The following is a 144,179-nucleotide window of genomic DNA, read 5'->3' as shown; positions in this document are numbered from 1 at the left end:
TGATAAAAAAGTTAGTCATTTAATTCTTGTGAAGAATGTAAAACTGACCTTTTCCCATTAGTGTTTTGCTTGTGGGGTTCATCAAAGTTAGTAGTCTATAGTCAAAAATTTAATCTCTCACATTGTGGATATTTGTGCACTTGTTAAAGCAGGAAGAATACAAAAGCTCGAATTAGCGTGTAAGTGGGTTTCTTCTGTGTTGGCAGGGCCATGTAACGCTTTGCATTGGTTCTCTGACTGCGCTTTCTTTGTAAGAGACTCTGTGACTGGTTGGACGCGTTGTTGGAAGTTAATCACCAGTAGTGTTGGGCAGTTGGAAGTTAGTCTCCAGCAGTGATGGAAGTACTGTTGGGCAGTTGGAGGTGAACAGCCAGCAGTGATGGATGTTAAATGTGAGAAGTTAGCATTGATGGAGGGTACAGGTCTGAAGTGTTAGCGTAGGCTAACGATGTGTACATGTTCGACTTGGAGATTGAATGTTATTGATGATTATATACCTTTTAATAGGTGTCAATGTCGATTTATATTCGTGCCTGAACTGGATGTCACATTATTAAGGGGAAAAAATACATTATGTGGTTTGCAACAAAATCTTTCCTTTGCTAACCATTAGTAGTTAGTGGCTTTAGTAGTTAGAATCTTTTGTTTAGCTGGCAGTATTGACGCTCGCTGTATTGCAGTAGTTCACATAATGAAGATTTTTGTGAGGTAAGTGCTTAATGAAATGTATAGGTTATTATTAGTATTTCCTTTTAATCACAGCCATTCTTTTGTATTAATTATTTGAAGTCAGGTTATCTTTTTTTTTGAGCAGTCAGATTGCGTTGTGCTAGGATATTGTCGGTCTAGTCATTCAGCAATTTAAGTACAGCCACACTCATTTAAATAAAGAAGTTTCAAGTGATACATTCATCTAAATGAGCTGTAAACTTGTATTTAGTCAGTTTTTGCACGTTTATACATTTGTTGTACAGGATGAATTTGGTATGCAGGGTCAACATTAATAAACTGTCAAATTGCAGGGATGGATTCTGACTGGAAATGGAGGGAAAGAAAAGTCTTATGAACATGAGTCCGGAAATGTAAGGTGCACTTGCAAAGACAACAAATCGTCCCAGACCACAGTACGTAGTTGCATTGCGTCCACGTCACAACAGATTTTCAGAGTCGCCTCCATGAGATGCAATGATCAGATAAACGCCCATAAAGGGCTTGAAATGTTGAGTGTGGTACAGCCGTCCCGCCTCCCATATATATCCATATTATTGGCCGTACGCAAACACCATCTCGGCTTGTTAACGATGTGAATACAGGACCATTCCCTTGCTTGCAGTATGTTGCGTCAGTCACACAGACTGAAACACACAAGGAACACATTGCATGTGGTCAAAGGAACTTTCATTCGTCAGCGCCATCTACCGTCGCAACGGTGCATTTCGGGACTCACGTTCATAGGACCTTTTCTCCCCATTTTCCAATAAAGAATCCGTTCCTGCATTTTGTCGGTTTTATTAATATTCACCCTGTCTATTATTTATCAACACCTTTGATGTTTCCATTTCTTATAATTTCATATATCTGTGTTATAAAAACCAGTAACAGTATGGTATATGTTCAAAAGGTTGACAGGAGTCCTTAAATGTCTTGAAAGACACTAACATAGGCAAGTCGCTGCCGCGGATCACAGAGTTTGTGGGAAACCGAAATCGGCGCTAAGTTAGTAGCTGAAAATACAATAAAGCGGGAACTTTTTGTTAATAAATAACGTGTCCCAAAATCATTACTGATGAGACAATGCCACAATAGTCCTACACAGAACAACATATTCCAACAGAGCGCCAGATCAAAGGTCAGTACCAGAACGAAAAGCTCTTCATCTCACTCACTCTTTCTGTCGACTTTCGTAACGATTGATTTGTCCATAGTATCAGCACTTGGGCTTTAGCTACCACTGACAGGTTCGATGTTGTTATTAGTGTTTGTGGTTGACTTCAGTTTTGGGATTGCCTCCTGGATTTTCATCGGACATGTTCGATTGTCTTGTAAGTGCAGCATGTTGAACAACCGAACGTTTTCGAACGTGGGCGCGGACGAATAAAAGAGCGCCTGCGCAGTTCACCTACTACTTCCACTTCTTCTGGTAGAGGACAGCTATTAGGTGAAGGGTTTACCGTTAGGCATTTCCTTCCTCTTAAGATTGGGGGGAAATTTGTTATTCTTTATTTTTGTGTGTAATATGGGGCAGTGTGTGGGGCGCTTTTAGGGACTTAATTTATTTGGGTTTCTTGTTTCCTCAGTGCATTGTCTTCTTAAGGTTGCGTGCTTTAACGGTCAAGCAGCGCAACGGGTCGTTGGTGATGTTCTCGAGGGTGATGTGATGCTCCCAGGTTCCGGATGAGGGGGTTGGTGGCCACGCGTGTCTTCTCGTAGAAGCGTCGTGCTATCTTCTGGTGTCGTTGTACAACTTCCAGTTCTTCAGCCGCGGCATGGAGGTATTCATGCGGGAACTGGCAGTGGACATGATATACCCGGCGTAGAAGTATATTTTGGAGCGACTTCAGGCGCTGAATATGTCTCTTCGTGGCTACTCCCCATACTTCGCAAGTTTAATCGAATAGTGGGCGAAGGTACATACGACAGATAAGTAGGCCGTTTGCAATGGACTGTTCTGAGCGCTCGTTGAGGATCGAGAACTATGTTGTGAAGTACTCACTCCCACAATCTGCGTCTTCGTAATGCTGCAGGAGGTCCAGCCATCCATTCCCGCAGCACCAGTGTAGTCCGTGGCCCAACGCGTGAATGTTTCCGTTGGTAGATCACGTGCACTGGTCGCAAAAACGCCGCACCATCGCTGCAAGCCAGGGCAGGTCACAGCGTGCCGAACTTCACGTGGGCCAACTGTGCGGGCCCTGTGCGTGCTATGGCTCTGCCTATCTCGGCTTTGTTCGGTCCTTTCCGGAAGTATTCGGCACAGTGCGGCCATTTCACTTCGTATTACGGTGTAACTATTATTGGTCAGCACAACTCGCTTGAGTTCGGAATAATCGTGGGGTCAGCGCTGTTTAGCCTTAGCTATTTGTTTGGAGTATGAATAACGTTCACATGTCCAGTGGATCTTTGCAACAGAAAAGAGGCAGTCTCGTGGCCTATCCTCACAAACCTTTAAAAGGTAACGGGAATGACAGAAGAGAGGGATGAGACTTCTCAGTATCTATTATGCAGTGTCATAAACGTTGGGTAGTACAAATTTGCTATGAATATACGCTCATGCTCATAAATGAAGGATAATTGCGGAATGTGGTGCCACAGAACGTGGCACTACACCAAACTGGCGCTAATAGCATAAGCACATAGGCAACACAGGACACAGATCTGTAAGACCACGGTATTGGTGATAAGTGTCGTAGGGGTTTGAAGACGTGCACCGTTACGTCGACCGAGAGCATCCCTGGCGTGCTCGATGGGGTTTAGGTCTGGAGAACAGGCAGACCACTCCACACTGATATCTTCTGTTTCAAGGTACTCCTCACGAGGGCAGCTCGGTGGGGCCGTGCGTTGTCATCCATCAGGGTGAAGGTGGGACACACTGCACCCCTGAAAAGGCAGACATACTGGTGCAAAATGATGTCTCAATACACCTGACCTGTTACAGTTCCTCTGCCAAAGACATGCAGGGGTGTACGTGCACCAATCATGATCCCACCCCACACCATCAAACCACGACCTCCATACAGATCCCCTTCATGCACATTAAGGAGTTGGTATCTGGTACCTGGTTCACGCCAGATGAAAACCCGGCGATAATCACTGTTTAGTATATACCTGGACTCGTCCGTGAACATATCCTGGGACCACTGCTCCGATGACCATGTACTGTGTTCTTGACACGCAGGCTTTACGGGCTCTCCTGTGACCAGGGGTCTGTGAAATGCACGTTGCAGGTCTCCGGGCGGATAAACCATGTCTGTAGACTGTGTGTCTGGAGACAACTCTTCCAGTGGCTGCGGTAAGGTCCCAAGCAATGCTACTTGCAGTACTCCGTGACCGTCTGCGGGCACTGATGGTGAGATATCGGTCTTCTTGTGGATTGTACACTGGGGACGTCCCGTACTGTAGCGCCTGGACACGTTTCCTGTCTGCTGGAATCGTTGCCATAATCTTGAGATCACACTTTGTGGCACACGGAGGGCGCGTGCTACGACCTACTGTGTTTGACCAGCCTCCAGTCGCCCTGGTATTCTACCCCTCATAACGCCATCAATATGTGTTCTTTGAGCCATTTTCAACACACGGTCACCATTAGCACGTCTGAAAACGTCTGCACACTTACTCTCTGCGCCGTACTCTAACATACACCAACACACCTCTGAATATGTGGCCTGCTGCCAGCGCCACCGTGCGACGACCGCAGGTCAAATGCACCGCATGGTCGTACCCCGAGGTGATTTAAACCCGCAAACCGCCCACCAGAGCGTTGTTTCACCATGTATCAGCATTATCATTATTTTATAAGCATGGGTGTATATTACGATGCCATACGGGAAGAATATAATGAATTATTTGATACTGAAAGAGCAAAATATTACGACAATCGAAGACGAGATTCATTTTTCAGTAGATCAAGAATCTGTAGGCATGCAGAACATAGAGAAACTGGTGGTATGAATAGTAAAATTTCTGAAGTCACACACATAATTCCACTGTCAGTTGTAATAGTTTTCGATGGAGTGGAACGAAGAGTATGTGGGCTTTATATATTACGGCAAATTACTTTAGTTAAGTCAGGAAGCATGTCTGGAACGATCTTTCGATTTAATATCCGCTTATGTTGAATTTGTGGAGGAAAATTATATTATCGAGAATGGGTTGAAGACCTCGTATTTTAAGTGAGATTAACGGCACACTGCCCACAGTAAGACATTGCAGGGTGAGAAACAAATTCTTTCTGGTTTGATGTATTGTAGGAGGGACTCACTTTGACAAACACAGTGCAATTCCCTAGCTCACTTCCATTAAAGATAACGTGACATTCGAAGAATTCATTGTGGCCATAAAAGAATTACCAGGAGAGTTTCCTAACCGTTTTGAAGTCACTGTCAATCTTATGTCTGTTTTCGAGCATTTTTCGAAATCATTTTCCATTTCAACTGAAAGAGCGCCTGCGCGTGTGCAGATGTAACTGATTGACCTGCAAGCGGTTTCCCATTTTAATAATCATGAATACCATAGGAGAGCATCTGCGATTAACGAGAAGCATTAGCGTAACCATTTAAGATGGTACTTTAGAAGCGTGCACCTACTATATCAGAATTATGCTTCTCTTTTTTCTGTTCTTTTTTAATCTTCCACCAAACACCTGTATAGCTACAGCAATTCATGTATCTAGGGAAAGAAACAACAATCGTTGAGATACATTCGTGCTTAGGTAAAAACGAGGTAAAATAAGATATCTTTATGAAATAAACCTTTATTTATCAATAAATTCATGGACGTATCACAGTTTTGGAAATTTGTGGTAAGTTCCTATGGGACCAAAGTGCTGGGGTCATCGCTCCCTTGGCTTACACACTACTTAATCTAAGTTAAACTAACTTACGCTAAGGACAACACACACACCCCTGCCCGAGGGAGGTCTCGAACCTCCGACGGCGTATCACAGTAAAGACAACGCAGGACGTAACTGCTTCAAATAACATGCACTTATTTGTGATATACACAGGAGTCTGTCAATAAATAAATGCTCAATTCATCACGATTCCTTATTATATTTTGAGTATACCTCGCCACGAATGTACCACAAGTATTATTATCCCTTCCCCAAGAAACACCATTCGTTGTTGTAGGGGTAGAAGTACATGGTGGAAGATTAGTGAACAAAGAAACAGCATGACACGAGTGCATTATGTAAGCAAGATTCGAGTGCATTGTGTGTAGAGCTTTAGTCTGCCAATTATAGTACAGGATCATCTTGTATTTTGGAGTGGCTTCTGAGCATTCGTGCTGCTGATTTTTTGTTATTAAGTTTGGTATTTTTTCGTTATGAGTAAGATTTTGATGTTTTTAATGTCGCTTTCGGCTTTATTTGTAATCTAATGTAGGATCAGACTTAAGTTCCTCAACATTATTTTTTATACTAGCTCGATTTAGTCATATGTTCCTATATATTCATGAGTACTACAGATTTTCTTATCCCCTCTTCTGTAGCTATTGCCCCTTTTCATGTGGTTTGACTTAATTTTTAGTCCTTCTTTGATATCTTCCTGTTTTATTTACAAACGTTTCTTGTGTCTGAGGAAGCTAATTAATTATTTTACTGTCAATTCCTTGATTAGTCCTGTATTAATATCAACATTTTGATTTCTTCCTTCTTGTACTACTAGATGTATTTTATTACAATATCCCTGGTGGCTGTACTTTTTAATTTATTCTTGACAATTTTATACCTAAGACATTTCTTTCTGTAACAGTTATGTCGCACATCATCGAATTCATGTGTGGGGGAGAGGTGGATAGTTGGGTGGACGGGGTGGTGTGTGTGTGTGTGTGTGTGTGTGTGTGTGTGTGTGTGTGTGTGTGTGTGTGTGCGTCAGGGCGCATGTGCGAGTTCTGCTACAGTTTTCTTCTAATGAGCACATTTAATTTTTCTTTTCTATTATCTTCTGTTCTGTTGATTTTTTCTTAGCTATCTGTTCTGGTTCATCTATCACGAGCTGTAAGATTGTTGGATTGTTCAGGAAAATCGCTATCTAGACATGCAAATCGTATCGCTTACTTGTTGGTTCAAGCTTTTTCTATACTGTTACCTAATTTCATTTAACCAAGACCTCTGCGCTCCTAGTTTAGTGTTATGTGCTACTTGAGAATCACTATTTTACATAAATAAATTTGAAGTCAACCAATGATAATTACACTTTTTTATTGAATTTCAAATTGTTACTAGACCTGTGCAGTTGGATGAGGATCTTCTTGTATGCATTGTAAGTCTACGATGGAAATACTTGAAAGTCAGTAATAATATTGTTAATATCGGAAGCCATTCTTCCTCAATTTCCGCTTCATTACGTTCATCAACTTCTCATCCTCATCCCCTCCCACCGCCACAGCGCAACATTATCTCAACTAGACCTAAAACCAAAATAGAAAATAATAAAAAGTTACATTAGCCAGCCAATGACGTAAATTATATCTTCCTAGTAGAGAACATTATGCGTTATCACCACCCCGCCTAAAGTGGTGTTTGGTGAAGTGTCCATATTCCTGAAAACTTTTTAAAACCCTTAGGTGACGATATTAAGTCCTCTTACCGTTCCTTGAAAATTATAGACAATAACAAATGCTACCCCCAAATTGCAGAAAACACTATCGTCAAACTTTAACTCGTTTTACTTGAAATACTGCAAAACTACAGTTTCTAGTAAGTAAACACACCGTTTCACATTTTACTCACAAATACCAAGACTGCCTTTCAAATATAGTAAAACAAAACACCCACTAGTTCAACAAACATATTGTGAGGTACATATTGCTCACAATAGCTATATCTAAAACGCAAAACTCTAGCAAAATCGAGTAATAATACATTTTCAAACTGCTCATAGTATGATGTTGCACCATTTTAGGTCCCTGGGATGCGGTAAACAATTTGACATGGCACAAATAAGTCCGGTATCCTACATACATTATGCACTTGCAAACAGCACTTGATGAGAGTGATGTTGTGGCCCACTTTCCTTGCCGTAAGAAGCTTTCTAAAGGGCGGTGTTCTTGGCTAAATAATGAGTTGAGAAATTTGATTGAACAGTACATTACTGGGCTATATTCGGTTAGAAGTTCCCTGATTGGCCTATTTCTAAAAAAGCATGGCTTAGAAAACGGCGGGAGGAAGAGAAAGACATGGCTTACGAAATGGTTGGGAAGGGGTAGAGGGAGGGTAGATCGTGGTTTAGGAAGGGGATATCGCTGGGATGGGAGGAAGATGATATTGCTATGTGATTTCCCCTGCACCTGCATCTGGACAACCCTATCTTCAAAGTGAGAACTTGTTCCAGAAGGTCCATTTCATTCTTACTACTATGATTATGTATTTCCTTCAGTAATTTCCATATACGCAACTCTGCTTTAAGAAAAACTGTATGTGATAGAGGACTTAAAAATCTACTATAAGTTTTCTTCCTTTCCTTCTTGTTTTGTTTCCATTTTGTTTAAAATCAGCCAGCTAACGAATAAACTAATTTGCTAAACATCATACATCAGTGTACCAAATGAGCTCAGGATCTCCGTAACTGTTTTCAGTTTCGCAAAAGAAAAGCATATGTTAATTTAAATAACAAAACACAAGCCGTGTATGGATTTTAAGATATGGCATTATACTCAAGGAACATATAGAAAAGCTCCTAGAAGTCCTAGAAGGGCTAACAGTTCTTATTGCCTTTCTCGTAAATCCTTTGAAAGAACCATGATAGTGTACTGAGCTGCATGGATTCAAAGCGTAGCAGAAATGGAAGGGGTTAACAACTGAACGATAAATTCTCTGACATATACTGTACAGTGTCATGATAAGCATTTGAATTGCTGTTGTCTTCCTTAGATAGTAGTCGTGGGCGATGTTATTCAAAAGGAATATTTCTCGTTGCAACCTGTGGGTTAATGGTTTTCATGGACCTGCTCCTGTAGTTCAACGTGAGTTCTGTCTTGTGAGACAGGGAGATAAACCAGACTAAGATAAAGTCCACGTGCTTGACTCTCCATCATCGATCCCACTAAACACCAAATTTGAATAGCATATATTTGTACCCCTTTGGTTTCTGTGACTTTCCAATTAGAGCTGAAGGTACAGTGTGAGGGGGACCTGTTTTTCTTCCATTGTTTCCACTCATATTAAGTATTGCAATGACTGATTTACTCTGATGGTCAATGATACAAGCAGCTGCCAGTGCAAACCGCATACTTAAGCACGACTAGCCGCTGTCGTTTCCTTCACTATGAGCAAAAGGGATACGGTGCTTCTTTTAGGAACTCAACAAAATAGCACGCATGATCCTTACTCCGTACAAGCATCAATACACGAGGGTTATTTGTTTATTAAGCTCCGACCGGTCGCGAAATGGAAACCAGAGTGAAAATCAATTTTATTTTTTGTTTGGAACACTTGGATACACCTTCCAACTACTTCTCTATATAGTCACAGCTCCGACTTACACATTTATCAAAGCTTCGTACCAACTCGTTATAGAAGGCAGCGGTCAGTTCTTACCGACAACTCACTACTAGAGTTTACAGCTCGTTGACTGTGCCGGATTATTGTTTTCATAGACAGCGGTTCATGTGAGCAGAGATGAAACTCAGAGGGAGTCAACTCATGGCTGTACGGTGGGTGTGAAAACGCTCCAGCAGTCTACATTGGTCCTGCAGTGTGCTGCCAAGAAATATCATGAAGAAAGAAATGCATGATAGTTAGGCTGTGTGGGCTGCATGAATTCGAGCGAAATCTGTCACCAGGCACTCGTAGTTGGTGTGAGATATTACTTTGTAGTTATATTTTATGTGTAGGCTGTGCGTTCAGAACTGACAAGAGCGACGTCACGCGATCGTTGGACATACTTGTACACTGCCTAACAATTTTGTGCAAAGCTTCATCGTATTTACATTGTGGTTTCCGTATCACGAACAATCGAAACTTACTCTCCGAATAGCCCTCTCACAAACAGTCATGTCCAGCGACAAACATACTTCTAGACGCCTCTACGTGAGGTAAAGACATCTCAGGTACGCAATATAGACTTCATGTGATTTTCTGGGATTTTCTGATATTCACCAAACCGTATGGTATCTCCCTCAGCCAAAGATAAGGAGTGAAACAAACAGTTACAATACGAAAACTCACTAACGAAGTTCAGACGACTCACAGCCATAACGCACAAACTACGTTTTTCTCTGAGTATAAGAACGTGAATCACGTAAGAAAACATAATTACAACTAAAAACAATTTCAAAAAACGTAGTTTGGCGATCGTAGGTCCTTAAATCACAATACGGCCGAGGCAAATGCTGAATACATTATCGTAAAGATTTCTGTCGTTCACGGTGTGTTTCACGTAACAGTCCTTCACCCTGTTCCACTTACAGTGTTTTTTGAATTACTGTTTCAGTAACCTGAGTATTCTGTAATAAATAGAATCATCTCCAAGATGTACCTTCTTTGTTTGTCAACATAAACTTAAGCACCTCTCAATATAAACATTCCCAAACTGTCTTAACCTACTGGGCGACGTCCCTATGGCACTGAACTAGCATTCGAAAGCAACATGTTCAATTCCCCATCTGTCTATCAAGATTTCGTTCCCCTACATGTTCAAGCTCGACCTTGCGCTGTATCTATGATAACCTCGTCATCTATGGTAAGTTAAACAATAGATCTCTTTCTTTTGACTTCTTTCGATGCTTTTTTTTTTGGTCATCAGTCTACTAACTGGTTTGATGCGGCCCGCCACGAATTCCTTACCTGTGCTAACCTCTTCATCTCAGAGTAGCACTTGCAACCTACGTCCTCAATTATTTGCTTGACGTATTCCAGTCTCTGTCTTCCTCTACAGTTTTTGCCCTCTACAGCTCCCTCTAGTACCATGGAAGTCATTCCCTCATGTCTTAGCAGATGTCCTATCATCCTGCCCCTTCTCCTTATCAGTGTTTTCCACATATTCCTTTCCTCTCCGATTCTGCGTAGAACCTCCTCATTCCTTACCTTATCAGTCCACCTAAATTTCAACATTCGTCTATAGCTCCACATCTCAAATGCTTCGATTCTCTTCTGTTCCGGTTTTCCCACAGTCCATGTTTCACTACCATACAATGCTGTACTCCAGACGTACATCCTCAGAAATTTCTTCCTCAAATTAAGGCCGCTATTTGATATTAGTAGACATCTCTTGGCCAGAAATGCCTTTTTTGCCATAGCGAGTCTGCTTTTGATGTCCTCCTTGCTCCGTCCGTCATTGGTTATTTTACTGCCTAGGTAGCAGAATTCCTTAACTTCATTGACTTAGTGACCATCAATCCTGATGTTAAGTTTCTCGCTGTTCTCATTTCTACTACTTCTCATTACCTTCGTCTTTCTCCCATTTACTCTCAAACCGTACTGTGTACTCATTAGACTGTTCATTCCATTCAGCAGATCATTTAATTCTTATTCACTTTCACTCAGGATAGCAATGTCATCAGCGAATCGTATCATTTATATCCTTTCACCTTGTATTTTTATTCCACTCCTGAACCTTTCTTTTATTTCCATCATTGCTTCCTCGATGTACAGATTGAAGAGTAGCGGCGAAAGGCTACAGCCTTGTCTTACACCCTTCTTAATACGAGCACTTCGTTCTTGATCGTCCACTCTTATTATTCCCTCTTGGTTGTTGAACATATTGTATATGACCCGTCTCTCCCTATAGCTTACCCCTACTTTTTTCAGAATCTCGAACAGTTTGCACCATTTTATATTGTCGAACGCTTTTTCCAGGTCGACAAATCCTATGAACGTGTCTTGATTTTTCTTTAGTCTTGCTTCCATTATTAGCCGTAACGTCAGAATTGCCTCTCTCGTCCCTTTACTTTTCCTAAAGCCAAACTGATCGTCACCTAGCGCATTCTCAATTTTCTTTTCCATTCTTCTGTATATTATTCTTGTAAGCAGCTTCGATGCATGAGCTGTAAAGCTGATTGTGCGATAATTCTCGCACTTGTCAGCTCTTGCCTTCTTCGGAATTGTGTGGATGATGCTTTTCCGAAAGTCAAATTGTATGTCGCCAGACTCATATATTCTACACACCAGCGTGAATAGTCGTTTTGTTGCCACTTCCCCCAATGATTTTAGAAATTCTGATGGAATGTTATCTTTTCCTTCTGCCTTATTTGACCGTAAGCCCTCCAAAGCTCTTTTAAATTCCGATTCTAATACTGGATCCCCTATCTCTTCTAAATCGACTCCTGTTTCTTCTTCTATCACATCAGACAAATCGTCACCCTCATAGAGGCTTTCAATGTATTATTTACACCTATCTGCTCTCTCCTTTGCATTTAACAGTGGAATTCCCGTTGCACTTTTAATGTTACCACCTTTGCTTTTAATGTCACCAAAGGTTGTTTTGACTTTCCTGTATGCTGAGTCTGTCCTTCCGACAATCATATCTTTTTCGATGTCTTCACATTTTTCCTGCAGCCATTTCGTCTTAGCTTGCCTGCACTTCCTATTTATTTCATTCCTCAGCGCCTTGTATTTCTGTATTCCTGATTTTCCCGGAACATGTTTGTACTTCCTCCTTTCATCAATCAACCGAAGTATTTCTTCTGTTACCCATGGTTTCTTCGCAGCTACCTTCTTTGTACCTATGGTTTCCTTCCCAACTTCTGTGATGGCCCTTTTTAGAGATGTCCATTCCTCTTCAACTATACTGCCTACTGCGCTATTCCTTATTGCTGTAATTATAGCGTTAGAGAACTTCAAACGTATCTCGTCATTCCTTAGTACTTCCGTATCCCACTTCTTTGCGTATTGATTCTTCCTGACTAATGTCTTGAACTTCAGCCTACTCTTCATCACTACTATATTGTGATCTGAGTCTATATCTGCTCCTGGGTACGCCTTACAGTCCAGTAGCTGATTTCGGAATCTCTGTCTGACCATGATGTAATCTAATTGAAATCTTCCCGTATCTCCCGACCTTTTCCAAGTATATCTCCTCCTCTTGTGATTCTTGAACAGGGTATTCGCTATTACTAGCTGAAACTTGTTACAGAACTCAATTAGGCTTTCTCCTCTTTCATTCCTTGTCCCAAGCCCATATTCTCCTGTAAACTTTTCTTCTACTCCTTCCCCTACAACTATTAGATTTTCGTCCCCCTTTACATACTGCATTACCCTTTCAATATCCTCATACACTTTCTCTATCTGTTCATCTTCAGCTTGCGACGTCGGCATGTATACCTGAACTGTCGTTGTCGGTGTTGGTCTGCTGTCGATTCTGATTAGAACAATCCGGTCACTGAACTGTTCACAGTAACACACCCTCTGCCCTACCTTCCTATTCATAATGAATCCTACACCTGTTATACCATTTTCTGCTGCTGTTGATATTACTCGCTACTCATCTGACCAGAAATCCTTGTCTTCCTTCCACTTCACTTCACTGACCCCTACTATATCTAGATTGAGCCTTTGCATTTCCCTTTTCAGATTTTCTAGTTTCCCTACTACGTTCAAGCTTCTGACATTCCACGCCCCGACTCGTAGAACGTTATCCTTTCGTTGATTATTCAATCTTTTTCTCATGGTAACCTTCCCCTTGGCAGTCCCCTCCAGGAGATCCGAATGGGGGACTATTCCGGAATTTTTTGCCAATGGAAAGATCATCATGACACTTCTTCAATTACAGGCCACATGTCCTGTGGATACACGTTACGTGTCTTTAATGCAGTGGTTTCCATTGCCTTCTGCATCCTCAAGTCGTTGATCATTGCTGATTCTTCCGCCTTTAGGGCCAATTTCCCACCCCTAGGACAAGAGAGTGCCCTGAACCTCTATCCGCTCCTCCGCCCTCTTTGACAATGCCGTTGGCAGAGTGAGGCTGACTTCTTATGCCGGAAGTCTTCGGCCGCCAATGCTGATTATTTATCAAAATCCAGGCAGTGGCGGGGAACGAACCCGGGACCGAAGACGTTTTGATTATGAATCAAGGACGCTACCCCTAGACAACTGGTAGCGATGCTACAACTTTTGTATCACAGTACTGATGTGCCGTTTTGGGTTACAACGACGCAAGGTGCAGCACAAGTAGGTGTGGAGTGGAGGGCTGAACTATGAAACCATGCAGCATTCATAGTTACGTGAACTGATTTTATTTAAATCGGACTACAATTAACACAACCTTTCCAATTTATTAGAAAGGAGCTGTAAACAGCAAAAAATCTTTTTCCGCCTCCAAGACGATGAAATCTCGTCATCAGGTATAGAGGCTCAAAATCATTAATAGCAGGGTACTCAGGCAGTCAGCCCTTTTAAAAGGCCAAAGGTTATCACCACAGCAAATAGGTAATAATTTATCCCACAGCAACAAATTACAAACCTTATTAACAACATTAGGTATAAAATAATTAAAAAAATTATTCTCAGAACAATAATAATGCACTTAAGCAGTGGAGTTCAAACAATTGATAATTTTACCCCATTCAATAACGACGAAAGCTTAGGCAAATCAGCTTTTAAATAGCAAAAACAAAAAACAAGAAAAAAACAACAAAATTATCCCAGAACAATAATAATAACTAAGCTGAACTTAAGCAGCAGGGCTCAAATAATTAATAATCTTACCCCACACAATAATGACAAAAGATTATGCAAATGAGATCTTAAATAAATACGGAAACAGTAAACCAGGTTATAGTGGTATATTAGAACACGTGAATGTAAATACAGTCTACAGTCTGGCCAAAAGGAACACCAAGGCCCTCGCCTCGGAAGGGGATACAGTGCCACTAAACAAGATACAATAGAACCACATCAGCGGGAGCCACTAGCCGCTCCCCAGGAATCACTCGGACAGGGCGCACCGGATGTCCACGGTACGGCCAAAGCGACTCGACCGAGCTAGCGCCCCCACTGTGGCTCTAGTTGTCACCGGAGCCAACCCACGTTGTTCACGTCCGTTGCTCACCCATTGCGACCTGGAGCCACTCCTCTCAGCTGCGTAAACAGGCAAACAGTCGGCACTGCGGCCCAAGACACGTGCGCAACGGAAAGATAGTATAAAGTACCCACATCGAGATATCGCAAGCGGTCCACACTGCTGATCCTTCTCCACAGAAAACCGAAAGATCACCCCCTCCCCCTTTTTTCTCCCAGAAAGAAGGAAACTTGTCCCCCCCCCCTTTCTTGACATGAGATACATGTGACCTAGAGGTTTCAACTGCGCGGTCATCAGCGCCCGTACAAAGTCCTAATTTTTACACAGTCCTATCTAGCCACTGTCACGTTTAATGATTAAACGATGGGGACAACACAAATACCCAGCCCTCAACCAGAGAAAGTCTCCAACCCGGCCGGGAATCGAACCTGGGACCCCGTGATCCAGTGGCAGCAACGCTAGCCACTAGACCAAGAGCTAGAGGTTTCTGAGATCCATATACTCTGAACCAACAGAATGACCGGATGTGGGCACGTTTCCAATTTTTCTTTATGACCTGGAACGTTACCTTACCAGGAAGAAATTAATAGACTACAAATTATCCAGTTAAGGGGCTATAAAATAATAGTCTGACTGGCCTCACGGTGAGCGGAATTAAAACCTAAGTTTAACGAATTCAGTGAAGTGCCCCATTTTCTCTGAGAATACTTATGACACACAATAAGAGTGGACTTGAGGTTGCGAGTGACCTTTTCTGCAAATAATAATAGGGTATGGTGGTAGAATGAAGAACAGCATCCTGAAACAGAACCTGCTAACTTGCCGCGACACAAACGCCTGGGCATTACCAGTACCCAGTTCCCTCGGAGGACCCAAGATGGCCGCAAGGAGTGGCCGCATGGTTAGAGGTGCCAAGTCACGGATTAAGCGGCGACTGTCGACGGAGGTTCGAATCCTCCCTCGGTCAGAGGTGTGTGTGTTATTCTTAGCATAAGTTAGTTTACGTAGTATTTTTTTTTTTTTTTTTTTTTTTTAACCCAAGATGGCATATATGTCGGTGTCCGCCCCGATAACTGAGTGGTCAGCGTAACGGATTGCCGTCCATAAGATCTGCACCATGGCGGCCGGACCTGCACCATAAGAGACCTCCCAGCCGATGACGGCAAACGCTCCTTACCATTTCCATATAAGTTAGGCGCCATATAGTTAAACCAGCCGTGACCTGCTACTTGGAACAAGCCACATGACACGCAAGAAGGCATCCACAATAACCAAAATGTAACGGTTTCCATACGGCATCCTAGCTGGCAGACAAATGTAAATGATGAATTTGTCCATTGGACCATTCTCCGTTGTGAATTGAAACAACCTTTTTGAAGGGTTAGGGTTAGGGTTGGGTGTCTTACATCCATGGCATTCATCCCCTGACTGCCGAACATCCTTGTGCAAGGTGGGCTATGTGAGGTTTTCTTTAATCTGAGAAATAATTTTAGCGTCTCCCAAATAAACCACCTACTACAGAATTGTGAAAGTAATGCCGAATACACTACTGGCCATTAAAATTGCTACAACCTGAAGATGACGTCCTACAGACACGAAATTAACTGACAGAAAGTAGATGCTGTGATATGCAAATGATTAGCTTTTCAGAGCATTGTGGCGACACCTACAGCGTGCTGACATGAGGAAAGTTTCCAATCGATTTCTCATACACAAACAGCAGTTGACCGGCGTTGCGTGGTGAAACGTTCTTGTGATGCCTCGTGTAAGGAGGTGAAATGCGTACCATCACACTTCCGGCTTTGATAAAGATCGGATTGTAGCCTATCGCGATCGCGGTTAATCATATCGCGATGTTGTTGCTCGCGTTGGTCGAAACCCAATGACTGATAGCAGTATATGGAATCGGTGGGTTCAGGAAGGTAATACGGAACGCCGTGCTGGATCCCAACGCCTTCGTATCACTAGCAGTCGAGATAACAGGCTTCTGATCCGCATAGCTGTAACGGATCGCGCAGCCACGTCTCGATCCCTGAGTCAACAGATGGGGACGTTTGCAAGACAACAACCATCTGCACGAACAGTTTGACGACGTTTGCAACAGCATGGACTATCAGCTCGGAGACCATGGCCGCGGTTACCCTTGACGCTGCATCACAGACAGGAGCGCCTACGATGGTGTACTCAACGACGAACCTGGGTGCACGAATGGCCAAACGTCATTTTTTCGGATGAATCCAGGTACTGTTTACATCATCTTGATGGTCGCATCCGTGATTGGCGACATCGCGATGAACGCACATTGGAAGCGTGATTTCGTCATCGCCTTACTCGTGTATAACCCGGCGTGATGATATGGGGGCCATTGGTTAGACGTCTCGGTTCCCTCTTGTTCGCATTGACGGCACTTTCAACAGTGGACGATACATTTCAGATATGTTACGACCCGTGGCTCTACCCTTCATTCGATCCCTGCGAAACCCTACATTTCAGCACGATAATGCACGACCGGATGTTGCAGGTCCTGTACGGGCCTTTCTGGATACAGAAAATGTTCGACTGCTGCCCTGGAAAGCACATTCTCCAGATGTATCACCAGTTGTTAACGTCTGCTCAATGGTGGCCGAGCAACCGGCTCGTCACAATACGCCAGTCACTACTCTTGATGAACTGTGGTATCGTGTTGAAGCTGCATAGACAGCTGTACCCGTACACGCCATGCACGCTATGTTTGACTCAATGCCCAGGCGTATCAAGGCCGTTATTACGACCCAAATTGCGTGAAAATGTAATCACATGTCAGTTCTAGTATAATATATTTGTCCAATTAATACACGTTTACCATCTGAATTTCTTCTTGGTGTAGCAATTTTAATGTCCAGTAGTGTATCCGAAATTAGCTCATTTGTAGCTCGAGCGCTGAAGTGTTTATCGTTACTAGATTCGTAGTACAGGATGAATATGAAAAAAGTTAATTAGTTACTAACTACGGCGTGACACACTTTATTCAATATGTAAACGTCACTACAGATATTCGGATTTATGTTTGATATGCCTGCCATCATCAACAATGATGTGGCGCAGACGAATAGCGAAATTCTACATGACCTGCATAAGTGTCGGACCATCAATGCTGTCGATGACCTCCTGAATCGCTGTTTTCAGCTTAGCAGTGGTTTTGGGGTTATTGCTCTACACCTTGTCGTTGACACAGCCCCACAAAGAGGAGTCGTATGTGTTCAGATCTGGCCAACCGATGCCCATACCAGTGGTCTCTGGGTATCCTAAGGCCAGAATGCGGTCTCCAAAGTGCTCCCAAGAACATCACTCTCCTGCTTCGATGGGGTCGAGCTCCGTCTTGTCGAAATCGGAGTCACTCTGGATAATGGGCATGAAATCATCTTTCGAAACCTTCATGTACCGTTCGGTAGTCACCGTGCCATCAAGGAATATCGCACCGATTATTCAGTGACTGGACATTGCAGACACACCTGTCGAGGGGGAAGAGACTTCTCGATCGCGAAATGCGGATTCTCAGTCCGCCAAATGCGCCAATTTTGCTTATTGACAAACCCATCCAAATAAATGTGGGCTTCGTCGCTAAGCCAAGCCATACTAATTCCCATCACACACCGCGGCCAACCATGCAGTTTTAACGTCCTATAGCAAACCGTTCAGAAGTTATGACGCTTTTAGTTTACACACTTCAATAATTATCACCCTGATGCCTTTCTTCATACTGTCACCCAGCACCTGTTTACCGTCCAGAAAATGCTGTTTAACCTCTTTCAAGGAGCGGTCCTGGTTCTGCTTTTCGCTCAAATTAATAAGCAGCTCAGGTATCTCTCAGAGAACCCTCATTACCCAGCTAAAATTCTCTGTGTGGCAGCTGTCCTGATCATTCAGCTTACCCTCATTAAACATCCGACTTAAAGTATCAGCTACCGAATTACCGGTGCCCCTTATGCGTTTCAAGGTGAAATGAAAGGCTGATATGTGGACTGTCCAATGGGCAATGTGTGTGGTCTCCCTGAGCCGGACCAGGACCCAACGGAAATCATGGTTTTCGGTTTCCAGAGCAAAATTCTGATGCTCAAGATAAGAAGTGTTATGCTGCTGCTTCAAAACCAAAGTGATATCTTGGTGAGAATAGGTTTACTGAATGTAGAATTAAACATGTTGTTAGGAAAGATGTTCCAATAGTTACATGAAGTCCAGGGAATCCTGTTGCAACAAAGAATTTTGATCCAGGAATCACTCCAGGACGAACATCATGGCCAAGGCCTCCCAATCATACATGGAATATTTTAATTCAACTGGAGAGAGTGTTCTAGACGCATAAGCTATACGGCGCCGCTCACCTTCATCTTCCTGAAGCAACATGGCAGCCATGCCCGAACTAGAAGCATCTGTCAGCACAATAAAAGTTTTTAAAAATCACGGACATCCAGAACTTGTGAGTAACCAAAGTCGTTTTAATGGCGTCAAAGGCTGACAGTTGAGATTTTTTCAATGGAGCCTCCAGTTGAGCGAAACGGGGTACTAATTTCCTAAAAAAAAATTGACCATGGCAATGAACGATGTGACTCACTTCTTGTTCTTAGGTGGTGGAAACTTATGTAAATCCTTTGTCCTTCCTTGATCGATCTTTACCCAGTCTCCTGACACTAAATAGCCCAGAAAGGAAAATTCCTTGTGTGCCAGACTTATGGATGACTTAACAGTGGATCTGGAACCTCAAAAACGGAGAAACTCCTGCGTAACATTCTGAAGGTGTTCTTCAAACATGGCGCTTTAAACTACCCAACCACCAGGGTGATTATAAACCGATTTATATTTCAGATCGCCCAAGACATTATCCAGCAACCGGGAAACAACAGATGCTCTCATGGACAGGCCAAATGGAATTCGGTTAAATTCATACAGATTCCCATCGGTCCAGAAAGCATTCACTGGCTTGGACTCTTCAGTGAGAGGTGCTCAATAATAGGCCTGGTTAAGATCCTGGATCGTGAAAGTTTAGCACCAAACAATCCAGCTAAAACAACGATGTAAGTCTGGCAATGAAACAGGTTACAAAATCACCTTCAGGTTTTACTGGCTATAGTCCATGACCAGGCGAAATCTTAATCCCCATTTAGGGGTTATAATCATGGAAGCGTAATAGGAAGAAGAAGACGGTCTGATAACTCCCTCATCCGAATATTGTCCACTATTCATCATAGCGCCTCCATCTTGGGTGGTTAAAGCTAATAGAGAGGTTGCCAGACATCATTACTAAACCATATTTTATAATGGATTATAATGGTAACTCCTCATTTATTAGCGAAAACATCTGGAAACTGATTAAGAACTTTCAACTGATTAAGAACTCTACGAAATTGGTATGGGAGGGATTACTATTACGAATAAATTCAGGCAACAGAAAGAGACACACCACATAAAGCTAGTGCAGCACCTACTGCATCCAGTGCATTTGTGGCAATGGGGAACAGTGGCCAGTGCAAGATACCCGGCAAGTGCTTACTAACCTCCATCACAATATCATTAGTTACCGCCCCTCTAATATTTAGTATTTAATTCTTCTAAGGTGGTTCGAGTCAAGACACCCCCTGGGATTGAAAAGGCTAGTTCTATTCTTTTGTAATATAACTGAGCAAAAGTCTCTTTACAAAAAATTAATAAACCTTAAACTAGATAAATTAAACTGTTAATGTTGCTGCTACAACTAACATTGGAAGCCAGAACAAAACCATGCTCTCCTACCAGAAAGATGCGTCTCTTTGGGTTACAACGACGCAAGGTGCAGCACAAGTCGTTGTGAAGTGGAAGACTGGACGAGAAAAACATGCAAGGGCAGCAACTTTCATAGTTCCGTACACTGACTTTATTTAAATCAGATTACAATTAGCAAACAACCTTTCCAGTTGATTAGAAAGCAGCTGTAAACAGTAAAAATGTCTTTTTCATCTCCAAGACAACGAAATTCCGACTACAGGTATACAACCTTAGAATAATTAATAACTAGGTATTCAGGCAATAAGCCCTTTTAAATAGCCACAGTAAGCAATTAGTAATTCTATCTCACAACGTAAATTACAGTCATTAATCAGAACATTAAATATTAATTACTTTAAAAAATTCATCCCAGAACAATACAAAAAAGCTGCTCTTAAGCAGCAGGGGCTCAAATAATTGATAATTTTACCGCACACGATAATAATGACAAAATCTTATAAAAATCAGTTTTCAAATAGAAATGTTTTATCCCTGAGCGATAATAATAACAAAGCTGCACTTACACAGCAGGGTTCAATTAATTTATGATCTTACCATGCACAATAATAATGACAAAAGCTTATGGAAATCAGTTCTTAAATGTCCGCCCCGATAGCTGAATGGTCAGCGTGACGGACTGCCGTCATAATGGGCCCGGGTTCGATTCCCGGCTGGGTAGGAGATTTTCTCCGCTCAGGGACTGGGTGTTGTGTTGTCTTCATCATCGTTTCATCCTCACTCGGGCGCAGGTCGCCCAATGTGGCGTCGAATATAATAAGACCTGCACCAAGGCGGCCGGACCTGCCCCGTAAGGGGCCTCCCGGCCAATGACGCCAAACGCTCAGCAAACCAGTTAATAGCGGCATATTACAACTGGTGAATGTAAGTACAAGCTGTGACCCTTCACTTCTACACCAGATGGAGGTCACAGCGGCCGCTAAGCAATCCACTGGCCAAAAACCCCAATGGAACGACATCAGCAGATCACACTAGCCACTCCCCAGGAAACACTCGGATGGTTCATGCCGGATGTCCACGGCACAGCCCGAGCAGCTCAGCTACGCAGCAGCCCCACTCCGGCTCTAGTGGTCCCCGTAGTCATCCCATGCATAATCAACAGCCGGTGGCGTCTGGAAGAAGGAAGCGTCCGCTGCCCACTGGTGTCCGTTCCTCACTTCTTTCGATCCAGAGCCACCCCTCCCAGCTGAACAAGAGCGCAAGGAGATGGCGCTGCGGCAACCCAAGCGCGCAGCGGAAAGATACCACAAAGTGCCTGCATCGAAACATTGCACTGAAGCGACAAGTATTTGATCAGTGAACATGATACTGAACAAAATTACTATCGCCCTCCAGATATATATTTCATTCTAGTCAACTTTGTTTCGGCAGAAAGAACTCAAAAAGAAATAGTAAATATAAATCCTCTTACTAGATTTATCCGGTTACTAAATTACGTAACCAAAGTAATTAGTACTTTCACACCGTTTCCTGATTTGTCATGGCAAAGTAGTAGAGACATTGGACACACATACGGGAGGCATGGTGTTCCAGTTCGGTTAAACCAACGAGAATCTGGTTATATGTCATTTCCCTAAATCTCTTGAAGGAAACTCCTGGTTAGTTCCTTGAAAAGCATATCTTGAATTTTGGAATACACTGGTGTGCAGAACTTAGGACAAAAGTAACATTTGTCCGCAGCTCGTGGTCGTGCGGTAGCGTTCTCGCTTCCCATGCCCGGGTTCCCGGGTTCGATTCCCGGCGGGGTCAGGGATTTTCTCTGCCTCGTGATGACTGGGCGTTGTGTGATGTCCTTAGGTTAGTTAGGTTTAAGTAGTTCTAAGTTCAAGGGGACTGATGACCATAGATGATAAGTCCCATAGCGCTCAGAGCCATTTGAGCCAAAAGTAACATTCGCATGATGTGTCAATGCTCAATGAAACTTGGACCATAGGGAGAAAGTTCTGTTATAATACTGCACAGAAGGTAACTGAAAGAAATACGCAATGAAATGAAATGAAATGACATTTTTATTCTAAAATAAAAATTACATTGAAGTCACAGTGATTCACAATGGGATCCTGGACATTACAAACAGAGGGGCGTTTCTTAATACGATGGGCGTTTGAAGAGTCCGTGCAAAGTCCGAGAGATGGCAAGTCTGCAAAATAGCTATTAGTTGCTGCAATCACCGCCGCGTTTGAATAAAATCTTTGTCCCGCCAGCCATTTCTTCAAATTGGGGAACAAATAGTAGTCCGAGAGAGCCAAGTCTGGAAAATAGAGAGGGATGTGAAACTAGCTTGAATCCTATTACCATTATAATTTTGCGACCACAACTGCTGAGGTGTGTGCTGGTGCATTGTCGTGATGGAAAAGGACTTTTTTGAGGTACAATGGCCGGCGTTTTTCTTGCAGATCGGTTTTCAAACGGTCCAATAACGATGAATAGTATGCAACTGTAATAGTTTTACCCTTTCCCAGATAGTCGATGAGGATTATCCCTTGGGAATCCCAAAAGACAGTCGCCATAACCTTTCCGGCCGAAGGAATGGTATTCGCCTGTTTTGGTGCAGATTCTCCCTTGGTAACCCATTGTTTAGATTGTTGTTTGGTCTCAGGGGTACAGTAACGTATCCATGTTTCATCCACAGTGACGAAACGACGCTTGAAGTCCTGCAGATTCTGCCTGAACAGCTGCAAACCATACTTGCAACACTTCACACGATTCCGTTTTTGGTCAAGCGTGGGCAATCGTGGAACCCATCTTGCGGGTAGCTTTCTCATGTCCAAATGTCTATGCAAAATATTATGTACCCGTTGATTCAAAATGCCCACAGCACTAGCCATCTCACGCACCTTAACACCTTAACTCTTCTGTCATCCATCACTATATCATGGATATTATCAATGATTTCTGGAGTCGTAACCTCCACAGGGCGTCCAGAACATTCAGCATCACTTGTGCCCATATGGCAACTCCGAAAATTTTGAAACCACTTGTAAACTGTTCTAATCGAAGGTGCAGAGTCACCGTAATGTTTATCAATCTTCTATTTAGTCTTCTGAGGCGTTTTGCCTCTTATAAAGTAATGTTTAATTACCACACGAAATTCTTTTTCGTCCATTTTTTGACAATCACTCAACTTCCTTGACTCACACGAATGCCAAACACGAAGAAATAGACCATAATGGCTGAAACTTGGTGTGCGCTCTTTCCAAAGATGCTACTAACTAAACATGACCTCGATACGCGCCGGTGGTGCCGTTTCCTCGTAATGTGTAGGACGCGGGGGAGAGAAATAATGCAGAATCAATTAAATTGAAACACTTTTAATGTGATACTACGGTACATCATAACATTCCATCCTGGTACCACTCGCGCTACAAAAGGGCATCACTGTCCAGAAGTGTCTGAAAGCGCAGGATTGCATTCTGCATAGCACAACGAAGCATGTCCGTAGGTATTCTAGCAACCTCTCTTGGTATGCTGCGCTTCAAAGCAGTACATGTGTGGATGTTCCCTTCGTAAATCCTGTCCTTCAGCTAGTCGTATCGGCCATGCGTTTGGAAACGATCGACTGATAATACGATCGTTTCCAGATGTATTTCGGAGAAGTTGAACTTCACGAGCGATGTACGGTGAGGATCCATCTTGCACTGAAACCGTTGAGTTCTCTGTCACGTAGGGTGGGTATGACAAGCTGGCGAATGATATCTCAGTAACGCTGGCCAGTCACACTGCACATCTTTGGTGCTTGAGCACCAACCTGCTCAAAAAGGAATGGCCCAATGATGAACGTAGTCGTGAAGCCACAACATACAGTGACACGTTCACCCTACAGAGGAACTTCATACATAGTGGTCGGAGGTGAAGATCCTCACGCTCGGCAATTCTGTGTGTTCAACTCACCTCACAGAGAAAAATGTGATTCGTCTCTCCATAGGATGGTCAAGGCCAGCCCTCGTCAATTCTTGCGAGAAAATGTAGAGAGAAGTCAACATGTCGTTGTGCGTCCTGTAGCGCAAGCTGCTGTACAATACGGATCTTGTACGAATACCATTTGAAGAATGGTTCGAAGAAATTGGTCGAGAAAGAGGATCCTTCCGTAATCCTTTCAGCCGGCGATATTCTGGAAGTGTAGCTGTTGTTTCGATAAAAGAGCTCCACCAATAATGCCCTGCTCCTTCTGCCCTGTCTCGTGTTGACACTTCAAGAAGTGCACTGTATGAAACTTACTGGCTGATTAAAACTGTGTGCCGGACCGAGACTCGAATTCGGGACCTTTGCCTTTCGCGGGCAAGTGTTCTACCATCTGAGCTACCCAAGCACGACTCACGACCCGTCCTCACAGCTTGACTTCTGCCTGTCCTTCGTCTCCTACCTTCCAAATTGTACAGAAGCTCTCCTGCGAACCTTGCAGAACTAGCACTCCTGAAAGAAAGGATATTACGGAGACATGGCTTAGCCACAGCCTAGGGGATGTTTCCAGAATGAGATTTTCACTCTGCAGCGGAGTGTGCGCTGATATGAAACGACGAGGTACTGGCAGAAGTAAAGCTGTGAGGAGGGATCGTGAGTCGCGCTTGGGTAGCTGAGTTGGTAGAGCACTTGCCCCCGAAAGGCAAAGGTCCCAAGTTCGAGTCTCGGTCCGGCACACAGTTTTAATCAGCCAGGAAGTTTCATATCAGCGCACACTCCGCTGCAGAGTGAAAATCTCATTCTGGAAGTGTACTGTGACTGGCCAGATGTGCGAGACTATGAATCCCGATGACTGAACACGGGACTTGGTGGCCGTAGTTGGAACTGTATGTTGCCGCTGTTCAAAAATGTTCAAATGTGTGTGAAATCCTATGGGACTTAACTGCTAAGGTCATCAGTCCCTAAGCTTACACACTAATTAACCTAAATCATCCTAAGGACAAACACACACCCGTGCCCGAGGGAGGACTCGAACCTCCGCCGGGACCAGCCGTACAGCATCACTGCAACGCCCCAGACCGCTCGGCTAATCCCGCACGGCTGTTGCGCTGTGATGCATGGAAATCATACATCTCATACTCTGGACATTAGTGCCACCAAGTTTGGTACTCGTAATTAGTTTCCGTGTTATGACGTCTTATATAGTCAAAGTTTAATTGGTAAATGATAAACTAAATGCTTCAACAGGATTTTAGAATAGCCCCAGACTAGTGCGTACTTTCACTAAAAATGATGCTTCGCAGACTCAACTTTCTTAATGACAGAGATCTAAAACTGCGAAAGACGTTGGGCCCGAGATGCAAGTTTCTACAAAAGAGCCTAAAGCCGTCGGCACATCCGAACGTTGAGCATGCACAGTTTCTGACGTCATAGCGTGGAATAGCACGTTCGGGAGTCTTTCCGAATGTGCAGAGCAATATCTGGCATGTCAGATATTCTGAGCGTGCGTTTGAGCGTTGACCAATGAGATGGCACAACGTCACCTACGTCACACGCACGCCGTCTCTCTTCAGTATAGAGTTGTGAGGCGCCATATAGGAATTCATTTCATGTCTATATGTGTATATGCCGTTTCCGATCACCAGCAAATTGAGAATCACTGGAAAACCCTGAAAAGTCACACTGGAAAACCCGTTGTTAACTATGTGATTCGTTCCAATACAATAATGAGAAACATCATATTCGTGGCAAAAGAATTATTGTATCTTGCGCATTATGAGAGTAGGCTATTTGAAGGCAGCGACACACTGAAGATCCACCCAAAACGCATTGCTCTTGGTACAGTTTGTTATAATTATATTGCAATTAGTAACATATCTACGATTAAAGGTTTCAGCAAGGGCTAATACACTACGATTAGATACACCGGATTTGTTGCTGGTTCGGTGTAATGCGTAGCGTCACTGACCTAAGTTAAGTTATTTATTGGGGCGGTGGTTCGCGTCATGACACTTCCGAGTTTTTTTTCCGAACATTCCCGTTTTTATTAGGTTCTGATACTTTATTATTAGTTTAATATAAGTATATATTATAATATTTGATGTTATGTAAATATAATCCACTGGACAGCTTGCGCTACTTGTATAAAGATATTTTGCTCATTTTTCTTTTACCCTTCGTAATTCACATGTTGCAAAGATTCTGCTACTGGGAAGGAACAATCGAGTAAGACTGACCTTGGGGTTTTACTAAAATGTAGGAACGATGAAATAATGTTTACCTTACGCGGAGAAGTATTCCAAATTTGTACCGCACTATTTGTAATGCCACTTTTATAAGCCCGTGTCGTTATTGATTGGACATAGTACTTTCCTTTTCGTGGACGATGGAGGAAATGTGCGTTTTAATAGAGCTAACGTGGGAATCTCCAAGCGCTGCAAAACATTTGCTATCGATGGATCACAGGAGCTCCGTGGTGGACAAGAAACGTCGACATCCGCACCGCACTCCACGAGACCACTATACAAGAGAAGGTCCGTGATAAGGCTCTACGAGTTTTCGACAAGATCGAAGCCCTTAGGGACGAAGTTCGACAATTAGAAACGGTAGGAACGGTCAACCCTGCAAGATGGCACAAGTATCGAGTACCGAAGTCAATAAAACGTTTCACCCACCATAGGCAATCTGTCATAACACGAGGAAGCAGTCACACATAACAGCCTTGACACATTTCACCCTCCACAGGAGACAGACATCACCAAAGCCAGCAGGCTAAAGGACCCATTGCGTGCCCAAGCCTAACTGAATGTGTAATAAATAAAGTGTTTTCCTTGTATCCTTACATCCTTACATCCCATTCTAGAAGCATAAAAGTCATCAAGGATGATCTCTTCAGTCCACACTACACACTAAAAAAAAAAAAAAAAAAAAAAAAAAAAAAAAAAAAAAAAAGTGGGAATTACATGCGCGCCTGTTGAGTAAACAGTGTGATTTACGAACTAGAAACATCCCGCAACTGCCGCTGGAGTGCGTTGCGTTCGCGTATACCACGTTGGGGCCCACGTACCGTATGCACAAATCGCATCGTTCCTGAGCGTTCAGCAGCACGTTGAACCTGGCACGCTCAACGTTAACGTTCGACAGCACGGTGCGTGTGCCGACGGCTTAACGCTAAAAATGGTCGCGACGCCGTAGCAGCGAAAGGGCTGCCTGCTGGCGGTTGATTTATCGGGCGGCGCCGTTTGTTGCAGGCGGTGTCTGAGGCCCGGTTGCCCGATATGCGGCGACCAGCAGCACAGCTTCCGCGAGGAAGAGGAGGAGGAGGAAGAAGAGGAGGAGGAGGAGGAGGAGGAAGAAGAAGGGCTGGAGGCGGCGGCGGCCGCGGAGGCGGCGTCCCGGCTGCGCGGCCGCAGTGGCAGCGGCAGCGGCTCGGCGGGCGGCAGCGGCGCGCGCCTGTCCGAGATGGCGCTCGTGCCGTCCGACAAGCGCCTCACAGCCTCACCGCGCAGCCCGAGCCGCCGCCGGGCGCACTTCGCCATAGGACCGCAGTGAGTGACACCGCGTCCACACTACAGCACACCGCGCCTCCCACTGGCTGACCACCTATAGTCTCACGTAAACTACCAGCAACGTTAAATATGTAATGCAACACACTTTTTTCTCAGCCAGTTTCGCTTGAAATCAAGCCGACTTTGTTATCGGTCATCGTGTAATACACTACTGGCCATTAAAATTAGTACACCAAGAAGAAATGCAGATGATAAACGGGTATTCATTGGACAAATACATTATACTAGAACTGACATCTGATTTTCACGCAATTTGGGTGCATACATCCTGAGAAATCAGTACCCGGAACAACCACCTCTGGCCGTAATAACGGCCTTGATACGCCTGAGCATTGAGTCAAACAGACCTTGGGTGGGGTGTACAGGTACAGCTGCCCATGCAGCTTCAACACGATACCACAGTTCATCAAGAGTAGTGACTGGCGTATTGTGACGAGCCAGTTGCTCGGCCACCATTGACCAGACGTTTTCAATTGGTGACAGATCTGGAGAATGTACTGGCCAGGGCAGCAGTCGAACATATTCTGTATCCAGAAAGGCCCGTACAGGACCTGTAACATGCGGTCGTGCATTATGCAGCTGAAATGTAGGGTTTCGCAGGGATCGAATGAAGGATAGAGCCCCGGGTCGTAACACATCTGAAATGTCACGTCCACTGTTCAAAGTGCCGTCAATGCGAACAAGAGGTGACCGAGACGTGAAACCAACGGTACCCCATAAAATCACGCCGTGTGATACGCCAGTATGGCGATGACGAATACACGCTTCTAATATGCGTTCACCGCGATGTCGCCAAACGTGGATACGACCATCATGTTGCTGTAAACAGGACCTGTATTTATCCGAAAAAATGACGTTTGGCCATTCTTGTACCCAGGTTCGTCGTTGAGTACACCATCGCAGGCGCTCCCGTCTGTGATGCAGCGTCAAAGGTAACCGCGGCCATGGTCTCCGAGCTGATAGTCCTGCTGCTGCAAACGTCGTCGAACTGTTCGTGCAGATGATTGTTGTCTTGCAAACGTCCGCATTAGTGGACTCAGGGATCGGGGCGTGGCTGCACCATCCGTTACAGCCATGTGAATAAGATGCCTGTCATCTCGACTGCTAGTGATACGATGCCGTTGGGATCCAGCACGGCGTTCCGTATTACCTTCCTGAACCCACCGATTCCATATACTGCTAACAGTCATTGGGTTTCGGCCAACGCGAGCAACAACATCGCGATATGATTAACCGCGATCGCGATAGGCTACAATCCGATCTTTATCAAAGTCGGAAGTGTGATGGTACGCATTTCACCTCCTTACACGAGGCATCACAAGAACGTTTCACCAGGCAACGCTGTTTGTGTATGAGAAATCGATTGGAAACTTTCTTCATGTCAGCACGTTGTAGGTGTCGCCACCGGCGCGAAATTTGTGTGACTGCTCTGAAAATGCCTATCACAGCATCTTCTTCCTGTCAGGTAAATTTCGCATCTGTAGCACGCCATCTTCGTGGTGTAGCAATTTTAATGTCCAGTAGTGTATTTCCGCTTCAGCCTCTATGGTTTCATGAAGATCCGATTGGTCGCAGAGCTATACGTAGCCTTCAAAATAGCAGAGAACTGTCAATGAGTTTCTTTTGCCGAAAAATCATATCATGGCAGATATCCATACGCGCTTAGAGAACGTCTACAGAGAACTGGTAATGAACAAACGCTCGCTGAGCCGTTGGGCGAGAGGTCTGTCATCATCGCAACGAGATCTCGCAAAACCTGTCCGACCTTCCGCGCACCGGCTGGCAGCACACAATCGTGACTCCTGCAATGTTGGAACGTGCTGACACTCTCGTTCGAGGTGATCGAAGGATAAATATCAAACATCTCGCTGCTCAACTGGAATTTATCCCTAAACATCAGGGAGAGACAAAAAGTGGTATTTCTTAACCCGTAGAGGGGATCGATACATTTCCTGACTGGCCATGGCCCTTACGCTACGTATCTGTACAAAATGAGAAGGCAGATGAATGATAATTGCGCCAGCGACAGTATGGGCACACCAGAATACGCACTGTGGAACTGCACGCTGAACGAAGATTCGGCAGGTAATGGCTGTCGGGCATTAAAGTTGTTGGATCCCAAAACAGAAATAAGGACCGAGTCGGTCTGCCGCATCTTGGACGTTACTGCAGCTGCAGTATCCAGGACGGCCGAGGAAGAATTCAAGAGGCACTCTACAGCACATCTGCGTGCTGTGGGGCTGTACCTCAAAATTACTGGCAAAGAATGAAATATAAGCAAATAAAATAAGTGAAGCTCTGTAATGTCTATATCCATAACAAAAAGCATTTGTTTTCACCTTAACAGAGAACATTTCTGTTGTCACGATCATTCTCGTATAGTGCACAAACTGGATGACGTATAGGTACACACTGTCGGGCGGCTGTGTTGCAGGCGCTCCGGGTCGACGTCGTCGCTGGTGAAGGCGGCCCTCTACCAGTCCATGCACGGACGGTCGCAGTCTCTGCCCTTCATACAGAGGCCCGCCCAGCGCGCCGCCAACAAGGAGATCAACCGACTGCGAGTGTGAGTACTGCGCCTAGCCTCTGCAAGCATCACCGCTGTTGTGTACATAGTTCCGCGTAGTCAGCGCGTACACAACTTTCCCACTAGAGCGCACCCCGCTAAGCACAACAGCGCAGGCGCAGCGCTCGTCCGTCTCCGCACTACGAGATGGCGCTGCCATAGAGACGCACCAAATTCTGCTTCCGCCGATCCGGTTATTAATATGTAACGCAGCCAATGAGATTGCTGCTAACATAGAACCTTTTCTCCTCGCGGATCACACTCGCGCAGTGATAGATGAACGCGCGAGGTATTATAACGAGTGTACAGCCCTCCGATCACTCAGTCTGCGTTTGTCTGCACCAGTCTATACCAGTCAGCATTAGTCTGTACCAGTCTGTACGAGTTCTCCATTTGTCTGTACCAGTCTATAGTCAAGTTTCAGTCTGCGCCTATTAAGGTTACTATATTCCTGTACATAGCCATGAAGATAAATGTATAGACACTTTCGTCAAGTATCAGAGATATATGTCAGAATAAGATGAACGTACCAATACTAAAGCAACTTCAGGCTGTCAATTGCAATTAGCATCCAGAACCAAGTTAAGTAATTTTTGTGTTTGTTATTATTTTAATAAATGTGTGTGAAAATTAATAAAGTTCTGTTTAAAGTTGATCACTGTCAATCTGCTACTCTAAGCGTGCAAGTGGCATTTCTATCGTCTGACCTAACGGCACAGGATAAACACGCCACGATAAGACCACGAGACATATTGCTGACACTCGCCTACTTCGTTAGAGCGACAAGTCAAGTAATCTGGTGGTGTGTGTACTGAAGGTCTTACAGTACGCACACCACAACCGCCAAATAGAGATCAGAAACGGAGCGAGCGCGAGTCTAGTATGGTGTGTTGCATACTTCACAAATCAAGGCGCGGCTTTTACTTCAGTGCTAACTGGCTTCCTTCGATGTAGTTCTGCAAGTATGAAAAGTTTGATAACTGTGGCGCTGCGGTCACGTTATACTAGTAGACTCTTTCTCTCTTGTTGAAGCGTGCAGCGATTCAAAACTAGTCGTGACTCACTGTTGGTACGGAATATGAGTACACAATCCTGCTGCTGTAAAGTAACACTTTACAAGGCGAAATGTCCAATTGTCGGTATCAGTTAGTCTTAAGGCGATGCTGTGTGTTTTTTTTTTTTTTTTGACTGTGGATCGTGTGAGACAAAAAGTAATTGGGGCAAGGTACAGAACTGCTAACGTCTTCCTTTAGACGAGGAGTGATATCTGGTTTAAGAACCACGCTGTAGTCTGCGCTTCAGATGAAAAACATACACATTTCGTCCAATCCTAAGAAAAAACCAGTTACGTTCTTGTTTATTCCATTTCCACCACCAAAAAACATACGTGCCGCGTCAAACAAAACTGGGCACTGCGCAACGGCACTGATGTACCCCTGCGATAAAAAAGCTTTACGGGCTAAGAGCGAGTTGCGTAGCTTGTCATTAATTTATGTAATTTATTTTAATAATCCCATTTAGAGATTACACTTCACTTCATCTCATGTTTTCTGGTACTGTCGCTACAGATTTGATAAATGTCAAAGAAGTTGTTGGACATTCTCTGAATAAAGTATCAAAACTAATTTACAGCAGTCTCCGAAAAACTTTTTCTTCTATAAATACATGTATAAACAGAACAATATTCACTGCTAACCAATCAGTCGCTGTTTTGGTACACAACTTGCTTCTGTCATTTAGGCAGGTCGAACATCTTGTGACATTCAAACTACACTTCAAAGTACCCATAAAGTGAAATCATGATTGTGTGAAATAAATGACTAGTAATTCACAGTGTAATGGAGCAAATTTATCTCAAAACGGGAACGCACGAGTTCCCAGTTATATTTTAGAAACAGTATACTCGCTCTCCTTTCTGGGCGAGTCGATTGCATTTGTGTCCGACAACAGACTCAGATGACTAGTGGGCTGCGCAGAGGACTCCCGGGTCGAGTCTGCAGGCAGAGGGGGACGGCGAGTTCGCAGATGACGTCACAGGACTCGCTGGCGAGGCCCACGAGAAAGACAAGCCGCGGCGCTTACGTCGCGAAGGTAGGCCTGAACTCGCTCGCTCGTTCAGCTCAGCAGACAAACTACGCTTCTACACCTGTTGCATCTGGGCGTGTGCGTATTAACGAAAATTGCATCTTCTACTGGAATCTGCTATTATGAAGTCTTGCTGATTAACAGTACTACAACAAAATTTAAGGTCAATACACGATATAAATGATATAACACCTTGTTTACAGCAATTAGTCTCTTTTGCTTGACAGTCCTCATTACGTACAAGAAGTGGTGCCTTATGCAACTGATAATCATTTTGGGACGAATTTAATTTTATTGTACCCCAGTGCAGCCGTAACAAATTACAAGTAAGCCTGTTGACTTCCGATAATTACAGGACTAATAGCAATAAGACTCCAGTATAGCGGGTTCCAGTGGAAGATTCAGTTTTCGTTTGTACGTACTCACCTAGCTACAAGTTAACAGGTGTAGAAACGTAGTTTGCTGAGTCGAGCGAGCTAGCGAGCGTGCGCAGGACTACCTTCGGGACGTACTCGCCGCGGCATTTCTTTCTAGTAGGCTTCGACTCGCTGGCGTGTCTAAAGCGAGTGTACGGAGCTCATTTCGGATCTCCTCACACTGCTACCTACATGGGCCCAAGCGAGGGCGTACCCACGAGTTGAGCTGCTTTCCTACACTGCTTTCCCTCAAAATTATTCTTCAAACCGAACTTCAGTCGATGAACAGTTTACGGTCCTGATGCACATGACATGGCGACTGCAATACAACTAGAAATGAGTGAACATTAATAATAGAAAACGGCAAAAACATTTTTCCAAATTTTATGACACTTAGCAGGTACTGTTTCTCCCAGTCTTTATAGTCCTTTCACAGATGACACTAGAAAATTAATCGTCCTTTCTGCTCTTAAATGAAAAAGAAACGATACACGGAACCTTTACACACATATAACTTATGCGGAACTTTACGAACTATGTAACATTAACTACCACCAAGGCAAACTTTAATCTCAGTGACATTAGTACACTTCTTTTACAACTGCACAAAACGTAAGGACGGAGGTAGCTCTTGTGGTGTCACCGCCAGACACCACACTTGCTAGGTGGTAGCCTTTAAATCGGCCGCGGTCCGTTAGTATACGTCGGACCGCGTGTCACCACTATCAGTGATTGCAGACCGAGCGCCGCCATACGGCAGGTCTAGAGAGACTTCCTAGCACTCGCCCCAGTTGTACAGCCGACTTTGCTAGCAATGGTTCACTGGCAAAATACGCTCTCATTTGCCGAGACGATAGTTAGCATAGCCTTCAGCTACGTCATTTGCTACGATCTAGCAAGACGCCATTACCAGTTACTATTGATGCTGTAAAACATGTACCGTCAAGAGCGATGTTCACCAATTATGGATTAAAGTTAAGTATTCCAGCAGCTACGTACGTTTTTTGTTAGTCTCATTTCCTTGACGTGTTCCAGACCTCACGCCACCCTGCGTGAGCTAAAACGCGTGCCTTTCGGCTTCCTCTCATAGTGGGTTTGCTCTCTTGCCAATCCACAACAGCTCTCGTACCATGTGTCACTGACAAGTAATGTAAAAAACAAACGCCTTCCGAATAGGGCTTGAAGGCGATACCGACCGTCCGCCGTGTCGTCCTCACCCCTTAGGCGTCGCCGGATGCAGATACGGAGTGGCATGTGGTCGGCACACCGCTCTCCTGGCCGTTGTCAGTTTTAGTGACCGGTGCCGCTACCTCTCAATCAGTTAGCTCCTCAATTGGTCTGACAAGAGGTGAATGCACCTCGCTTGCCAACAGCACTCGACAGACCTGGACCGTGACCCATCCAAGTTTTAGCCCATCACGACAGCGCTTAACTTCGGTGATCTGACGGGCAACGGCGTTACCATTGCGCTAAGGCCGTTGGCCTGCCAAGTAATATAGCTCGATCAAACTTGGACCTTATACAGGGTGTTACGAAAAGGTACGGCCAAACTTTCAGGAAACATTCCTCACACACAAAGAAAGAAAATATGTTATGTGGACATGTGTCCGGAAACGCTTACTTTCCATGTTAGAGCTCATTTTATTACTTCTCTTCAAATCACATTAATCATGGAATGGAAACACACAGAAACAGAACGTACCAGCGTGACTTCACTTTGTTACAGGAAATGTTCAAAATGTCCTCCGTTAGCGAGGATACATGCATCCACCCTCCGTCGCATGGAATCCCTGATGCGCTGATGCAGCCCTGGAGAATGGCGTATTGTATCACAGCCGTCCACAATACTAGCACGAGGAGTTTCTACATTTGGTACCGGGGTTGCGTAGACAAGAGCTTTTGAATGCCTCCATAAATGAAAGTCAAGAGGGTTAAGGTCAGGAGAGCGTGGAGGCCATGGAACTGGTCCTCCTCTACCAATCCATCGGTCACCGAATCTGTTGTTCAAAAGCGTACGAACACTTCGACTGAAATGTGCAGGAGCTCCATCATGCATGAACCACATGTTGTGTAGTACTTGTCAAGGCACATGTTCTAGCAGCACAGGTAGAGTATCCCGTATGAAATCACGATAACGTGCTCGATTGAGCGTAGGTGGAAGAACATGGGGCCCAATCAAGACATCACCAACAATTCCTGCACAAACGTTCACAGAAAATCTGTGTTGATGACGTGATTGCACAATTGCGTGCGGATTCTCGTCAGCCCACACATGTTGGTTGTGAAAATTTACAATTTGATCTCTTTGGAATGAAGCCATACTAACGAAACTAAAATGAGCTCTAACATGGAAATTAAGCGTTTCCGGACACATGTCCACATAACATCTCTTCTTTATTTGTGTGTGATGAATGTTTCCTGAAAGTTTGGCCGTACCTTTTTGTAACACCCTGTATAGAGAAAACTGTTACATCATAGTACAAAAGATAAGTAAAAGAATTAAGGAATGAGAAAAAAGAAATGACACGTTCATTCATAGATAATAATTACATGGAACAATATGAGATTTATAATGGTCCCTGAACGATGTTCTTAATAGAGAGTGCGGGGACAACAAACAAAATACATGGTCTGCAACGAGCGCCCAAGCTTGTCACAATGTTGGTAAGGAGTTCTTGCGGTAGGGCGTTCCATTCTTCCACCATCTCAGGTGACAATTGCTGGATGGTGAGTGGTCCATGTGAATATGCTGCAATGCCTCAATCCAACACAACCCACATGTGCGCCACAACATTTAAAGCGGAGCAACGGGTAGGCCAGCCTTTTTGCGTATTTCCTTTCATTCCTCCACTTGTGCTGTGTGATGTTCTCACGCACTGTCATCGTAACACTTGAAACGATCATGTTCGACAGTGCTGGTGGTATCCTCATATGGCAAGAGGTCAGAACACGTAATGCACCTAGGGACAAACAAGATAGTTTTGGTGGTCTAGGTGTTATAGTGTGAGAGGTCATAATATAGCATGGACATATTTACCTCCATTTCTTTGAATAAAGAAAACTCACAGGTCAATGTCGTTGTGACATTGTATTCCTTCGCCATGCGCTGCTTCTCAGGGATACATTCGGCGATGGCTTCATTTTTATTAATGATAATACGTGACCACATCAAACAGCACAGATGGAGAAGTTCTTGGAATGAGAGTAAATTCGGGTTGGTCTGCCCATCCCCCTAACACAAAGAGAACGGGTAGAATACAACATGTTCATATGCACCAACGTCCGTCCAACAGTTCTTAACTGCGCTGGTGGAGAAATGCAACAGAAACTCCTCACCAAGCGTGTGACCGCCATGGGAGCACGTTGCATAGCGTACGCTGCTGTTGATGGTGATCACACAGCCTATTAAATACCATGTTCTGCCTTTTGTAGTCTCCAGTCGAACATCATAACTCGCTACTCCTCCTCCTCCTCCTACTACTACTACTACTACGTCATCAGGCCCAGTGGACCACACGCTTCTACAAGTTTCCTCCTCCACTGTATTCTGTCCATTGCTGCTATCTGCCACCCGTCCACATCTGTTGACACTTGGTTTAAATCTTCATGGAGGTCATCCCTCCAACGCTTCTTGGGTCTCCCTGGGGGTCATTTTCCTGTAGGTGTGAAATCCAGGAGCTTCCGAGGCCATCTGTGATCCTCCATCCGGGCCACGTGGCCGGCCCACTGCATTCGTTTGGCTTTGACAGTTCCTGCTATGTTGGGCTGCTGGTATAGTTCCTCAATCTCTTGGTTGTATCTGATCCTCCATTCCCCTGTACCTGCATCCAGAACCGGACCGAAGATTTTCAGAAGCACTTTTCTCTCAAAAACGAGGAGCTTATGGAAGTCTCACAGCCATGTAGAACAACAGGCTGGATCAGGATTTTGTACAGTCGAATCTTGAACTGTCTGGAGAGATATCTGGATCGATGCAGTTGTGCTAGGCTGTGGTCTCACAGCCATGTAGAACAACAGGCTGGATCAGGATTTTGTACAGTCGAAACTTGAACTGTCTGAAGAGATATCTGGACCGAAGCAGTTGTGCTAGGCTGTGGTAAGATCGGTTTCCTGCTTGTATTCTGGTACTAATCTCTGCTTCACACGACGAGTTCTCAGTGAAAAGTGCCCCTAGGTATTTGAATTCATCCACTCTCTTGTAGGACTGGTCCTCAACCTGCATTGATTGTAGATGGCCAGCAGTCTGACAATGACCACTCGAAGTGAATAAAATAGTCACTTCCGTTCGTTTCATTGTGTATTTCTTTCGGTTACCTTCTGGGCTATGGTGTAGCAAGTCTTCCCACGTATGATCCAAGTTTCTTCGATCTATGTTACTTGGCAGTAACACATCATCAGAAAGTTATTCACCCTTAATTGTTTCACACCAGTCGACTTAAGGAACACCATACTTCATTTTCATTTTTATTACTTTCAGTGCCTTATCCCCTAAGGATAGAGCAGGCTATTCGAGTAATGGACCCTTAAAAATTCGGGGACTTTTCTGCAAACATCAGGCGAGCTAGTATTGCGGCAGAGGAAATCGCAGTTGTGAACATTTGGGACGGTGTCTCCAATTCCAGGTTTTCCTTGCATCCAAGGAAAGCCACCAGAAAACTTTCGTCAGTAGTGGAGGACAGAAACCATTTTAATTTATTTCTGGGACGATATGTCACACTTAATAACTACAAGGCCAAGCGTATGTGAAAGAATATTTGTTCATATCAATACTGAGTAAAGTCCATGAACTATGTGAAGTGTACCTGAGATGAGGGGAGACGATTGTTTCAAGGAACACTATGCACTACGTGACCCAGTTCCGTTAAGACTGCTTGTGTGAGTCCCACATTGCAGTGATATCTCGTGCCTGATTGCGGGGTTACGATCCTTCAAGTTTCAACAACAGCCCCACAGAAGGTCAAAGTTCTAACATCGCTGCAGCAGGTGTCCTGGCCGCGAATGTAACAGAATGTGTCCGTCGCTCGTAGGGAAATAAAGGTGGAGCAGCGAGGCAACATCACGTTTTTTGAGTCCTCTATCGTTTGAGGCGAGAATACGTCGAATTGGAGCCGCACACCGAGAAACAGGTTCCTACTCGCTCCTTGTCGACAACGCCCTAGGCCTCAAACCAAAGATCATGCCCAAGCTTTTGGCCAGCAAGTGGGTCGTCCTGGACCAGCTGCCGTATTCGCTGTATATTGCCCCTGCCGACTTCTGGTTGTTCTCCAAATTGACGTTGTCAATGAAAGAACGCAGTTACGACGAAATTAAGGACTTAAGAGAAGACTGTATGGCAGAACTAAATGAAATTATAAAAAAAGACTACAGAGAGTGTCTCAAATCACTATTAAAACGATTTCACTCTGTATGGATTCCGTAGGAGTCTATTTTGAATAACTACAGTGATTTTGCGATGGCATAACACTGTGCTGTCTGTAATAATGTTATTTTATTTTGCTACCGGTTTCGGTTCTGAACCATTCAACAGCAACATAAGGTGGTTATGTGACAACCCCAAACGAAATCAGAAAAACAGAAATTACGTAAAATCTATCAAAATAACCACAAAACTATAACAGATGTATGACGTGCAATAGATGCTGTAATATAAGTCACCACAGGAAACCATAATATTGACAAGATAATCTAAAATAAAAAATTGTGACGGAGTAAAAATATGATAGCTGAATGACACAAGTACAACAGATGATGTACAGCATTACAAGTCAAAAAACTTCAAGGTCAAAGATGACAGTCTTGACCGAATTCTAAGAAGTTACTATTGAATAATTATGTGATAATCAGACTACAACACTGCAGCATAAATAGTTCTACACTTGATTGAGATTACATAAAAACGCCAATAAGCAATATTGATGAATGTAAGAATATAAAATATTTTACAACCTATTCAAAACAATGTAAGCATGTGAAATACAAGCAACAGATCAATCCATGAAATGAAAATCAGTCAATATGTATCAGACGAAAATAAATATTTAATTAAATTAATACAAGGAAAATATAATTTTTGGGAGTGAAGGAAAATATGAAAGGAATATCGAATATGTAGACACAATACATCTAAAATTTCATGCATAATGACAAATGTAAACAAAAATTTTTACGAAGAAAAATGGTATGCCTCTAAATTTTACAGATTGGTTAGAGAAATAGTTCACTGGAATGACTACACAATCACAAAATGAAATTAAAATTTGATTTATCATACAGATAAAAATTAATAAAAAGACACAGTACGAACCTACATTTCAACACATTGGTTAAAAAATATATCATCAGTGTTACTACTTAGCCATAAGACAAAATGAAAGAAAACTATTTAGCATACAGATAAAAATTAATAAAGGAAGACAATACTCAGCTATAAAATCAAAATACAGCGATGTGCTCATATATATATATATATATATATATATATATATATATGGGAGGCTGTAGTCATTTGGATGAAATAGTTTTATAAGAACGGTCAGAAAACTATTTCATCCAAATGTCTACACAGTCACAAAATGGAATTAAAGTTTTATTTATTATTTATCATATATACGTCCATAAATCCGTAGGAGTACGAGGGGTTGGAGATCTTTTCTGAATAGCACATTGAAAGGCATCCAAGATATGTCCGATAATTTTCACGTCTAGGGAATTTGGTGGATAGCAGAAGTGTTCAAAGTCAGTAGGATTCATGATGTCAGTTCATGGTGTTGGAGCACTTCTGCGTGCTTGCGGAGGCCCTATACGATAGTAGGCAGGTGTACCAGTTTCTTTGGCTCTTCAGTACACTTCTCAGAGCCACAGTCCTAACGGAACTTGGACACAAGTGTACTTTTCGTCCCGACTTTCATAGCTGACGTCGCTTATGGACGCCCTTAGGTGGTGGTCGACTCTGTCGTAAGCCTGCTCGAATCTCGGTGGTGGAAATATTTCACCACCATTAACTGGATGACAAGGCGGGATGAGGTTGTGGCATAAAGTTCCTAATCGCCAGTATTTGCGCTAACGTTCTGGATTAAGTTCCAAACTCCTTGGTAGTGTCTCATCAAAGTGAGAGCAAGCAACATCGTTGATGGTGATCCATCCGGCTGATGGGAACGTTAACTGCGGCAGCCTGTAGCGTTTTTCGCGGTGCCGATCTCCACTCTCTTCTTCCCCTTCTTCTATAACAACACAAACGTAACACTACAGACTACACTGTATACACACTTCACAGTCATCCACACGTAACATTACACATTTGACAAATCGTGACAAATCGGAGGAAGGTAACAGCAAAACATCTCCACCAGGCCTTTGCCTGTAAAGGTGAGGTGGGATAATCACCTGCGCTCATTTTCTGTGTATGGGAATACTTTAACTAGAGACTTTTAATACACAATTCATGTACATGCGTGGTAATAACAAATGCGAAGAAAAGAGAGAGAGAGACAGAGATATGTACACTGAGGTTAAAAAAGACGGGATACCCCCTAATACGTTTCATATCGGACCTGCTTTTGGCTGACATAGTGCAGCAACTCGATGTAGCATGGACTCAACAAGTCGTTCAAAGTATCCTACAGACATATTGAGCCATGTTGCCTCTACAGCTGTCCATAACTGTGAAAGTGTTGCCCATGCAGGACTTTGTAGACGAAATGACCTCTCGAATATGTCCCATAGATGTTCTTCGGGATTCATGTCGGGCGATTTGCATGGTGAAATACTTCATCGTAATTGTCCACATGTTCTTCAAACCAGTCGCGAACAATAGTGGGGCGGTGACAATTCCGTCTTTGTTTTGGAACGTGAAGTCCAAGAATGGCTGCAAATGAGCTCCCAGTAGCCGAACATAGCCACTTCCAGTCAATGGTCGGTTCCGTTTGACCAGAAAATTCATCCCATTCCATGTAAACACAGCCCAGGCCATTACGGAGCCACAACCAGCTTGCACGGAGCCTTGTTGACAACTTGGGTTCATGGCTTGGTGACGGCGGCGCCACACTCGAACCCTACCATCTGCTCTTAACAACTAAAATCGGGACTCATCCGACCAGGCCACGGTTTTACAGTAGTCTGGGATCCAACCGATACAGTTACGAGCCTAGGAGAGGCACTGCAGGCGATATCGTGCTGTTAGCAAAGGAAGTCTTGTCGGTCGTCTGCTGCCATAGCCTATTAACGCTAAGTATCGCCGCACTGTCCTAACGAAGACGTTCATCGTACTCCAACACCGATTTCTCTGGTTACTTCATGTCCTGTTACTTGTCTGTTAGCACTGACAACTCTACGAAAACGCTGCTGCTCTCGGTCGTTAAATGAAGGCCGTCGTCCAGTGCGTTTTCCATGTTGAGAGGTAATGTCTGAAATTTCGTATTCTCAGCACACTCTTGAAACGGTGGATTTCGGAATACTGAATTCCCAAACGAAATCCGAAGTGGAATCTCCCATGCGTCTAGCTCCAACTACTATCACGAGTTCAACGTCCTTTAACCCTGTAGTGCTGCCATAATCACTTCAGAAACCCTTTCATATAAATCATGTGAATATAAATGACAGTTCCGCCAATGCACTGCCCTTTTATACACTGTGTACGCTACACCACCTCCATGTGTACGTATACGTATCGCTATCCCATGACTTTTGAGACCGCACTGTATATTAGCGGGTCTGGTCCATCACACATGCAGAGTTACAGATACTACCATTCCCAGTACCATAAACTTGAGACATATTATGGCGTCACCATTTGATTAAGTTTATAACAATAAGGTGGCAAAGGAGCTGCGCAGCTTGAACGGTAACAACAGTGTATAATTTCGACAGCTTTGCATGGTACAGTATTTCAGTGACTTACGTGTGTAACTGTAACGTGACTATGAAAATAGGATGTTATATTTCAGGGACGCGTTGACGACTATTCTGTCCGGATTGTACGCCAAGCTGCTCGTGGTGCTGGGCGTCGCATTTCCTATGGCCGAGACTATATCGGCGCATGTTCCTGCTTCCTTCTACGAGGTAAGATGCGGTCGCCACGGATAAACATTGCATGCCTCTGGTTATAGGATTACTACTTAAAAAAATTTCTATTTGCACTGATTTTTATTTAAACCACTACTTAGTTTCAAAAAGTAAGTACTACAATCATTGAGGCACGTTTTGAACTCACAGTCACTGTTAATCAAATGGTTCAAATGGTTCTGAGCACTATGCGACGTAACTTCTCAGGTCATCAGTCGCCTAGAACTTAGAACTAATTAAACCTAACTGACCTAAGGACATCAAACACATCCATGCCCGAGGCAGGATTCGAACCTGCGACCGTAGCGGTCGCTCGGCTCCAGACTGTAGCGCCTAGAACCGCTCGGCCACTCCGGCAAGCCCCACTGTTAATCAGAAGCAGTGCTACCAGCTGGTCTTTGTATACACCTACAGCAGGGAAGCTGCTGACAGAATATTCTGGAAGTATGAAAGTGACTCTCAACTTTATTTGAAATATTGTCATCTGTCTTGCTGTCCCATTGATGTGTTCAAAATGGGCCTCCTTCCCCCCCCCCCCCCCCCCCCCACACACACACACACGTAAAAACAAACATTTTTATTTACCGGCCGCAGAAAACAATGTAATTAGCGCAAAGTAGATGTAGGCTAAATTTAATAGAATTCTTTTCATCTATCAATCTTAAAACATAATTCTGCCTGCTCATTGAACATGCTCTTCTATAATGTTGTTCCGTTTCCTATAATGAACGAAAGAGAAGAGTGTGTTTTATTTACGGAATTACAAAAGACCCGGTGGGAATAAATCAGTAACAAAATTGTTAGTGACGATGTTCTTGCAGTCGCTTGTGAGAATTTCAGTCTTGTATGATAGTGTAAATGATTTACCAAGGTGGTGATGGTGACTGCAGCCTGAAGAGATGACAGTTATGGTGAGTGATTACATAAATCCTGAGGGATTGTACAGGTGGCTAGAAAGGTACTGAATGGTTAGTAGTGATGTTGTTGGGCATCGTTCTTAAGTATAAGTGTTTGGCATAATATTACGCCCTAACCTCAGAAGTTTTTAGATCACCGGTTTCACGTGTAACCATTTTTTATAATAAAAAGACACTTTGTGAACATTATAAGCCAAATCAAATAACAAATACTTAGACTATTTCTGATGATTTGAGTACATATCTGGATACATTTATAGTACAACATTAATAATTTTATGAGTTAGAAAATTGGAATAGAGATCAACATAAACATCATTTCCGCCCTTTTTATTGCTCATGAAAACCACACATTGCATGTTATACCACCATACAGCGAGAGCTTCAGAGGTGGTGATCCAGACTGCTGCACACTCCGGTACCTCTAATACCCAGCACCGCGTCCTGTTGCATGGATGGATGCCTGTATTCGCCGTGGTATACTATCCACAAGTTCATCAAGGCACTTTTGGTACAGATTGTCCCACTCCTCAACGGCAATTCGACGTGGATCCCTCAGCGTGGCTGGTGGATCACGTCGTCCATAAACAGCACTTTTCAATCTTTCCCAGGCATGTTCGATAGTGTTCACGTCTGGAGAATATGCTGGCTACTCTAGTCGGGGAATTTCATTATAACCGTGCGGGATTAGCCGAGCGGTCTAGGGCGCTGCAGTCAAGGATTGTGGGGCTGGTCCCGGCGGAGGTTCGAGTCCTCCCTCGGGTATGGGTGTGTGTGTTTGTCCTTAGGGTAATTTAGGTTAAGTAGTGTGTAGGCTTAGGGACTGATGACCTTAGCAGTTAAGTCCCATAAGATTTCACACAGATTTGCACATTTTTGATGTCGTTATCCCCAAGGACGTCATTCACAAGATGTGCACGATAGGGTCACGAATTGTCGTTTATGAAGACCAATGCCTCGCCAATATGCTGCCGATATGGTTGCACAATCGGTCGGAGGCTGGTATTCACGTATCTTACAGCCGTTACGGCGCCTTCCATGACTACCAGTGGTGTATGTTGGCCCACATAATGTCACCCCAAAACGGCAGGGAATCTCCACCTTTCTGCACTCGCTGGACAGTGCGTCTAAGGCGTTCAGCCTCGCCGCGTTGCCTCCAAACACGTATCCGACGATTGTCTGGTAGAAGCCATATGCGAGACTCATCGGTGAAGAGAACGCGATGCCAATCCTGAGCGGTCCATTCGGCATGTTGTTGGGCCCATCTGCACCGCGCTGAATGGCCTCGTGGTGACAAAGATGGAACTCGCCATGGACGTCGGGAGTAAAGTTGCGCATCATGCACACGACGTCCTGTGGCTGCACAAAAAGCATTATTCAACATGGCGTCGTTGCTGTCAGGGTTCCTCCGAGCCGTAATCCGTAGGTAGCCGTCACGCACTGGAGTAGTAGCTGTGGCCCGAGCGAGCCATGTCATCGACAGTTCCTGTGTTTCTGTATCTCCTCCATGTCGAACAATATCGCATTGGTTCACTCCGAGACGCCTGGACACTTCCCTTGTTGAGACCCCTTCCTGGCACAAAGTAACAATACGGACGCGATCGAACCGCGGTATTGACCGTCTAGGCATGGTTGAACCACGGGCAACACGAGCCATGTAACTCAAAAAAATTGATTGTTCAAATGGCTCTGAGTACTATGGGACTGAACATCTGAGGTCATTAGTCCCCTAGAACTTAGAACTACTTAAACGTAACTAACCTAAGGACATCACACAACATCCATGCCCGAGGCAGGATTCGAACCTGCGGCCGTAGCAGTCGCGCTGTTCCAGACTGAAGCGCCTAGAACCGCTCGGCCACCGCGACCGGCGAGGTGTGTAAATCCTTCCTGGTGGAATGGCTGGAACTGATCGGTTGTCGGCCCCCTTCCGTCTAATAGGCGCTGCTCATACATGGTCGTCTACACCTCTGGGAGGATTTAGTGACTTTTCTAAACAGCCAAAGGGACTGTATCAGTGATAAAATATCCACAGTCAACGTCTATCTTGAGGAGTTCTGGAAACCGTGGTGGTGAAAAACTTTTTGATGTGTGTATGTAACACATGTATTTTAATACATGATGCAAATAAAACAAGCTTTACAATTGTTTTTGACAAGATATTACTGTTACGACTAAATACAAGATGGCAGGAGTTCCACATTCAGTTTCTTTTTTACTTTGTTCAGTGACTGGTAGACAGTGTATCCATTCACGTTCACATGCATCTGATTTTCGATTGGAAAGTATGAAGTGCATAAATCAGAAAATAAAATGAAAACTGTGTGTATGCAGATGGAAGAGGGCAGTTATATCAGATTGGATTGAAACTGTAAAGGGAGCGCAAGGCTTGAATACACATCGCAAGTCCAGATGGATGTAGTTGCAGTTATGCAGATATGAAGAGGCCTACTCAAAATAAATTCGCGTAGAAAGCTGCTTCAGTATAATAGAGTACGGACGACAACAACAACAGTAACACTGGACGTTACGGCGTAAATTGATGGGCACAGACTGAAAACGCACATAAAATAGGCGATGTCATTATGGATATGAGGTGAGGAGATAGCGGTTTGTAGCAAATAATGATGGTAGTGACCTTCTGTAAGGAAAGGCTGGATGTGCTGCTAAGCGTTGTTCATTTTTATGGCGTTTCGCTAACAGAAGTGCTAGGAATAACTAAAGATTCAACGTTCATTATTCGTGGAGGACTTAAGTCGTGCGCAATGGTGGAGAATATGTCCACCCACAGCGGGACCGTATACGCTATTCTCTGCGTTCGTTCTTGGCGTAGTTTCTTACTTTCTGCCTAGAACGGCAGTTCACTACAAGGGAGAACCGAGACTTAGTTTATTAGGAGCAGTGACGGTCAATGTGCGGCCTTCCGCTCGCATGCGGCCCGTATCATAAATTTGTGCGTTCGCCGTCCTCAGCCGTATTTTATAATAATATGAGTGTTGCAACTAATAACCGAATACAAAAACATCACCTAATTTTAAACGCTTCTTCAAAGTGTATGTTTCCGCACAGTAACAACCAAAAACACTTCAGAGAAAGAAATATTTTAAGATGTAGTTAATTTTAATTGACGTCGGTGTAATCGGCTGTGAGACACCCGCCACCTGTGTCAGATGCAATGACGGATCTAGTTGGAACCGTCCTCTACCAGCCAACTGTCCCAGCTTCATCGCTGATGAGAAGTGTTGTAGCCGTACAGCAGTATTATTCACTACTAGAGAACACGAGAATGCTTTGCAATTGTTAACTATGTATCGAAATCGGATATACGTCCTAATCTCACACATTTGAACGTAGCTTCAGGCGTAGCGTAATTTTATACGACTGTTCTGTTTTCATTACTTACATGCACTATTTTTCTCTTGGATAATGTTGTACGCTCAGCGTGGCTCTTAGCGGAGGGTGTCGTCTTATAGACAAAAGTTGCAACTCTAGTAAACAGTAATGAAATGCTGGTAGATCCGGAGGTGATCGTCCCTTTGTGCACGACTGAAGGCGTCTCATTAACAATCGTGAAGAAGAAGGCAACTTAAAAACCTTTCGTGCCTTTAAAGCGTATTTCTCTTTCTTTTACCATGAAGCAATAGTTGAGTAGATTGAGAATATCCAATTAAGCGTTTCTACTCCAGAGACACTGGATGATTAGCATTATGAATGACAGAGAGGTCATCTGATACAGGTCCGTGGACACGAACTCCAAGAGAAGTTAAACATCAAATTATTTCATTCCCTGAACGTTTTCTAAAATGACCATAACGGAAAAATTATAGGAATTCTGACACAAGCGACAGTCGTTCATTCCGTGTTACCTTACATTTGGCGAAAGAAGTCGAAAAGGGAGGACATTTGACTGTGCTCAATGTAACCGTAATTTTGCTTGCATTACATAGATGTGGACGATGTGTTGCCTGTAACACTGTCACGTTTTTTTTCTTAGTACCTCACAGACCACGGTGTTTCACAATTTCTATTGCAAGCTTCTTAGGGTTGTAGGAGGAACTTGATAAATCCATATCAAAAAACCACAGACGAAAAATGTACGATTTGAATTACCGTTCACAGATCGGATCATTTCAAATCTCCCCTATCCGTCCGAGCCGTCGAGGACACAGAGGACACCGCGACTGCAGGGACTTAGCTCTGGCACGCTCCCTGTGAGACCCACATTTCCTACTTACTGTCGACACACTACATTTGTAGTGCCCTGCCCACTATTTACTCGCGGCAGTCAATCTACCGATTCCCGTAATAGTTAGGGGAATGTAAGTGCATCCCCACTGAAGATCATTGGGAAGTAAGCCTTATCTATATCAAGGTGGTATCTGTTCTTTCTTACCATCCGATGTGTCCTCGGTGGCTCAGACGGATAGGGCGTCTGCCCTGTAAGCAGGAGATCCCGGGTTCAAATTCCCGTCGATGCACAAATTTTCAACTGTACCCGCTGATATTTATCAACGCCTGTAAGCAGCTAAAGGCCTGGATTTCATTGCAATTTCATTCTTAGAGAGCTGCAAGATCACCAATGGTATCTATTCTTTCGGACATGTCGGAAAAACCAGATACCATCTTCGTATACTATCGAGAATGTGTTGCGCCGGACGAAAAAGCATTCGTTGGCATTGTGGTGGGTTCTTATATTTTCGTCTAGAAGAGACCAAGTGGATGCTGCAACAGATGAAAATATTATATAATTATAACTCAAAGAGGGTGAAATACTTAACTTCGAAACAACCCACAGTATATTTGTTGCTGTCCGTGAACAAAAAAATAGCTCTGAGCACTATGGGACTCAACTGCTGTGGTCATAAGTCCCCTAGAACTTAGAACTACTTAAACCTAACTAACCTAAGGACAGCACACAACACCCAGCCATCACGAGGCAGAGAAAATCCCTGACCCCGCCGGGAATCGAACCCGGGAACCCGTGCGTGGGAAGCGAGAACGCTACCGCACGACCACGAGATGCGGGCTGTCCGTGAACACTGACTGATCACTTGAAACGGTACATATTAGCAGTTTCTTCTTTCAATGTACAAAGTACTATACACTGAAGTCACAGAGATTGTGGGATAACGTTGTGCACGTATGCAGATGGCGGTAGTATCGCGTACAGAAGGTATAAAAGGACTACATTGGAAGAGCTGTCATTTGTACTTGGATGCTTCATGTGAAAATTTTTCCGATGTGATTATGGTCGCACGACGAGACTTAAGAGACTTTGAATGCGGATTGGTAGTTGAAGCTAGACGCATGGGCATTCCATTTCGGAAATTGTTTCGGAATTCAATATTCCGAGATGCACAGTGTCAAGTGTGTGCCGAGATGACCAAATTTCAGGTAATTTATTTATCAACACGGACAACGCAGTCGCCGACGGACTTCACTTAATCACCTAGAGCAGCGGCGTTTGCGAGTGCTAAGACGCAAGCAACGGTGCGTGAATAACCGCAGAAATCAATGTGAGCCTGCGACGGACGTATCCGTTACGACAGTGCGGCGTAATTTGACGTTAATGGGCTATGCCGGCAGACCACCGACGCGAGTGCTGCAGCGCCCCTTCTGAGTTCGTGACTGTATCGGTTGGATCTTAGAAGGATGGAAAACCGTGGCCTGGTCAGGTGAGTTCAGATTTCAGTTGGTAAGAGCTGATGGTATGGCTCGACTGTGGCGCAGACCCCACGAAGCGAGGACCAAGTTGTCAACAGGGCAGTGTGCAAGTTGGTGGTGTCTCCGCAGTAGTGTGGACTATGTCTGGTCCAACTGAACCGATGGTTATGTAAGGCTACTTGGAGACAATTTGCAGCCATTCATGGACTTCAGGTTGCCGAACAACGATGTAATTTTTGTGGATGACAATGCGGCACGTCACCGGACCACAATTGTTCGTGGTTGGTTTTAGAACATTCTGGACAAATCGAGTGAATTATTTCGCAACCCATATTACCCGAGATGAGTCCCATCCAACATTTGTAGGACACAAGCGAGAGATCAGTTCGCTCACAAAATCCTGCTCGGGAAACACTTCAGCAATTATGTACGGCTATAGAGGGAGCGTGGCTGAATATTTCTGCAGTGGAGTTCCAAAGACTTGATGAGTGCATGCCACGTAGATTTGCTGCACTATTATCGGCACGACTAAAGGAGGTCCGACACGATATTAGGAGGTGGGCCGGACGCTGTGGCCGAGCGGTTCTAGGCGCTTCAGTCCGGAACCGCGCTGCTGCTGAGGTCGCAATTTCGAATACTGCCTCGGCCATGGATATGTGTGATGTCCTTAGGTTAGTTAGGTTTAAGTAGTTCTATGAGACTGATGACCTCAGGCGTTAAGTCCCATAGTGCTCAGAGCCATTAGGAGGTGTTCCATGACTTTTGTCTTCTCGGTGTAAACTTTGCTACATGGTTCCGCCTGATGTAATTCTCGCTCGGCTAGCTCTGTAGTGAGACGATGCTGTCGTCTTCGGCGATGACTACAGAGAGCTGAGTGACACTCCGCTCTAAGTCTCCAGCAGCGGCGGCGTATCGAAAATCCTACGTCTGTCCTTCATCACTGCGTATGGCACTGACTTGTGGTTCCGTCGTGAGGCACCAACTTCGTCAAGTATGTTCGATATCACACGATATTTTCCTGATTGCCTCAATTTCATCGCATAGCATTTTAATCCGTCCACAACAACGGCTGCGAGAGACTGGTAGGTAGGCAACTAGGAGTGTTAACTGTGGTGCTCCACTGTTGCGCACCACGGTTTATCGACGTGTATGAAATCACGCGTCGCAGATCCACCTTGTGCAACGATCAGCAGGGTCCCCACGTGGAGCAGCTCCTGTAGAGTGCGAACCGTGGAGATTTGAGGGTGACCCGATCTTCAACCTCATTTTACATCCAAACGGAACATTTCCAGACATGGATTCCTTACCAAAACTACGTTCTCTCTAAACCCCACTCAAACCTGTACAGGATTTACGAAACACTTTGTAGCGAATTATTTATCGCGCTTCAGCGAAGCAATAGGACATTTTTTCTGTGGCAAACACACACCGGGTGATCAAAAATTCAGTTGTTGTTGTTGTTGTGGTCTTCAGTCCTGAGACTGGTTTCATGCAGCTCTCCATGCTACTCTATCCTGTGCAAGCTTCTTCATCTCCCAGTACCTACTGCAACCTACATCCTTCTGAATCTGCTTAGTGTATTGATCTCTTGGTCTCCCTCTACGATTTTTACCCTCCATGCTGCCCTCCAATGCTAAATTTGTGATCCCTTGATGCCTCAAAACATGTCCTACCAACCGATCCCTTCTTCTAGTCAAGTTGTGCCACAAACTTCTCTTCTCCCCAATCCTATTCAATACCTCCTCATTAGTTACGTGATCTACCCACCTTATCTTCAGCATTCTTCTGTAGCACCACATTTCGAAAGCTTCTATTCTCTTCTTGTCCAAACTGGTTATCGTCCATGTTTCACTTCCATACATGGCTACACTCCATACAAATACTTTCAGAAACGACTTCCTGACACTTAAATCTATACTCGATATTAACAAATTTCTCTTCTTCAGAAACGATTTCCTTCCCATTGCCAGTCTACATTTTATATCCTCTCTACATCGACCATCATCAGTTATTTTACTCCCTAAATAGCAAAACTCATTTACTACTTTAAGTGTCTCATTTCCTAATCTAATCCCCTCAGCATCACCCGATTTAATTTGACTACATTCCATTATCCTCGTTAAAAATTCAGTGTAAATTTGAAAACTTAATAAACCACGGAATAATGTAGATAGAGAGGTAAAAATTGGCACACATGCTTGGAATGACATGGGGTTTTATTAGAAACAAAAAAATACAAAAGTTCAAAAAATTATATTGCTAGACGCGTGAAAGATCTCTTGCGCGCGTCGTTTGGTGATGGTGTGCTCAGCCGCCACTTTCGTCATGCTTGGCATCCCAGGTCCCCAGACCTCATTCCGTGCGATTATTGGCTTTGGGGCTACCTGAAGTCGCAAGTGTATCGTGATCGACCGACTTTCTAGGGATGCTGAAAGACAACATCCGACGCCAATGCCTCGCCATAACTCCGGACATGCTTTACAGTGCTGTTCACAACATTTTTCCTCGACTACAGCTATTGTTGAGGAATGATGGTGAACATATTGAGAATTTCCTGTAAGGAACATCATCTTGACTTTGTCTTACATTGTTATGCTAATTATTGCTATTCTGATCAGATGAAGCGCCATCTGTCGGACATTTTTTGAACTTTTGTATTTTTTTGGTTCTAATAAAACCCCATTTCATTCCAAACATGTGTGTCAATTTGTATCTATCTACATTATTACTTGATTTATTCAGTTTTCAAATTTGTACTGACTTTTTGATCACCCGGTATTTTAGCAGGAAAAGCTATTCTTCCCACAGGAAAACGACTCACCTGGCTCATGTAGCTATTCCGTTACAACAGTGTCGACAGATGAAGCAGTTTGTCTCCACCCGTGTCACACGAATGGGGGAGAAAGTCATACTGTTGGCGTGCCAGTCTTATCGCCGTAAGCAGCCATCTGTCAGTTTCCTCACTTCTGACAAGTACTGGTTATCAACAACTGAGACGTGCAGTAACATCAGTATTTCAGATAGATGCCCCTAACTAAATTCTTCACAGATAAGAATGCTCCACATAGCCACTGCTATACCTTATCTAACGCTGTCAGCATGAAAATTGCTGCCACATCAGCATCGTTGCGTGGTGTGCACTACTTACTCTCACACAAAATGCTGACATTCATGATTATCGTTAACACGAAGCCCTTCACGAGTAAGAATATCTGCAAGTTTATCTTCCTGTCTGGTTAGGCTGCGGAAAAGCTGCATCATGAAGTACTGTTTCCATTACTCACTTGTAAGCAACTATGGCACAAAAAAGTGTATACACAACTTAGTAGTGTGCCTATTCGAAGTGTACCGAAAATGAAACGACAAGCAGATAACAGCGAATGGATTCGAAAAGTTATGTACCACTTTTCACAGAAATCAGTATTTACGGAGCTGCTACAGTTTTTCTGTAGCGCACACATGACAAGCAGGAAGAATATAAAAAGAACTAATTCATACACGACATAATCATATTACAACATCGAACTGGTGTCAAATAGAAAGACTTCCAGTAAGTTACTGAACAACCCGTGACTGGGTCTCCCGGCGATAGTAATATACGGTCTCTTCATCTCATGGAGGAAATGTGGCATATTTTGACTCTTGCCTCTCGGCCGCGTATTACTAAATGAACCAGGAGGTCTCCTGCATGGCTGTTTGTTTCAACATGCATTCGCTGTTGCCCGTTCCGGTAAAAGGAGACTACCGTGAATCATTTCTATGAACGGTAATCTCTGACGTAAAGTGTTGGCTAAAGAAGCGAGAAAAGTGAAACAGGACAGCAGATTATGTGTATTTGCAGCAGCCGACGTTTCCGTACGCATGGATAAGTCACCCTGAATATTGCCTTTCAAATTGGAAAAGCTCTGGAGTAGAAAACTTCCAAGCTACAGTGCGGTACAGATACGCGGTGGACATCTCTGGCGTGTGGAATCGTAGTGAGGACTACCTCAAACACCTGAACAACCTTGATCCCAGCATTTAATCTCAAGGGAGAAGAGAGGCACCAACAAATCCACGTCGTGGACATGTTATTCACTGTTTTTTCTTATCCTCAGCCTTCGACTGGTTTGATTCGGCCCAGCACGCCACAGATCCCTTCCTTGTTCCAACCTCTAAATCTCAGAGTAGCACATCACCCGATATCCTCTATAATTTTTGGATGTATTCCAGCCTCTGTCTTCACCAAGCGTTTTCATCTTCCACAGCTCTCTCTAGTAGAAGGCAATTTATTTCCTAATGTCTTAACCCATGCTCTATCATCTTATCTCTTCCTCTTTCACTGTTTCCCTTATGTTCTTATTCTTCACCGATTCTGAAGAGAACCTCTACGTTCCCTATCTCACTAGTGTACTTAATTTTCACCATCTTCTATAGAATCACATGTCAAAAGCTTCGATTCTCTTCGTTTCCGATTTTCCCATAGACCACGATAAACTTCCATACAATGCTATGCTCCCAATGTACATTCTAGAAGTTTATTCTTCAAATTAACCCTATTTCGGATGCTGGTAGCCTTCTCTTGCTCACGAATGCCCTCTTTGCCTGTGATAGTATACTTTTTATGTCCTCCTTGCTACCAAGCGAGGTGGCGCAGTGGTTAGCACACTGGACTCGCATTCGGGAGGACGACGGTTCAATCCCGTCTCCGGCCATCCTGATTTAGGTTTTCCGTGATTTCCCTAAATCGCTTCAGGCAAATGCCGGGATGGTTCCTTTGAAAGGGCACGGCCGATTTCCTTCCCCATCCTTCCCTCACCCGAGCTTGCGCTCCGTCTCTAATGACCTCGTTGTCGACGGGACGTTAAACACTAATATCCTCCTCCTCCTCCTCCTTGCTTTGTCCGTAATATGTTGTTTTGTTTTCAAGGTAGCAGAATCCCTAAACTTTGTCTGCTTCGTGCTCCTCAATTTAAATGTTGAGTTCATGGCTAAACATGTTTCATCTGTTCCTCATCACCCTCGTCTTTCTTCGAATTACCCTCAGCCATTATTCTGTACTCACTAGACTGTACATTCCATTAAACACATCTTGTAATTCTTCTTCAATTCACAGAATGTCACCAGCAAATCTTATTCTTGGTGTTCTTTCATCCTGAATATTAAGCTCAGTCTTGAACCCGCCAGGGTCGCCGAGAGCGCTAACGCGCTGTTTCCTGGTCTCGGGTAGGCGCGCCGACCCCGGATCGAATCCGCCCAGCGGATTAAAGACAAGGGCCAGTGTGCCGGCCGGCCTGGATGTGGTTTTTAGGTGGTTGTCCACATCCCGCTAGGTGAATACTGGGCTGGTCCCCACGTTCCACCTCAGTTACACGCGTCGCAGACATTTGAAACATGTTCACACTATTTCACGCTTTACACTAGCCACACGCAGTTGGGGTACACTAATTTCGTCCTGGGGGGTATGGGGTGGCGGCAGGAAGGGCATCTATAAAACTAACATTGCCAAATCCGTTGTAACCACGCCGACCCTGCGATCGCTGCGGGACACTGGCGAAAGCGAAAGAAAGAATTAATCTCAGTCTTGAGTCTTCCTTTTATTTCCATCATTGCTTCTTCGACGTATAAATTGAACAGTTGGGGCAAAAGACTACCTGGTTTACATCCTTTTGAATTCGAGTACTTCGGTTTTGGTCATCCATTCATAATGTTCCTTCTTAATTGTTTTCCATAACGTATATTACACGTCATTTCCTGTAGCTTACTCATAATTTTTTCAGAATTTCGAACATCTTGCACCATTTTATATTGGCTAATGCTTTCTCTACTTCGGCTATGACCGTAATCTAATCATTCCTAAATCTTGCTCCCTTTATCAAGTGTAGCTTCAGATCTGAGTCTCTGGTTCCTTTATCTGTTCATCTGCCAAACTATATTCAACTAACAGACCCTCAATTTTCGATTTTATTTCTCTATACATTGTTATTGTTAGTAACTTCGATGCATGACCCATTACGCTGACTGTGCGATAGTTCTTGTACTCATTGTCTTTGCTATCTACGGGACTGTGTGGATTACATTGTGTCAAAAGTCTGATGGTGTGTCTGCAAACTCATATATTCTACGCACTGACTTGAATAGTCATTTGGTTCCACTCTAGAAACTCCGAAGGAATATTATACATCCCTTCAGCGTTAATTGATCGCAAGTTTAGCAAAGCTCTGTTAAACTCTGACTCTAATAATGGATCCCCTAGGTCTGCCGCAGCGACTCACGTTCTTCTTCTATCGGTCAGTTCCTCCCTATCGTAGAGGCCTTCAGTGTACTCTTTCTCCTATTTGTTCTCACCTACGTGTTTATCCTGGAATTCACATTGCACTCTTAATGCCGACGCTGTCGTTTTTAATTTCATCGGAATTTGTTTTCGCTTTTTTATGTAATGAATCAGTTCTTCCGATGACCATTTCTTTCTCGATTTCTTCACTTTCTTTTTTCAGCCATTTCGCCTTGGCTTTCCTGAATTTCCCATTCTTCAGTGACACATATTGCTGTATTCCGTCTTTTCCCGAAAACTTTTATACCTCTTTCTGCTGCCGAACAAGTGAAGAATATCTTCTGCTAACCGAGGTTTCTTCTCAGTGATACCCCTTGTAGCTCTGCTTCTCTGTCGAAATTCATTAATTGTTCTTTATAGACATGTTCATTTCTGTTCTACTGAACTGCGTATAGTGGAGTTCATTATCGCAGTATCTACCTCCGTAGAGAACGTCACACGCCTTTCATTATTCCTCAGTACTTCAGTGTCCCACTTCCTTTCACACTAATTCTTTCCGGTGATTCCCTAAAACTTTCGTTTAATTTTCGGCATTACTAAATTGTGATCTACGTCTATTTTTGCTCCTGGGTACGCTTTATAATCCACTACCTGATTTCGGAATCTCTGTCTCACTATGATGCAATATGGTTGGAATTTTGAGAAGTCTTTGGGTCATTTCCAAGTAACACCCCTCTTCTTGTGATTTTTTAATTTTGCGGATTACGTGATGGATTTTTTTGCAGAACTGAGATAATCTTTCTCGTCTATCTTATCTCTGTTACGGGGCTCCTACAGTCTTTTAACAATTTCTTCTATTCCTTCGCGTACTAAAATGTTCCAGACCACCATGATAGTAGATTATGATCTCCGTATACATACTGCATTACCCGTTCAGTATTCTCCTATACTTCATCTACGTCTTCTTGTTGTGACGTGATCAGGTGTACCTGAACGATTGTTGTTGACGTTTGTTTTCTGTCGATTCTATTGAGAACAATCCTATCACTGAACTGTTCACGGTAACTCACTCTATGCCTTACATTCCTACTCATAACGAATCCTATTCCAGTTATACCATTTTCTGTTGATATTACAGTTTATTAATCTGACTAGAATTATCCATCTTCTTTCCATTTCACATAATTGACACTCACTAAATCTAGACTGAGCCTTTGCATTTTCATTTTCAGATTGTCTACCGTCTCTAACACGTTCAAACTTCTGACACTCCACGATCCAACTCATGAAATGTCACCCCTTCGTTTGTTACTCAATCTTTCTCTCATGGTTACCTCCCCTTTGGAAGTATGCTCCCTCGCATCCGAATGGTAAACTGATCCGGAATTTTTTACCAGTTGAGCGATCATCATAACAATATTCCAATTACGGGTCACATGTTCTGTGGACACACAGTGCGCCGTCTCTAATGGCTCCAATATCGACGGGTGTTGAAATCTAAACTTCCTCCCTTCCCGATACTAATTGCGTATCTTCAATGCAGTGTTCCCATTGCCTCATGCATCCTCAACCCTAATAATTTCTGCTTCTTTCGTTTTTTTAGGGCATATTTCCCACCACAGCCCCGTAACAGAGATAACATAGAATGACAGACGAGAAAGATTACCTCACTTCTGCAAAAAATTCCATCACGTAATCCGCAGTATTAAAAAATCACAAGAAGAGGGGTGTTACTTGGAAATGACCCAAAGACTTCTCAAAATTCCAACTATATTACATCATGGTGAGACAGAGATTCCGAAATCAGGTAGTGGATTATAAAGCGCAAGAGGGTGTTCTCAATGCTGCTCTCTTTGACAAAGCCCTTGGCAGAATGAGGGTGACTCCATATGATGGAAGTCTTCGGCAGCCATTACTGATGTTACTAAATTTAGGCAGTGATTTGCTTCGAACCCAAGAGCCAGTAAGTTCTGATTAGTTGTCAAAGTAATGGTAACCTGAACCATTACACGAGAAAAAAGCTGACATAGCTGAATCAATCTTTACTCAAACTCTCTAATCTTTGTACGAGTCAGACTAGGGACATGATCGATAGTCAATCGCAAAGAGTGGCTCCCAGAATCTCGACCCAATCTAAGGAACAACAATAGTAATATTGCTATCCAAACTAACATCGAGCTAAGTCATACACGACTAGAAAAAGAGAGTCGTGAAAAATTATATAGTCGTTAATATGTAGGTTGAATGACAGATCATTAGATAAGAATGGCGTAAAGATATTACACTAATCAATGAAAATGCTCAGTGACTACCACAGAGCAGCGAGGACTATTTCCACAGTCCAGGACTTCGGGAATATGCTGTTTAACATGTACCTGAGGATAGGTTTTTGCTGTAGGAAAAGCTATTAAAACCAGGATCTCGGAATATGAATCACGTTGTAGGTTAGAACTCATGGAAAAATTTAGTTTTCTGCGGGAGGGGTGGGGAAGGGGAGGTGTTCAACTCCGCATTTTGCAAAACAGGACGTATTTCTTTTTCTATTGACATTTGTCACCTTTATGGGTTTCGATTTATTTCTGTAAGTTGTCATCAAAGCACATTAAGAGACGCTCTGGTAAAGCAGTAAATTTTAGTGTCAAGCTAGCATTTGCTGCGAAAAGGAACTGAAACACATTTATTCAAGTCTGAGAAGACCAGCTGTCACCTCACGAAAACCTGTGCCTAGTACCTTGCAGAATCTGGAAGCTGTACAATAAGCCAACAATGTCGGTCCAGTGTCCAGATGGGGAATGCGGCTAGGATTGTCACACCTGTAAGTCTTGCTTCTAATCTCTTATTTCGAAGAGAGCTCAGTTTCCCACACAAGAATTTTGAGGTCACAAAGCGTCGAAGATACGAGGTGTGGCTAGAAAAAAACCGGACTAGTACTGGTGAAACAATAAAACGAATGCAATAAGGCTGAAAGTCGCGTGGCCTGTCACGTGACTCTCGCTCCGCCTACTGCTCGAGTTTCATCTGCCTCCTGCACTCAGTCTGCCCGTGGCGTCTGTTTTAAGTAGTTGACGTTTTGTCTGTGCGTCGGAAAATGTTGAGTGTACAGAAAGAACAGCGTGTTAACATAAAATTTTGTTTCAAACTAGGAAAATCTGCAAGTGAAACGTTTGTAATGTTACAACAAGTGTACGGCGATGATTGTTTATCGCGAACACAAGTGTTTGAGTGGTTTGAACGATTTAAAGATGGCCGCGAAGACACCAGTGATGACACTCGCACTGGCAGACCATTGTCAGAAAAAACTGATGCAAACATTGAAAAAATCGGTAAACTTGTTCTACAAGATCGCCGTTTAACAATCAGAGCAGTGTCTGAGTTAACAGGAGTTGACAAGGAAAGTGTTAGGCAGATTCTTCATGAAAGTTTCAACATGAACAAAGTGTGTTCAAAAATGGTTCCAAACTGTCTCACAATTGAACAGAAGGAACGCCGAAGAATGATTTGTTCTGACATCCTGGAAAACATTGAAAGTGATCCCACCTTCTTACAAAATGTTATTACTTGCGATGAATCGTGGTTTTTTACTTACGATCCCGAAACTAAACGCCAATCGATGCATTGGAAAACTCCTGGTTCTCCACGACAAAAAAAGCACGAATGTCAAAATCGAAATTCAAGGCAATGATGATTGTTTTTTTTTTTTTTGACATCAAAGGGATTGTGCACATTGATTGGGTACCAGAGGGACAAACAGTGAATCAGCATTACTACATTAGCGTCCTGGCTACCCTACGTGAGCGAGTACGGAGACAACGGAACGATTTGTGGAGAAAAAAGTCATGGATCCTTCACCAAGACAATGCCCCAGCTCACAGTGCGTTGTCAGTGAAGACGTTTTTGGCAAAACACAACATTCCCATCTTAGATCATCCACCCTACTCACCTGATTTGGCCCCCTGTGACTTTTTTCTTTTCCCTAAAGTCAAGTCAGCTTTGAAAGGAACTAGATTTGAGACTGTTGAAGCAGTAAAAGAAAAAGCGACGGAAGTAATGTATGGACTTACCGAAAATGATCTGCAGCATTGCTATGAACAGTGGAAAATTCGTATGGAGCGGTGTAGAGACCGAGGAGGAGTGTACATTGAAGGAGATAACATGAAATTGTAAATAATTGTAAATAAATGTTTTTTCCAGCATCAGTCCGGTTTTTTTCTAGCCGCACCTCGTATTCTAGGAACCCGGCGCTCAGTCACAATATCCCCCAAACTAGATTCCATTGACATTCTGATTGTCATGATTCTAAACTTTTAAGCGAAAATCGGTTCAGAGAGACTCAAAGTACCACTTAACACCAAACATCGTCAATTATTTGTTGGATATTTCCAGTCTCTTTCTTCTACGCATTATTTTGCTCCCAAGGTAACAAAATTCCTTCACCTTTATATTACTTCGTCACCAATTTAATTCATCACTAATCTCATTTCTGGTAATCTTTATTACTTTCGTTTTTCTGAGGTTTTCTCTCAGTCCACATTCTGTATGATCAGACTGCTCTTCTCACTTACTAATCCTATAACTCTTCCTCACTTTCACTGACGATAGCTATGCCATTGGAAAATCGTATAAACAATATCCTTCCACCATGAATGTTAATTCCCCACCTGCAACATTCTTTATTTCCAGCATTACTTCATCATGGACAGTTCGAACACTAGGGGAGCAAGAGTGAATCCTTGCTTTAAGACATTTTTAATCTGAGAATTTTTTCTTGGGCGCCCATTCTTATTTGGTCATAATGGCTTGCTGAGAACACATATTCAAGTGCACGTACGTTCGGGACAGGGTGCCCGGAGAGGCAGATGCTCTAGTGCTCATTGCGAAAACATGTAACGTTGTGAAAAGGTCGCTGGGAGATATTTCGTCGATATAGTGAAGCGATATCTCCGTAGTTACCGTTGCACATTCGCCCTAGTCACCATTGATAATAACGATGGTCCTCATAAAACCATACCGCTGAAGCTGTGGGGGGATGACGGCAACGATGCCTGTTTATTAGCTGGACGTGAATGGCTCAGAGCACTCGAGAACCCACGCCGGCAGTCTTCTCACTTAAATGATGGCGTCACTTCAATACAGTCGAGAACTGCACCTAACATTGCACAAGTGTAGAGAGAATATACCTGTAGAAGATCTCAGTGTTCTTGTAAACAATGTCGCAACTCGATGCTGGTGGCGTGCTGCTGCAAGTCACCGGAAACATACTGTGGCATCCATCTAGGAGTGACAGTTCTTGTCGCTGTACGACACCAGTTTTCGTCTTTAATGAAAAATTTCAGCCGCATTTTATAAACAAAGTCGGCGTGATCTCTAGATGCTCATTTTATCCTTTTCTGCAGTACAATACTTGGTAATTCCATAGCACAGTTCAGACTCTACATTACCTTTTCCAGAAGAGTGCTCCCTGCCCCCCTCTTTTAACCTACATGAAAAGCGGAACCAGTCTCGCTGAGATATACGTAAGTGTTAGGACTGTGCGAAAGGCTACCATATACTCGAGGACGGTCAGCTTCATCTATCCGTCTCTACTCTCCAGAGTTATTTCCATATGATTACTTTTTGGTGTATAATGTTATCCCCAATCAGCAGTTCCTCATATCCTCAACTCCTGTGAATATACTTACCCAATAAGTTTCGCCTAGGGTTGCACAAACAAGGCTCCATATTGTGTCTGAGATGACTTTAAAATAGCTAATAACCATCAGAAAGTGTATGCCATTTTTGTTTATAATATTATTAACCGCCAGCAAAAAATAAAAACATATTTCTGTTTCATGGCAATATGACCGAAAGCGACGTTGGTACAATACCGTCAATCACAAAAGAACTTCGTCTGTTCCATCAGAAACCGTCACATCAAGCCACCATTTGTTCCACTCTGCTAGTAATGCCACAACTGGCTGTAGGTGCCCACCTTCAGTTAGGGAAACTTATTTTATAATCGTGGTTTGTGGTGTCACTCTTATGGCACTAACCAAACCCTACATCGCAAATACACAATGTCTTTTGAATCTATTTACCATTTATATAATTTCAAATGACGCTGAAGGCTAGTTTTAAGCGTCATTCATGCATCAAAATAGAATTCTGCGACCCTGCGAGTTCTGTTTGCGTCCAAGTTATGTTTGTAATACAGTTACCGAACCGGATTCAAGTGAGGAAGGAAACCGCTATAAAACAGCCAACGTAAAAACTGAACGCAATGTGACTGTTCGTATATCAAAAGATTGCACTTCTCTAGTACATTAAACAAATCTTGAATTGGATTTTAACTGGCAAATTCTCTTCAAATAAATCGATGCATGTTCCAATTAGTTACTAATAACTAAAACATTCTCATTTAGATGAAACAAGTTACCTATATCGAGGTTTTTTGACCTCGTATTTCGACTAAGATACCTCAGATTATTTTTAAAGTATCCAAAAAATAAGTTATTAATATCATATAAGGTTTGGTGCCGTTAGGTCCCCAGAATCGACCCCCACAAAACCTGCTACGTCACTGAGAATAAGAGATAGCTCAGAAAATATTCGTAATATTGACCATAATTTCTAAAATGGAAACTAAATCGAAATCATAAGCTGAAAGCTAATAAAGTAAAAATAATTTTCAAATATTGATGGTAGGAAGGTTGGATAATTTCAAACAATTTTAAGTTGTAGCCCTAAGTGTCAGTTATGTTAAATCAAAACAAACTTTTGTTACACGATAAACAGAGAGCGTTCTGTCAGAAGCAATAAATTAGATATAGATACAACTAGCAACTGATATTAGATTAACAAAAATAGCTGAAAATTCGGTAGAATAACCTTACAACCCGGTGTAACTGTTTACGATGGAAGTACGTGTGGGCGGCAGCGAATTATCACAGTACATCAACGATAGTGGGACTAATAAGAAAACCGAACGACAGTTGGTAAAACGTAAAAATTTATGTAGATTCAATAGCAACAGACGAATTACGTACAGCTATGTCAGTACTAACAATGGGACCTTAAGGACTGACCATTTTCGATTTTCCTCACTCTTATTTGAGTTTAAGATGTAGTCTACAGACATTAATGTCCTGAAGCAGTATTATCCCGTTCTCAAAAAACTTGACTTGTTAAGTATAAAAAGGTTCCATCCCAATCAACCGAATCGTCCATATATGGATAACGTTCTAATCTCGTAATGATGCGGCCGCAGGTTCAGTAGAAGCATATTTACCCATTAATATCTCAATTCAGTATTTAATATCAAACTGAGATGTGAAATAACAATTACTGACTTGAATTACAATTTCTTAATCAAAATAACATTTTCATCTTTAATTATTAATCAGATGAGAAAGAGACTATTGATAACAAACTAAAATTTTCTACGCGTATGGGACAGATCAAATATAAAATAAAACATTTCTTACATCTACATAATGTTAAAATGCAAACATAACATAAAAACAAAAATATTGTGTTACCAAAAATATTTATTCATTATAAATACTTGTATTTTCAAGCAATTAATATTTTAAAAAACTTTATTTTGATGAAATAATTATGATGCATGTTGTTGTTTAACATTTCAATATCACTATCAATATTGAATTTAAATAAAAATTCGTATACGTATAGCGGAAACTGAACCAATGACCTAGTCACACGAGATTATATCGCTACGTACTCGCCTAAGGGCGATTGCGACACCGAAATCGAAATTTTTTGTATTTAACAGCGCTCTCAATCTTCAAAATTTTAACCTCGATTTTTTTTTAGCGTATTCGAAAATAACATCGTATTGCTTTAACAGATTGACTTCTGCACACTGTAAGGAGAAAACGGAAGGGGGCCAGTCCGCAGGCGCCCTAGAGAGATATAAAGAGGCATGGGGATGTGTTGACATTAATATTGAGTACTACTCTTGACGCAATATCCTTTGAATATATAGTAATACTACAGAAAATTACTGATTACAGTATATACAATTAATCTGGTCGGACAGAACATGATCCACAATAATGAGCATCACTTGTCTGTGGAAGCAGCAATCGAGTACAATCAAAAATCTCGACATCAGAAACAAAGTTGATATCATTTGTAGAACGTAAATTAGTTAAGACTAAAATTTTCATTACTAAGGAAGCAGTCGAGCAAGTGCCAAAAATTTTTTGTCTTCGGTATGGTATAATTTGGACATCAAATGATGATGTGACTACAATGTTACAGTAAGTTATGTATCATTGTGGCAAAATCAAATGGCGTTCTAAAAACAACTAAAGACATATTATCATTAAATTGTTTAAGTTAATGGCACTATCAATGTTTTTGAATGAATGTCAGTCTTGAGCACTTGCTAAATTACAGATCAAAAGAATCTAAAGTGAAGTAGTGAAATTTCTGAGAGCAGTAGCTAAGTACACATTGCTTGATAAGAAGATAAATAAAGATATCAGGGACGAATTAAAAGTATTTATTCCGAATGAAGAAATAGTGATGTACAGGTACGTATGACGAGAATGCAAGAAGCCAAAAGGACTAAGTCACTGCTGAAATACAAGCCGAAACAAGCAAAAAAGGAAAATCAGCCCACCAAAGAAAACTTGGCTAGCATAAAATACATAAGCAGGAAACAAACCAGAAGCGGTTTAATGCATGATGATGACGATCATGATGATAAGTTGCCGCGGTAGTGGGTCTGGAGAAATATCCACAGATCTGACGGGATGTTGGCACTGTCACCTTGCTCTGCATTCTACAGCATGATGTGACAACAGGGCAGATTGCTACCCTTCATTAATGTAACATGTATTGCTCTCATCCCCTCAGAAGCTAAGAACACTGAGTAACCTCGAGGAACCTGGGCTCAACAGGTTTGCCCAACTTGGAATTTTTGGCTGGTCATAAATTTAGGATATTTAGGTGCAACCATCACTGAGTGGTTTGTTACGTGCAGTGCTCTTCAGTCTTATAACTGCCGGCTGATAGCTGGAGACACTCGTCTCAGGAGTATATACTGATATGGTGTCTGTTCTTTCGGACATGTCCGAAAGAACAGACACCATGGATGACCTGCAGCCGTCTAGAACGAAATTAGAATTATATTAATACCGTCAGCTGGTCACAGGCGTTGATGTATATCAACGAAGACAGGTGAAAATGTGTGCCCCAACCGGGACTCGAACCCGGGATCTTCTGCTTGCATGGCAGACTCTCTATCCATCTGAGCCGCCGCGAGGGCACAGAGGATAGTGTGACTGCAGGGACTATCTCGCGCACGCCTCCCGTGAGACCCACATGCTCACCTTGTATATGGTGTGTGGACATACAAAGTGAGAATGTGGGTCTTGCGGGAGGCGTGCGTGAGATAGTCCCTGCAGTCGCACTCTCTTCTGTGCCCTCAGTGGCTCAGATAGAGCGTCTGCCATCTAAGCAGGAGATCGCGGTCTGGGCGCACATTTTCACCTGTCCCCGTTGATATATATCAACGCCCTTGAGCAGCTGACGATATTAATGTAATTCTAATTTCGTTAGGAGTGTTCATCCGTCCTTAGGAGGATAATTTTTGCGAATTACAAGTCGTGATGTCTGTGTTTGCAACCAGATATTGGATCGATCAGACTAGACTTGCTGATTACCTTTGGATAAACGTGACGATTATTATGGTATGTTGGTTTGGAGCCATGACATTTCTTTATAGCCCCTAAAAACTACACACACATACAGAAACACACACATACACACGTACACACACTAAACTCACGTTGGCTGTATTAAATTATTCCATAAAAAAGATAAATTTGCTGGAATAGTGTATAATAATATAGCAGATAAATGTAGATGGCCAATCCCCAGACTGTAGAAGAATGAGCGAGCCCCTATGAAATACACTATAATAAACAAAGACCTTAATATAAAACTGATTAGGCTTTCGTGGCCACATCCTAACGTATTTCCCGTTGTTGCTCGCCTCGGTATTTTCGACTGACAGCCGTTCATAGTGGTTTTGCCAACGTTTCGACAGCACGAGTGAAAACCATTGTAGGCTGAATCCTTAACACTAGTAACCTTTTTTGTTACTGTAACCCCAGAAATGGCAGTAAGTGACTGTCGACCAAAGATACCAAGACGAGTACTTTAAGCTGGAATCCAGACATTGTCGAAAATTGTAAAAGTTATACCTCACTCATTCCATTGTCAGCAAAAATAGGTAACATGTACCAACTTAAGTTTGATTCTGACCTCTCACCAAAACGTAAAAATGTGGTGTCTAATGATTTGTTAGTCACAGGTATCACAGACTTGGATGGGCTGGGCAACCTACAAAGCGATGCATTAGAGGCAGCGTCCAATTAGGATGTGGTCAGGGCCTCCTTCACCATGCTGAAATGAACGGTAACTGGCTTCACCACCAACAGGTTTCCAGTCTTCACTGGCAGCCACTCATCTCGCAGTTGCATGGATCTCTAATTCAACAGCGAGATGCCAGCCTTCAGAGGACTTTTGGATAAAGTTGATGGTGGTCACATGACGCTCGCTTGAAGTTTGAATCAGTATCACGCATTACTCCTACAGACTGCTGGCTGCTGATGTTGCGTGTCGGTGTGTCGGCAGGGCTTCTACGTGTTCCTGTACGCGGGCAGCATGCTGTTCCTGCTGCTGCTGTACTGTTGCCTGCTCAAGGAGCGGGCCCTAGACTCGGTGGTCCAGAGCCACCACGCCGAGAGCGGCGGCCGCCGCCGCAAGATCTCTGCCACCGCGTCGGCGCCGCGCTCCCGTTACGGCAGCTTCTACCTGCGCATGGGCGCCGTCGGTCAGTAGCCTAACCTCTCTGCAGCTCTTACTGCCTACCTGCACACTAGCACCATCAATCAGTATCCTAATCTCTGTATGGCTCATGGCTCTGAGCACTTTGGGACTAGAACTCAGAACTACTTAAACCTTACTAAACTAACGACATCACACACATCCATGTCCGTGGCAGGATTCGAACCTGCGACCGTAGCGGCCACGCGGTTCCAGACTGATAGTCAGCAACCTAACGTCTCTACAGCTCTTACTGCCTCCCTGGACATGGGCACCGGCGACAAGCAATTAACCTCTCTTTTGGTCTTACTGCTTAAGTAGATCGGCACCTAGCCTCTCTCCACTTCTTAGTGCCTGTGCATGGGAGCTGTTGGTCTGTGGCTTAAGCTCTCAAAAGCTCTTAGTCACCACCTGTGCATGGACACCATCAGTCAGTAGCCTCCACTCTCCACGGCTCTAGCAGCCTCCCTGTGCATAGTTGTCACTGGGTAGTAACCTAACCTCTCTAAAGGAGGATGCTGCCAACAGATTGAAAGTAATTTTGAATGAACCTTAGACTTGTATTGTTGTTATACAACTTTCGGATCCCATGAAGTAATCAGTGCTATCGACAGGGGATGTCAAATTGAATCCATATTTTTAGATATCTAGAAGGCTTTCGACACCGTTCCTCACAAGCGTCTTCTAACCAAACTGCGTGCCTACGGAATATCTCCTCAGTTGTACGACTGGATTCGTGATTTCCTGTCAGAAAGGTCCCGTTTTGTAGTAACATACGGAAAGTCATCGAATAAAACAGAAGTAATATCCGGCGTTCCCCAAGGAAGTGTCATAGGCCCTCTATTGTTCCTGATCTATATTAACGACATAGGAGACAACCTGATTAGCCGTCTTAGATTGTTTGCAGATGATGCTGTCATTCTTCGTCTTGTAAAGTCATCAAATGATGAAAACGACTTGCAAAATGGTTTAGATAAGATATCTGTATGGTGCGAAAAGTGGCAATTGACCATGAACAAGGAAAAGTGTGAAATTGTTCACATGAGTACTAAAAGAAATCAGCTAAATTTCGATTACGCGATAAGTGACACAAATCTGAAGGCAGTAAATTCAATCAAATACTTAGGGATTACACTTACAGATAACCTAAATTGGAACGATCACATAGATAATATTGTTGGTAGAGCAAACCAGAGACTGCGATTCATTGGCAGAACACTTAGAAGGTGCAACAGGTTTACTAAAGAGACTGTTTACACCACGCTTGTCCGCCCTATTCTGGAGTATTGCTGTGCGGTGTGGGATCCGCATCAGGTGGGAGTGATGGATGACATCGAAAAAGTACAAAGAAGGGCAGCTCGTTTTGTATTATCGTGAAGTAGGGGAGATGGTGTCGCAGACATGATACGTGAATTGGAGTGGCAATCATTAAAACAAAGGCGTTTTTCACTGGGACGGGATTTTCTCATGAAATTGCAATCACCAGTTTTCTCCTCCGATTGTGAAAATATTCTGTTGGCATCCACCTACATAGGGAGAAATGATAATCACAATAAAATAAGAGAAATCAGGACTAGCACAGAAAAATTTAAGTGCTCGTTTTTCCCGCTTGCAGTTCGAGAGTGGGATGGTAGAGAGACAGATTGAAGGTGGTTCATTGAACCCTCTGCCAGGCACTTTATTGTGAATAGCAGAGTAATCACGTAGATATAGATGTAGATGTAGATCTGATTTCTGCAAATGGTAGATGAGTCAACGCACAGTATTTTGTAGTGAGGGACTAACTGTCAAAGAGAAATATTTACTTTTTATTCACATAAACAACTTACACCCTACACAACAGTAACCATTCTTTGGTTTCTTTTATGGTTCGACAGCTGCCAGATTTGCATAAGTAACTATGGTATTGCTTCGGTCTGTTTCTGTGAAACAGAGATTCTTCTTAGATTACTTTTCCCGAAAAAAAAAACGCCTTTGCTGATTTCTGCCGTCATACATGAGCTATTGTTTTGTAAGATGTTTTGTTATAATGTTTATAACTGAAACTTAGGCTACAATTTTTTGATCTACTGTGATATTCGAGCTTCATTAGTGGAAGATCATTGGTTTCAAAAACCTGAATAATTTGTCAGCTGCAACAAAATATTTCTTTCTAAAAGTGGTTGTTGAAATTATGAAAGTCATTTCACATTTTCGAGTATTCAGAGCAAATTTAGAACAATGAATTCATTACGTTTCAGATCCCAACAAACGAATAGCACACATTTCCCATTTACTTATCGCTTGGTTAACCACTACTTTACTTTCAAACAAGTTTTGAACTGCTGTCAGAAAGTCCATCAATAATATTTTAAATTCTCTTGTTTACAATAGATGTTCAACCATTGCGTCTCCTCCCTCGTTATGTCATTGGTACATTACAACACTGTAGTCCATAATGAACAAATGCATTGTTAATATTGTGTAATACATTTGTAGTCCATTCTATCGATTTATTTCTTTATTTTTGTAAAATGCTTCATTACAATATTAAGATTTAGCTTCTATACAAGATACGTGATGGACGAAACTAAATACAAGGAATTAGACATTACGCACTTTGGTGATTTTTACTGACATCTATGTACACTCAGTTCGAACAAGCCTGAGAAGGCCCAGCGGTACCGACCGGCCACCGTGTCATCCTCAGTTTATAAGGGTAACACGACGTGGATATGGAAGGACGTGTGATCACTAGTCACTGGTCGTTGTCAGTTTCCGTGACCGGAGCCGCTATTTCTCAATCGAATAACTCCTAAATTGGCCTTATAAGGGCTTGACAACCCAGCTTGCGAACAGCTCTTGGCAGACCAGGACGGTCACTCATCCAAGTGTTACCCAAACCCAGAAGCACTTATTTTCGAAGATCTGACAGGAATCGGTGCCACTGCGGCAAGGCCGTTGACGAAGTCTAATATACGTTATATGAATGTACTAGTGATAATGTGAAACTTCCTGGCAGATTAAAACTGTGTGCCCGACCGAGACTCGAACTCGGGACCTTTGCCTTTCGCGGGCAAGTGCTCTACCAACTGAGCTACCGAAGCACGACTCACGTCCGGTACTCACAGCTTTACTTCTGCCAGTACTGTGAGTACCGGACGTGAGTCGTGCTTCGGTAGCTCAGTTGGTAGAGCACTTGCCCGCGAAAGGCAAAGGTCCCGAGTTCGAGTCTCGGTCGGGCACACAGTTTTAATCTGCCAGGAAGTTTCATATCAGCGCACACTCCGCTGCAGAGTGAAAATCTCATTCTAGTGATAATGTGTTGCCCATTCTCTTGCACACATGTGCCGAAAATTTTGAAGACAAATTTTCTCCAGTTTCAGCGATATAACACAATACTTGGAGAGGTACAAAGTGATACAATTTATAATTAGGTGTTCTAGATTGTACAACTTATACTACAAATCATACCACTACAAACTTTTCTAAGCTATAGCAAGAAATACACAAATTTGTTGAACATCAGCAATATTTATTTTAATTTCCAAATGAACTCATAATACATTTCGTTATCTAAAATACTAGGCTACTTGCAGACTTGCACTGAACAGTTTCCACATTAGCTACCCATTCAGATTTCCTGCTATCACAATGAAACACAATTTCATTCACACCTACTTTCGTGCTCTAGGCGCAGATTCATACACAAGATTTGAAGGACTAATTCATCTGTTTTTTCTGCTCAACTTCGCAGACCTGGCAGAATAATCTTCTGGTTTTGCCAGCATTAATTTTGTTCCTCTTACTTTTGTTGTTCTCAAATTCTTTAACAAGGAGAAACTCCTTGTAAGGACTACCTGTGATCTCAATAGCAGATGATATTGCTCTGCTCCTGTTTCTTTTCTGTAGAGCTAGGACAGACAAATATCTTTTGGGCCTACTGATAGTCCCCTACTACATGTTTGTTTCTTAGTAGTAGAAGGAGTCAGAGGTAGATAAGTTCCAATAGTTCGTCGTGATATTCCTGTGATTCCTTACCTTGTAAATCTATACATTTCTTTTTCCTCATTTCCAGCTTCGGATTCTGGTTTGGATCTAGTCGCGACGAATTTCGAAACTTCAAAAATACATTGATCCAAAGGCTACATTCCGGTTTCAGAGAAGTTGCTACTAGCATTTTGTACGATCGTAGCACTGCCTTATGACTCGTATGACTAATATTGATGTCAAGGTTTCGCAAAGCAGAGGCTTAAAAATGCAGCGTCTAGCCTGTAACCTATGAGTGGTGTGTGGAGGTGGGCAGAGCAGGATTAAAACGCTACTGAAATCGTAGCTAGAAGACTTTTGTATGTATTGTATGTACGCCTAAAGTTATTAACATCTTTTCGTTGGAATGGGAACTTACAATGACGAGGAAGTGCTGCATTTATTGAAAAAAAAAATTCAATAGATACCCCACCACTATCTGAAATAGCAAATTTAGCACCAGATGGCGTTCCATCTTTTAGATAATCGGAAATAGTTTCCTCCTAAAAACAAACACAGGTGGTATTCGTCCCCCTTTTCTGCACTAGCTATAGTCCCCACTTGGTGCTTCTCTCTTGACACAATGATCTTTTGATATTTCTGTACTGCGGATAGGGTAGTGTTGTCCATATTGAATGTCTGCATAGACGGAAAACCATGATTGGAATCTAAACAGAAAGATCTTGAAAAAATTTCATGAAAGCCTCTCTGCTGAAGCAAAATGTTTTAGATGCCGAAGTAGTTTCTGACTGTCAGAGAGATAATTCAGGGTACCGAAATATGAAGATATTATACCATCCTTTAACTGCCATCATGTTTTTAAATCTATGTGTGTTCCAGTTTTCTTCTTCCAAATCAAACACAAGTCTTTGTAAGCTGGCCTGACTACATTCCAACATGCAGGATTCAAGTTGCAGGATGTGATCCACCAGTGCCTCCTTGGCTCTCTAGCAAATAAAGGAACACGTTTTTTATTCCAGCTAAAAACGCTATAAGTGTTCTCACCAGTCTTTGTTTAGTTAATGGTGGCTAGTTAATATGCCTTATGATTACGTGTTTCAGTACAATGATGTAGCACATGAAGTCAAGTAAGAGAATATTCGAAAGCTGTGATTATAGATTTAATATAATCTGAATCGTTCAGAGATAAAATGATAACGTCAGATTTAACAAAAACCATTCAGAAAGTTGTACTAAACAACTCACTCACTTTAATCAATGGAAATTCTTCTGACTGGGGAGAGATCAAATATGGAATTCCCCAAGGCTCAGTCTTAAGTCTGCCATTGTTTCTCATATATGTAAGTGATCTTATGTCTAATATATAACAAGTAGAATTAGTTCTTTGCGGATGATGCTAGTTTTGTAATCGATTGAAGCATACATACAGCAACAGAATAAATAGTAAGCATATTCTTAACAGTGTCACTGACTTAATTTCTGCAAATGGTCTCCTGCTCAATTTTAAGAAGATACACCATACTCATTTCTGCACATCTACCCTACTATACCAATGATAAGTGCAACAAACGGCGAGGAAATACAAATAGGGTGGACTCTTCAATTTCAGGTTTCCATATTGATGAGAATTTAAACTAGAAAAACAGATTTCGTAACTGGTGAAACAACTTGGCTCAGCTACAGTTACAATAATTACAAATACTGGGGAGAGATAAATCAACACATTGACATATTTTGCATGTTTTTATTCAATAATGTCATACAGAATAATATTCTTTAAGAAAGAAACATGCTGTAAGAATATTATGTGGCGCTCACCACTGGTCATCTTTTAGATATCTGTTATAGAGTTGGGCTTTCTAACTACTGATTCGCAGTATATTTAGACAGCCGGGGTGGCCAAGCGGTTATAGGCGCTACAGTCTGGAACCGCGTGATCGCTACGGTCGCAGGTTCGAATCCTGCCTCGGGCGTGGATGTGTGTGATGTCCTTAGGTCGGTTAGGTTTAAATCATTCTAAGTTCTAGCGGACTGATCTCAGAAGTTAATTCCCATAGCGCTCACAGCCATTTTACAGTATATTTATTCTTTCATGAAGTTTGTTGTAAATAGTCCACTACAGTTCAAAAAGGACTATGATGTACTTAATTACAATGTCAGAAGGAAAAATGACATTCATTACTACCTATTAAGGTTCCCTTTAGCACAAAAAGTGGTGCACTGCGCGACTAAAACTTTTGATCACTTACACTGTGATATAAAATGTCTGCCAGATAGAAAAGTAAAATTTGGAAATCAACAGAAAAAATTTATCCTTGAGAACCCTTTCCATTCCATAGAAGAAATTCTTTTATTGTCATCTTCAAAGGTGGTGGGTAGGAATTACTACCTGACATCTGTACACTTAATAATAATTAAAACAATTTAAAATACTTGTCAATGTTCAACATGTAGTCATATTTGCAAATTAATTTTCAGTCCGAATGTAAAATTACTCGTTTCACATCATTATAATTTATCGTACAAATGATCCACGTAACATGGAAGTACCTAACTAATAGCTAAAACAATAAAATATGCGAAAACAAGTATGCCAAACATTACCCATAAATAAGTCTCCTGTGTTCATGTTTTTACAACTGGAAATACATGCACCAGTGCAATTATTAGATCAAATCAGTTGTTGAAACATAGAAAATTATTTTAAAATTTACCGGTATAATTGATGAGAACAATGGTGGCATAGTTAATAAGAGGGCACCATACTTTTTAAAATTATCTTTTACTGCACAGAACGCTAGAAGAGTTTTAAATGCTTGGTACAGTATAGTTAATAAGACGACGCCATACTTTTTAAAATTATATTTTACTGCGCAGTTGTTTGGAGAATTTTAAGTGTTTCTACACTATATTGCGACTGAATAAGTTTAGTTGTATACTACATAAATTGTAAATTGACTTAACGTACTTCAAGATAGTAGATGCTTAGCTTGACAAGCAAATATGCGCTTCTTTAGACCACAAAATAAACTTGAACCATTTCACGCCAGAATTCTTAACGGTCTGTCGAAGTGGTTACGTTACAAGACTAGATACAACCTAATGCATATTCTGTCCAACAAGCAGCATAACCATGGATATAGTTTGCTAGATATGTTGGTGGTACAATTTAAAAGGCGGTACAATTTATAAGACTTTACCTTACGACTGTGTGGATTAAAATATATTAATTATATTCAGAACAATATATTGTAACGTGTTTCATATTGTTTTAACAATATTTCACGACAATACAGTCTAATATCACCCTGTTGATATGAGAATAACTGCGTACACCATAATAGGTTTTCATATATCGACACATTTGATCTACAGAGTTTCCGATTTTGTAGAGAGTACGAGTTCCTCTATATCCTCCTTTTTTCCGACATCTTAGGTTTCTTCGTCAATGATTTATGCACGAGAATGTGTGTAATTGTTTCCAGTTGCTCAATCAGCAGGAGAAAGTTTTTGTCAGGAATGAAATTCTCGAATGAAATACGCCATAGACCAGTCCTACAATTATTTATTTCTGCACGCACGCATTTCAATGTATTTGCAATGAACGATTTCAATTTATCTAGAAAAGCTGCACGAGGAAATACAGCAGTTAAATGAATAGCCTCAAAACTGGGCATGAGTGCCTCATATTCATATCCCATAAGGTTTTTAATTTGCAATAGATGCCGCATTCTAACGCCACCAGAATGAATTTTTGCTGTTTAATTATTTCTCTAATATTGTAACAAATATTCTTACTATCTTTTGTGTTCTTACCGCAGCTTTCGGCATCGGTAGCATGATATATTCTGGGCTGGAGTTTGGCCAGTTCTTCGAGTTGGAGAAGAACCCCAAATGCTACAACGTCATGCTGTCTGTGACGCCCATCGCCCGGATGATCTTCATCATCATGCAGATGCAGTTCATATTCCTCAGCAACAAGGTACACCGCCAGACATTAGCTACTCCAGTCAGTTTTATCCATTGATTAAATTGCCTCCGTTTCGTGTAGAAGTAGATCAAACTCAATACTGTCGCTTAATTTCGAGCCACATTCAGGTAAAATAAAAATAATGACTTTATGTTGTAGCTAACAAAAAGTGGGAACAGATCATCTTCTGTCATTAATTTTCTTATTCATTAACAACTAAGTGCACTTGCGTTTATGTATTTCAAACTCTATTGTGATATTTTCATGTACAGTTATGTTTTTCACTGTTTTTGTTTCCTGTTGTAGTTGTGTTCACAGTGAGATTTATTAGTGACTAGTTCTGAATACAGTGTCCATTCGCAGGTCTATACCGGTAGACAAGAACTATGTCATTAGGCTCAAAATATAAAATAAAAGCAATAAAAAACGAGTTAACCTGTTAGCAATCTGTACGTTCAAATTTACAATTTTGTTCACTGTGGAAATTACGTAATTGTTCGTATGAACTGTCTGAATCGTCCTACAGCCATTTTTATCATTTACATAAAACAATTGTGAGAAACTATCATTTATAGATTTCATAAACATGGTATAACGGTTATGAATGCAGATATTTTTACATGCTGTAGCTTAATATGTACACACATCAATGTGTTGGTAGCTCTCTCTGTGTCGAACTGTTTTCCCACAAACACGTCACAATATTTTCTACCTGATGTTCCCTGCTCTGTCGTAACGACACCTCTAACTGTCAGTATAGAGTAAACTAACCGTTTTGTGTCCATGCGTTCACACTCAAGCACTTTCAACCCAGGGGAAAATAAGCATTAACAGTTTGCTCTTGCCACATGTACTTGGAGGTACTAACCAAACTGAAAACATACTACTGGTAAAGCTATAATCATTAGTCTGCAAATGAAGTAAATAGTGATGTAATGTTATTCAGGACACTGTCCTCAGTCACAAACATAAATACCTTCTCTTCCACCCATTACCGCCTCTGTTTGGCTTTATGATCTGCTCTGCACTCAACCATCTACCAACAGCTCCCAGATCGGTGTATCTAACTGGCGCAGGATGTTTTCGCTGTGTGTTCATACACACCCTCGCCACAGGACAACACTAGTGCGTGTTCATGTAGAACTTCTGTATAAAGGGGGGCTTTCAATAAATAATGAAATACATTTCTTTTCTACGCCAATTTCGGTTGCAAAAATGCCGAATTTGTTGTGGGACATTGTGGAATATTCACCCTTTAGCCCTTATAGTTTCACGAAGTTAGGTGGTTGCCTTCAAAATGGCGCCTGTAACAGAGGTGTGTTCCAAGCAGAAAGCTGGCACCAAATTTTGAGCCGCGCTGAGTAGCCACGCGGTCTAAGGACCAATGCCTCGGTTCGCGCGGCTCCCCCAGTCGGAGGTTCGTCCTCTGTCGGGCGTGTGTGTGTGTGTGTGTGTGTGTGTGTGTGTGTGTGTGTGTGTGTGTGTGTGTGTGTGTGTGTTGTCCTTTGCGTAAGTTAGTTTAAGTTACATTAAGTAGTGTGTAAGCCTAGGGACCGATGACCTCAGCAGTTTGGTCCAATAGGAATTAACCACCAATTTTCAATTCCAGTCACCACCAAATTTTGTTTTGACGGAGAACCAGAGCATGGCAGATATTCATACACGCGTACAGAATGTTAGAGAGCCCTGGAAATGAACAAAAGCTTGGTGAGACGTTGGGCAGTTAGAATGAAGTTCACGAGTAAACAACCGAATGTCAGTGTCCAATGTGCATAATATTTCGGCAAGTAACCACGTTACCATCATCAGATACGATGGTGAACTGACTGCACAGGAGCTGTAATGGTGTTTTTACCTCGTCTCCCTCCCTCCATCCCGCCACTCGTTCGTCACTTCGTGCCCAGGTGAGGGGGCATGGCAAGTATCTCCTTCTCCCATTCCGCCAACTTGTCGCTCTGTCTACTGTTCGTGCCAACCAACACGTATTGGCAGTCTCCCTGTGTTGCTCTTCCTGACTCCAAAGTCAGTCTGCTGTGGGGTTTCTCGCTCCTATTCTAAATCAGGCTACGAGTATGTCCCCAGGTCTTACTCCCATGTTATTATTGTCTCGATTGATCAGATGTTCCCTTATTCTAATATCGATAGGTTATTTAACGACTCAGTCCAGAAGTTAGCCATCTGTGTCAGAGCCTGAGTAAGATCTTAATCCAACCACGTAATTCTGAAGGTGCAGATTCCACGACTACCGACTTGTTAGTCTTCTGCAGCTTGGTGAGTCGTTGGTGGTCAGAGCAACCATCTTCGACAATACGCACTGTGCTACCTATACATGTCATGCCACTTTGGAAGGCGAATTGATAGACTACTGAAATCAGCAGTCAGAAGCCGTCCTCGACATTAGTAAGCTGTGCCCGCTGTTTAGCTGGTGGGCAGAAATTAGTCTTCACTTTGTATTTTTGAGAGTTGGTCCTAACTTTGCAGGTAATGTACCACAAAACGGAATAAATGCTGTGCCCGCATCCTACTTAGTTATTTCTTCTGTTTTGTTAGTTTTATTTCCATAGGGTAACAGTTGTACTCAGGAAATGTATTAATTTCAAAAGGTAAACAGTATTGCAATCAGTCGCCAAATGCTGTTTATTCCACAACTAGGTTTCGGTCATCGTGTGGCCATCTTCAGTACAGTAAATATAAGTTAAAACATTAAAATCACTTGCATACGCACATAGTTCCAACTGCATTATTCACATCAGTGGCCAGGTATAAGAACTAGACGAGTCCCTGCGCCCGCACCCGAGCACGTGAATCGCAGATGGGGCAGCCGGTCGGTGAAAGGTGGAGTGGGTGGTGGAGATGAATGCAGCGCTCCAGGTCCTAGTGAAACCTTCCCGTCTCTTCTACACCTCTTTTGTTATTGATAACCTTCCCTTTTGCAATAAACTATGAAACCGTTCCTTAGGATTTCTTTCTCTTGCTTAATAATAACAGATGAAATCTTCCCTTTAAAATTTATTCTCTTTCTCTATCTTCGCATACAAATTTAATTGCTGCTTATTAAAAGTGATTTTCTGCTTATTTCGATGAAACATAGAATGTGTCGTCCTCGTGGCCCTCAGTCGTTATCTGCAATAACCCAAAACTGTTCCTTACCATTTTTACTGTTAATGGATCGCCATCTGACTGCTACATCGAACTGCGACATGAATGTACTTACTCTGTTTTACTATACACTATTAGCTGCTGGTGGGCTTTCATAATAAGTGGCTGTATTTATTACCAAAGCTGACGTTATTCTTTAATAGCAAAGCTGAAGTTATTCTTTAATTAATTTGACTGAAGTTACGTAATTCATAGTTAAACTTTTTCTTGACAACAATAAAATTTTGCAAAGTTTTACGTTGATGGTATGCAATATTGCTGGCAATAGTTAATTATATTCTGAATGAAATGATTTTACAAACGTTCAAATGGGACTTACTTTTTACAATAATCTTACAACTAGCAATGCGCAAACATACCTTCAGTAGTCTTGATTTTCGAAAAAAAAAGTTAATTCAATAACATTAGTTCCTCTTATTATAATAGTTAGCTGATGTCTCTGTGCATCCGTTTACAATCTCTTGTAAATCATAGCTAGTGGCTGGCAGGCACACCGCTCCTCTCAACCTCTCGCTTCAGACCTGCTACCGACTCGCTTCACTTCTCGCTTACTACTGACTTCCCACGAACGCTAAAGTGCGGTCTCTCCTGCCAACAATGCTTTCTGGTGCAGACAATACCTGCTACCATTACAAAATGTACCAATGCGCAGTCTTTCCCGCTCTTTTTAAAATTATATCGATTTGCTGTCTCTCTTGTCAATACTTTGGTGCAGACATTCCCTGCTACCACAATTATTTCCAACATGACAAATATTAATTAGTCCTACTTAATCCTATTAATAAAATATAAACATCTTTCATAAATTGTGATTTGAGAATAAACAATAGAAATATACACGTCTTACACTAGGCAATCATTCCCTCAGTGCAGCTAATGATGACATCGTGGTTACTTGTTGAAAGATTGTGTCTGTTGATGCCAAGAGTCAGCTGATCACCCGGGATGATATTTTTGGAATAATCTGTATTCATACAGAAGAGATAGAGGTTCCCATAAATAGCTTTCCTGCCTTCATTGACACTGTCAGCGCTTTTGCTACACTTCGCTTTAATTTCTGGCGTACATTTGCGAACATTCTATCTCCTACAATTGTTTAGTATATTTTAACTCATCAACGCCATACGCGATGACCATTTAGTGGCAATGCGAAGATGTTGGTCTGTCTATGTTTCAGCAACTTAAAGTTCGCACCTACCACGTGCCCATGAGGTTCGGCCTGATGCACATGATTGCCTGCAACGTCTGCGTCTGGCTCAACGTCCTCATTCAGGAGACCAAGCACGAGATCATCGCACTCTACTCGACAAGTTCAGGTACTTTCTTCTACTCCCAGCTTTAGTAGACAAAAGCCATAATTATGTCTGCCATCAATTCTGGAACGAATTATTTTAATATCTGCAAATATCAGCAATATTTAGTTCACAAATTTAAATGCGTAAAAATTAATTCATATATAGCATGTCAAATTAAAAACCTTTCAGCCGTGAAATTTCAACGCTGCAACTGGTTGCCAAATAAGTAAAGTTGAAATTTGACCACTAAAAGATCTTTATTTGATGTCTATCAAACAGCAGAGTCCCGAACTGCCTCTAAAAAGATGGACATATAGAGAACTCATACATAGATCGACCCCCAGAAAACTGCGTGTATTTGATTTGATTTGATTAATATTCTGAAGGATTTAAAACAATGTAATGGGCGCTTTGATCGACTTGTGTGAATCAAACGGATCGTTCAGAGATTCGGTAGTCATCGTGCCATCGAGGAATATCGCACCGATTATTGTGTGACTGGACATTGGACACCAGTCACACGTTGGGGGTGAAGAGACTTCTCGATCGCGAAATACGGATTCTCAGTCCCCCAAATGCGCCAGTTTTGCTTATTGACGAGCACATCCAAATGAAAGATGGCTTCATCACTAAACCAAACGTACTAATTCCCATCGTTCCCTGCGGTCAACTGTGTAGTTTCAACGTCCTGACGCAAACCGTTCAGCAATTATGACGGTTTTATTTCATATAGTTCAATATTATCTGTTACGTCGACTGGCAACATTTTAATCGTTCTGTGTTTCATGTATTATACTGTGTGACCATATCTTGTACAGTGTTGATCCTTTTGTAGGGGCCCTGAGCAGTAGATTTCCTGAACATGCGACTTTTGAGAGTTCTGTTAAATCGTTCGACTACGGAAGCTGTCAAATTTCAAAAAGTGGAGTAATGATTAATTCTGAGATTCTGCAGTAACTTTATAAAACTGCAGAATTCTTTCCCTGGATCGGTTTGTAAATGCACTGGGATCTGCTTGCATTTTGTGTATATATTATTAAGTGCGCCTGCAATTGTGACACCAGTTTTAGTCTTCAGAGCAGCAACCCATGCGCATTTCTAATAAAAGTCAGTTACTGTTAATAAATATTTACCTCCAGAATTCCATTCTGAATATGCAGTCATGTCAACTAAGTATGTCTGTTGAAGATCATCAAGTCCTTTTGTGATAACTGCCCTCCTAGGACACAGTCGGCGAGCAGGACGATTAACCTCTTCAGCAATGGCAGCTTGCATCACGCTCTTTTCTTAACCTGTTCCTTACGGAACACAATATACCTTCGCAATGACAGACTGTTTGCTTGTATGGAGTGGAGTGCGGGGAAAAAAAGAAGGAGAAGAAAATGAAAGAACACACATATATTCTAACAGGAAATTTTATTTATTCCCAAAGTACCACCTCATAATACGTTAGTCTCTGCCATACGTCGATCTTCAGGAATACTGAATGATTTTTTTCGGGGTTTTCTGTGAGGGACAGTCGAAAGACTGCATATAGACTACTCTGACACAATGCACACCCAGTAAAGCAGATGTCCATTCTACTTTTTCTTGACTAGTGTTGTTTTTGTGGTCCAGACGGGTTTGATGCAGCTCTCCGTGCTACTCTATCCTGTGCAAGTCTCTTCATCTCCGAATAAATACTGCACCATACATCCTTCTAAATCTGTTTAGTGTATTCATCTTTTGGTCTCCCTCCACTATTTTTACCCTCCATGCTACAATCCAGTACTAACTTGGTGATCCCTTGACCAATCACCATCAAAAAATCGCTGCATTTGCACAACTTCCACAAAGTGTTCCTCGCAGTAACGACAGACCGTCCATTCTCCACTGCTCGTGGTGATGATTACGTGTTAGCCACGGATTTATCTTCTGAGTGATTTCTGATAGACTACTAAAGGCTACAACTTGAGTGATAGTGACGTATTCCTCTGCAATAACATACCTTCCATCTACGAGGATAGCAACTGCTTGTTTAGGCACAAAATTATTTGCATCTACGAATGCTGTCTTCATTCATGGGAAGGAAGAAAGAAAGAAAGAAGGAAGGAAAGAAAAGTCAACGGTGAAATCATGCAATCTTCTTATTTACTGCTACCGTGGCTGGTATCATCGTACAGTTCTAAATAAGACGCTTGATATTGTATGTGTATGTGACAAGAAACTTCTGTTCCTGATGGGTGACAAGAAGATTGCTTCTACAGCGACGACAATAACGAAAAGCTTCTCAGCGCCGTAATGTCGACTGATAGCAGTTCTCTAAAAAGCATCTTGTTTTACGTGTTGTGTGTGAGTGTAATTTTTTTCCTCGTTACATCACAGCCTTCCTGCTGTAGCAGAAGTGCTAACTAGTAGCATCGAAACAGGGAAGAAGAAGAAGAAGAAACTTTTTTTTGGAAGAGGCACTGCAATGCAGAAAACAGTATTCTTCTTCCTCTCGAACTTCTCCAGAAGCTAAACTGTGTGTGAGCACGTGATCTATGTGGAGGAAGCCAGCAGATATTAACAGTAATAGCAATGACAACGCCAGCCGGAGGACAGCTGATATAACAACACTCGTACGCGTGCCAGCTGTGTTTTGTGTAAACGCGGAAGGTGGTGAGTGTCACGGTCAATGTTCTCTCCCTCTACCACACAACATGACTATCACATCAGTATTTCTACTGCAAGCATCATTCTGGAAGACGAGGAGGACGAAGGAAAACATAACGTAAGCATTTGTATGCGAGCAAAAGCGTGGTAGCACTTTTTTAATTTTTTAATTTTTTGCTATTTAGTGTATGCCGAAAAAAGAAACCTGCAGTGCGTGCGGGATCGTTGCCAGTGTCTCTCCTTTAAACACCACGCGTGTGCAGAGCGACATTGTGGAGTTGCAAGCCACACAGCAGAGGGGAAAAAGTGCTCTGAGGTGTTCTCCTCAGCAGCTGACTGTTTCTGTTTTGGTTCATCGACCCGAGAGTCTGCAACGTCTGTTTCTTTTACAGCAAGAACAACAAAAACAATGGCAGTAGGAAGTGGTGTTAGGTTGGACCTCTCCCACTTTCTTTGCCTCTCTCTCTCTCTCTCTCTCTCTCTCTCTCTCTCTCTCCGAGAATGTTCTGGAAAAGGATATTCTGCTTTTATTGCAAGCGACAGAGATTTTCTGTCAGGATCAACATCACCTTTCCTGCGGGTGGTGTCTGTCATTGTCGCCATTGTCATCATCATCGTCATCGTCTGACACCGTCTTTTCTATGGGAAAGCAACACACACGCAACTCTTCAGAAAATGTAAGTTCAACATGTATTATTTACTGCTAATTGTCAAACATTTTTTCATGTATAGTGACTGCTTGTTGTGTAACTAAAGAGAACAGGGATGCTTCTCATTCTGTTTTACAGAACTTAAAATGCCTAGGTGAGGGAGGCAATACAAACCGCGCTTGGCGGCTGTCTACGCTAGAACAAGAAGAAAAGTACTCTATTTTCAGCTCCAGGCGTACAACCATCAAGTCTGGAGCAGCAGTTGTCGTCTACTTAAAAGGACTGCAAAGTATGCCAGCGTGGTTCTCTGCTCTCACCGAATTCCAGTTTTTGAACTCAGGGCAAGTCCTTACGATATATCGCGGTAGACTGAACAGCATGGACATCGTTGACTTTGAAACAGTTTCACAAACACTAACGTTTCTGTTTCGCAGAGAGAAAAGCTGATTCTTCCTCAAGGCTTAAAATAATCTCTTTATTTTGCGCTAAAGGGCCACTGACAATGTCAGCCATTGCATGGAGCTGTTGAGTAAATCATTCCATGGAATCACGACCTCTGTACAGTTTAAACGCTGAATATTCATCGTTGTAGCTATAGCTATGGGCTATACTGAATGGAGTATGTAAATGTACTTGGTGTGAATTACTACTACGGCTACAAGTAGCGACTGGTTCTAGCATGCGTTCCGTGTCATCATAAATTATAAAAGGTACCCTTAGCTTGTTGCTGAAGTTGCTAAATTTTGCGTACTGTTTCTTGCCACTAGGCATGATACTGTTGAGGCATGATACTGCTGACTGGCTTAACCCCTACGCATTCGGTCAAATGTGCCTCTAACTTTTCTTTGGAACTAAAGTAACACAGGCAGCGATGACCTATAGCTATAGACTTAGTACGAGCAGTAATGCTATAATCTGCTAGCCTCGACAAGTTTTTTATATAACAGAAATGGCAAATATCTGTGTTTTCGACCAGTAACGGTAACAGATTTGCGTGTTTCTCATGATGGTACTTCGTAACATGCAGGGGAACAACTTTGTTTTTTTTTTCTCCCGTATTTTCCTCTTCTCCTCACCGTCTTCCTCTCCGTCACTGACGACCATTCACTCATAATCAGAATACTAGATACCATAAACGTTAAAAGAGATGTTTTAGTCTGTTTTTCGAATATGTGCATATGTTTCAACTTTGTAGGAAAAAGTATGTTGTCAAAGTTTAATTTATTTGTATGTGACACATATACAAAAGCACACCTTGCATTCTTATTTGCAGGGTACAAACCAGCTGAAGCTGCCCACTTAAAAGAGGCATTGTCTTTTGAGCGAACGTTAATTACTACTTGTTTATTTGCTATCACTTTTGACTCTTTTCTGTATTGCCCTGCATGAAACCCTCGATTTTCATTAACATCAACTCGCTATTTTACTATGTCTCGTAGTGCCCAACCGGATTCTCTCATTTGGAAAGCCTCCAGTTTCTTTATCTACCTTTAACACTAGTTGAGTAACAACCATTGTTAATTTCGGAGGATAATAAATCAACATTCTTTGCGTTCATGCCATTTCTTTTACTTCATCTGACTTAGGCAGGACAAAGTTGCAGACAAGTAAAAATTTAATTGCAAGAGCCCTTTTGATATTTCGCAGCCTGTTGTCAATGACGGGGAAACAGGCATGCAAGAAGTATCTGGGAGCCTTGAAACCAACCGGTTTTGTTATTTCACTCGTATATATTTGATTCTTGAAAACAAATTCTACAGAAACCCATTCCAGATCACTGTTTTCCCGCTGATCCAAATTTGATTTAATGCGCTTTGGAGACTGTTCACTCATTGTTCTCTTCCAGCACTTGCCGAAGTGTCGTCTATTGTAGACAACAGATTGTTACAATTCGAATAAATAAATGAAACGTCTCCATTCTCTAGCCACGTTTTGAAACAAGTAGCGCCGTTAACAAAATCAAACTGACACTAAAATGCATTATGAGAGGGTACTCTGTAGAGTACAAATAGAATGTCTTTGATATAGTAGTCAGCTACATTATTAAACTTGCTCACAAATTGTTCTGTGTAGTAGATGCACTCTTATTTATCGTATACTTCAAAGACAGTAAAATGTTCCCCTTCCTTAAAGCAGTCCTTCTCAAGTAGCTGCACTATTTTTGCATTCACTTCAGAAATTGCATTCGCATCTTCAACAATACCTGATACTTTTGCTGTAAACACTAACGTATCTCGCGAGACAAATCCTGTGCCACATTTACGTTCTTTTAGAGAGCACAGATCAGTTTCCTTAATATTTCACTGCAGTGAGACTTTACGAATTGTAATGGACATTGTTAGTGAGATAAAATACAAATATTTGCATAATAACCCTTTCAGAAAGGTGTCGGGAAGCACCGAGACCATTGTTATTTCCCAGGTGTGTACAGAGGCGCGGCACATGCTGGCTGCGACATAAAATATAGACCCCGTTTTACAATGCCTGTAGTGTTCCACAATCTGACAAATTAGAACTACCATTTTTTGATAACAAGCATTTTCACAAGTAGTGAAAATTATTAAAGAGACGTCAGATAACTGCAGCACTTTCAATTTTCAAATACAAATCAGAGTACTCCCATAGAGTCTTGGGTTTGAATAAATGCCATACATGGCATGCGCTTTGGTAATCAGATTCTGTGACAATTCTACCACATGTTAACAAACTTTTAAAATTTTCAATCAGAGGTAAGTGGTCCTCCACGAAAACAGATTCGTTGCTCACATACTCATATGGGAATATACCTTTTTGATTGATTAAATTAAACTCGTTATCACCAGAAAAGTATTTCGTAATTATCTTGAGTTTCTTCGATTTCAAGTACGAGGTACGCTTTTTGAGCGAACATGTCAAAAAGTTTAACGTGTCTATTAATCGGAAATTTATACTACATCATATTACTGTGCATTACTTTTCGTTAATGTTTTGAACATCTTCATATTGAATAGTAGAATAGAAACAGGGCCTGGAATTAACATAATTTCTTCATCATCATTGTCATCAACTATATAATTATCTCTATGTTAATAGCCTCTACAGTTGCTTTGTGTGATACGAAAAATTATGTAATACATTACAGGAGTTTAAAACATTGCTTTTAACACAAGTATTCACAGAATACTGTCACTAAAGCAAGCGCCATGGATGAAACAATACCTTGTCACTAACGCACGGGAAGTATGAGTACAAGCAATGATTTTGAAAAAAAATTCTTCAAACTTATGAATAACAGTGTTTTCGACTAAAGAAAGCAAAATGCAAGAAAGCTGGTAGATACAAAACTAGCAAAATGCTGGAGCGATAAGTTTGGAGCGGCCGCACTGATTGGTAAACCTAATTTTAAAAGGAGTGTAATATTTAACGAAAATTTAGTTGGTATTGAACTAAATAAAGTTAATTTTGTGTTTTATAAACCAATAGCAGTAGAAATGGCCGTTTTAGATATATGAAAGACTCTTCTCATAGATTTTCATTATAAATACATACTGAACAAGTTTCCAGCAAAGCATCTGAAACTGTGTTACACTAAAACCGACAGCTCAGTTTATCATATTAAAACTTCCAATAATTATGAAGATATCAAGAATGATGTTCATAAATGTTTTGACACTTCAGGCTACCTTGTAGATAACAAATATAATATTCCACTTCTGAATAAGAAGGTGGCAGGATTATTGAACGATCAATTAAATGGAGATCCCATAACTGAATTTATCAGTCTGTGAGCTAAGCTGTACGCTCTCCAGCCTGAGTGACAACGTGTAATGCGTAGGGCGAAAGGTGCCAAGGAGTCTTCCATTAAAAAGTTGACCATTGATGATTACAGAAACTGTGTACTAAATTCAGATGTTAAATCTGCCACATAGTATGTTATGCAATCGAAAAGCCATGTAGTACACACTATTAAACAACACTGACTTGCCAGTTCAGTATGATACACTATCTGCACTTGCAGTTAAAACTAGTAATTTTTTGAAGCCGCTACCGCCTAAAAAATGATAATGATAATGATAATGTCTGATTTCTGACTGCTGGAAAACATTAAATGTGCTTTGTAACTGATTTATTATGATTTTGACTGAAATAATGTGTGACAACAAAAAATATGTTTTGTAACTGATTTATGTATATTCTTTGTAACTAAGTGAGAAAGGAAACAAAATAAACATAGGATGTGATTTGGAACTAATTTATTGTGAGAAAATAAAAATTTTGTTTTGTTTCATCAGAAAGTTCGTTTCTGTCACCTCTACAGTTCATTTTAGTAGGAGGTGGACCATCAATCTGACAACGTGCATTTACGTTATAATGCTTATAACAATGCTGATACTTAGAAATAAGAACATCGTTCTTAATAACTTGTGTCCATCTGCGAAAGTTATGTAAATGTGACATATAGAGGGTAACAGCGTGTAGGAAACAAATAACAGTCCACCGCATTCACATGCTGACACTCGAAAAGTTTCTTATAAATTTCAAAAAGTAGTTTACAAACATTTTTTGATTTAATCCATACGAATAAGAAGTTAGTGTCAGAATCAGCCACACCAGTAGTAACTCCATCTTTCTTTCTAGCACAACAGTCGAATCCATAGTTTTCCAGTAGGAGCTTTTTGACATCTTCAGGAATAATTTGTTGCAGGATACTTAGGACGAATGGGCACAGTAAGTTTTGTGAAAACAGTAGCGCTTTACAGTCACTGTTCTCTTTTAGTAGTGATTGTACGAAAGAGTTCAGTGCACTGAAAGAGGCTTCTGTGTCCAGAACTTGTAGTAGATATTCACTTCCAGCACTTAAATTTACTACTTACATTCTCACTGATTGATCGTCTGAATTGGCATTAATTATCATAACTTTGTTCATGACCTTCTGTTTTTCCCCTCTCCTTTGGCGATAAAGAACGGTAATGATGAAATGATTGTACCACTTCCTTTTATGTCTGTGTACACTTTGCAGCCTGATTGGTTGATGGAGTTATTAATGAAATATGAATGACCAAGCAGTAAGCTACTGCATTTTTTGCAAATGCTTTTTTTTGTTTCTGTTTCGATCTCCGTGCTAACGATGGAAAATTTCAGAGTTTCGTCTTGGTGTGAACAGTCAATGAAAAATATGGGACAGTTCTGGAACTCGATACAGTTCATGAGTCGGTTTCCTCGTCTTCTTAAACCACTCTCTCCATAATACAGTGACTGAAAATATGCATACATTTCAAATGCTTAAGCAGTAGTCTTCGTGTCAAAATCGACAGGAAAATTCTTCTCTGGGAATTTAGATGAATTTAAATACACGTTCAAGTCTGATATGTTTATTTTGTCGAATAAACTAGAGTTGGTAGTAATCGAATTTCGGTCTGAATGAAAAGCCAATGTCATATAACTTGCTGTTCCAAGAGTTGTATTAAATTTAATTTGCCATGTCCATGAGCTGGTTTCTGGCGCAATTCTTTCAATTAGACCACAGTGAGGTATCACCTTTTAAGATGTTCCACAGTGATATTTGTTGCTTTTTATAAACTTCTACATGTGGCATTTTCCAGAGTATTTTCTCCTGTTACGTTTTTTATTTGGTATCTGCTTTATCTGAGACAATACAATTAATATATTGTCTACTAAAATTCAGTACCAGTTCAAGACAAGCGTCTAAAATAATCTTTTTGCTAACCTTGCAAAGCTTCAATTCATTTTAAGTGGAATGCAAAAATTGAAACGTCCATCGTCTTCGACTAACTATTTCATTTCGCTTCTTGTCCCACATCCGGCATTTTGTGATGCGTTTTCTTCACTTGGTGTAAAAGATACATATCCTTTCATTAACGTTGCAATTTCTGGATTAAGTACATGGTTGATAATTTAGTTATTGAGACGGTATTGAATACCCGAAAATAGATAAAGTGCAGAGTTTTTTGTTAACTCATTATCAGTATCTTTCCCATTCCCTTCTGTGTTGACAAATCGTCCTTCTATATACAGTTAACTCTCAGGGGGCAGCAGGTAAGTGCTTTCATTTTGTATAACAATTGATATGAAATCGTTCTGAGCAAAAGCCTGTTGACCAAAAGCTTTATGCTTATGATACTGAAGACGAGGAACAGAGTTTTCGACGAGAATTTTTTCTCTTACATTCATAATTTTTTCTCTCTTCTTCTTCTTAGTTTCCTCCTGTTTGATCAATTAAAGTCGAAAGACTTGATTGAGAGCTTGCAGAGGGAGGTCTCAGTATTTATTTTACTCTATATCCCACTCATGACAGTATTTTTCTATTGCCTAGAGTTTCCTCTTCTTTGCTTTTATTATTGTTACTGCTAACACTGTCAAGGTATCTGGTGTCTTTGTTTATGCAGGCACCCTGTTTGTCTGCGATACCCATTCCGTTTCTTTTTTTAGCATATTCTCCTCAAATGCAAGCGAAAAGTTATTTCTTTTCCGTCAAAATCGACAGGAATTCCGTCTTGATCTCTAATTGCTACACTGAATTCTAAAACACATATTGCAAGTATTGGCACGTAAATGGACAAATTCGGCGTTTCCACAATCTTATATCATGGTGGTACAGCCGGTGCAAACTGATGTAATGTGCATATAGTTTCCCCATTATGAAATGAGCCACTGGAGATGTTACAGTCAGCAAGGAAGACATTAACACTTTGAATGTTAACTGGATGTGCAGCCGACTTCAAGACATTTTTATCAACTACAGTATCTGCGAAACCTAAACCTGAGCCTATGTTGTCACGGAAATGAAAATCTGTAGTCACATTACTCCTAATCTGGCATCGACTCGGTGTCTTTTTATTGTAGATAATATGTAAATGTACTTGATAATTTGTCTTACTCGTCGAGCTATCACTGTCAACTTTCAAGTTGTATGCATCAATTTCTCTTAATAACGTTGAAAAAATATCATGCAATTTGTATGTTCCATGTTTCAGGATGACTTTATCCAAAATTTCTAGATCACCTATACAGGGTGAGTCACCTAACATTACCGCTAGATATATTTCGTAAACCACACCAAATACTGACGAATCGATTCCACAGACCGAACCTGAGGAGAGGGGCTAGTGTAATTGGTTAATACAAACCATAAGAAAATGCACGGAAGTATGTTTTTTAACACAAACCTGCGTTTTTTTAAACAGAACCCCGTTAGTTCTGTTAGCACATCTGAACATATAAACAAATACGTAATCAGTGCCGTTTGTTGCATTGTAAAATGTTAATTACATCCGGAGATATTGTAACCTAAAGTTGACGCTTGAGTACCACTCCTCCGCTGTTCGATCGTGTGTATCGGAGAGAACCGAATTACTTAGAGATCCAAAGGGAACGGTGATGGACCTTAGGTACAGAAGAGACTGGAACAGCACATTACGTCCACATGCTAACACCTTTTAATTGGTCTTTATCACTGACGCACATGTACATTACAATGAGGGGTGAGGTACACGTACACACGTGGTTTCCGTTTCAATTACGGAGTGGAATAGAGTGTGTCCCGACATGTCAGGCCAATAGATGTTCAATGTGGTGGCCATCATTTGCTGCACACAATTGCAATCTCTGGCGTAATGAATGTCGTACACGCCGCAGTACATCTGGTGTAATGTCGCCGCAGGCTGCCACAATACGTTGTTTCATATCCTCTGGGGTTGTAGGCACATCACGGTACACATTCTCCTTTAACGTACCCCACAGAAAGAAGTCCAGAGGTGTAAGATCAGGAGAACGGGCTGGCCAATTTATGCGTCCTCCACGTCCTATGAAACGCCCGTCGAACATCCTGTCAAGGGTCAGCCTAGTGTTAATTGCGGAATGTGCAGGTGCACCATCATGCTGATACCACATACGTCGACGCGTTTCCAGTGGGTCATTTTCGAGCAACGTTGGCAGGTCATTCTGTAGAAACGCAATGTATGTTGCAGCTGTTTGGGCCCCTGCAATGAAGTGAGGACCAATGAGGTGGTCGCCAATGATTCCGCACCATACATTTACAGTCCACGGTCGCTGTCGCTCTACCTGTCTGAGCCAAAGAGGATTGTCCACGGACCAGTAATGCATATTCCGTAGATTCACTGCCCCGCATTCTCTGCTAATGCCCATTGACAGAATTGCACTCGATGTTTAAAGTCGTCACCATGTAATTGCTGATGTAGCGACACATGAAACGGGTGAGAGCGGCGACGATGCAGTATGCGCATGACACTATTTTGACTCAGTCCACCGGCTCTCGCAATGCCCCGTGTACTCATGTGTGGGTTCATGGCAACAGCAGCTAACACACCAACTGCACCCGCTTCTCTTGTGACTGGCCTGTTACGGACCCGTTTGCGTGCTACGACCATACCTGTTGCATACAGTTGGCGGTAGATGTTTTGCAATGTGCGGCACGTTGGATGCTCTCTGTCCGGGTACCGTTCTACATACACCCTGCAGGCTTCAGCTGCATTTCGTCGACACTCGCCATAGATGAGTACCATCTCCGCCTTTTCAGAGTTCGAATACACCATGGTCACAGTTCCTACACCACTACACTATCACAGACGTCTGGTAACACGGCGTACTACAGTTGGTCTGCGTGCGGAGACGAATGCAGAATAACAATAGCAGCAAGCGCTACATGCGGACACAGCGACAGCTACACCAAACCACAACAGTGCACTACAGCCACACACGTAAACACGGTCGTCATCGTAAACATGTCCCTGCAGATGCTGCTCGCTGACCGTGGCCCGTGTTTGTTACAACACGCAACTGAACGTCGAAGGTTTCAAGCGTCAACTTTAGGTTACAATATATCCGGATGTAATTAACATTTTACAATGCAACAAACGGCACTGATTACGTATTTCCTTGTATATTCAAATGTGCTAACAAAACTAACGGGGTTCCATTTAAAAAAATTTAGGTTTGACTTAAAAAACATACTTCCGTGCATTTTTGTATGGTTTGTATTAAACAATCACACTAGCCCCTCTCCTCACGTTCGGCCTGTGGAATCGGTTCGTCAGTATTTGATGTGGTTTACGAAATATATCCAGTGGTAACGTTAGGTGACTCACCCTGTATAGATGTCGAGGTAGAAATTATATTTACAGATGTAACACTGTGGATGTAATTATATATGAAAAGGTTCAGAAGGGCAATTTCGTAAACATGTGGGGATAAATTTAACACAGGATTGAAGATAGCAGTTGGAAGCGAAATTTTACCCATCAGACTTAACATTACGCCATATTCAATGTTCATTTTTAGATGACAACAGTGTCCAACAAGAGTGGCTGTTCTATTTAGAATTCAGAAACTTTAAACATAAATGACCACCTTTCTGTCTGTTAAGTGACTGAAACGTATTGTAGTTACATTTTATCATACAGTTTTTCAGATATCTTACTATTTGTGGAGGAGATGGTAAAGTTTCAATGCTATCGAAATTGTAGACAATATTAACCTTTTTTTGGAAGTTACCAAGTGTGAACCTGGTTCCTCATTGGTATTGAGATTAATAACTGCACTCTCACAGGTTTTAGGCCTTTAAGGTGAAGTATCTCTCACAAAGACACATCGAAAGCTTTTTAGCGTAGTGGTGTAAGTTGGTAAGTGGTCTTGTAGAAAGATTGTTTATGGAGAATTTCTTTTCTCGTTCCATTTGTACCTGTTAAGTGCAGACCGAAACCATTTTTCCTGTATGGATCTAAGTTCAGACCTTTCCCTTCACGCAAAGCAAATGCCTCAAGTACACTATGAAGCCTCAACACTTCAGCTAACTGCTTTCCATCACTTTTCACATCATTAACAGCCTTAGCAATTCCAACCACACCTCCCGTTAGTCCTGTGAATGACGATAAATCGGCAAATATTGGAATTAGAGGTATTATTCCACCTTTTTTGGGATTGGGTAATATTCGCTCTCTATCGAGTAATTTCTCTATGGCTTTCGTCGGTGCGATTTGTGAAACAGTTTCACGAGCGGCTTTCAAAACTGTCATCAGATTACTGCCTGGCTTCGCATACTTAAGACCACTTCGAACTTCTTTAATTATATTATTCAGTACACCACCAGCTGTTTTAAACCTTTCTTTTAATTACCATTCTCCTTTTAAATTTGGCTTTCATTGCACCTGTCACGGCTGAAGCAGCTAACTACTCCTTCAAAGCGGTATCTTTTGCTTTTACTCTGTCCCATCCTTTTGTAGCCAGAATTCGGTCTGTTTGATGTCTGTCAGGCAAACTGTCTGGGTGAGCTGCGTACGCTATGTCACGTTCTCTACACGCTTCATTTGATGGATTCATACCAATGTCACCTCTTTTGAGCCGTTCCTCTAACTTTTTCCCTGGACCGCTGTACGAGTAACCAGACAAATGAAATTCGACAGGTAACTTCTTAATAATGGGCTTAAGAAGAAGCTACCATCCTTCTTCTTCTTCCTCTTCTTTTTCTTTTTCTTGTTGTTGTTGTTGTTGTTGTTGTGACACTTCTTCGTTGCTAACTAAAGACTCGTCTTTTAAATTAGAAAGCTCTCTTATATTAGCAATTGTAAGATGGGAAGACTTTTTAGTATGACTGAAATGGACTTCAGGAAGCATGTGCTTCGACTTCCTATTAGTCCTACTACTGAACGCAGAGATGGACTGCAAGAGCAAGATCGTAGACATGGTGATCTATTTCCTGATACGATTAGATGTATACTAGCAGGCCCTTCCAACTGCGGAAAAACAAATGAAGTTGTTAATCTTCTAATTTAATAAAACGGTCTCAAACTTAAAAACAACAATACGAGTAAAAATTTCTCGAAGAAGTCTTAAAGACCCTAAGTGATATTGTGTATTTTACTGTTTCCGGTTAGGAAGATGTAATTGCGCCATATCAAGCATGCCCGCTTTCAGTTTTTATCGTTGATGAAGTTGCTTGTGACCTACAAGATCACACGGAATCTTACTTTTCCGTGGGTCCTCATTATGGTGTAGACAGCTTCTATATATGTCAAATAAACAGTAAAATTCCGAAGCAGTTAATCAGAGATAATAGTAATGTTACTTCCCTCTTCAAGCAAGATGAGCGTAATTTAAAGCATGTATTCAGTGATCATGTTAATCCCGATATAACACTCAATTAATTCCTTGAAATGTGTAGGCGAGCATGGAGTGGGAACACCTATGACTTCTCATTACTAGCAAAGATGATGATTTAAACAATGGCCGTTAATTCTGACAATTATATTTGTATTTAACTTGGTAGCTTTAACCAGTACAGAGTGTTATCGCTATAGCCTCTGCAAATGCAATATCATCGAACATCAGCGTCAGCAGCAACAGCAACAGCAACACTCTGTTGCTGGTGCTAGATCCTCATTACAGCAATGACATTGCTAATAAAAAGTATGTGGATTCAAAATTACACTCATACTCCGACGTTATTACAGGTCCTGTCGATAAAGTACATCGGTTATGTCAGAAATAATGGACACGAATGGTGAAGGCCTGCCGCCTAGAGGAAAAGTATATCAGAATTATGAAACAAAATCTTATACTGATACTCTTTTGGCAAAATTATTGCCCCAAATGGCTTCTTTCTTTTTAACCACATATGCCACTGATACAGAAGTATATTTCAATAATAAACGTTTAAGTGTTTTTCATGATCCTACTGACAAGGGAACCTCCCCATCGCACCCCCCTCAGATTTAGTTATAAGTTGGCACAGTGGATAGGCCTTGAAAAACTGAACACAGATCAATGGAGAAAACAGGAAGAAGTTGTGTGGAACTGTGAAAAAAATAAGCAAAATATACAAACTGAGTAGTTCATGGCAAGATAGGCAACATTAAGGACGCTGGGACCGCAGCAGCGCCGTGGTCTCGTGGTAACGTGAGCAGCTGCGGAACGAAAGGTCCTTGGTTCAAATATTCCATCGAGTGAAAGCTTTAATTTTTTATTTTCAGTTTATGTGACAAACTCTTATGTTTTCATCACTTTTTTGGGAGTGATTATCACATCCACAAGAAAACCTAAATCGGGCAAGGTAGAAGAATCTTTTTACCCATTCGCCAAGTGTACAAGTTAGGTGGGTCGACAACATATTCCTGTCTTATGACGCACATGCCGTCACCAGTGTCGTATAGAATATATCAGATGTGTTTTCCTGTGGAGGAATTGGTTGACCTATGACCTTGCGATCAAATGTTTTCGGTTCCGATTGGAGAGGCACGTCCTTTCGTCTACTAATCGCACGGTTTTGCGATGCGGTCGCAAAACACAGACACTAAACTTATTACAGTGAACAGAGACGTCAATGAATGAACGGACAGATAAAAACTATGCAAAAATAAAGAAAGAGAAATTTTCGCTCGTGGGAATACTTGAACCAAGGACCTCTCCTTCAGCAGCTGCTCACTCTACCACGGGACCACGGCGCTCCTTAGCCCACATTCTCCTTTACGTTACCTATGTGCCCAAGACTGATGACCAGTTTGTATATTTTGCTTATTTTTTCACAGTCCCACACAACTTCTTCCTGTTTTCTCAATTGATCTGTGTTCAGTTTATCAAGGCCTATCCACTGTGCCAAGTTATAACTAAATCTGAGGGTGGTGCGATGGGGAGGTTCCCTTGTGAGAATCATGACACTTGCACAAAAGCTTATGTAGACAAAGCGGTGTAAAAAGAAACACATTAGATGTAACTGAAGGTTCACTTAAGGTCAAGAAACGTAAAAATATTGGTAAATTAGCAGATCCCGCAACTAATCACGATGCAGCTTCGAAAAAATATGTGGATGACACTCGAAGAAGGATTGAAAATTCTGCGCAGCGTGTGAGAGAAAAAGTCGATTCTGAGTTGGCAAAGCCGCAAAGGAGTGACACAGTAATAAAAAATTATGTTGATCTTTGTTCCAAAAACTGTAAAATAAACTTAGCAGCTTCAGTGAGCTAAAAAGCAATATACGTGTCTCTATGGCTGTAAAGGTAGAAGAGTTTTTTGACCTGCTTAATGTAACAGAACGAGTTTTAGACGCTCAGAGCAAACCTATCACGTGAGCCGATTTTAGACTCAGATGTGAAAACGAAAGGATATTTTGAAAAGCAGGTAAACTTGAGGTTTTCTTTCATTCTTAGAACTGACAGCATTCCTCCCGGAAATCCCAAGAAACTGGCTTACGTTTTACACAGTGGTCAATACATGTATATATTACCCTACGTTGGTGAAGTCATTTTGCGCTCTATTAGCCCAGATATTGAAACAATTGTCTTTGAACTGAATGGGAGCACCCACTAACTTTCGATGATCACTGAGATTGTTGTGCGCAAGGGAGTCAGATTCAAGTTCAGATGAATCGATCGCGTAATTGGAAGTAGTTCACTTCAGAATTCGACTACCGGATTATAGAAATTGAGGCAGTTACATATGTTCAGTTCAGGCGGTGACTGACCAGTTGACAATGACAACATGCTTCGGAATTCTCCTGTAGAAAGAAACATTAATCTTAAAAAATAGGTCATCGTAACTTGACAGAACATTCAAAGAAAACTATTAGATCTTCATAAAAGAGAAGCTAAAATCAAGTCGTTTCTAGGGAAGACATTTAGACCCGTTTCACAGCCACAAAGAGAACTGATTTCTCTTAATAAAGGACGATTTCCGAAAAAAGAAAACATTAGCACTACCGCTCCTGCTGCTGCTGTTGATGCTGCTGCATGGGATGGCAACATCAGTATGTGCGACGTTAAAGGATAAAAAAGTGAAAAGACACGATACACACCCGTAGCAGAGATTGCAGCAGGTCGACTGTTAGCTTCATATTTTAATAAACCAATAGATAGAACCCCTTACACTATGTGTGGCATCAGATTCGATCCGTCAGAAGGTGGATGGATGACTGAAAACTCGCCAGTGGAAGGCGGTGGAAATGATTTAAATGAATTTAAAGATATCCGGGAACTAGGGGATTAAACAATTGACTCTTCAAAATCAGGCCTATGTATTACACCGCCCGAGATCTCCAAAAATTAAGCCAGAATTCTCAAAGCAATCAATGAGGCAGCATTACCTGCCCTTCAAACCTGTAAGTGCAGACAGTGGGTACGATACCCGCATCATATAGCCGTTGATTGCAGTCTCCAAAACATGACACCTCCCTGGCATCTTCTGCAGCAAACGACGACGACGACGACGACGGTGACGACGAAGAAGAAGAAGACACTAGAGACAATGACGAAGATGACAAATACAAAAGTGACAAAGCAGCGCAAATCGAAAGTGAAATACGTGCGGGAAAAAGTATGTACTATGTACCTGGAAAAGAGGAAAATAAGGAAGAAGGAGAAATAGTTGGCGTTAAAGACTGGAAGAGCTACTCCAATAAATCACTTTTTGACTACATTCAATGGAATAACCCAAACGAAATTGTCGAACGTTTAATTTTCCTGCTTGCTTCAAAAACAGCCGTCAACAACTCGCATGAGAATGAAATTATTACAATAGACGAAGAACTTCGAGAAGCTGCTATTATTTGTTAATATATGAAAATAAGTAATCTACCAGCTCTTCATTTCATGTATGTTTGTAGAAATTTGTATGTACGCTACTTCTTCAATAAAAATTTTCTCGCTTTAAAGTTCCTTGCTTAATACTACTGCAAATCTGGCGCGCGCTAATATACATCTCTGTGTGTGTGTGTGTGTGTGTGTGTGTGTGTGTGTGTGTGCGCGCATCGCACGTGCATAGTCCCGTTGGGCTGCTACCAAGCTACTGGAAGGCTGTGAGATCGGGGTGTGACGTCATAGGTACGTATATATGGGACGATGCTAAGCTAACGTACGCATTTACGGCTCGAAAAGTGTGCAGAACACCCGTTGCTATACTATTTAAGTAGCGTACAATTTATTCTCACGTACCTGGTTCATGATTGAGGCAAGTTTAAATTTTTCTTCATTCTTCCTGGTATTATCAGACAGGGCACGAGGGAATCTGTGGTCATAGAACTTCGCTGTGCTAACATTTTCGGTCCCCTCTCTTCCTGCTGAACACCGCTTCAGTTCGTCATGCCGAACCATCTCGTGCACAGCAGATCGTAGGTCTACGTGTCATGCATTTCGAGTCACGAAGGAAAAGAGCTCGTGCGGCAAACTGGATAGGTTTTTCTGCTTAATCAATCTCCCTCAGAGCAAATAATTACAAGCTCGAAGAAATCTGCGAAACAGCAGAAGTACAAATTTTGACGAGAATATTCCTGTTTTCAAGTGCACGCAGTGAATATAATAAGTGTCCTTTGAATGTACGCTCGTACTCCCCTATGAAACATTATGAACATGTTCTGAATCGAGAATGCTTGATTTCCTTCCAGAGTTGAACTCAGTTGGAGGAGAGATCAACGCCACAATCACAACGACGGAGGCGTCTCCAGCTGCGCTGAACATCACGACACAAAATACAACCCTACTGAATGCGACACACTCGAATGTCGGGAGGTTAGTACATGGAGGAGGTAACAGTCCTTACTATTATCCTAGTCTCTCGTTTTAGCACATTTCCTGTTTGCAAGTGCATCGATGCCTTTGCCTATGCCCGTGTGTCTTGAGTGTTTCCCACTGCTAACATAAACGCTATGCTCGCCCCTAATGCCATACCTGTTTCCTTTCTTACATTATTAGAACGTAAGAGTTCACGGTCCTGCAGATCACCTTTCTCCACCTGTTTGATATTTAGAGCTGAAAGCACCGCCTTATTGTGAATATCTGTTATGTCCTAAGCCTTTTCTTTGCGCTGGAAGATAGACGCTAAATATCCAGCATAAAAAAAATTAAAAAGCCTGAGGAACTGTCATTAAGCCAGGAATGTAGGAATGCAATACGAACCCCTACGTATCGTTCCCGTAGGGACCGCGAAACCAAGATTACACCAATTAAGAGGCGCTTTTACCAGGTATAGTATGAAACAGTAATTTTCCTATAGATGGTGCTAACCATCAGTAATCGGCCCTTGGGACCGCATCTCCAGCGCCATCTGTTTCCTGTAACGGCCGACGACGAATGTTAACAAATAGTAAACGAAGTTCCATACATCGGTATCTGTTTCAATCCCGTAAACATGTCGAGTTTTGTACTTACGAAATACGATTTGCTGACATCATAGGTTTTTAGTCGTCATTTGAAGAAAACTGCTGCAGAATCGCGTTGACTGCTTATCGAAACTTTCGGCGAAGATGCTCTTGGGAAAACACAGTGTTCCGAATGGTTCAAAAAATTCAAAAGTGGTGATTTTGACGTGAGAAACTACGAACAGGGGAAACCACCGAAAAAGTTCGAAGACAAAGAACTGCAGATCTTATGGGATGAAGATGATACTTAAACTCAACAGGAACTCGTGGACCAATTGAATGTGACGGAGAAAGCCGTTTCTGTTCGGTTTAAAGCTATGGGAAAGTTGCAGAATGTGGGAAAACGGGTTCGGCATGAACTGAATGAAAGGCAACAAGCAAATCGAAAGACCACTCGTGAAATGCTGCTCGCGAGACACAATAGAAAGTCATTTCTCCATCGAATAGTGACAGGTGATGAACAATGGATATATTTTGAGAATCCTAAGCGTCGTAAGCCATCGAGATCCACTGCAAGACCAAATCGCTTTGAAAAGAAGACAATGCTCTGTGTTTGGTGGCATCAGAAGGGTGTCATCTATTACGAGCCGCTAAAATCTGGTGAAACTGTCAACACTGATCGCTACCAACAGCAAATCATCAATTTAAACCGAGCATTACGTGGAAAACGATCAGAATATGGAAAAAGGTAACACAAAGTCATATTGCTCAATGGTAACGCCACATCACACACAGCAAAACGGGTCAGGGATACCATTGAAGCCTTCCGTTGGGAAATACTAGGGCATGCGGCTTCCAGACTTGGCTCCGTCCGATTATCATCTATTGCGCTGGCTGAACAACGCTTCAGTTGGTATGAAATTGTACGAAAACGGCTCGCTTCAAGAGAAGAACTGTTTCTTTTTTTTTTTTTTGCGTGGCATTCATAGTCTGCCGGAGAGGTGGGAGAAATCTATAAATAGCAATGGAGGTTATTTTGAATAAAACATTGTTTATCAGTTTCAAACAACAGATTGGACCAAATTCCGCTTTCATACTTCTACACCTGGTAAACAATCACTGTTTCCATTTGTGATGGGCGAATCGAACGGGTAGAAATCATCTTACCTTGTGAACAGTCGGCACTACACATGCTGGCAGGTAACGTTCTCCAGGGATTTCCTATATCCAAACCCATCCATCGGATGCAGAATGATCCTTCGCACCAAATCACTCGTTTCCATCCATCCACTGTGCAGTGGCGTCGCATTTTTCACCACCTCAAACGCTTCTTAGTATTGGCTGCAGAAATTTGTGGTCTCTGAGGAACGCCACGACCAATGCACCCAACTCTTTTTAAACCCCTACCCACAGTAATAGAGACAGCGTCCTGCTTCTGTCACTTTGGAACTGACGAGTGGTTACTGGTTCCATCCACTGATATCATGTGATTTTTTACTGCCACTCTCCTTAATGCTGGATGGTTCTTGACAATGAGTCCTGGTTTAGCTATGGTTGTTCCTCCTCGTTTCCACTTCGCAATCATATCACCAACTTGGTCAGCTGACCGACCCATTTGTTGTTGCTGTTTCTGTACCAGCAACACAACACTCTTCGCCACCTATTATAATGACCGTCCACTTCTCTCAACATTTCACGTTACAGAGGCGTGTCCGAAAACTTTTGATTGGCTAGTGTATCTTAAATGCATTAGTTCGGGCAGAAGATGGCCGTGGTCGTAGCCCTCTTGCTAACGTGTTCGAGGTAGCTCCCTTTCGGACGGGATGATAGAACAGAAAGCCTTGTACATTGACTGAACATACAGTTCTCTCCCGTCCGGCTAGTACATCCAATAAACGTAGCTTCCACATCTCTCCTTCTGAACAGTATATTTAGAGACGATACTGCTTTATGTGATTCACAAATTGCTGCAATGCTGTTTCTACGTGATGCCGTACGTTGAGAGCTTGTTCCTCAAAATTCCCTGTGAACAAACTTCCCGTCGACATTGCGGATCTCATGACAGTATTCATCACGGTACGGGTGATCCAACCAGCCCTCTGAACGCACTCCCGTAAAAAGTGACATCACGTCGAAACTAATACTTACGTGGTTGTTCAGTACCTCTCTGTGTTCAAATTGTAGGACGCAGTGCGGTAGAAATTAGATTCCAGGACTGAGTCAAAACATCGAATTCATGTGTTCTCTCATTGCAGAGCCACCTTTCCCTAAGCTAGATCAGGTCACATAAACGACGTTTTCGCCGTGCCTATCATACTTGCAGATTAGAAAATTGCTGGGCTCCAGACGCAGATGGGACAAGCATCGGTTAAAAGAATAATTCTGTGTACCCACATCGATCTCATTCCTTCCACTGCTATATGCACTTCGCCTCTCTTACGGAGCTATAAAATTGTCACTGATCATCTACCTTATACAACACAATCAACATGGTGTATTTTAGCCGTTTACTCAGTACATCAAGAAGTTATTGAATATAGAGTCTATAAACAACACGAAGCAACTCATAGGTGTTGTATCGATTAAATGTCCATCATAAATGTTTAAGTATCTTTAAAACGTACGACTATACCAGAACCTTTATTCCGTATTGAATAGGTACATATAACAGTCAAATAAAAGGAAAAAATACTGAAATATGCAAGAGTTTCTCACATAATTTTCCTTGTATTAAGATTATGGCAATGTCCTTCACACGCCCTATCGCCCTTTTTTTACTTTGTTAGTAGTTGTTGTAGTTGTTAGTAGTTGTTGAAGATCATCTACTTCAGGCATTTTCTTCTGATACTAAACACTCTTAGTTGTCAGAAACTCTTTATAACTATTCAAATATGTAGGATAAGCCACAGAACTTATCTCACGTCATGAAAAATGAGAAAATTCTAAATCCCACCCCCTTACGTCTCTCTCTCTCTCTCTCTCTCTCTCTCTCTCTCTCTAGTCTTCAGCTCTGAGGTTGCTTTTTAGCAGTACGCCATTTCCCTCATCTGACTGCCTTTCATTCCATTTCCATGTATGTAGTACATCCTACATCATGCATAATCTGCTGTACTTCGGTCGTTCCTGCATTTCTTTCCCTCAAAAGCTCCTTCTGCTATTGTTCTAATCATGTTGTATCTTAAAATTACGCGCAACACTAGAAATATCTTATAAATATCGTATCTACAAACTTTCACATTTATAATAACGAATACTTTAAACGAAAGGGCTTTTAGGAATGTAAACTATATTTCACGTCCCTATCCTCTATCTTAAAATAATAATTTTTATCTAATTAGAAATATCTCCAGATTACACATAAAGTTCGTTAATGTAAAATAGTATAAATATTCTCTTCCTTTATTTAGTATTTAGGTTCTCGTGCTTGATATTCGATGAGAATCGTTTACTTAGTTATTGTTTCGTTGCTCCCGTACCTGATATTATTGTAATGTAATGCAACCCAACTTCATAATGACTTTTTCAGTGTCACTGTGTTTGTCGTTTTAAAACGGTCATAACTAGCACTTTACATATGTGCTCGACTAACTGTCATGATTGTTACTGATTTGTTTAAGACAATTTTTACAGAGCTTTGTGAAGTTTGTAAATCGTTGATGTGCTCTACGCTATCTTCGGTTTGAATCAACAAGTATGATCGTAATCAGTTTTCTGCCCACGCTGTATATAACGCTCTGATAAAAAGGGTTCAGTATAATGTCACCTACGCTAAATATCTTAGTTGTTGACCAAAATCAATTCGAACTACAACGCCTCTTTGGCGGATTCGGATTAACACAAAATGCTTCAGATCCAACTAGGTAAGTTCTGAAATCGCCTTATGGTTGCCTTTCCCATTATACCTGACTGAAATGAACAACATAATACATTCATACATTCGCATTTATACTTACAAAACGATTTATACCACTAAATACATACAGAGAGATAAATACAAAAATGCTAGAAAAGTCTACTGTAATAACGATTACTGAGAAGTTAACGTTCTGTTATTGTGTATGAATAAGTGGACAAGTATCTCAATTACGTTTTTATGTGGCTGTTATGCAAAGAGTAAGTGAACAGAAATGCTTTTTTGGTGTGTGTTAGCAAATCGATGAAGTTGATTATTTTAAATGCCGGTCGCACATGACAGCGTGAATTCTAGTCAGAGTTAATCTTTGTGACAGAGATTAATACTTAAATTTAGTGAATGACATTGTAACTTCTGTAGGAATTCTGAATTCAACATTTCTGTCAGCTGCATGTAAGTTTCCTTTATATTTCACAAGATTTAATTTCATACTTATAAGCAAAAGTTAACGTTGCCTTTAATTTCATTTATCACTTCCTCGAAGGTATTTAACAAATTTATTACAGTAATGGGAAGTTGCTGCAAAATTGTGGAAAAAGATAATACTCTTCGCACAAACTCTAAAGTTAACGCAGCTCAACTTCAAATAACACTTCGTGGCTTCTCCAGCGTACAGTTTAATAGCAAAGTGCATCGCAAATAAATTCTTTAACTGTTTGCAGGTAGGTTGTAGATAGGGTATGTCGGGTTAGTAAATTCAGGAGATACAGGTTTTGCCCACACAACGATGACGTCTGCGTAACTGAGTATAACTGGTAGACTGTTTATTAATTCACTTAAACCAAAAAACTGGAAGCATAAGCCCTCATCCTGTTTATTTAGACTTTTGAAAACAGTCCACAGTGCGATGTTCAGAACAAATGGTTCAAATGGCTCTAAGCACTATGTGACTTAACTTCTGAGGTCATCAGTCGCCTAGAACTTAGAACTAATTAAACCTAACGAACCTAAGGACGTCACACACATCCATGCCCGAGGCAGGATTCGAAGCTGCGAACGTAACGGTCGCTTGGTTCCAGACTGTAGCGCCTAGAACCGCACGGCCACTCCGGCCGGCAGAACAAATTCAGTCGATTTCCACTGGTAGTTCCGCAGTACAGTGATATTCACGGCGTCTCTCTTGTCTTATCTATCACAGAAATTTGTTCGGTTTGCTGCTCGAATAAAGCACGATGTAACAGCACTCTCCTGATGTGGTTGTTTCGGATTATTGAGTGTCTGGCGTATTTCGGCTTCTTCTTCCTGCAGTCCTCTGCGAATATCTTGAAATACTCACGTCTTGGGTTCTTTTCCAGGGTCGCGTTTCTTGCACTTCCTCTCCTGCGTTTACTTTCAAAACCAATCATATTCTCAATGTATTAGTAATTACAGCAACAAATGTGCAGCAATCTCTTTCATAATGTTTTAATTTCTACTCGCCCCTCGCCTGTAAATTTACAGTGATCTGCATCTCATAACACTGTCCCTGATAACTTGCAAACTTCTCCTCTTTCCACTAAAAATGAAAGTGATTGTTTTGCACAAACTAATTAAATTTTGGAAAATCTACCCCACTTTTGTGCCCGAACGTCTTCCTACCTCCAAGTCCCGCTGATAGACAATTTACTTCTCAGCCATCACTTCCTCACTTACAATTTTTTGACACCCAGATAATATATTCCCTAATGGGCAGAGGCTTCTGGAAATATACAGAAGATATACATAGAATGACAATGGAAATAATATTTTTATTGACCTACATAAAAATTGCTCATTACATGTTCACACACATAAAGCCATAATAAAACTATATAAAATTTGAAAGAAAGAAGAAAGAGGACAAATACATACAATTTTACAATGCATCTCTAAAGGATATCAAATTGGTAGGGCGGCTTTTCCTTGATCTTTGAAGGACCTAAACCTTCCCATCACAGTTTGCCCTCAGGGGCTACGTTGCCGTACGAGTATATTCGTCGTACGCTAAAGAGTTTTTGTGATGTTTCTAGCCTAATTCACACATCAAAATAAGTTTTGCATCACCTCGGTTCCGAAAGATCCGGAAACTGTACAGAAAATTGAAATAGAGATCAACATAAAGATCATTTCCGTCCGTTTTTATTGCTCATGAAAACCACACATTGCATTTTGTACCACCAGACAGCGAGACTTTCAGAGGTGGAGGTCCAGATTGTTGTGATCACCGGTACATCTAATACCCAGTAGCACGTCCTCTTGCACTGATGCATGCCTGTATTCGTCGCGGCATAATATCCATTAGTTCATCAAGGCACTGTTGGTCAAGATTGTCGCACTCCTTAACGTCGATTTGGCGTAGTTCCCTCAGAGTGGTTGGAGGGTGACGTCGTCCATAAACAGCCCTTTTCTATCTATCCCACACATATTCGATAGGCTGGCCACTCTAGTCGAGCGATGTCGTTATCCTGAAGGAAGTAATTCATAAGATTTGCACGATGGGGTCGCGAATTTTCGTCCATCAAGACGAATGCCTCCCCAATTTGCTGCCGACATGATTGCACTATCGGTCGGAGGATGGCATTCACGTATCGTACAGCCGTTACGGCGCCTACCGTGACCACCAGCGTCGTACGTCGGCCCCACATAATGCCACCTAAAAACTGTAGGGAACCTGCACCTTGCTGCACTTGCTGGACAGTGTGCCTAAGGCGTTCAGCCTGACCGGGCTGCCGCCAAACGCGTTTCCGACGATTGTCTCGTTGAAGGCATATGCGACACTCATCGGTGAAGAAAACGTGATGCCAGTCCTGAGCGGTCTATTCGGCATGTTCTTGGGCCCATCTGTACCGCTCTGCATGGTGTCGTGGTTGCAAAGATGGACCTCGCCATGGACGTCGGGAGTGAGGTTACGCATCATGCGCATAGTTTGAATCGTAACATGACGTCCTGTGGCTGCACGAAAAACATTGTTCAACACGATGGCGTTGCTGTCAGGGTTCCTCCGAGCCCTAATTCGTAGGTAGCGGTCACCCACTGCAGTAGTAATCCTTGGCCGGCCTAAGCGAGGCATGTCATCGACTGTATCTGTCTCTCTGTATCTCCTCCAACTACGAACAACATCGCTTTGGTTCATTCCGAAACGTCTGGCCACTTCCCTTGTTGAGAGCCCTTCTTGCCGCAAAGTAACAACGCGGACGCGATCGAACCGCGGTATTGACCGTCTAGGCATCGTTGAAATACAGACAACACGAACCGTGTACCTCCATCCTGGGGGGAATGACCGAAAATGATTGGCTGTCGGACCCCCTCCGTCTAATAGATGCTGGTCATGCATGGTTGTTTATATCTTTGGGCGGTTTTAGTGACACCTCTGAACAGTCAAAGGGACTGTGTCTGTGATACAATATTCACAGTCAACGTCTGTCTTCAGGAATTCTAGGATCCGGGACAATGCAAAGCATTTTTAATGTGTGTACTAATAAAACGTTTGATTTACATATATATAATTCTTCAGGATTGAATTACCAGTTTACTTACAACAAATTAAGGACAATATACCTACCAACATATGATGTAAACAGATCTGAGAGAGATCTGATATGCTCAAGGGTAAATTAGTGTTGTACTTGTGATGATCTCAATTCCTGCCCCACATTTCTTTCATTTCGCATCTAACAAGCTACCGTCACAAACATGTTATCATGCGCTAAGTCTGAAACCTGACGGGCTGTGGTGGAAACAACAATTGAGAGACCGTCCACAAAACTCTGTGAGGGTCAGAGGTGTGCATTATCATGCTGCTCTACTGAACAGTTCTCCAGGATATGAAGTAGATTTCTCGCATACCACATCATCGTAAATGCGACCTGGTTTGGAACAGGGAGTCCAGTTTTCGACACCGTCCCATGAAATGATGCCTGGCACACTGATGGCATGCTTTTCAACAGCAGCGCAAGGAAGGTGGTGCAACGGACAGGTGATTGGAATCGTCTTCGGGAGAAACATATTTCAAAACTCACTTTTCTTGATTTGGACGAATATTTTTTGCACTAAGACCTTGAACGATTTCTTTGATGTACGACACATACACACATATAGACTGTCTGAATGTCAAGAAAGGACTTCAAGTCTGTCCACTCATCACGTCTTCTCCATGCTTGGTTTCAGTGCAAGGTAATGCGCAGGGCAGCCAAAATTTGAGTTACCTCTAGAAGGATATCATCTGTATTTGATCTTATATGTCCTAACATACTCAGTATCATTTACTGCCACTCATGCAACGTTAACTGCGCAGAGGACTAACCAGGTACATCGTATTTTCTCCATATAGATTTAAATATCATTTTTGAAATCAATTGTCTATTGGCTCACATATATGAATAGTACTGCGGGTCACTAACAGTGGAAATGGAACTGTATGGAGCGTCCATTGTCCCTGTAAGCTGTACATAATTATTTCAACAACGGCTATGTTTCACAAGTTATTTATTTCTACCTAGAACCACCACAAAATCCAGACAATGCCATGAAAAACAGTACAGAAAACTACACCATAAGGGAGACAGAAAAGTTGAGGCTAGGCGGAAACTAAGAACCACTACCAGTATCGCGTATGAATTGGCCAGTAATGTCCTAACAAGGGTCAAATATTTTGATGACAGAGCAGTTACCATCCATCACACCCATTCCACAGGGGGTTTGACTACCATATGCCTCAGGTTGTAAAGACTACAATAGTATACCAACATTCTGAGCTTTCCGAGAATGCTGCACTAGCAGTGAAACTGCTGTGGCAATTGCGCAATTTCACGATTTTCCTTCTAATATTATCGTCTCTCCTTTATAATGTGATCCTTCCCTAACATAAAGTTCATCCGCGGTTACTAAACTACACGGTGGTTATCGTGGGGACTGTGCGAAAGGCCAAGCCGCGACGCTGACGCCACAGCCGACGTTATCACCATTCAGTAGCCAGGCACTGCCATATTCCATTGCGTTGTGTCTTACACTGGATGCAAGGTTGTTTACATGAGTCTGATCGTTTTTGGTTGGTGACTGTTAAGTGCGGGGATACGTTATTAGTAGCATTTTATTGAGGATCTTGAGAGAGTGTCTTGAATTGTTGTCAGCGAAAAATAATAATTTGTTGTGCAACCGCGAATTCTAACAACAGCTACAGATAACGAAAAAAGTTTCATAATTAAGGTTCATTTATTTCCTAAAAGTAATAAGACCAAAATTACTAAATGTACCAATTCATTTTCAGTTACTAATGTTCATCATGGGCGCATCTGAACATTGAAAGTCTGTCGCAGAAACTGAATTGATAGGCACTTGAATACAAACGCAAAATATCCAGCGAAACCTACTAAAAAGTTCCAAGAACTAGCTTAATACCATGACTCTAGGAATATACTACAAGCCTCTAATATAACTCCTCTAAGGAAAGTGAGGACAAGAGTAGATTAATTACAGTACGCACAGAGGCATTTAAAGACTCATTCATCTCACGCTCCATAAGTGAATGGTACAGGAAGAAACGCTAGCAATTGGTATAATCGGAGGTACTTTTGCCACTCACTTAACAGTGGTTTGCAGAGTATGGGCGTAGATACAGATGCCTGTCTATGCTCAGTACACTTTTCTGATTCGGATTATGAAAGGAATTTGAAAAGTGAACTCTTGAATCTTCCCCCCACTTGCAATTAAAGTCTACTGATGTTCCAGCTCTATGGGTATCAACCATCCTCTAGAGCTGATTTAGGGGGCAGTGTTGAGCTTAAAAAATTTGGGCACAAAATCCCGAGCTGCTTAGAACAAAACATATTCTAAAAGTGATTGAGGGCTGTCTTTCGGATTGTCAACATCCAGTGATTATGAAATGATAGTGTACTAAATGGCCACATGAAAATTTTGCTAAGGCTGCAACTTATAAAAATATAAAACGTTATGTTTTGTCAGGGCTGAATTGAGATATACTCCTCGTAATGTAATCACTATTAAAACAAGAGTTACACAGTTTAACGTTCCACCAGATTTTGACAAGCATTTCACTCACCACAGAGAAACAAAGCCTAGATAAACATTAGCAAGGGAACAGTCTTTTAGATATTTCTTGATCAAAGTTTCATACAGAGAAATACTTATAAATAAGGGAAAAATTTATTTGTGTATTCAAGTATTAAATTAGTTGTTAGTAAAACATTCTTCAACACGAAAAATCCTAGTTAAATCATTCAGCTGTTAAATATTCTAAAATCATGTGTGATTTTTTTCAAAATCTATGTCACAAATACCGAATACATAAGAATAATCAATACATTCATTATAATTGTTGCATTTATATATGTATATTACTACAGTCAATGTCGATAAAGGATATTTGGCAATAACAGTACATATTCATCATGAAAGATTAGAAAATAAAGTTAGAGGCCAAAAGGGGTGATTTCTAATAAAAGAATATTACTTCATGATTAGAAAAGTGGGACCAAGGATGTTAATCGGATAGAAAAGGATATTTTGATTAACATATTTCACATCTGATCATCTAGGGGAGAGTTGGATAAAATGAGATACTTAACATAAAATTTCATATTTTGTTTAAGTTAATGTTAAATAAGAGTCTATATGTTACATATAGCTTAAATCTGGACTCAACTACAATTCCCATCAAAATAATTTTCAGTAAGTAATGTGGTAAAGAATCTGATAGTAATGTCATGTAAAGTACGTAGTTAAGTGCCCCATTTTGTTAGACGAGTCAGATAAGACAGGACACATGGAACCTTTCTTGTGTTTCATCTTTCTAAGTAACTTATTTCATCAAAAATAACAGAGTGTAGCCTTACCGCATCATAGACATGTAATGCAGCATTGAAATTGCGGTATATGAAACAATACGAGAGTAGTAATACAGGTTACCCTCCACCATGCACCATACGGTGGCTAGCAGAGTATGTACGACATGGATTATTTACATGTAGGTGTAGAGTACACAATTTAATAACAGTTTTACAAAAACACATTCAAACTCTTCAATCATCTGGTTCAACATCACTGCAAGTTTCATGAGCTCAGCCTTCACATTTAGAGCACTTAATCCACCCTCCCACAGATTTTCAGTCAGAGGACAAATCAATGCAGTAGATAAAGGATGCTTGTCAACTGTTCTTCTCTGAATTACTGTCGACTTTATCACAATTTCTTGATTTGGATGCCTTTGTCTTTTTTGCCATTTTCATAGGGAATTCTTAGTGTTTCCTATTTTTGATGACAAGCCTTAGCTGCTACTGCATCAGTCAGTTGTTGCGTGTAAGGAGAAGAGCTCAGCACTGCTGCTTTCTCCGCGATTAGGAAATCTTTTGAATATTCTTTGAAGATGCAATGAATTTTAACTTTGAGGCACTCGGTCTACTCAATTGACGTCTGTGATCAAACTCATAGCGCTTTATTCTGTCGGCAGCAAATTGATAGTATCGGGTATGACAAGAGCCATTTGTGTTGGTTGCTGCTCTTTTGCTTAATTGGTCCGTCTATAGTATAGGCTGGAGCGTACATCCAATCAAGGAAGACATTTGGGTTGAAAGAGAAAATTTTTGTGCCTCAGAATATATTTATGATAGTTTGAAAGGTGGCGGCCTTGATTAATGCTGCGCCATACAATTTCCCTGCTTTTCTGATAGTAACACCACGTCTTGGATGCTTCAGAATCCAATTTCAACTTCAACAGAATAGAATATGCTTGCAGGGATCGTGAAACTGACATCCAATGGCTGAGCGATGTGCTGTATGGGGCGAAAAGTTCGCCAGTATGACATCACTCCTCCGAGTCAAATCAATTACTTCCAGACTCTTTGTGTGGCTTGCATGGCCGTCTCTTGATGGTCAGGCAAAATGAATAACTGACTGGAACTATCTACGAAAATTTCCGCTCAGCCGAGGAGAGACATCCAACTTGTCTCTCCTCTAAATGCCAAATATTCGAATGTTTTCTTGGGAATAGTTGTAATTCCCGTCTCATTTACGTTGTAGATTCTGCCTGGAGATAGGTAGTTCTCATCATAAATCTGCTTTAATAGCGAAAACGACTTGAGCACAGCAAACTGATTGAAACCCATGCAACGATCTACAGACGTGGGTTCTGGAGCACGCGAACTCAAACGTGAATACCTCTTTAGAAATGCTTAAAGCCACACTTTGCCAGGCATCTTTTTCTGTTTGCTTAAAGTGTGTGCAAGGCCATTTCTCTCAGCTGATTCATAGTCTAGCCCGCGGAATTCATTTCAGGCTTAAGCTTAGGCCAAACAATCTACTTTTCATAGTAATGACATGGTTAATTAGTTCTTCCTCTTGTAGGAGACAGCGTGTTGCCTTATATCGACACAAACCATCACTTGCACATCTTCTCACAGATATTCTTGGTTGTAGAGTACTATGTGAAACTACATATTCCTTGGATGTCTTACGGTAACATATCATGCCTTTTAAAACATCCTTATGGACGTGATTCATACTTTCCACACTCCATCACTGTCATTCTGTGGTCCTACTGTATCAATTAATGTGAAAAAAATAATAAAAAAATTATTTTCCTTGTTTAGGACTAATCTCAGTTAAGATGAATTAAAAAAGACATTATTTTAGTTGGTTATGTTAGTGACAAGCTACTGCATTTTTCTGTTTCTTTATGGATCAATCCCAATAGAAAATAAAACATTCCATTCGTGGCCTATAAAGCAAACGTTGTACGCGCTTTCACATTTTCCCCTGGAATTTAAATTTTTAATACAAGAAATTAATTTTTTGTTCTATTCAAATAATGATACATTTCCTTTCTTTACGAACCAGTACAAAATAAGAAAACACAACAATTTTCTTGACATATGTAGAATGAACTTTTGCTATTTCCATACCTTCCAATAGAAATAAATATAAATAAAATAACAACTACCGTTTATATACTGTAAATAACAGTTACACTGATTATTTTCATTTTCGTACTCCAAAGGGAATAAAAAATAAGGGAATACTTTATTTGTAAGTTATGCAAATTACGGAGCTTAGTCGGTTATAACTGGTCACTATCCAGTTTTTTCCAACCACGCAGCATTTTGGCAAACTCTGCGTTATAAAGTAAATATTCGCCCCAAAAGCGACTGTTTCACAGTAATACAACTTTTATTTCGCATTCGTAAATGCTATTAATAGTGTACTACATCAGCTTGCCATTACCACCTCCCGCCAGAGGTTGGAGTCCTCCCTTGGGCATGAGTGCGTGTGTTGTTCTTAGCATAAGTTAGTTTAAGTAGAGTGTAAGTCTAGGGACCGATGACCTCAGCAGTTTGGTCCCTTAGGAGTTCACACACGTTTCTTTTTTTTACCATTAAGTACTGATTGTTACAAGTAGGTAAAAATATTATTTAAACTGGAGAAAAATAGTTTAGAATAGTTTCTATGTATTAATTTTGAAGCGGACAATTCATTAAACTAAGTACAACAAACATCTGCTCACTGGAATCTGACATAGTCTAAGGGGGAAGTGATAGCGTAGAAAAACCGGTGGATGGCAGCACCTACTGAAGAGATAAGAGAGGTCATCCCGTTTTGTCAGACTGGCCCATTCTGGCAAACTCTCTCCATTGTGTCGCTGAGCATATGTGAAGTACGTGAATTTAGAACAGATCTGTATCTTTTTAATTAAATTGATCCAGTAATGCCATTAATATCTATTCTATGTGCAACAGATAACTTTCGTAAGCAGAAGGACTCAAAGATATGTGAGAGTACATATGACCTAACACGCATTGCAGCTATTAATTTCATGTTCTGTTCTAAATACTAGTTACATCGGTGGAAAATCCTAAATTACGAGAGGGAGTAATATTGAATGTATACGAGATGTTAATAAAAACTGGAGGGTCAATGATCACAAAGGATGGTCAAATATTTGTTCTTAAGACATATGGTTACCATAGATCTTCACAAAAAGTCAAATAAGAACTAGTTATGCAAATGAAACACAGATAACGATAATAATGTAGAAACAGATATTTGTGAGCATGGGAGGCGCTGCGACAGATGTAATTTGGCTAGTCTCCACGGTGGGTAGAAAGGGTGGTATGTGAAAAAAGCAACGAAAATAACGCACTCAAGACTCGCTAAAATTAGCGTGTAGTAGATATACTAGGAATCTGTGGGTGTTGAACTATTGTAATCAGACCACCCTGAGTAAAGGCAGGGGGAGCATAAGCATGTTAGACACTGAACTGGTGAAAAACACCTTAAATCCTATATACAGGGTGAGTCACCTAACATTACCGCTAGATATATTTCGTAAACCACATCAAATATTGACGAATCGATTCCACAGACCGAACCTGAGGAGAGGGGCTAGTGTAATTGGTTAATAAAAACCATAAAAAAAATGCACGGAAGTATGTTTGTTAACACAAACCTACGTTTTTTTAAATGGAACCCCGTTAGTTTTGTTAGCGCATCTGAACATATAAACAAATACGTAATCAGTGCCGTTTGTTGCATTGTAAAATGTTAATTACATCCGGAGATATTGTAACCTAAATTTGACGCTTGAGTACCACTCCTCCGCTGTTCGTGTGTATCGGAGAGCACCGAATTACGTAGGGATCCAAAGGGAACGGTGATGGACCTTATGTACAGAAGAGACTGGAACAGCACATTACGTCCACATGCTAACACCTTTTTATTGGTCTTTTTCACTGACGCACATGTACACTACTATGAGGGGTGAGGTACACGTTCGACAGGCGTTTCATAAGACGTGGAGGACGCATAAATTGGCCAGCCCGTTCTCCTGATCTTACACCTCTGGACTCCTTTCTGTGGGGTACGTTAAAGGAGAATGTGTACCGTGATGTGCCTACAACCCCAGAGGATATGAAACAACGTGTTGTGGCAGCCTGTGGCGACATTACACCAGATGTACTGCGGCGTGTACGACGTTCATTACGCCAGAGATTGCAAATTGTGTGCAGCAAATGATGGCCACCACATTGAACATCTATTGGCCTGACATGTCGGGACACACTCTATTCCACTCCGTAATTTAAAACGGAAACCACGTGTGTACGTGTACCTCACCCCTCATGGCAATGTACATGCGCGTCAGTGAAAAAGACCAATTAAAAGGTGTTAGCATGTGGACGTAATGTGCTGTTCCAGTCTCTTCTGTACCTAAGGTCCATCACCCTTCCCTTTGGATCCCTACGTAGTTCGGTGTTCTCCGGTACACACGATCGAACAGCGGAGGAGTGGTACTCAAGCGTCAACTTTAGGTTACAATATCTCCGGATGTAATTAACATTTTACAATGCAACAAACGGCACTGATTACGTATTTCTTTATATGTTCAGATGTGCTAACAAAACTAACGGGGTTCCATTTAAAAAAAAACGTAGGTTTGTGTTAAAAAACATACTTCCGTGCATTTTCTTATGGTTTGTATTAACCAATTACACTAGCCCCTCTCCTCACATTCGGTCTGTGGAATCGATTCGTCAGTATTTGATGTGGTTTACGAAATATATCCAGCGGTAACGTTAGGTGACTCACTCTGTATATGAGGAGAAATCTGATACACATGCCGGTACTCGTTCGGCCTATAATTTTATGCACGACACTATGAAGCATAATATTGCTCACTGAATGCAAGATGTGGTATTCGTGACAGGTTCCTCATATTACGAGTATGTTCACCATTGAGTGGAAATAGATAAAATATTTCCAAAGAGGCGAGTGCGATGTAACTAAATGCGGTAGCTGAGGGCGGTAGTACACTCATGTTCATAAAAAAAACCGAACACATTGAACGACTGAAGATAGGACGTTCACATTCGCAGGACATGTACGTTAGTGTGTTCTGCAGAAATGTTTAGCACAGAAATGTTTAGCACAGGGCCCACCATTGGCTTCGATAACTTGTTACATGCGTGATGGCACCAAAGCGTATAAGGCGCGAATGGCGTCCTGTGGTATAGCCATCCATGGTACATTCACCCGGTTTCACAGTTCATCTACGGTGGTTGTCACTGGGTCACAGTGCTGCACCCATTGTTTCGCCATATCCCACACATTTTCTGTTGGTAGCAAGACTGGTGATCTGGCGGGACAGAGAAAAATGCTGACATCCTGTGACACAAAGAAGGGACGTGTTCGTACAGCAACACGTGCCCGTGCATTGTCTTGCTGAAAAATGCCGTTTGGGGTGTTGTGCAGAAAGGGTATGGCTACGGGTTGCAAGACGTCATTCGCGTAGGTCACAGCTGTGAAAGTCCCCTGGACAAGCATTGGGTGTGATCTGTGGTTGTGTCCAATAGCACCCGACGCCATAAGGCCTTCAGTTGACAATATACGTCTTGTGCGAATTTAAGTTACCATGACGCCTCTCACCCTGTCTGTGGCGAACCAAAATAGAGCCATCATTTTCAAACAAAGGGAACCTGGATTTGTGTGAAAACACCGTCTGATGCCATTCATGACTCCAGTGACGTCGTTCCGCACACTATTGCCGTCAAGCATGTTTCTGCACATTCGTCAAAGGTCGGCGGAGAAGTGGACGACGCGCACGTAACCCATGCAGTAATGAACGGCGACGGACTGCCAGCCCTGATAGTGTGCGATACGTTACAGTATCGTACTGTTGCGCCAGAGCAGAGGAAGACGCAGATCTATCCTGCGACGCCATTCAGATGAGGTGTCTATCTCCTCCTGTGGTGGTCCGGGTGGTGTAACCTGATTCATCTCTTCATGTTCTACGATATTCCGTGAACCATTATGCACACACCCATTGCACTGTCATAACACTACGTCTCACACGAGCAGCAATTTCGCGGATGGATAGTCCAATAATGTACCCTTTCTCAAACTCACTGATTTGATGGGACGGTTCGCGCATACGTCTGCGAGGAATCCTCCATGCCTGCCCAAGTCACACTGATCCATTACCTTCGATTTACAGAGACAAAGAGAGCCGCAAAGACATTTTACCGGTAAGTTGTGTTGTGCTGCGATATCTAAGTCCTTGAACCCGCTGCCCAACATGTTTCAAACAATAATAATTTCTGCAGAACATACCTGTCCTGTCAATATGAACATCCGGTCTCTAGTCGTTCAAGATGTTCCGTTTTTTCTGAAGATGTGTGTATTTTCATTTACGCAATTCAGGGCGAGCTTCGACTTAGAAATTCACCACTTGGCATGACTACTAACAAAGAATCTAGACTAAAGTATGAATGAACGCGTCAGAAGGCGCAAATTCCGAAGGAAAGCACTTCAAAAATTTCAGGAAGAAACACGAATTTAATTTAGGACTAAGCCAGTGCACGAAATAATAAACTGGCTGATTCATGTGCCATACGGGGTGGCGGAATGGTTAGCACACTGGACATGCTTTCGGAAGAACGACAGTTCATACCTCCGTTCGTTCATCCAGATTTATGTTTCCCGTGATTTCTCTAAATATTTACAGGCAAATACCGGGTTGGTTGATTTGAAAATGTCAGACTGAGACTCATTGGAAAATTCTTCAGGAAATGTAGACCATCAACAAAGGAAGTAGCTTACAAAACACTCATTCGACCAATACTTGAATATTGCTGATCATTATGGAATCCGTACCAGATAAGACTGGTAGACAAAATAGAGAAAAGCAGGATGCGCGAAAGCGTCATACAGATGATCAACGAACTCCAGTGGCAGACGCTGCAAGTTGAAATTCAAAGAGCATACGTTCCTAGAAGGGTGAACTAATATATTGCTTCCTGCTATGTACATCTCGCAGAAAGGTGTTGAAGATAAAGATAGAGAGTTTCTATGCAGAACAGAAGCTTACCGGCAACTTTTCTCCTCACTAACTGTTCACGACTGTAATAGGACAGGGTTGAGATGACAGTAGTATACAAAGTATCTTTGCACCAAACACAGCAAGGAGACTTGCGGGTATAGATGTAGATGAAGACCTTGCGATCCGTCTCTAATGACGTCGCTTCTATGGGATTTCAATCTTCCTCATCTTTCCTTTTTCACTGATCTATACGCACACGTGGGTGCATCTTCTCACGGACGAAAGCTCCCCCTCTTCCTCCCTCCCCCATCCGCATTCTATGAGTGCAAATTGTTTAAAGACAGCTGTAAATGTGACTGTACAACAATTAATTTCAGCTCTGAATGGACATCTACCGAAAGCTGCTACACGATCAAACAACTCAGTGCCTAATTCCAACCTACGTCAGCAAACTGAAGGAAGATACCGAGCTTCACTTACGAGATGCCAACCAAAGCTTAAGTGGTGGCGCGAACTAGTTCTGCTAGCGACTGCTTACTGCGGGACTCCGAGTTTCAAAAGAAATGAAACGTTCCTGACACACACTGCGTTTACCATTAGCCCCACAACCACCAGAATATTGTAGGGCTGGTATAGCTTATGCACACAGGCGTTGATTCCCTCGTTGCCCACGGAACCTCCGAAACAGTCTGATTCATCAATCCAACCACTCAGGAGAGCTTACAGAATGGAAGGTGGACCAAATAAGTATTATTTGATAACAAATAAATACATTCTCCGAATAATCGTTCGTCCAGGGGCTTCTCACAACACTAAAAGAATTATTGCATACAAGAAACTGGGAACTTTTGCGAACTTTTCCCTTTTTTCCGTTGTAACATAAGTCAATGGTTGCATGGTTGCAATGTCATGAGACTACGGGGGAGGGGTGGGGCGGGGTGGGGGAGAGGGGGGGGGGATGTCGGAAGCAACCACAGCAAATGTGACTGTCCTGGAAGTACGAGCGTCAACTGTGACTCACCGGTATTCGATCGTCAGGGCTTCCAGTTTTCTTGTTCTTTGATTATTCACAAAGAGATGGCCTGCCACTTCGTTCTTCGTCATTCAGAATTATCTGATCACACTGGAACTGTGCGCCACCTAAACACCGTGTAATACGGTATTGGAAATGCACGATAACAATACGCAAACTCATCATCAATTATAGCAACATTGTACTCCTTCAAATGAAGAAAATGATTTGTCGCATGATACTCTACTTTATTAGAGGGCTGAGCCATTTTGTTTATTAAGTTTATTTTATCGAGTTCATAATTGAAAGTTGATGCGTAATCTCGTACAGTCGTGCTTTGGACTTCTCATTCTTGTTACAGCCGTGTTTTCTAGCTAGTATAGATCTACAGTGCCAGTCAGATGATTTTATATGATACCGTCTCATGTACGGTGGCCACAATGTGTTGCAGCGAATTCGGGCGACTGAAGGGTCTTCAAGACCTGCGCGAGTGCCGGCGTTCCAACATCATGGGCTCGCTGGTGCAGAATGCGTCGCCCTTTCTGTTCCCCTGCACCATCGAGTACTCCCTCATCTGCGCCGTCATCCTCTACGCCATGTGGAAGGACGTCAACGCCTACTCCAGGGGCCGACAGAGCTACTCTGGTGCCTACGGCAACAAGATCAGCACTACCAAGGTATACTGCTGTCCCATCCATCTACTAACTACACTTCGTAATGACGACATACTTCTTCTTATATGGATATGATGTCTGTTCGTTAGGACATGTCCGAAAGAACAGACACCATTGATAACCTGCAGCCGTCTAGAACGAAATTAGAATTATATTAATACCTTCAGCTGCTGACGGGCGTTGATATATATCAACGGGGACAGGTGAAAATGTGTGCCCCGACCTGGACTGGAGCCCTAGATCTCCTGCTTACATGGCAGACGCTTATTCCATCTGAGCCACCGAGGGCACAGAGGATAGCGCGACTGCAGGGACTATCTCACGCACGCCTCCCGCGAGACCCACATTCTCACCTTGTATGTCCACACACTACATTCGTAGTGTCCCACCCCAACACACTCATTACTCATGGAAGACTTACGGGACTTGGTAAGAACGTGGATGTGCGTGATGCCCTTACGTTAGTTAGGTTTAAGTAGTTCTAAGTTCTAGGAGACTGATGGCCTCAGATGTTAAGAGGGGTAGGACGTCAAATAGGCCGACTTGGAGCAGGAGAGGCACCACATGACATTTTAATTTCCACTGTCTACACTTTTACAAATAAATTCATAAAACTTTGTCAGGATGACCAGGAAGGATTCAGAGTTCACACTCATAGCAGTGGAAGTTCGAAAACATAACGAAGTAATTTCTTTTACATGTGAAATTTCATCATTTTTTTCACTTACTAATGACAGCATTTGTTGCTATAGGTACATTTTTCTTCATAAGTAAGAGAGATTCTTCCATGAATTTTGCACAGCATAGAAACCATACATAAAGGTCTATGAAACTCTAGAATTTTCCAAATCTATTAAAAACTGTGGTAAAAATTGAGGTAATGAACCATAAAATTTGTGTTTTTTCTAAACACGAAGTTTAAAATATAACAGCTCATTCGTTTGTTCATAATTTAAATAAATTCTAGAGTTTCATACACCTGTAAGTATGGTATGTATACTGTGCAAAATGTATCGAAGAATCTCTTTAACTTATGAAGAAAAGTGTACCTATAGTAATAAATGCAGCGATTAGTAAGTGAAAAAATGATGAAATTTCACACGTAAAAAAATTTATTTTGTTATGTTTTCGAACTTCCATTGCAATGAGTGTGAATCCTGAATCCTTCCTGTTGATGCTGACAAAGTTTTATGAATTTATTTGTAAAAGTATAGACACTGGAAACTAAAATGTCCTGTGATGCCTCTCCTGCTCCAAGTCGGTCCGTTTGACGTCCTACTCCCCTTAAGACCCATAGTTCTCAGAGCCATTTGAACAAATGATGAGGAAAAATGCGACCATTCTGTTTTTGTTTGACCGCATGGCAGTTTGAGACGTAATCCTACCGATACGTACTCAGTGAACTGCGCCATTTCGTTCAAAGGGGTCATTGTAACTGGAGCTACAGGGTGACTGTTGGGAGGAATTAAATAACAGCACAAGCAGCGCTTTTATTTCCGAGCACAACGTGCGGTTTCGGCTACCAGGGTTGTTTTCCAGTGGTTGATTTCACGAAATTTGATTGATAGAGCCGCGATTAATGGACAGCAAACGATAGGAGGAAACTGTTGATGGTGAAAGATGTAAGTTTCTATTAAGATTCCGGTAGTCGGCTGATTGTATTTTGCTATGGGATACTGAGTTCCTTGAGGTGAATAAGGTACGGCTTGGTACAGACAAGCCGTATGTTCTGGTATGGTGATGATAGAAATATGTGCATTGTTGCTTTTTTAGGTGGATGTAAATAAGTGATTTTCAGCGAACTAGGTATTTGACATGTGAGATGTAGAATTAGCGATAAAGATGATTGTTGAAGAGAACAGAAGAATCCATAAAAGGTAGAGAACTACGTTCAAAAATGTCAAAAGGTTTTTCAGAGACAATTGCCAGTCACAACATGAAGCAACACATTTCGAGCTACAAACATTATCTTCAAGCTACAATCACAATGCAAAAAACATATTACAAAAGGACACATACATATGAAAGTTCTTTCAGTTTGGCATGTGATGTGGTTATGTTTCCTCCTCTTCTTGTGATGTTCTCAACCATCTCCATTGCTACAGCTCCTTGCACCTTATTAACCACCGTCGACGAACTTGTAAAGGACAGTTACAACACGCCATCATAGTCAACGCACATATAACCAACCCTACTATGAAGATGAAACAAAACGGCGGTCAAAACAAAGCTTTTTTTGAATTTAATTATCGATTTTAATTTGCAATTCATCAAAATAACTTTTATACTGTCGTTTTTATAATCAAATTGTCACAGTCCCTCTTATTATAATATATTTCCTCGACCAACTCCCCAAATGCGACAACAAGATGTGTAGAAGTCACTACTTGTGACAAATAACACCGTGGTCGACACATCAATAGTTAAAAATCGAAACCAGCTTTGTTTTAAACACCACTTCGTTTCAACTGCTCACTAGAGTTGGTTGTTGTGTCGTGTTTTAACTGTCCTCTGCAAGTACAGCCGTTAACAAGCTCTAAGGAGCTACTGCTATAGAGGTAACTGAATACGCCACAAGAAGACAGCCATTTCGCATGACAAAGATGACCAGAGCGCATGCGAATGTGTAAAGTACTTTAATATTAGTGTGGGCCTTTCTAAAATGTTTTCTTGCATTACCATGCAGCTGATCCATCCACGTTGCTGACAAGAATAATACGCAGAAGAATCGAAAAAGGACATTGAGAATGTGTTAGACAACAATCAGTTTGGTTTAAGGAAAGGTAGAGGCACCAGAGAGGCAGTTCCGACGTTGCGATTGATATTGGAGGCAAGAATGTCGAAATATCAGTGCATGTTCATAGAATTTTCTGATCTCGATAAAGAGTTCGATAGTGAAAAGTGGCGAAAGATGTTCGAAATCCTGTGAATAATAAAAGGTGAAGTAAAGGGAAAGACGGGTAATATACGCTATGTATGAACCAAGAGGGCGCAATAAGACTGGGACCAAGAACGAAGTTCTCTAGTATTCTCATCTGTTTATCTTTATGTGCTGCTGTTGCAACATTATTTCAGTGTATCTCTGCACCTTCCTGTGGAGTCGGCACAACAAGTGAATGTGAGTGTTTGTGTGGCAGGCGCCGTCGGCGCTGCAGCCGGCGCTGTACCCCGGCGGGCAGTCGGGCCAGCAGATCTCGGTGGACTGCGCGAGCGCGCACAAGGGCCTGTTCGCCGGCGTGCTGGTGCTCGTGCTCACCATCCTGTCGCTCATCCTGTTCTGCGTGCTGAGCCGCGACCGCGCGCTGCTCCAGATCAACGCCTGCGAGCTCACGCTCTACTCGGCCGCCGTCATCGCCACGCTGCTCAGCATGTGGCGCATGCGCCACCTGGAGTTAGTAGCACTTGTTACACCTAATCTACACTCACGCTCATAAATTAAGAATAGTGCTGGTACATGGTAAAACAACGCTCTGGTGGGCGGTTTGCGGGTTTAAATCACCTCGGGGTATGACCATGTGAGGCATTTGACCTGCGTTCGTCGCACGGTGGCGCTGGCAGCAGTCCACATACACAGAGGTGTGTTGGTACATGTCAGAGTACGATGCAGCGAGTAAGTGTGCAGACATGACTGTGGATTGAAAATGGCTCAAAGAGCATATACTGATGACGGGTAGAATACTAGGGCGACTAGAGGCTGGTCACACACAGCAAGTTGTAGCACAGGCCCTCCGTGTGCCACAAAGTGTGATCTCAAGATCATGGCCACGATACCAGCAGGCAGGAAACGTGTCAGGTGCTACAGTATGGGACGTCCACAGTGTTCAACACCACAAGAAGACCGACATCTCACCATGAATGCCCGCAGACGGTCACGGAGTACTGCAGGTAGCCTTGCTCGGGACCTTACCACAGCTACTGGAACAGCTGTCTCCGGACACACAGTCTACAGACGACTGAATAGACATGGTTTACTCGCCCGTAGACTTGCAAGGTGCATTCCACTGCCCCCTGGTCACAGGAGAGCCCGTAACACCTGGTGTCAAGAAAGCAGTACATGGACATTGGAACAGTGGTCCCATGTTCACGGACGAGTCCAGGTAGAGTCTAAACAGTGAGTCTTGCCGGATTTTCATCCGGCGTGAACAAGGAACCAGGTTCCAACCGCTTAATGTCCTTGAAAGGGACCTGTATGGAGGTCGTGGTTTGATGGTGTGAGGTGGGATTAAGATTGGTGCACGTACACCCTTGTATGTCCGACAGAGGAACTGTAACAGGTCAGGTGCATCGGGGCGTCATTTTGCACCAGTATGTCCACCTTTTCAGGGGTGCAGTGGGTCCCACCTTCATCCTGATATATGATAACGAACGGCCCCACCAAGCTGCCATCGTGGAGGAGTACCTTGAAACAAAGGATATCAGGTGAATGGAGTGGCCTGCCTATTCTCCAGACCTAAACCCCATCGAGCTGGGATGCTCTCGGTCGACATATCGCTGCACGTCTTCAAACCCCTACGACAGTTCAGGAGCTCCGACAGTCACTGGTGCTCACTGGTGCAAGAATGGGAGGCTATACCTCAGCAGCTGCTCGACCACCTGATCCAGAGTATGCCAACCCGTCGTGCGGCTTGTGTACGTGTGCATGGTGATCATATCCCATATTAATATCGGGGTACATGTGCAGTAAACAGTGGCGTTTTGTAGCACATGTGTTTCGGGACGGTTTTCTCAACTTATCACGAATACCGTGGACTTACAGATCTGTGTCGTGTGTGTTCCCAATGTGCCTATGCTATTAGCGCCAGTTTTGCGTAGTGCCACGTTTTGTGGCACCACATTCTGCAATTATCCCTAATTTATGAGCGTGAGTGTATATTCCACAAGCCACACTATGGTACGTGCCCCAGAGCACTTTGTGTACCACTCTCAGTTTCCCGCTTTTCTATCCCAGTCACGAATTTCGCACGAGTGAAACACTAATTACTGGTAACCCTGAAGGAAGATCTCGAATCACTAATATTTGCCCCATGCTCATATCGTGGGATACAGTTCCTGACGAAAAAGTTAAGCACCCAGAGGACATGATCAGATGTTAATGTACAAGGGACGTCCAATAACTAATACAACACTTTCTCGGTCAGTTTCAGTCGAAAAAATGGGAAATTTGTCGAGGGATATCGTGGAACATTCCCGCTTCAGCCCTGACAGTTTTATGATGTTCCGATACTTGGCGGCGCTGTACGTAACCTCTGCGTCTGCCACGGAGAGGCGTTCCAACAGAGAACTGTCATTGAGTTTCTTCTGACGGAAAGCCAGAGCATCGCTGATATTTATATGAGCTTGCAGAATGTCTACCGAGACCTGACTGAGGAAAAGCACGATGAGTTGTTGTTCGAGGCGTCTGTCAGCATTGCAACAAGATTGAGCAGAGCCCCCGAGTGACGACTAGCCGCACATAGCAGTGATTCCTGGAGTGTTGGAACGTGCGGACACTCTCCTTCGGATCACAATCAAAACTTCGCTGCACAACTGGACGTCTATGTTGGTAGAGCTGACACACTCGTCCACCAGCTTGGATACTCAAAGCTGTGCGCCCGCTGGGTTGTACTACCATCAATAAATTGAAGATTCTACTTCAGCGTGTTTGTTGCCACGAAAATGGAAATGAACTTATTCGTGACAACGCAATGCGTCACACGAGCCTATGCAGCCGAGAGGTGCTATTCAAACTTCACTGGACTCTTCTTCCTCACCCACCCTACAGTCCGCGTTTCGGACCTTCTGACTTCCATCTATTTGGCCCAATGAAAGATGCAGTCCGCAGGATACTGTACGTGGATGATGAGGAAGTTATTGACACAGCAAGATGCTGGCTCCGAACAGCGGCCAGTCGAGTGGTACCATGTGGGCTTACAGGCCCTCTCAGTAAGGTGGCGTAAGGCTGCAGCATTGAACGGTGATGATATTCAAAATAGGGTTTTGTAGCCAAAAGAGTGGGAAATACGACCTCTGTTTTTTAAGTAAGGTCCGTCTGAACGTAAGCACACAAGAAAAGGATATTTCAAACAAGTAAATTTATTTTCAGAAAGTACATACTCCACGCTGTTTTTCGACATAGTTGCCAAGTGTGTTGAAAGACTTTTATACCTCTCAACCAATTTTAAAGTACCCTCTTCATAAAGATTTGTCGCCTGCTCCGATAACCAAGAGTTCACTGCTGTTTTCACGTCGTCATAGTCATTGTAACGATTGTCACTGAGCTGTTATTTGAGGTGGAGGAACAGATGGTAATCGCTCGGAGCAAGATCAGGACTGTAGGGTGGGTGGTCTAAAACTTCCCAGCCAAACCTGTCCAATAAATCTCGGGTCTGACCTGCTGTGTGAGAGCTTGCATTGTCATGGAGAAGGACAATTCCATTTTTTAAATCGCTCTGCGTAGCTGTCTCAGGGTTTGGCAGTATGCTTCTGCATTGATAGTGGTTCCCCGTTGCATGAAGTCGACCAACAAAACACCATGCCTATCCCAAAACACCGACGCCATTACTTTGATCTGGGACAGAGTCTGTTTGGCCTTCACCTTTACAGGCGAGTGTGTGTGTCTCCATTCCATGCTCTGTTGCTTCGATTCAGGAGTGATATGCGAAACCCATGTTTCGTCTCTAGTTACGATCTGACTCAAGAAGTTCAAATGTTCAAATGTGTGTGAAATCCTATGGGACTTAACTGCTAAGGTCATCAGTCCTTAAGCTTACACACTACTTAACCTAAATTATCCGAAGGACAAACACACACACCCATGCCCGAGGGAGGACTCGAACGTCCGCCGAGACCAGCCGCACAGTCCATGACTCAAGAAGCCGTCACCTTCTTCGTGATAACGAGTCAGGAACTTCAAACCTTTGGTTTTTGTGGTCCTCTGTTAGGAGTTTCGGGACCCAACGGGAGCACAGTTTCCTAAACTTTAGGTGTTCAGAACCAATGTTGTAAAGCACTGATCTCAACACGTCAGGAAATTCGTTTGAAAGACCTGTTATGTGAAGCTCCTGTTCTCACGAATCCTCGCTCCAACAGAAGCCACCAAATCATCTGTAATCAAAGAAGGGCGACCAGAGCGGACATCATGGACGCTGTCACTGCCATCTTTGAATTTTCGTACCCACTTATGCACTTTGCTGTCACCCATAACAGTATCACCGTACACTTCGCAAATCTGATGATGAATTTCTGCAGCAGGCAGGTTCCTCGCTGACGAAAACCGTATCACTAGCGAACTTCACACGCGGCGGGCGAGTTTATAATCTTAACCATTTTGAAAACACGGACCAGAACCGTACCGGTTACCTACAGAGCTGAAACTGAGCACAGTTTTCCCGAGTCATGCCGGTACACGACGCACGCGCTCGTTGCTGTATGCGCGCGAACTACTAGTGTCTACAACAAAACTGACCTTACTTAAAACACACGCCTCGTAATATGGAATATTAGAATCTGGAATGAAACCAATCTGCTTTCAGAAAAAATATTGCATTAATTATTGGAATCCCCTCGTAGCTTCGTACATGTGCACACTGTCGGTGGATATGTCAACTGTTAAACTTACATACCAGACTATGTTATGTTTTTCTTATTTAGTCTAGTTGTCGGTCCTGGTGGGGTATGTAAGAGATTTGAATGACGTCAGATGTTGAGTGACATTGTGTAGGACACGATTATGCAGGATCTTCGTGCGAGACCATGTAATCAGCACCTGAGACAATGAAAAGAGGGGCCTTATCGCGGCCTCCTTTTGGCCGGCTGGTCGAATAGTGCGATATCTATATTTGTCCGATTTTGGTCTGCACGGGGATGTGAGGGCAGGCATACTCGTTAAGGTTCCAGTAGACTCTGTTTCATCACCACGAGAAAAGGATCGCATGTTGTACAGCGCGCCCATCATAATCCCTTCCAACCTGCAGCCGACATCCGAGAACAGGTAATGGACTCCCCATTAGATTCTAAGCCATCACACACCATTGGTCGGAAACTAGCTGGAATAGACAGTTAACCGTCGCTACATAGACTGTCGTTAACACCACAACAAAATTGACTGCGTTTATCGTGATACCGTGACCGAGAGAAACGATGATCGATGGCGTTCCGTTGTGTTCAGCAGTGAATTGCATTTCTGCTGGCCGGCCGGGGTGACCGAGCGGTTCTAGGCGCTACAGTCTGGAACCACGCGACCGCTACGGTCGAAGGTTCGAATCCTGCCTCGGGCATGGATGTGTGTGATGTCCTTAGGTTAGTTAGGTTTAAGTAGTTCTAAGTTCTAGGGGACTGATGACCTCAGAAGTTGAGTCCCATAGTGCTCAGAGCCATTTTTTTGCATTTCTGCTCTACCCTAATAACAATAGTCAGTGAGTATGCCAGTGATCTCGAGAGAGGTCTCATTATTCCACTGTTTTGGATAAGCACAGCTGTGTTTCCTCTGGAGCCATGCTGCAGGGGACCGTAGGATATCACTTTAGACTGGTATACTGACTTAGGAAACTCTGATGGCACAGCGGTATGTCCCAGACATCATGCATCACTATGTGTTCTCTCATGCGACACAATGTCGGTGTCATTTTTCAACAGGGTAGTATTTAGAAGAATGAGATTTTCACTCTGCAGCGGAGTGTGCGCTGATATGAAACTTCCTGGCAGATTGAAACTGTGTGCCGGACCGAGACTCGAACTCGGGACCTTTGCCTTTCGCGGGCAAGTGCTCTACCAACTGAGCTACCCAAGCACGACTCATGCCTCGTCCTCACAGCTTCACTTCTGCCAGTATCTCGTCTCCTACCTACCAGTTTTAATCTGCAAGGAAGTTTCATATCAGCGCACACTCCGCAGCAGAGTGAAAATCTCATTCTGGAAACATCCCCCAGGCTGTGGCTAAGCCATGTCTCCGCAGTATCCTTTCTTTCAGGAGTGCTAGTTCTGCAGGGTTCGCAGGAGAGCTTCTGTAAAGTTGGAAGGTAGGAGACGAGGTACTGGCAGAAGTGAAGCTGTGAGGACGGGGCGTGTGCTTGGGTAGCTCAGTTGGTAGAGCACTTGCCCGCGAAAGGCAAAGGTCCCGAGTTCGAGTCTCGGTCCGGCACACAGTTTTAATCTGCCAGGAAGTTTCAGGGTAGCATTTGTCGAAACATGCTACTTCATGCACTGTCTGCATGATGTTTAAGTATTCCCGTGGCCAGAAAGATCCCCAGATCTGTCTCTGATTGGCCGTCCGGTGTGTCCATGCGGTTCTAGATGCTACAGTCTGGAACCGCGCAACCGCTACGGTCGAAGGTTTGAATCCAGCCTCGGGCATGGATGTGTGTGATGTCCTTAGGTTTAAGTAGTTCCAAGTTCTAGAGTACTGATGATCTCAGATGTTAAATTCCATAGTGCTCAGAGCCATCTGAACCATTTTTTTTATCTCTGATACAGTATCTGTGATTAGAGTTGCGATGTCACCTCCGTCCTAATGCCACTATCCAGATATCAAGGATCAGTTACAACAGTTGTTGGCCAGCTTACCTCAGGTGTTGGCACAACCCAACAGAATCAGTGCATATACACAGACCAGAGGACGTGCGCCGTCACAATGATTAATGGGCTTTTACTGCCAAGTCCTTTGTCCATTTTACTCAAGTTTTTAACCACTGAAGTAACTTCGCATACCCCCTCAACCCCTGAAGAGTCATTTGGTTTCGACCTCTCCTTCTGAATGCTTCGCGGTTTTTGTCAGGTCGTGTACGTACGTAGTAGGAAGCAATATGCTGGGTGAACATTAATAAAATCGACAAACTGCTGGGACGCATCCTGACTGGGATTGGAGGGGAAAAGGTCCTCTGAAATGTGTCCGGAAATGCACCGTTTCCACAGTAGATGGTGCTGACGAATGAAAGTTACTCCGACCACGTGCCGTATTTTCCCAGCGTGTTGCAGGCTGTGTCATTGACGCAGCTACTGTAAGCAGCAGAATGGTCTGGTATTCATGTCGAGATGATGTTTGTATACTGCCAAGCAGATGGAAACACTCAAGAGGCAGCACAGCTATACGAAAACAAGTACCCTCATAGACACCAACATCACACAACATTTCAAACCCTGTTTGGGAGCTTGTGTGATTGACAAAAAAAAAAAAAAAAATGGCTCTGAGCACTATGGGACTTAACATCTGAGGTCATCAGTCCCCTAGAACTTAGAACTACTTAAACCTGACTAACCTAAGGACATCACACACATCCACGCCCGAGGCATGATACGAACCTGCGACCGTAGTGGTCCTGCGGTTCCAGACTGAAGCGCCCAGAACCGCTCGGCCACAACGGCCGGCTTGTGATTGACAGACGCAGCGCTAACTGCCGAGTCGTAATGCGTCTGTCCTCGCAAATGACATCAGCTCGCTGCAGCATGTCAGGTCTGACAGCTGTGGATGGCCTCCCGACCGCTATAAATCGCGGAGCTCCGCCGAACCGCCTTCTCATGACCTCACCCTCCGTGCCCAGTGACTAACTGTACTTCTGTCGACAGCAGATGCTCCGTAGACTTTGCACAAGCGTTGGTCAGTATTCCCCACAGTTTCTTTCTCTGCAGTGAAGTTCAATGAGTGCACTTCGCTTGTACCGTACATCACCCACAAACGCCATTTTGAAACGATCCTGCAGCTACGCTATCTTTCGGAAGTTTCCACACTCCTGAACATCCCTAGGTCCATTGTTTCCGATGTGATAGTGAAGTGGAAATGTGCAGGGTACGTACAGCACTAAAGCGTACAGCCCGACCTCGTCTGTTGACTGGCAGAAACCGACGACCGCTGATGAGGGTCGAAATATGTAATAGGCAGACATCTACCCAGACAATCACACAGGAATTCCAAACTACATCAGGATCTACTGCAAGTACTATGACCGTTAGGCGGGAGGTGAGAAAACTTGGATTTCATGGTGGAGCGGCTGCTCATAAGCCACATATCACGCCGGTAAATACCAAACGACGCCTCGCTTGTTGTACAGAGCGTAAACATTGGGCGATTCAAGAGTGGAAAAACGTTGTGTGGAGTAACGAATCACGGTACACAATGTGGCGGTACACAATGTGGCGATCCGGTGGAAGGGTGTGGTTATGGCGAATGCCCGGTGAATGTCATCTGCCGGCGTGTCTGGTGCCAATAGCAAAATCATTGAGGGGGCTTGGACCCTTGTTGTTTTGCGTGGCACTATCACAGCACAGACGTACATTCATGTTTGAAGCACCTTCCTGCTTCACACTGCTGAAGAGCAATTCGGCGACGACGATTGCATCGTTCAACACAATCGAGCACCTGTTCATAATGCACAGCCTGTGGCGGAGTGGTTCACAATAACATGTGATGGACTCGCCTATACAGAGTCCTGACCTGGATCTTATAGAACACCTGTGGGATGTTTTGGAACGCAGACTTCGTGCCAGGCCTCACCGACCGACATCGATACCTCTCTTCAATGCAGCGCTCCGTGAAGAATTGGCTGCCATTCCCCAAGAAACCTTCCAGCACGTCATCGAACGTATGCGCGCGAGAGTGGAAGCTGTCATCAAGGCTAAGGGTGGGTCAACACCATACTGAATTCCAGCATTACCGATGGAGGGCGACATGAATATGTAAGTCATTTTCAGCCAGGCGTCCCGATACTTTTGATCACTTAGTGTATTAGCCTCTGCAGAATATACTCGTGGACAAAAATCTCTCGTGTCGAGCTTTGTTCCTACTCGTCCTCACCTCCCCTTCTCGTCCCCTTCGATTCCTCGCCGTGAGCTTGCCGATTCCTCACAGTAGAGTCGTGACCGCAAACCAGCTCGCACGAGCAGATGGGAATACAGGTCTGCTTTAACGTACCGCCTACGTCGAGATCATTAAACACGGAATATCAGATTAGTCGGAAAAGTATAGGGAAACTTCCTCTTTACGAAAACTACAAGAGGCATAAATAATTTGGAAGGATGAGGACTATAACTCCGCTCCTAACGGATTAAGCGTTAGCGATCACGCCCCCCCCCCCTCCCCCCGTTCGGCGAACTTGAGAAATATTTATTTCTAAGTGAAACAATCGTTTTGTTGTATTTCTCAGGCAGACCACAGTTCACATGTATGATATCAATAAAACTGATCACTTGCTTTACCTGCTTCATCAAATACTGAACAAGCAAGTAATAAAGGAAACTTATAGGTAATTACTGCATGGTGAAAGAGCTAGTTAAATATTTGACCAGATTTAAACATTCCTGCCCTGAAGAAATAAAGATATAGGAGTAGAAGGAAATGGTTTGACTGTGCAGCCAAAAAACTGTCAATGCAGTAAGAGTGAGACAACTTCAAACTAATTTTTCCTCTCCTATCAACAGCAGTAACATCTTGAACTTAGTAAACTATTGTACTATGTATCTGTGTCAGTAACAAGTTTTTTATTTGGCAGTCTCGGATCGCAAATAATACAGAAACTTGGCGATAAAAACTTGCTAGAAACCGAAAGCTTTTATCACGGTGACACAGCTGCGTAATGTCTACTATTGTGTCTGAATATAGCACAGAAACATTGAGTGCTCCGAGTACGTGACTCGAGATAGCACTAACAGGCTGTAATGTTGTTAACCGCATACTTCGAGTTCATAGCAACGCGTAGTTTTGCCAAATCCCAATATTGTCCGATCGTAATTAATGCCAACGGCGGCAAGATTGGAAATGAAGCAAACACCGCCACTGCAAACACCTCGGCAATAACTCGGCAGCCATTCCCACTTGGCGTCGCTACAGAATTCCGTTCACGTATGGAATTTACTCACACGCTTTCCCGCCAAGTGTTCGCGTTCCCGCAATGCAGTAATTGCAATCGACGCCCATTCTCCAAACTGAACTACAATTTGGTAAATTTCGCTTGCTTCCACACCTACTGTACAGTGGCAAAACAAATTCATTTTCACACCTTTCCGTTCTGTAAATTGATTGTTCCCATATTTAATACTTTATGTGAAAACAGCACTATGAAGCTGTTTAACGGCGGTCCATTATGTTTTCCGTAATTCGTCTACGATATTACTAGTTAAGTGAAACGAAGTTAAAGTGAAAAAAACAATTTTTTCCTATTGGCCGTTTACGGTCGAGACCATCAAATAGCCAAATTAAAAGAAATTCTTGAGCAACAAATAATTTCTTTATTGGCATGTTAGGCCAAATGCGAGGTGTGTTAAGGAAGTAACGAGATTGATTTTTTATCGACGAAAGTTTTTATTTTTTTCGGACAACAATATTGTCTTCTTCAAAGTAGTTCCCTTCGGCAGTTATGCACCGGTGTACTCGTCAGTCCCTGTCTTGGCAGCAGCGCTGAAAGGTGTCATCTGGTAGGGCCTTTAACATGTCGGTCACATACTTTTGAACGTTCTGTAGAGTCCCAAAATGACATGTTTTTAAGACATTTTTCAATTTAGGGAAAAGAAAACAGTCACACGGACTCAGCTAAGGTGAATAGAGGGGCTGTGAAACAAGAGGAATGCCTTTAGAGGTCAAAAATTCAGTGATGGAAGTGGCCGTGTAACATCGAGCGTTGTCATGATGCAGCATCTAAATAGGTCGCCCATTTCCTTATTTTTAAACGTGGGCCTGATCTCACAAAAACACGCACGCGTTCGACGATTTCGACGGTTTTTCAAGTTGAAGATCTCCCTCAGTGAAGTTCATCTCCAAAGTGTTCTCGACCTTCCAAAAATGATTTGTGCCAGCGAAAAGCCTGTGCCCTTGATGAGAAATGTTCCCGACAGGTCTGTTTGAACTTGGTCACACTCGTGGACTCGCCATGTTTCACACAAAAATTGGTGGCATAACGTTGCTCTGAATTCCACTGTTATACACTCCTGGAAATGGAAAAAAGAACACATTGACACCGGTGTGTCAGACCCACCATACTTGCTCCGGACACTGCGAGAGGGCTGTACAAGCAATGATCACACGCACGGCACAGCAGACACACCAGGGACCGCGGTGTTGGCCGTCGAATGGCGCTAGCTGCGCAGCATTTGTGCACCGCCGCCGTCAGTGTCAGCCAGTTTGCCGTGGCATACGGAGCTCCATCGCAGTCTTTAACACTGGTAGCATGCCGCGACAGCGTGGACGTGAACCGTATGTGCAGTTGACGGACTTTGAGCGAGGGCGTATAGTGGGCATGCGGGAGGCCGGGTGGACGTACCGCCGAATTGCTCAACACGTGCGGCGTGAGGTCTCCACAGTACATCGATGTTGTCGCCAGTGGTCGGCGGAAGGTGCACGTGCCCGTTGACCTGGGACCGGACCGCAGCGACGCACGGATGCACGCCAAGACCGTAGGATCCTACGCAGTGCCGTAGCGGACCGCACCGCCACTTCCCAGCAAATTAGGGACACTGTTGCTCCTGGGGTATCGGCGAGGACCATTCGCAACCGTCTCCATGAAGCTGGGCTACGGTCCCGCACACCGTTAGGCCGTCTTCCGCTCACGCCCCAACATCGTGCAGCCCGCCTCCAGTGGTGTCGCGACAGGCGTGAATGGAGGGACGAATGGAGACGTGTCGTCTTCAGCGATGAGAGTCGCTTCTGCCTTGGTGCCAATGATGGTCGTATGCGTGTTTGGCGCCGTGCAGGTGAGCGCCACAATCAGGACTGCATACGACCGAGGCACACAGGGCCAACACCCGGCATCATGGTGTGGGGAGCGATCTCCTACACTGGCCGTACACCACTGGTGATCGTCGAGGGGACACTGAATAGTGCACGGTACATCCAAACCGTCATCGAACCCATCGTTCTACCATTCCTAGACCGGCAAGGGAACTTGCTGTTCCAACAGGACAATGCACGTCCGCATGTATCCCGTGCCACACAACGTGCTCTAGAAGGTGTAAGTCAACTACCCTGGCCAGCTAGATCTCCGGATCTGTCCCCCATTGAGCATGTTTGGGACTGGATGAAGCGTCGTCTCACGCGGTCTGCACGTCCAGCACGAACGCTGGTCCAACTGAAGCGCCAGGTGGAAATGGCATGGCAAGCCGTTCCACAGGACTACATCCAGCATCTCTACGATCGTCTCCATGGGAGAATAGCAGCCTGCATTGCTGCGAAAGGTGGATATACACTGTACTAGTGCCGACATTGTGCATGCTCTGTTGCCTGTGTCTTTGTGCCTGTGGTTCTGTCAGTGTGATCATGTGATGTATCTGACCCCAGGAATGTGTCAATAAAGTTTCTCCTTCCTGGGACAATGAATTCACGGTGTTCTTATTTCAATTTCCAGGAGTGTATTTTCGTAAGACATAACAAAAACACAACTTCACTGATGGCGCTCTCAAAAATCACGTGATGGCTGTACGAAGTTGAAACTCGTACTGAGCATCTAGAGGGGATTGACACACCAGTCTATATAAGTAGAGCCATGCAGCGATGCCAGATCGCTCGCTGCGTTGTCAGTCTCGTTACTTACCTCGTACACCTCGTAGTGCCTCTACTATGGTATGAATTCGAAAAGGGAAGATGATAGTGATGATGATAGTATTGAGAGCACTCGGCATCATTGTTTTCATGCTCATGGTAAAACACACTGACGGAAATGGAACGTGTTACACCATGAAGCATCAGTCAGATGTTTACAGGCTTCGAGAAGATGTTCATCACATAACGGGTATTCAATGATTAAAACGGATAAACTCTTCTTTGCTTTGTGACAGGAAAGCAAATGCCCTCAAAATGTCATCCTGAGTATTTCCTTACAATGCCTGAATCGCATACTGTGTCAGTTCACAGATTGATGGCTGGAGCCTGGTATGAAGATAAACATCTTCCCATCGCATCCTAGACATACTGACAAATCAGGGGACTGGGTGGGCCAGTCAAGAATCCGTACATTCCTCAAGGCGTTTTTTGTGTGAACGGTAATGTGGGATCACGCATTGCCCTGTTGGAATACGCTCTCTTGTGATGAAAGGTGTGAAAACAGGATTTACCATTCTAGCCATATAGTGGCGTGCGTTCAGCATGCCTTCAACAAGTAACAAACAAGCACTCTTTCCCCAGCCATTGTAGACACAGAAGGACGTCCAGGGTTCTGGATGACTTCACTATTGCTCACAAGTGTAGCATCGGTTGGAGGTCGCTCAGGGAGTCGGAGCACACGAAGAGTTTTTCTGCTGGAATACATCTCATGTTTCCATGGGCGTACGATCGCGTGTTACTCTGCAGGATACCGTGCTCTCCGCACCGTGACTCAAGAAACTGTAGTGGTATGGGTTTCGAGAATCGCTGCTTGTTGTGACCTTTCACCAGGTTGTCTACAGTCACTTTGGTGGCGACTTAACGCCCACAAACAGGAAAGAGACTCACCGCTGAACAGCACAGAATACCACCCAATGTCCCTGTGGTCTCGCTCTACACCATGTAAGTCTCTGCTGTCTGTGACACGATTTCATATGTTTCTGTTTCATAATGCTGATACAATTTAGCCCCCAGCTGCTATAACAAGCTTTAACCGAGAGAACTAGGTAATGTTGTCTTAAGATTCTTTTTCTTTAGCCTTTCGTATTTCAGTACTAAAACTGAAAAGTAGTGTTGCTTGTTTTTATCCATCCTGGGTATTCATCCCACAAGCATCGTCCATACCTAGCAATCGTTTCCCCGTCTGGCGCCTTGAGAGGTGGCCGTTGGGCAACAGGCAACACCATATACGTCAGCAATAAATAAATGAATGAAAAATTAGATGTTATGTTACTTATTCGATTGTAATTTTAAGTCAGGGAACCACTCTGGTGCTTCTGAAAGTAAAGCTATGTTTTGGTACATTATTTCACCCTTTCATTTCCCTCAGTTATGTCACTGTCTACACATACGGAATAACATGCTCTATCTGTTCTCTAGGAACGGTTATTGCGCAGTTACTCACCACTGTCATCTCATGAAGAATCCAAACGGTAGAATTTGGATGCAGAATGGTACCTGGCCGTATTTAGTGATCTCGCAGACTAGAATATGTGTATTTGTATGTGGATGGGCAAGTCTGCTCAACTGTGGAGTTATTAGCCCTCTTCCTAAAATAGAGACGAAAGAGGTTAATACGCCTACTACTTGAAAAAAAAAATTAAAGCCCATGCCCTAACTTCCATTCTCGCTCACATCAACCCTCACATTCACACTATTACTCAAAGTGTGAAATTCGGTAGTTTTATTATTGTACGATTTAAAATTGTTGGAAAACAAGACAATAAGAAACTTAAAATAAGGAAGTGGTAATATGTGACTGACTAATCACTAGAAAAAAAGTTGGATGAGTCAGCTATCCTGTCAACACATTAGAAACTCCTTCCCGATATTACATAGACCAAATCTAACATTTCACCGAACCCTGAATCCCTTGATGTCTGATGAAATAGAGGATAGTTCAGCAGGTGTTTTAGCCATTGCTTTCTTGTCTTAATATAACATAAAGTCAATCATCAGACTGTGTTCTATACACTGTCTGATCAAAAGTGACCAAACTCCTTGATGTAATACAGAATTGACCATTAGATGTCACGAGAGGCGCAAACCCGTCTATAAAAGGAGGCGGTGAGTATTGTGTTGTCAATAGAGAAGTAATAACAGGAGACTAGGTGCGTCAGGAAAGAAGAGTGACTTCCTACGTGGACTAGTCATTGGATGTCAACTGAGTAAAAGACACAACACGGAGATTTCAACCTTTCTAAGGCTTCCCAAGTCGGCTGTTGGTGATGACATTGTGAACTGGAAATGTGAACAAACAACCATAGCTAAGCCAAGCCCACTCAGACCTCATGTATTGACGGACAAGTTAGCACAATGACTGTGCATGGAGAGTTATAGAGGATGGGGAACAATGACCAAACAGCTCCTCATAAGCCACAAATCTTTGTAGCCAGTGATAAGTGACACTTGAGGTGGTGTACAAATCAGCGCCACAGAACGGTGGATGACTGGCAAAGAGTGGTTCCAGAGATGAATCACTCTATAGCCTGTGATAATTCGATGGGAGGATTAGCGTGCATGGGGAAAGTTATCTGCCATTACGTGTAGTGCCAACAGCAGTGCATGAAAAAACTGGTGTTGTAGTACTGGAGTGTATTTCGTTGTTAGGACTTGGTCTGCAAATTGTGCTTAACAAAACCCTAAACGCGGAAAAGTTTGAACACATTTTACAGAACTGTGTTGTGTACAGTAGAGCAGCTCAGAGGCTATAATTGTTTGTATCAGCCTATAAGTGCAACTTCTCATAAAGCACCATCTGCGAGGCGATGGTTTGTGGACAATAACTCTCCTGAAATGGACTTGCCTACCCAGTCTCCGGACTTGACCCAGCGGAATATACCTCTGGGATGAGTGAGGACGTCGATTCCGAATTTCTCCCAACATCCAATGACCTTACCTTCTATCATTCCTGCTATTGAGGAAGAATGGGCTGCCATTATTTGACAGATATTCAGATATATCATTGAAAGTGTCCACAGCAGAGTTCACTCCATCATAAAGGTGAAGAGTCGACACATCTTCTATTAATGACCACTAATAGCTGTCCAATCACATTTAATCGGACAGTGTATTTAGTCGGGAGAAGATGATTGCATCTCGCCTGTGTGACCAGAAGAAGGTACGCCACAGATGATTTGTTGATTTTATTATCTACATTTTAACATGAATTACTTACAGCAACTCTTGTTTGCTTCTACACATGACTCTTTACCTCGCCAAAGAGGTGATAGCATATGAGGGGACCACAAATTGAACCACTAGATTATCAGTACATGCCTCCTTAGGTGCTACATCTGCTAATTAGAGTCTCTGAATTCCCAAGTATTCTAGCATCCAGCAGAGTGCCCCCCATCTTCCCCAGCCATTGAAGGCATAGAAGTACGTCTTAGATTTTCTTAATCTGGGCGCAGTTGATGTATATGCTGAAGAGCATTCAAGGAATCGAAGCAGACGAAGAGTTTTGTGACCTGAATACATCTCATCTTCTTCCGCGCCTCAGGTTCTACTCTATCAATTGATCGCTTCTGTTAGTCACGTTGCGCCATAAATGAAGACAAAATAACCCTCAAGGATTATGTCAGCTAGGGGAACACCTTAATTACAGACGTTGCAAAGGAAATACCAGAGAAGGCATGAAGAAGATTCTACCAATAGGATATTAAATACACATAACTGCCACAGAAGCAACCCAATGACTTTCTGTGGCTGCATGAGTGACACACGGACGTCCACATCATGTAGTCACTCATTGTGCTGCACACAATGCAGTCACAGTTGGTGGAGTCTGCCAGCCTGCTGGTTGTTGTCTTGTAGAATTCATGTAGAAGATTAATCGCCTTCTATCTGAGCCGAGACGAGGACAACAGTGCCCTCTATATCATCCAGATGGCTTGCCAGGCAGCGCCGCCATAAAATTCATACCGACCTGTGCCCTGCCAATCACAGCACAAATGGTACCAAGCCAATCATGACACATTTCCAAACGTGTAAATAGTTGCACAGAACTATCAGCAGTATTGCACAAAAATACATCAAGTTGCCTCCACAAAGCCATACATAGCTATTGACAGTCTTATTTGAGTCAGGTCACTGCCAACATTAACATGTGTTATCAGGACCTGACTTTCGCCATGGCTACATGATCGCAAAATTACTGCACAGCTTCGAGCAGCTACTGGCTAATGTCATATATATATAATATGTATATACATACAGGGTGGTCCATTGATCGTGACCGGGCCAAATATCTCACGAAATAAGCGTCAAACGAAAAAACTACAAAGAACGAAACTTGTCTAGCTTGAAGGGGGAAACCAGATGGCGCTATGGTTGGCCCGCTAGATGGCGCTGCCATAGGTCAAACGGATATCAACTGCGTTTTTTTAAAAAGGAACCCCCATTTTTATTACATATTCGTGTAGTAGGTAAAGAAATATGAATGTTTTAGTTTGACTACTTTCTTCACTTTGTGATAGATGGCGCTGTAATAGTCACAAACATATGGCTCACAATGTTAGACGAACAGTTGTTAACAGGTAGGTTTTTTAAATTAAAATACAGAACGTAGGTACGTTTGAACATTTTATTTCGGTGGTTAAAATGTGATACATGTACCTTTGTGAACTTATCATTTCTGAGAACGCATGCTCTTACAGCGTGATTATCTGTAAATACCACATTCATGCAATAAATGCTCAAAATGATGTCTGTCAACCTCAATGCATTTGGCAATACATGTAACGACATTCCTGTCAACAGCGAGTATTTCGCCTTCCGTAATGTTCGCAAACGCATTGACAATGCGCTGACAAATGTTGTCAGGCGTTTTCGGTAGATCACGATAGTAAATATCCTTCAACTTTCCCCACAGAAAGAAATTCTGGGACGTCAGATCCGGTGAATGTGCGAGCCATCCACCCGTCATGCAATATGCTATTCAATACCGCTTCAGCCGCACCTGAGCTATGTGGCGGACATTCCATCATGTTGGAAGTACATCGCCATTCTGTCATGGCGGACAAATTATCCTTCCTCCCATAATGCCGCACCATACGTTAACTCACCAAGGTCGCTGATGTTCCACTTGTCGTAGCCATCGTGGATTTTCTGTTGCCCAATAGTGCATATTATGCCGGTTTACGTTACCGCTGTTGGTGAATGACGCTTCGTCGCTAAATAGAACGCGTGCAAAAAATCTGTCATCGTCCCTTAATTTCTCTTGTGCCCAGTGGCAGAACTGTACACGACGTTCAAAGTCGTCGCCATGCAATTCCCAGTGCATAGAAATGTGGTACGGGTGCAATCGATGTTGATGTAGCATTCTCAACACCGACGTTTTTGAGATTCTCGCGCAATTTGTCTGCTAGTGATGTGCCGATTAGCCGCGACAGGAGCTAAGACACCTATTTGATCATCATTTGTTGCAGGTCGTGGTTGATGTTTCACATGTGGCTGAACACTTCCTGTTTCCTTAAATAACGTAACTACCCGGCGAACAGTCCGGACACTTGGATGATGTCGTCCAGGATACCGAGCAGCATACATAGCACACGCCCGTTCGGCATTTTGATCACAATAGCCATACATCAACACGATATCGACCTTTTTCGCAATTGGTAAACGGTCCATTTTAACATGGGTAATGTATCACGAAGAAAATGCCGTCCGCACTTGTGGAATGTTACGTGAAACCACGTACTTATACGTTTGTAGCTATTACATCGCCATCTATCACAAAGCGAAAAAAGTGGTCCAACTAAAACATTCATATTTCTTTACGTACTACACGCATATGTAATAAAAATGGGGGTTCCTATTTAAAAAAACACAGTTGATATCCGCTTGATCTATGGCAGCGCCACCTAGCGGACCAACCATAGCGCCATCTGATTTCCCCCTTCAAACTGGACAAGTTTCGTTCTTTGCAGTTTTTTCGTTTGACGCTTATTTCGTGAGATATATGGCCCGGTCGTGATCAATGGACCACCATATATATAACTATATAGCCACTGTTCCATGTGACGGGACTGTTTGCTCGTGGCCAGATACGACACGTGCCGGCGCTTCGAGCTGGACAACATGCTGCTGGTGACGGCGCAGACGGGACTGTACGTGTACACGCTCTTCTCCATCATCGCGGGCTACTTCTCGGCCGGCACGGGCGCTGACGCGGCGCCCGGCGTGGTGGTGATGTCGGTGAGCGCGCTGCTGCAGACCACGCTGCAGACGGTGTTCATCCTGGACGCGTGGTGGCGGCGGTGCGGCAACCCCGCGCAGGCTCGCGCCAAGCCCGGCCGCCAGCTCGTCACCTTCCTGCTGGTGACCAACATGGCGCTCTGGGCCGTGTCGCGCCTCCAGAACTCGCGCGCCGACTTCCACCCCGTCGAGCTGCGCTTCTACGGCTTCTGGGTGTGGACCATCATCACGCACGTCGCCATGCCACTGGCCGTCTTCTATCGCTTCCATTCTACCGTCTGCCTCTGCGAGATCTGGAAGAGCGCCTACAAGATGAGGCTGCCGGTCAGAAAGTAATGGCAGATCCGGACTCGGCTCGGTCCTCGTCATCGTTTGATCTGCCTCGGGTATTTGGTCCTGGAGGTGGTACACCATGGTTCAACGAAGAGAAAACCGGATCTAATGGTCCTAAACGAACGAAGCCTTGAATTAGGTTTTTGATTGTTCATATCAGCCATTATTGTTTTGTGATCCTGAGTCTGAAGACTGCCAGGGTGCAGTTTCCACACTAGTCTACCCTGTGATAACCTCTTCATCTCTACATAACTATTATAACCTACATCGATTTGCACCTGCTTACTGCATTCAAGCCTTGGTCTAACTCTGTAATTTTTACCGTCCACACGTTCTTCCATTGCCAAATTATCATGTCCTTAATATCTCAGACTGTGCCCTATCAACTAAAGTATTCTTTTAATAAACTTCTTACACCCAAAATTTCCTTGCAGCACATCTCAGTTCTGTGCCTGCTCAGACATATCACCTCAGTTTATAAGTGAGATGTATTCCGAATTCAGTATTAATGGTTCTGAACGATAAAAAAGTTTCGAAATTTGATGTGCAATGTAGGCTGCTCATATTGTAGGCGTTTAGTCTAAATTTAAAGTCGTTTAAGTATCCATTTACGATAATATATTAACGACGAAATATTAGTTCGAACATAATCTCAAATTCACAGTATGAGATCCACAAAATGTCCAATAAAACTTGACGTCAGGAGTAGAAGACCACGACGAACAAACTTGTCAAATGACTAACATTACTTAAGAAAAGTAATTCCTTCTTCATGTGGCTCATTCTGTTAATAATGATCATATATGACTCCACATACAATATCAGTATATATCTGACATGGTTCGGGACAAAAATGCTCTCCTTCAGATACACCACCTCGACAAAACAATTTTGAAAGCTAGGAAAACTGAGTGTAATCTCTAAACAAACATATATGAAAATGCGATGTACTACGTTCATACACTATCCTTAAATGGTGAAAGGAAAATACGTCATTCCGATATCTAGCAAGCGCCTACACAGCTAAACAGAAAAGGAACTACTATATGAATTTTGGAACACATTAGTCTCTAGAACACCGAAAGGATTATCATAACGTTCAGGTCATTTATAAAGGATCACCCAGTCCAGTTTCGCATACGGATCTGATGTTTGGCATCATCGTATAAACTGACTTAGACTAGTGAAAGCTTTTACGGAAGACATGGTCAATGTAGGAAGTTGGTGCAGACGAAACCTAGCCAAGACACACAATAGATTTCAGTCACCTTATGCAAGTCGCTATAAGAAACGTTTTGTACTGTTAACGGCTAATTTGAAAATTCCGTACATTTTTATTGGTGGATGATTGTATTATCTTACTAACGCTTACACACTATTGTGCAAGGAAGACATCGGATTCAATTAAGAAATCGTAAATATATGCTTGAGTTAAAAACAGATTCGTAGTCGTGCGACGTCCATGGACAGATTCACACTTGTACCAGTTAACTTCCATTGTACACTAAACGAAATTCCCATCTGAACCGTCTCGACTTCCGTTTGCTACAACCCGACGTTTGCCATGCAAAACTTCTTCGAAATAATGTTTACGAAGTATTCTAATGGTACATATTGGTGCTCTTTCATAATGGTGGAATCTGAAACATCAATCGATCGTGGTATCGCTATCAAACAACATGCTAAGTCGAGTTAAAATTTTGGTCCCATGCTTCGAATGTATTTGTATGATAAAGCAGAATACGCAAAAATCATACACTAGTTTGAAAAAGATGCTGTGTGGAATTTCATGAGAGATAATTCAAAGAAGCGACGTACAACGAAAAGAATGTTCTAAGAGAAGAGTGTATTCTAATTTCACGGAAATAATAGTTATGCAAAATAATTTTTAACTGCCACATTTCTACTTTAGTTTTCAGTACGAATGTTTCACAGTTTAACTGCAGTTCTTATGGAGTGCGGTACGAAATAGTGTTTATAGAGTCTGAATTTTGCGTTAACAAGACAAATCTGTTTGCATGACATGCATGCATACAACTGATATGCATATTAAGTCATTATAACAAAATTATCAGCACACTTATTAGCTGTTAGGTGACATGTTCTGATACTGTCATATCACACAAATAGTTAAAGGGATTTCGCGGATAGTTCTAAGGATGATACCTCCTTGTGAAATGGAATACTTCCTTTCAGGAAAATGTTACAACAATTATGTTACTTTGGATTCATTTATTTGTAAGTATTTACAATCATTTAATTGTCAATGGAAGCTAAAGACATAGATCAGTCGTAAGTACAAAATGGAACTGTCATTGCGACTCTATTATCACAGTTTCTATACCACTATAGGTTTTGACACTTCCTCAGTACATGTGACATAGTAATTATCTACTTCTCATGTCAGACATCATCCTTAATTCTTTTATGCTTCAAATGTGATACTAATTTACATTACATTTGTTTCAAAGCTGTGCGGACGGACATTTTGCTGTTGACTATAACAAATACGACTCTTGCAGAAGAAAAAACACAACATTCCCTCCCACGTAACTGCTAAACTAATTCCATTATGTAGTTGATAATTTCTACTTCTTTTACACATAAATAAACCTATAGCCTATAAGGCGATAATGTCAAAGGAGTAATTTTTACTACGTTTCTTAACTTCCAACTGCGATTACCGTTAGTTTTCGATCTTTCTTCTGTTGTACAGATTAACAGAAAATAAAGTCCACCATAATTCCAAATGGAAGGCAACAACTTTGCGGCACGGGTCCAAGTTTCGAGTGATAACAGTAAGAAATATTAATTTCGTACTATTGCTCTCAGTTGTGCCGTGGCAATGTTGGAAAGGAAAACAGACTTGTTTGAGTTTAACGTCTCTGTTATTAGAGACGGAGCAGTAATTCAATTGTAAAGGAATGGGATAATGACTCGGCTATGAAGTATCTATTACAGTATTCATGAGAAATAGTTTAGGACATCTACGAGGAAATCAAATCAGACCAGCTGCTCAAGGATAAAAGGTCATTTGCACGACCACTGTATCACACCAATGGCGACGCTAAATGTAATATTTGACGAATACGGTTAATTCAATGAGCTGTTAAGAATACAGCATATTTTTTTAAACGTGTGGGATAATGAGTCTATTTCGACAGATAACTGCAAAATTGAACAAGATCAGTATAATAATAATAACTGTTAATAATTAAATAAATAATTAATTAAAAAGATGTCTACTAAATGAAAAGTAAAATTATCCTAAATATTTCACAAACACACACACACGCCACTTTCTTAGTCTCTATAACAAAAATTATTTTTTGATCAAAAATTCACACGATATTATCGACTATGTAAAAATAAATCACTTCACTCCTTACTTAATTCTACTCTTTTTTACCATTTGTATTGTTTGAAGTGAAGGTCGATAGCCTCGTGGCGTGCTGAGAAACGTTTAATTTGGGTTTCTATAATCTCAGCGAAATTACTGTCTTCTCGCCTCGCGAGAAAATTGAGAATAGTTTAACTTAACAAAATAAGAAAAAATGTAGTACAGCAAAATCTGTAACATTTATAAATTGGGGATTGATGATGGGTACTATGAAATGAAAGCAGAAATGCCAAATTAAATAATTATTATTTAACGAAAGAAGCTTTTTATACAGACGTCTGACATCTCGTGCATTAATCTCACAGTTCTTGACATAACGAAGAATTTTTGCCGTATTCCGGCGAAATACGTAAAAATTACAATAATCTTAGCCCGACTCTGGAGCGAAAGAAAAATGTATTCATAGTTAAGTCATATAAGTAATCGCAATTGGCGATAATAATGGCACAATTAAATAAACTCCTAACAGGAATACAATTTCAGTTCATTTGAATAAAATGGAAGGAAATAAGGATCTGATAGAGTAAGATGCTCCCGGAAAGGCGCGCGACTATAGAAGAGAGAGAAAAGACGAGCGCGCATTCTTATGTAGAGCAAAATACAGACGATAATGCTACGCCGCTCTCATTATCCTAGGCGTACATATTCGCTGACTTGCAGGGCAGTTCATTGACTCAGTGGTTAAATTATATCTTTAACTCTTGATCTTTAGATATGAAAGGAACGTAGTACACTATTATGTCGCAAGCAGGGCACAATATTACATCAGCCATTGCGTTATAATGCACATGATGTGCTGAATCTGTGAAGTCTCATATTAGTCTCTCTCTCCACCTGTTGGAGACATCCCAGTAATTTATTTTATGTACTCGTTTCCACTCGGCTAGTAATGCAGACATAAATTCCTGAACACTTGAAGCAATCAGTTTTCTGTTTTATTTCGGAAGCATATTTCCATAAAAGCAAAAGATTTCATGGTATTCGTTGTTTTAGTGTTGATGGAACAGTTGGGTGTATTTAACTAACTGACGTTGTTCCACATCTTTTCTACACTGTCGTGTAGATTTCATGGTATTCGTTGTTTTAGTGTTGATGGAACAGTTGGGTGTATTTAACTAACTGACGTTGTTCCACATCTTTTCTACACTGTCGTGTCACAGTAGCAGCCGTTGCTCCTACAATCATCAATCATGAATATGTATAAAATGTCTGATTTGTAAATATTTCTTACTCAGCTCAGTGAATAAATTATTGTTTACAGTAACATTCCGTATGTGTACAGATGCTTTTATAAATGGATGTATGCCTGATTTGTTATACACCGTCCCTGTCATTCTCCAGCGTTTATTACTACTTAGCATTGACGTAAGTACAACAAATGGGACATTTATCTATGGATACCGTAAACTCTGTTTTGTTTGTTTTCAAATTTGCAATGTATGCGTATTACGCACCCGAAACGGAAATGTAAATCCAACCAGTTACCTCCTGAAACTAAGAAAACTGGAAAGAGGCAAGAGATCATTCATCTGCTGTATTTAAGGATGTTAAACCATCGATGTGCAGCGTTTAAACGGTATGGAGTTGGTAAATTTTAATGTGGCACCTAGCACAAGTTTCCACGTTTTTGACGTATTCTCTGCAGAGAATTTCCTCAGAGAGTCTAATAAATTATCTATATTTAACTACTGAAGAATGAATGTAAATGTACGTACTACAGCTAACAAAGTTTGTCATATCAAGTGATCCTATCTACCACAAATCCGACTACCACATAAGTTCTGTACGTCTTGATCAAGGCCAACCTTCGCTCTTATTGATTGGATATAGTTTTACTGTTAACGT

At 42.4% G+C, this 144,179-nt stretch overlaps 1 protein-coding gene across 1 annotated transcript; it reads left to right on the top strand.

Moving 5' to 3' along the window:
* The first annotated feature begins 27,837 nt into the window (after positions 1–27,837).
* LOC124605581 (proton channel OtopLc-like) lies at positions 27,838–139,592 on the top strand. The gene is made up of 10 exons (XM_047137363.1): positions 27,838–27,916; positions 30,372–30,503; positions 41,947–42,061; positions 65,543–65,741; positions 73,525–73,685; positions 78,010–78,148; positions 96,797–96,920; positions 116,646–116,871; positions 120,006–120,259; positions 138,451–139,592. Exons 2-10 carry the CDS (start codon positions 30,421–30,423, stop codon positions 138,935–138,937), a joined length of 1,788 nt encoding a protein of 595 aa, XP_046993319.1. The 5' UTR covers positions 27,838–27,916; positions 30,372–30,420; the 3' UTR covers positions 138,938–139,592.
* Positions 139,593–144,179: the final 4,587 nt, after the last annotated feature.

Source organism: Schistocerca americana, chromosome 3 (genome assembly GCF_021461395.2).
Source record: "Schistocerca americana isolate TAMUIC-IGC-003095 chromosome 3, iqSchAmer2.1, whole genome shotgun sequence".
NCBI lineage: Eukaryota > Metazoa > Arthropoda > Insecta > Orthoptera > Acrididae > Schistocerca > Schistocerca americana.
The sequence above is the reverse complement of the archived record's forward strand: the minus strand, read 5'-3'. Positions and strand labels throughout refer to the sequence as shown.

What these genes read in the sequence shown, in the direction of transcription:
- LOC124605581 (XM_047137363.1), top strand. Translation starts at nt 30,421, where the DNA reads ATGCACGGACGGTCGCAGTCTCTGCCCTTCATACAGAGGCCCGCCCAG. An exon ending in TCATATTCCTCAGCAACAAG is followed by an intron (nt 73,686 to 78,009) that starts GTACACCGCCAG and finishes TCTATGTTTCAG; the next exon opens with CAACTTAAAGTTCGCACCTA. An exon ending in TGGCGCATGCGCCACCTGGA is followed by an intron (nt 120,260 to 138,450) that starts GTTAGTAGCACT and finishes GCTCGTGGCCAG; the next exon opens with ATACGACACGTGCCGGCGCT.